This window comes from Camelus ferus, chromosome 29 (genome assembly GCF_009834535.1).
Source record: "Camelus ferus isolate YT-003-E chromosome 29, BCGSAC_Cfer_1.0, whole genome shotgun sequence".
Classification (NCBI taxonomy): domain Eukaryota; kingdom Metazoa; phylum Chordata; class Mammalia; order Artiodactyla; family Camelidae; genus Camelus; species Camelus ferus.
The window spans coordinates 19,034,402-19,158,197 of record NC_045724.1 but is presented as its reverse complement, the minus strand read 5'-3'; the positions used below and the strand labels follow the sequence as shown (position 1 = coordinate 19,158,197).

The 123,796-nt window shown below is 42.6% G+C and overlaps 2 protein-coding genes across 14 annotated transcripts; one reads left to right on the top strand and one right to left on the bottom strand.

Moving 5' to 3' along the window:
* Nucleotides 1–5,520: 5,520 nt before the first annotated feature.
* On the top strand, nucleotides 5,521–43,826 carry TRIM55 (tripartite motif containing 55). 9 transcript variants are annotated; one of them, XM_032469918.1, is made up of 11 exons: nucleotides 5,521–5,870; nucleotides 6,400–6,572; nucleotides 12,707–12,872; nucleotides 14,870–14,965; nucleotides 23,461–23,694; nucleotides 24,042–24,064; nucleotides 24,168–24,292; nucleotides 25,494–25,759; nucleotides 27,135–27,387; nucleotides 28,724–28,811; nucleotides 42,797–43,826. In XM_032469918.1, exons 1-11 carry the CDS (start codon nucleotides 5,703–5,705, stop codon nucleotides 42,900–42,902), a joined length of 1,698 nt encoding a protein of 565 aa, XP_032325809.1. In that variant the 5' UTR covers nucleotides 5,521–5,702; the 3' UTR covers nucleotides 42,903–43,826. The 9 variants fall into 9 exon arrangements, with proteins under 9 accessions (XP_032325809.1, XP_014422372.2, XP_032325810.1 ...); XM_014566887.2 differs by having other exon boundaries at nucleotides 5,703–5,870; nucleotides 27,135–27,422; XM_014566885.2 differs by lacking the exon at nucleotides 42,797–43,826 and adding an exon at nucleotides 38,760–38,919 and having other exon boundaries at nucleotides 5,703–5,870; nucleotides 27,135–27,422.
* An 875-nt stretch (nucleotides 43,827–44,701) lies between these two features.
* CRH (corticotropin releasing hormone) lies at nucleotides 44,702–117,464 on the bottom strand. Of its 5 annotated transcripts, XM_032469858.1 has the most exons (8): nucleotides 117,331–117,464; nucleotides 115,644–115,734; nucleotides 105,122–105,267; nucleotides 104,342–104,406; nucleotides 103,218–103,433; nucleotides 46,509–46,810; nucleotides 46,142–46,309; nucleotides 44,702–45,776 (listed from the first exon to the last, which is right to left on the bottom strand). In XM_032469858.1, the coding sequence occupies exons 7-8, from the start codon at nucleotides 46,186–46,188 to the stop codon at nucleotides 45,185–45,187; spliced, it is 639 nt and encodes a 212-aa protein (XP_032325749.1). In that variant the 5' UTR covers nucleotides 46,189–46,309; nucleotides 46,509–46,810; nucleotides 103,218–103,433; nucleotides 104,342–104,406; nucleotides 105,122–105,267; nucleotides 115,644–115,734; nucleotides 117,331–117,464; the 3' UTR covers nucleotides 44,702–45,184. The 5 variants fall into 5 exon arrangements, with proteins under 5 accessions (XP_032325749.1, XP_032325751.1, XP_032325752.1 ...); XM_032469860.1 differs by lacking the exons at nucleotides 103,218–103,433; nucleotides 104,342–104,406; nucleotides 105,122–105,267; nucleotides 115,644–115,734; nucleotides 117,331–117,464 and adding exons at nucleotides 56,155–56,189; nucleotides 57,183–60,260 and having other exon boundaries at nucleotides 46,509–49,384; XM_032469857.1 differs by lacking the exons at nucleotides 44,702–45,776; nucleotides 46,142–46,309; nucleotides 46,509–46,810 and having other exon boundaries at nucleotides 102,549–103,433.
* Between the last annotated feature and the right edge of the window lie 6,332 nt (nucleotides 117,465–123,796).

Sequence of the window (123,796 nt, the reverse complement as noted above, 5' to 3'; positions counted from 1 at the left end):
CAGATGGGTATGATAAAGGTAGGGGTACCTGAGGAGAGGTGAGGAAGTGGGAAAGGCCCAGAGGCTTATTGCTGGACGAGAATCCTAATGTCATTTTCCTCCTGGATAGTAACTGTGGAGAGTTAACTAGAGACCACAATTGGAGAAAAGTTCTACCTAGCGCTGTCCTTGAGGGTAGTCTGTTTTGTTAAACAAAGACATGACAAAAACAAACACAAATATACTCACTGAAAGATTTTGGAAATTCAGCAGAATATACACAAAGGCTTTTCTGGTAATAAATCCTCTCTATTCTAATCTACTAGAATACAGAAAAACCACACTGCAGTTCTCAACACAAGGTATAAATCTTCCAAAGGCAGAGATAATACTTTTTTGGGGGATTACAATTAACAAATGAAAATACTTTAATCCTATGTCCATTTTAGAAACTTACATGTTTTTGTGACCCATGTATACCACCTGCTTTTTTTAAATTGGTGTTTCTTTCATTTTCTAGGGCAGCCTCCATTTTAAATTCTTTTCAATAAAATCTTTGAATTGAATGTATAATGATTCACTTAAAATATATCATTATTTTTGTGAAAACAAATTTACAAAGTAAAAAAAAAAGAATCCTTTTATCAGATGAAATGTCCCAATTTCTGGTTGGGATGATGGGTGTTTTAGCTGGCTGACTGGAGGAGCTGGCAGTGAAACCATGTATAACTACAAGAGCAAGAAATGGATAGTAAGTAAAGAAATAGGAAGGAATGCACCCCAAATCCAGGTGGAGAACACATGTTTGGAGCAGGTGAGCTGGGCAAGAGCTCAAACAATGTCAGAATCAACAACTCAGGTGGAATGGAATTCATATTAAAAAATCTAAAGGCATAAGCTGAGAGGCACTACTGCACAGTGGTTAGCCATGTGGGCTCTGAAGCCTGATAGACTTTCTCGTCTTCCCTATTGCTTAGCTGGGTGACTTTGGGTAAGTTGCTTAACATCTTGGTGCTTCAGTTTCCTCATTTGTAAAAATAGGGATGATAATAATGGTACCTACTTTTAATTAAGGTATAACACACAAAGGCCTCATTACAGTGCCTGGCACATAGTAAACACAATGAACGTTAGCTGCTATCTATCTATGTTATCAGCACACCATAGAAGGAAGGTCTGGAGGGAATATTCTGAGGGTTTGTATGTGCATTTATATAAATATATACAGAAGTACGTGAAAGAGGTATTTGAGTCTCCTGTGCAGGAAAGTAGAACAAGTCTAAAAGTAAAAATGATGGTTAAATAAATTATGGCATGACTATATAATGGTATAGCCGTTGAAATTTTATTTATTAAGAACTTCTATTGACATGGAAAATGTTAATAATTGAATGTTAACTGAATAGAGTAGGTATAAAGCAATATAAACAACAGCAATATAAACAACCGTAAATTATCTGTAGGAAACAGTGAACAATGCATTAAAATGTTAAATAGTAGTGATCTTTGGACAGTACGAGTACTATGATTTTTTTCTTCCTTAAAATTTAAAAATATTTTCCAAGTTCTGCAATAAACATTTATTATCTTTAATTGAAAATATAGATGAATTTTAAAAAATTAACACCTAACATTTCTTTAACACCTCCTGCAAGATAAGCACAATTCTAGTTACTTTACCTGCATTAATTCATTTATTTCTCTCATCAAGAAAACACCAGGCCCAAATGCCTTCAGTGCCAAACATTTAAGGAAGAAATAACACCAATTGTGCACAGACTTCCAGAAAATTGAAGAAGAGAGAGCATTGTCTAACTCATTCTATGAAACCAGCATTACCCTGATCCCCAAACCAAAGACATTACAAGAAAACTACAGACCCATGTCCTTCATGAACATACATGCAAAAAAATTTAAATAAAATTTTAGACAATTAAATCCAACAATATATCAAAAGGAAAATGCATCATGACCAAGTGGTTTTTTTCCAAGAATACAAGACTAATTCAACATTCAAAAATCGATGTAATTCACCATAGTACTAAAGAAGAATAACTACATGATTATTTCAGTAGATGCAGAAAAAGCATTTGACAAAATTCAACATTCAGCCCTGATTTTTAAAACTGTCAGCAAACTTGCAAGGGAAGGGAAGGGAACTTCTCCAGCCTGATAAAGGACATCAACGAAAAACACAAAGCTAACATTATACTTAATAGCACGAATGCTTTCCTCTTAACATCAGGAAAAAAGCAAGCTAGTCCATTCTGGGATCTCTAGCCAGTGAAATAAGGCAAGAAAAAGGAAGTAAAGGACCTCCAGGTTGGAAAGACAGAAGTAAAGCTATTTCTATTCACAGATATTTCATTATTCAAAATATTGATTATTTGTTGAAATGATAATAATTTTATGTTTGGGGGTTAAATAAACTATTAATAATTTTATGTTTGGGGGTTAAATAAACTATTAATAAAATTAATTTCATTGGTTTGTCTCTTTTAATGTGGCTACTAGAAATTTAAAATCTTATATATTGTTCATATTTGACATTCACATCTTATTTCTATTGGACAGTTAAGTCAGGGAGGTAGGTAGAGGCCAAATCATGTCAGGACTTAGGGATCACAGTGAGGATTAATGTCTTTATCCTAGAGGTAATATGACCATTAATGGGATTTAAATAGAGAGTGACACATGAGAAACAGATTGCACAAGGCAAGAGTGAATTCAGAGAAATCATTTAGCAGTCTAGGGTGGAAGGGAGGTAAGGCTAGATTGCGTGTGCTGAGGGTGGAGCCAATCCTCCTTGACCTTGGAGCCAAGGTAAGTAGCTCAGTCATGGCCATTGCGGATGAGGAGGGGAAGGTGGGTCTTATCCATCAACTTGGCTCTTCTTCCTGTGGATTCTTGCTAGTTTCCTGAGTAGCTTCTGGGGGCAGTTCTGAGACAAAAGGAAAGGCAGAGAGCAAGAAGGAGCAGAGAGAATAAAAGAGAGGGGAGAGGATAGGGCTCAACTCTACACCAAATAACTCAATTTGGGATTCTCAGTGTCACAATGTATGCTGTTTCAAAATGGTTTTTCTACAAATACTGCTAAGTTAGGTAATGAACCCCACTCACAGATAAAAGAACTGAAATCCAGCTGGGCAAGGTCACTTGCCTAAGATTAGCAAGCGAGGTGGACACAGGTGCTGGACAGGCCTGTGTCCTGACTCACTGTGCTTCACTGTGGTTGCTCAGGCTCAGGTCATCTGAGTCACCTCTGTGGACTCTATTTTCGTAGCCACCCGGAGTACATTTCCTCCTCTCCTTCCCCACTGCCATCACCCAGTGCCAGGGTGTCGTGGCCTTTCACCTAGGCTCTTGGCAGCAATCTCCCATCTGGTCTCTAGCCAGGTCACCTTCACTCCAATCTGTCCCAGCCACCTGTGGGAGATGAATCTAACCAATGCGCAGCTCTCAGGGAAATGTCCCTGTGAGAAACCTTCAACGACTTCCTGTTGCCTAATTTATTAAGTGTTAAAAACTCTTCAGCTGGTATTCATGGCCTGCCAATGTGCCAGCAGCGTGCTCCACGCTCCAGCCCACAGCACCGCGCGCTCTGCGCATTCCCTGCACTCCTGCACCTCACTGTCTGCTTCTGTGCCTTGTCTCAGAGGGCCTCACCTGCGCCCCACCTAACTACACACCCAAGCTCCTCAGCAGGCCACTTCAAGTGCCACCGCACCCAAGAGCCCCCCTGCGTCCTCCAACTCTGAACTCCGCAGTTCTCTACCGAGTTTTTTTCCTACTGTGCTGCTGCATATGCAAGTCTTAGCTCTACTATTGATCAGACTGAGCTCCTTAAGGACAATGACCTATGTCTTGTCTTGTTCATTTTTCAATCCCCAGAGCCGAGCACAGTGGAGATATATGATAAACACTCAACAAATATTTTTCGAAAGAATGAATCCCTCTAAAAAGGACAGGCCAGGCTACAATGTATATTATTAAAGTGCTTTTTCTTAGGTTGCAAGGTCTTTTACAGTAGGGACTTACACATTTTTCTTACAAAATAGCTCTCATATTGTGCTCAGACCTCCATAGCCCACGTAATAATAAACACAATTAACTGCCTAGCGTAGGTGAACTGAGTTAACAGTAAAAAAAATGTTGCCAATTCCCTTCCTCACTGTAGTTGCTAAATAGATATTGAAAGGAGTAACAAAATCCTCCAAAGATGTCTGAAATGTTTGTGAATACATGTAACTTATTATTAGTTAATAGAGCTTATTAGATTCTCGATAAGCTCTCAGCGCACACAGCCCTAAGGGCACCCACAACCAGTCACAAGGACCTACTCTTCACTGGTAATTAAGATATGTTAACAAAATGTGTTCATTGTATGGGGTTTTTAAAAACAAGGAGAACTAAAGCTGGCAAATTCATCACATAAAAAATAGACATGTATTTCTTTTTCATTTTTGATCTGATTTTAAATATTTGAATAAGACATACAGACGAAACATTTGTATCACAAAATCCTGGCGAATACTAGAATTGAAATTTTTGATTCAAGAGCAGACCAAGAATATCAGAAATGACCAGGGAAACTATCATTTAAAAAACCAACTTGGTAAGTGAGGCAAAGGCAAAGGGGTGTAGGTATTCTAGACCAGAAAAAAATCCAGGCATGGAAGCAGGATTCCATTTTCCCTTCCCTTGGCAACGGCACTGATATCTATCCCCCACTACACAGCAAAATGAAATTACGAGTCTGCTACCCCACGGGCCAGTTTCTACCTCATTACTGATTGTTGGTGCAAACTAAATTTAAATTTTTAAAGATGGTCAAATTTTCTTCATGTTTTAGGTGTGGGGTGGACCTGGTGGTGGGATACAAGATGGAAGAGGATTAAGAAAAAGGAAGAGAAATGTGGAAAAGAACCCACTAGCGTTTGATTATACAACTTTTTTTTTCTAATTGGATCATCAACTAGTGTTTGGATGTTTTTTTTAATTTTGTGGACATTTTTATGGTGAAAAGATTTGAAATCAGTTTTTAAGTGGGAACTTCCCCCATTTCACAACCCTCACAAAGGTGAAATATTTATCACTAAGCAAGTCTTTTTGATGATGACCCTTGTGAAACCTGCATAAAGATATTCAAGACATGTTTTGTTTGTTTTCACCTAAGACAGTGTGATCAGTGCTACTTTTGGTGACTCGCTTCCTAAGTTTTCAAGACAGAAATGGCATTCGTTATACAGTGAGGCTCTTGGACTACATTCTCCCGGGTGCTGGAGAAGCCAGGTCCTTACTGAGTGGCTTGCAGAGGGCACAGCTCAGTGACTCGGCACGAACATTTCCATTTGTTGTTGACAACTGTCAGCTTCACCTCCCTCTCTTCACAACGCCATCTAAATGGGGTTTGTAATCCTCATTCCCACCCACTCTCTTCGCTCCCGGGGGGCAGGAATGTTGGCCCCTGTTCTCTGTCACCTGTCAGAGTCCATCCTCTTGTCACTGGCTTATATGGACAAGTCGGCCTGCTGTCACGTGGCCCGCAGCTGCTAAAAACAGCTCCAGCACCACTCTGAACCTGGGCCTGAAACAATGTCCTCCACCGAAAGAAACGTAAAGGACACTTGATCACACAATCCTTGGAATTATTTCCAGGAATCACTTGCAGAAACCCCTCGGAGCACCCTTTCCCTGGCAGTGCACACGGGGACGGCCAGGAGATGAGTGCATCTTTGAATTACAAGTCTTTTTCCAAAGAGCAGCAGACCATGGATAACTTGGAGAAGCAACTCATCTGTCCCATCTGCTTAGAGATGTTCACGAAACCCGTGGTCATTCTCCCCTGCCAGCATAACCTCTGTAGGAAATGCGCCAGTGACATTTTCCAGGTAGGTCTGTTTGGAGTATAGGGTGGGAAAAGATCCCCTCCTCTCTGAATCAAGTGCTTAACTTTGAGGTGAATTCCTCTAGAAAGCTTTATAAGGTTGCCTTTGTTTAAACAAAAATTTTTTAAGTGATTTACTTTGTGGTTTGCTGTCAGCCTCCTCCTTACCCTCAAATCGAATTTTATTTCAAGACTAAGAATTATATTTGTTTTTTGAAAAATTGAATCTGTTTCAAAATTGTAAGTGAATTACTGTTGAAGACATTAATGGTGGGAGCTTCTGGCTGGAACTTTTGGTAAGGAAAACATTGGGTGGAAAAGCACCGATACTGAACATGGCACGTTGCAACTGACCGTGGGTAAGTGCTGGCGCCGTGTTTGAGGACCAGTTGCTGATAAGGCCCTAAGGGATTGTCTCACGACAAGCTGAAAGCAGGAGTTCGTGTCGTTTGTAGTAACAGAGAATGAAGGGAAGTCTCAGAAAGGCTAGCTGTGCATGACTCAACTCCTCTTTCCTTGCTTGGCAAGAACAGGCCTCTAACCCGTACTTGCCCACGAGAGGAGGCACCACTGTGGCCTCAGGGGGCCGATTCCGCTGCCCGTCCTGTAGACATGAAGTGGTTTTGGACAGACACGGGATATACGGCCTTCAGAGGAACCTGCTGGTGGAAAACATCATTGACATCTACAAGCAGGAGTCCAGCAGGTATGGTCCTGCCGTGTGTCACACACATTTGAAGCTTGTTTTCACTTGTTTGTTTGTTCTAGTGGGTCACTATACTGAATGCTGGTTTACTAATCACGGGCTAATTGTTTTATAGGAGAATGTTTTTCCAAGTCAGTCCTTCCCAATGGGAGTGAGAGTTGCTCTTGGGAGGAGAGAAAGAAGCTGGTGTCCATGCTTTTGTATCAATTTAAGAATGAAGTAACTCATTAACACTAATCCAGTCCAGATGGCGATACTGAAAGAGGGGTAATGCTTCCCCCCACCCAGCCTTGTGTTACATCCGTTGTAGACGTTTCTGCACTTCACAGGTCCTTTGTAGATCCAGACTGCAAGCAGCAGGAAAGCTACAGTGCAGAACTTTACAGAAAATTAACAGAAATGGCATCTCCCGAAATAGCCCAATTCTTAGTGCAGATAGTCTCACTCTAAATTTTCTAGATGATAATAATGAAAACAAAATCCTCTAACATAGTCAAGGTATTGACCCTGGGAAGTAGCATAGCCCAGGCCATTAGCCACTTAAAGTTTAGACACATGGGAGGAAAAAAGAAAAAGATGGCGCTGAGGTTATGTTTCCCTGTTCTCTAGCTTGTGTTTACTGTGTACTCCTGGTATTCACCTGCTGGTTGACATGCAGTATACACAGCAGTCATTAAAAAAAGAAGAAAAAGGCTTCTTACTCATTGAATCCCATTGGTATAGAATTCCTTTCCTAGAGACAGCACCGCAGGAGTCCATTCCTAGAAGGCGTGGTATGGAGGGCCCTTTTCCAACTGTACCCAAGTCAGTCCAGTCCACAATGCTTGACACCAGCGTTGAGCCCATCTAGAAGTGACCTCGCCGTGCTTCCTATTAGGAGCACACGGACTTATGGAGCATCTGCAGGGCTCAGAGAGCCTTGTGCTCTTAGAAGGAAAGCTGTTCTAAAAATCTAACATACAATTATTATAATCGCTATGGCTATTCATTTCTGCTTAAGATTCAAAACCAGATTAGATAATGCCAGAATATAGACGGCACTGGGGAAGTGGAACTGCTGAGGACGTATTACAGAGATGTGGAATCGGCTCTTTGCCTTGTTTCCAACGTCTCTTGAGAGGAAGGAAAGTACCATTGTTGTGATTTAGGTCTGATCTCGTGTTTCATTACTTTAAGATGCAAACAGATATACTGTCTCTTAACAAAATTAGCCAGTCAAGTAATAACCAAACCATTATTAAAGCTGTTTACACAACAGCTGACTCAGCGCCTAGCGCAATGCCTTGCACAGAGCAGTTGCTCCCTCAGTGCCAGGTGATTAAGCGACACCATAAATCTTCTCACACCTTCTATTTATTGCAATAATTTTCTATTTTGCTACTTGCCACCATGAGAGCTTGACTGGTGTGAAATAATAACGATAATTGTTGTACAATCCAGAGAAGAGGAGATGTTAAAATCTGCAGCATTGGTAAAGCAATGAGACATCCTGGCTTGAACTCTGAAGTCTGTGCAGTGCATCTGCCAAAAATAGTGCCCCCGTGAGCAAATGGTAGCAACAAACGAAATGTCCAACAATGAAGCCCACAGCTGAGCAGACTATCGGTGTGTCTGTGACTATCAAAGGCTTCCTAGGCTGCTGTTTCTTGAACTTGAGACTTGCCTTTGGGACATTTTTACTTGGGAGCAAAACCACAGATTGCACAAAGGGCTCAGGCACACGTTTGGACATAAAGCCAGCTGTTCCCTGGGGGCCGGTAGCTTTACCAGCCCAGAACCTAAGCCCCAGGGTACATTAGGTGACTCTGGAATAACCTTGGAGATAGAGCATGAGATGAACCCGCCTCTGGCCCACAGTCACGGGGGTGGGGTGGGGGGTGGGGGGAGGGGGGTGGACGGGGAAGAGCTGGTCAACTCTGGCCTCCCGCAGAATGGCTAGGGATTGTAGTCTCAACAAAAGCCACCGTGCTGACCTGGCCAGAGTTTGCGGGTGGCGGTGGGGCGACAAGAGACGGAACTAACGTCCCTAACATTAATCACGAACGTAATTATAATTAACCCTAAAATACAGTAAGTAAAACCAAGACATGTTGAATATGCATCAGCCACTATTCAGAGTGTAATTCTTTAATTCTTAAACAGTCCCGCCAGGTTGTGATGATGATTATTAATCACCTTACTAAAATTTTTAAATATTTTACTCCAAGTAACTCATATACGTATGCTCAATTTTAAACATTCCAGCAGCACCCCAAGGCCTCTAATGAGAGCTGCATTCCCGCCCAAGTCTCTCCTCGCCCCCAAGTCTTGCTCCTCAGAGTCAGCCGCATTTAATTCTATCCGCTGTTCTGCTGCTGTTTCTCACTCAGTGGCATGTGTGTGCTGCTAGGACATTCCCCTTCCCAGACGTCTCAGTCTCAGACATCACCTGACTTCACCACGGCTGATTGGGACTGAGCCTTCACATGGCTTGGCTTCACCGTCTACTTCACGTTTACTCTGCCCTGGGTTAAATCCCGCATTTCCTGAATCCTACGGCGCCCTCTTTGTTGGTTCACACTACTGTTTCTGTGGAGTATATCCTCAAATGACCCCGTAAAATATGCAAAAAGCCTTCCTCTTCTCAGCCTCCACACCTACCGCTCTCCGGGTGCCTGGCCTCTGCAGCCCCAGAGCCTTTGCAGGGGAACCTGTAACACCCAAGCGGCTCACTTCCTGGCCGCGTCTCCCCTGCGGGCTCTTAGTAGAACTAAGGTGCAGCTCAAGCAGGTCACTCCCTTCATCCCGATGTTCCCAATCTCCAGCTTTTGGTTGGCATCTCTCCTCTGCTGTCATCTCACTTATTTTTTTGTCCTTACTGATTTATACCTTTTTATTCCCTTACTCTGCTTTTAGTAGGATTTCTGTAGGAGACACAATTAAATAAATGCGTGTGTGCATTCTGTCATATTTAATTAAAGACCCCCCCAGTCCAATTTTCAGATATGAGTAAAAGCTGAGCCTGAAAGTTAATGAAACTTGCGTAAGGCCACAAAGCCACCACATAGAGAAGCTGAGCTGGAACTAAGCTTTGTGATCAGTTTGACTATAAAGGTCCTGCCTGAAATGCTTCATCAACACCAGATGCCCACCCTCTCGGACACTCAAGGATGGCCCCAGCAACCTCAGAGAGCTACAGACTCCCTGAGTCTAGCCTGCACCAAACAGCTGGGGGCCATCGCCACATTTGGCACTGAGCCCTGAACCACAATGAGAGCTTGGCCACCCTCCCCTCATCAAGTCACCTTTACACCTGTATTCTACACGCCATGTTTGTCCCAAGTCTGTCATATGTTTTGTGGTGTCTGAAGGTTTTCATTATAAACCCATCTGTAAGTGGGGGATGCCTCTGGGCATGTGTGGCCACCTGAACAAGAAACAACTAAGATGGGGCATTGGAGGTCGTCCTCAGTCTGTACTGCATTATGCAAAACTAATCACAATCACAGACTAAATGAAGAGCCTAAGGCTGTTTCCACATTTTCAGTGTTGCATACACTGCATACACCAGAGCGCTACGACACCACCTCTGGTCAGAGCTGCCCACCTCAGAGCAGCATGTGGGATGCAGGCCACCGTCAGGAAAAGCCTGGGGGAGGGGAGCCGCAGTAGCATCAGCTATGCCATTCCCCAGGCACTGTGCTCCAGACATGAGCGTGACTTTTGTTACAAGGCAGAGGCACACGGGAGGGAAGGTTTTAGAGGTAGAGAAGCCTTTGACCAAAGGAAAACTGAGTTGCCACTCCTAGTCTCTAGAGAACCCCCCGGGGGCTCTGTCATTTATAAATGGAGTCTTCAGGAAGTTATCTGGTCTCCTCCTTTGCCACTCAGGAGAGCCAGGTCACCAAGCTTTCCCCAGAGTTCACAGGCCGTCTCCAGATGAGCAATTTTATGTTAGAGTGCAGTAAATACTGTCCACTAATCTGGCAAATTCCTTCTCATGTCTCACGCATTTATTCAACAAATATTTACCGAGCACCCGCTCTATGGAAGGCATTGTTCTGGGCACTGGGGATCCAGCACAATAAAGACAGACCACAGCCTGGCCCCTAACCTCATGGAGTTCACATTATGGAGGTGGAAACAGGCAGACCCGGGACAGGGGATAACTTTCTCAGGGGAGTTTACTTTCCTCGTTGGCTTCCAAGCAAATGGCAGAAGTCAGTCAGGAGGTCACAGGCTTCACGGAAAACATACCGCTACAAGACCAGGTGAAAAAAACCCTTCTACCAAAATCAGATTCTGAAATCTTGAAGCTTGAAGTCCATATAATTTCCTTACCAGACCCAGGGCTTCTCCCAACGGTTAGCCCAGCCTCAAGCACCTGACGTCTACCTGGTGACTGACACACGTAACTCAGCACATTCTCTGTCCTTCTCTGAGTTCTGGGGCTGCGACTACATAATACTACACATCTCATCAATATTAATGCTTTTCAAGCATTTTTATTCATGGAGCAGGAAGTATGTTCTACATTGTGATCCAGTGGCCATTACATGCGTGGATGACGATAGCTCTATAGACAAAATGAACTATATACGTTCATTTCAGGTGTACATAGATATTTGTAAACACACATACGCACATACATACATATATGTACACCTGAAACAAAAGTTTCACATATCAGTACTTATCCTTACCACACAGAGTTCACAGTATTTGCTATTCTATCTTCAACAATGCTGATCATGACCCCCTAAATTGATCTCATGGCCCATAATAATTGTTCTATGCCCCAGAAAAAACCTGCAGTTTCTAAGAAGTGGATCTTGATAACGACTAAAAAAATTCGGTTCCTAATCTGAGATGCTTCCAAATAACCATGTGTTTGGGAACATGAGGAAAGCTTTTGGATTTGTTTTTAAACTTTTCAAACTCTTCTGAAAACTATTAACAGCCTCAGTCTGTAGATAGGACGTATCAAAATTCCAGATTTCGTCCAAGTAGGCTACGCCCACACCTCTGACCGTGGTCTCCAGAGGGAGCCCAAAGCACCACAAGGCGGCATAATTTTAATCTTGATCATATCCCCTGAGCTGTGTTGATGATGAGGGGAATATACTCAGCCCCACCACGTGATGTGAACCCAGGCTGCTCCAGGTGACCTCACAGTTAACAGGTTATCCTTAAGCAGCAGGGACTTGGCACTGCCTCTCTCGTGCTTTCACGTCTTCATTGCTTGGTCGTGGTCTCACTAGGACATACAAACCCAATGCTCCATTATTACCTGGGCATCTCTAAAAAGTTTTGGTTGGTGCTGACCCACTGGCAAAACTGAAACTTGGGGATTATTGAGATTTGAACTTCCAAGGTACCACCGTGTCCCAGAAAGCATTTTACATTTTTCTTACTGCCGAAGTATTCAGTATAATTGTTCCCCTTCACTGAGCACACACAGCCCACTCTTAGCCACTGCTGAGTCCTCAGGAAGTTATTTGTATGTTTTCTGTGCTAACGGCAGGCAGAGACCCAAACAAATTAATAAAGCACTTGCTGACATTTTGCCTGTTACACACAACTACTTGCAATGAGCGCGGAGATTCATAATCCAAGATATGGTCTCCCCAGCCCACCTCCACTCTCACTCCTTTTGCTGGGGCCAGAGGTTGCAGGGGTGGGGTACGGGGCCTCCCCAAAGCTGGCGCAAACTTATCAGCAACCTCCTCTTCTTTACCCATGATTGTAAAGTATCTGTTGAGAGACCTGTGAGCATGTGGAGATGGTGCTGAAGCAAGCTCCTGACAAAGGAATCCAGTGTTCAACTTTCAGGAGACACACTAGCCATTTTTTAAGCCTTGAAATTGGCCATGTTGGCAATACTCACACCACAAAGACTGGCAAATGCCTCAGGTCAGCATCTCCGTGTCCCTATCCCCAGGCTGGCTGTTAATTTGTCAGGACACTGCTGCTGAGCCCATAGAGAATTTGGAGGGCTCTGAGCACGTGAAAGGGACCCTGGAAGTCTCACGGCATAGGGTTGCTGGAGGAGCACAGTGGTGGTGGGGGTCTGCAATGCTGACCACCCGCTCAGCCACCCGACTCAGCTCTGCCACAGCGGGAGGTGACACACTTACCTGCCTACCTCCTCCTAGACCAGAAAAGAAGTCAGACCAGCCCATGTGTGAGGAGCACGAGGACGAGCGCATCAACATCTACTGTCTGAACTGCGAAGTGCCCACCTGCTCCCTGTGCAAGGTCTTCGGGGCACACAAGGATTGCCAGGTGGCTCCCCTCACTCACGTATTCCAGAGGCAGAAGGTAACAGAGGCCCTGATCCAAACCCCTTCCAAGTGCCTGTGTGACTGCCTCGCTGCCCTGAAGGAGGGACGCCCACTGCGAAGGCCCTCGGGCCCTGCGGCTGGGTGGGGCACAGAGGTGGAGCAGCAAAGGATGCTGGGTGCCCGGCAGCCTAGCCTGCAGGGCTCTCTAGGGACTGGTGGGGCAGGCCAGGGAGGGGAGGGGCGCGGAGGGTCAGGAAGGGGTGTGGAGGGGAGGGGTCGCTGTTTGGGGGCCCTTTGGAAGCTAGTGAAGATGAGCATTGTTAGGGGACCAGGTCCGAGCTCAGGCTGCTCAGACATTATTTGAGGTTCAGACAATAGGTAATAAAAAAATAACTTTTTACTCCAGTCTCAGAATAGTTTTCTTCATTCACCAACCAAAGATTTCTTTTGCCTGCCTCGAGGCCTTTTCTCCTCCACTCCTAAGTGGCAAGAGTTAACAATGAATGGCATTTCATTAAAGAACAAGTTTAAAACATTGCCTTGGGCTGGCCCTCACACCTGGGTTAAACTGGCCTCCTGGCCTTTCAACCCAGGCCAGGGCTGAAAGTCCTCCTGTGAGGCTGGCACGTGCCCCCACCACCCACCCTCAGACCCAGCCCCCTCATTCTGTTCAAATACAGGGTGTCCCAGCTCATCACTAAACTGCCAACCTGGTCTCACCCAGGGGTGAGGAGGAACTTACCCATTTGATGCAAATAAACGTGAGATTGTGTGTTCACATAGATGCCACCGGTCCTGTGCTCCACATCTCAGCTTCTTTCTGTTAGAGTCATAGGTTCTCTGCATTTGGTTTTACTGATCAAATTCAGAGCTGGCATCAAATTTAGAAGCCATATTTTTGTGCAACACCAGTTACAACCAATGAGCACTAAAGAAGTAGGATTTAGCAAGACATCAATAACATTTATTTTCCAATCCTCGTGTGATTTATTCCCTCTTTCCTTTCACCTGCCCTGCAAGTCATATCCTGTTAGAACTGAATAGTATCTGTCTTACACTGTTCTCCTCAGAGCCCTGAGACTCACGTGGGGCAGACAGAGGACAGACTGGCAGGTGGACGTCCACCTCGCTCCTATTTGGCCAAAGCAGCTCCAGTTTCACCTACTGGAATTATATATCAGCTCCCATTTGAAGAAAGGGTTCTGCAGGTTTAAAATGTTTTCTAACCACTGTTCTGATCCAGTCTTCTCACTTTATATATGAGAAAATTAGGGTCCAAATTGATTACATGCTTTGCCCAACATCATAGAGAAGTTGAAGGCAGAGCTCAAGCATGTAGGTCTCCTGAGTTCCATTCGCTCGGCGTCCCCGGAGCTCCACAGGCCAGCCTTGGGAGGGCGGTCGGTACAAACAATGGAATCTCTCCAGGTCAAAGGAGTCTGAGAAGAATTTCAAGTTGAAATCTTTTTCCCAGATTGAGTTGAATGTTATAGTTTCAAGTTTGCAATGACTTAGTCTAGTACGTGAGTATTTGTTTGGACCTACCACGTAGAAGGGTACATAATAGGTATTTGTTGAATGAAGTACATAAATGAGTATTTACTATGTGTGTTTCCCTGGTAAAACTGATCCTGAGCTGCACGAGGCAAATTCATTTTGGGTCCTTGATGTCACATACGGACTCCATTCAATTTATAAACAATACTGAGAATTCTTGACCTTGAATGTGCTATTCTCTGTCTATGGCCTATACTTCAGTGTTATTAATGTTTTTAGCAGGGTAGCAGTCTCTGTTAAGAATTTGATGAAAACTATGGAACCTCTTTCCAGACAAGTGCATTTATATACACATCCATCCAGAATTTTATTTACAAGGTCAGGAGGTTCTCGGGCCTCCCAAGCCTCGCTGTTCCTCCTTAAGGGGTTCCGTGGAGCTTAGATAAAGAGCCTGTGAGGACAGTACTGAGATTAACCCACAGTCAGTGCTGACCCGGAAACCCCTAAGATCTGGCGGCCCTCTTTTCTCTCCATCAGTCTGAGCTCAGTGATGGCATTGCCGTCCTCGTGGGAAGCAATGATCGGGTCCAGGGGGTGATCAGCCAGCTGGAGGACACCTGTAAAATCATTGAGGTAAGTCAAGTGGCTTCCAGGGAGTGTAAACCAAGCCTGAACTCCCAGGGGTGTGTGGCTCCCTCAACACCACCCTAGAAATCCCCATTCCGACTTCTCAGTCTTCCCTTATATGATGACCTCCTTCTTGCTATGTTTCTGAAATATTCACCTCCTGGCCCAGGATGAAAAGTTATCACCTGAGGCAACAAGATAGATTTTCCCACATTTATCAGGGTGGTTGTTCCATGTGTTGTTCTTTCTTGGGCAACCCATGCTGAAAGTTTAGCAGCAAGAAAAATCCATCCCCAGGGAACACAACGAGGACTGTTCACCATCGTAGCGCAATTTCTTTGTGGAAATCCAAATGGTCTCAAGAAATGCTGTTTGGTGCTTTAGAAAGTCAAGTGCAGGTTTGAGCAGCATATCTGAGCTCTAACAGCCGGACTGCAAGGGGCTGGCAGGAGGAGAAGGCCGGGCCCGCTGTGGTGGGAGAGGGCTTCAGCTGCTGGGAGCTCTCTGACACCAGAGTCCTGGCTCATGCATTTCCGTTGGCCCCCTGCTTGGCCTGGTGCCTGGCACATAATAAACACTCAATAAAAACAATGACCAAATGCATGTGAGAAATATTGGGAATCCTCTTTTGCTCAAAATCAAAGATAAACTATATAAATGCTGAAGCCTGAAGAGGTTTTGCTACGTGGCACATCTCTTTCCAAGAACTGAAGATCCACAGGCCAGTTAAGCCCTGCTGCCTGGGGGCAGGTGCGAGACCCCTGGTTTTGAGTCCAGGTCCCTGGCTCTGTGACCTGGAGCAGTTTATGACTACTCCCTGCTCTCAGCTTTGGGGGTACCTTTTTCAGGTGGCCCTCAGGTGTGGAAGACTGTGCTGCTCAGTTAACGGCATGCTTTCCTTTTTTGCCGTGGGCACTGCCCCTGTTGTTACCTGTTTATTTCCGTTTATCCCCATTTCCCACTCCTGTTCTCTTCTCTGTAAATAACCACTCTAACATGGTCGATGTTCCATTGACCTGTATTCTTACAAAATTTGTACTGTTTTATATATGTACATCTTTTAATTTTATAAATTATGTTGTTCTTTTCATTCTGCTTACTTTTTAAAAACTAAGTGTTATGTTTTAAGATCCATTCACAAGTACATTCATTTCCTCAGTTTTCTCCTGTAAAAGTGGGGCTAAGTACCCACTTTATAGAGTTAACGATGCAGAATTAAATAAGCATAAGCATCGTGCTTAGCACAGTGCCTGGCATATGGTGAGCACCTAGTAAATGCCCTAATCTTTTTATTTCATCATTTGAAAGGTGAATTCTATCAAAAGACAAAGACAAACTCCTAGATGATGACTTCAAGACATTGGCCATAATCATATCAATTTAGATTTACACACCATTAAAATCACTCTCGTCTCTTCTCCAACCTCTTATTCCTGAAATGATGCATGATGGATCTGGGATCCATTTGTCAAAGGAAATCTTCTCTTGATGAAGTGTTCAAAGAGACTTTGAAATGGACACTATGAACTTTTTTTTTCTTCTTACTTACTCACAGTAAAGGCCAAGTACAACTCAATCATCAGGCCATGAATCAGCACTCCAGGGTGGTACCACACTGAGTCTTGGGTGTATAAATAGGAGTGTGTTACCTGTGGGCAAGTGAGGTCATCTCTATCCTGGTCTCTGCTCAGGCCTTCATTGGAGACCTCTGTCGGGGGAACAGGCTTTGCGTCCGGCCATTGAGGCTGCAGAACACAAACAGGAGGAAAGTCCTGTGGGTCACGTTGGGCCCTGAGCAAATGCAGAGGACTTGGCTCCACTCAGGCAGTGTCAGAGGACACTGAGAGGCCGAGGAGACTTGACAACTGGTTTTTTTCCTGGAGGCCAGTCAGCGGCACAGTAGGAAGCAGCTGTTTTTTCTTTCATTTGAGAACAAGGCAAGAAGGAACAGGTTTGAAGTTAAGTCCGCAGAAGGGATTATGTGTAGACATCAGGAAAAGCTTCCTGACAGTGACGTTCGAGATTATTATCCCTGTTATTACCGATAAAAACTTTCATCGAGCATGACACGCTTTTACAAGTGTCTTCACAGTTACCCGGAGGAAGGTGTGTGACCGACCCCCTCAGGGCTGTGAGATGAGTCTGCAAACTGGCAGGAGGCTTCAAAGTGTCCATCCCTTTTACCTGTGTCATTCACTTCTGGGATTTTAACTCAAGGAAATAGGATGAAAAAGTGGCATACAAACAGGATAGAAAGTATGTATTCATTAACAACCCCATGTACGTTCACAAAGGGGGAATCTCCAGAACCTGAAAGGTTAAGGACAGTGAATAGCGGGACTGCCGGGGATTTTTATCGCCTTCTTTATATATTCCTGTATTTCACATTTTTCTAAAGTGAGCCTGACGTCTGTGAATAACCGATACAATAAAGAAAGAAAGAATAAATGAATGACTCTGGCTTAGATAAGCACAGTTCTTTCGGATCAGTTTAAATGGCTCATCTGGAAATGTAAGGATTGGCTCAGAGCCCCACAAAGTTCTCTGACTTTATGATTCCTGCTTGATGCAAATATCCTCCAGTTGAAGAGGCCCTGGGGACAGAGACACTGCTACAAATGGCCACACCTTGCACCTGGAATCACCAAGATGACCTCCTGTAGAGCCAGGGCCATGCCAGCAGGCCAGACAGCAGAGGCACACTTGGTGCCAGGCTGCAGGGCAGCAGGCCGTGAAGCACACTGCGCCCACCTTGCCAAGCAGGTGAATTCTGTATCGGGGTCAGGGTCACAGAGCTCCTGTGTCTCCTGTCCTGCCTGGGGTGGTTTTTTCCTTACTGGTTCTGCTCACCACCTGCCTGAAACATTTTCTGAGAAGCCATTGGTGGCTCCCAGCCAGGGGGTGGGAAGCTGTTGTTAAAGAATTCTCTTTTCTGACTGGTGAAGAGCCCTGCAGTGATGGGAAATTGAGTATCCCCAAGGGTGGGCACTCACCTTCCCTAATTATATCACCCCCCCCCGGGGGGCCCTGACACCTGCCCTTTGATAGTAGTGCCTGTAGCTTGCACATGTCTGATTTTGTCCCTAACCATGTAATCTCCTGCAGGGTTGGCCTGGGCAGGCACCTGGCCCAGACCAGCCCTGGAGAGCTGCCGAGCTTCGGGTGAATCACACTGGGGACTCCTTGTTATCCTTTAAAAATAATTTATGCAGTTGATGTGAGTTTGCAGTGGTGACGGGAATGATTTCGACAAGGACCTCGGTCACGAAAGGGCAGTCTGAACTGTGTCATGGGGGAGGGGCATTTCCCCTCTTTGCTGGGGGCTGATGGTGGGGGGAGGGCCTGCAATCTTTTTAGCCGTCCTGGCTGAGATGGCTTAGCCTGAGACGTTCTCAGAGCTCGAGATTGCAGGATGTTAGAGGATTTTCTGGGCTGTTCTAGATAAGCCCAGCATGATCCACAGCTACGCTTGCCTCTCCAGGCCTGGAGATGTCCTGGGACGGGCTGGGACCGAGTAGGGAGGCTGCTGGTAGGGGTGGAGAATCACACCGCCTCAGGAGCTCTCTGCGTCCAGAAAACTGGGCTTGACTTTTGTTCCTCATCCCCAGAAAACGTAACCTCCCTCTCGTAGTCTTAAAAGTGTCACTTACCCTATGTTATTGGAAACCCAACCAGCCCTCCCGAGGCAGGCAGGCAGGCAGGCCCAGGAATAATCTTGTTCTGCGTGCATGCCCGTCTAGGGGAAACAGCTACAAGCTGAATAATACATGTTTGATCTTGAGCATATCCAGTATCTGAAAAATGACACCTTTAATAAAATCCTCCAATGGCTTTGCAATGAGAACAAATCCATTATGTTTCCAAAAGAGTAATTTTACCCAGCTTTGAGACATCGTCCATGTGGTTACAAATATGAAGTATGAATATAATAAGAATCATTTAAATAAGCATGCCAGAATGTTTAAAGCTATGTAACATCTGCTTAAAGAACAGATTTTAGAGTTTGAATTTTAGCTCTGCCACTTAAAGCTATGACCTTGGGCAAATTACTTCAGCTCCCTGTCCCTCAGCTTCCTCAGTGGAAGTTAACAAGCCTTCCTCAACAGCGTTGCTGTGATGACTAAGTTGGGGTTAGAGGCACAGACTGGGAGATCTGTAAGTGTGCTGTCCTCACACTCAGCTTGGAAACAGCACACGTCATCTAATGATGCTAATAATCATTTGAACCACTAGAGAGTCCGGAACATCTTTTAAATGGTTTTGGAATAAGACTAGCCAGGTCATGATCAATTATGATGGCAGGGTGAAGCCACTCCCTGCAGTGGGAAAGATGGAAAATGAATGGAAGTAGATATTAGCTCTATTCTTTGAGGCTTTGTGGTAATTCGAAATATTGGCAGCAAAGGGAGGCTGAGCCCCTTCCAGGAAACGTGCTGACTGTCCACCGCAGACAGGAGTGAATTAAACAGATACTCAGCTTGCCGTGGTCTCATGCTTTCGCTTAACCGTGGGGGTCAAGTCAGGGCAGGCTCACCTGACCCTCGGCCTTCAGAGTGTTTCTCAAGGATCTCCTAAATGATCTGGACTAGCCCAGAAAACCCCTAATGCCAAGGACCCTAGGAATAAGCATTAGGGATCCCATAAATTATAACATAATTCTTCTTCTAACATGAAGTGGGTAGCAGCACAATGTGGTGGAAAGGAGCCTGGGTCTGGGAGTCCCGAGACCCCTGGCCATTGAACAGATTCATTCCACCAAGCACTGCACAGAGGGGCTGAGCCAGAGGGAGAGAGGCTGAACTCCAGCCTGTATGCCTAGGGAGGGGGCGATGTTTTTCTAACTTGTCTGCCCTCTTTCTAAGGCAGCCTGTCAGAGACCTGGGCTCTCATACCAGGCTGCACTCGTGGGACTTCTCTCGTGTGCTTGTGACTGGGGCTTTACCACTGAAGGGTTGGACTTAATTTCCTCCGGAGAATCTTCCTACCTTAATATAGTTCTTTCTTTAGCATTATTAATCTACTGTCTGATTTCTTTTCCTTTTTTCTTTTTTTTTTTTTTTTTTGGTGGTGGGGTTATGGGGAGAGGAAAGGAAACCCTGTCTGGCTTAACGAAGGGGATCTTGAAGTACTGTTATCAAAGGAAGCGGAGTGTGTCCTTCCAGACCCAGAGCTGCAGCTTTGAACAAGTGTGTCTCAAAAGATGGAGGGATGTGGGGTGGGGGGAGGGGTGCGAACGGGCCAGGTGGAGTCACAGTTGCTCAGTGACAAGTGCTGGGGCTCAGAGCTTATCTTCAGCTCTATTTTGGTCACAGAGCCACACTCCTTATATGGTAAGAGCAGTGGCCACAATTGTCTTAGGTTTTTCTGTCATGGCCTTGGGACACCCCCAAGCTGGGACTGATGTTGCCTGGGCTGGAACATGTCATTCATGTCTCAGTGCTATATATGGCCACTCTGAAACTTGCCATGAATGGAAGGAGGCACTTTATATATAAAGAGGCGTGTTACAGTCTGAAGACCCCAAATATCCCCAGATTTACGTGAAGTTGTAGAGCACTGGAACTGTAGAGTCATAAGGGATCTTAACAATCATCCAACTTCACCCCCCCTTATTGTACAGATTAAAGAACTGTTGTGAGGTTAAATGTCTTCCCTAAGGTTGCCTGGCTATTTTCTGCTGTTTTCTTTCGAGTGTTGAATGAAGAGGTTTGGAGTACCCCCTTAATTACCCGTGTCTTTGGAACAGGACAAAGTAGAAACTTGTGAAACTTGTGAGTGAGGGCTGAATATTCCTAAATACAAGTCATATTTCATTTATTCATTCAATCATTCAAACCGTATTTCTCATGTGCACATTATATGCCATAATCTGCACACATAATGCTCTGAAATAGTGATGAACCAAACAGAAAAGTCCCTGCTCTCAAGGAGGTTTTATTCTAGTAGAGGAGTTAGACAATAACAAACGAGTAACAAGATTGTTTCCGAGAGTAATAAGTGCCCAATGAAAGGGTGAGCCACTGAAAAATGTAATAAAATCTAATGACAGTACTTTGCTTGGCAGGATCTACTCTTCATATAAGATCATCTATTGTTGATTTTTTTCATGAAAAGCTTCTCTTTGCAATCACTTTTTCTTATTGCCACTAAAATATAAGGATGGCTAAAAATTAGAGTATGTCAATTTTAACATTTCTATAAAGGCAACAGCTAAACAATGTGTTTTAGATAAATATTGAAGGTTACCTACTCACTACTAAGGAAACAAATCAAGCTACTTGATTTTTTTTCTATTCATCCAGATATCATGACACTAGTTAGAAACAAATATTCATAATTTTACCATCTCAATATGGGCAGAATAGTTTCCCATTATAAAATCATCTCTTTTAGTATGTTACATCTACACTGGGTTCTCCCTAGAGGTGGGGTGGATTTTATTTTCATTAGATTATTACAGACAACTTTGATTTGTTCTTCTATATAAATAAATATAAATATAACCTGCCCTGGCAGACCCAGGAGGAAGGTCATGTTGCAGTTGGAGGTTTTGCATCAGAATCTGCTTGGAGACCAACACCAGGGCATTTAGGATGGAAGTTACTTCAATTGCTAAACACACTCACGCAGGCACATGTGTGTGTGTGCACACATCCCCCCCACACACATACCACATACCACATATACAGGGGACATAGGAACCATCCGTATCAAAAGGAATAAAATGGACAACGTTTGAAAATGTAACCTTGAAAGTTCAAAAAGTATCTCTTGATTCAATTAGTATCCAGAGAAGTGGGGGGAGGTAAACAACCTGGAATTGGGCTTAAAGATACATGACTTTTTACTCAAATAAATGAAAAAGCATATGATAAAAGCGAGGAGAAATCTTTGAGGTGAGGATGTTTCTGTGGAGAAGAGATGAACTGGGCTGCTATCATACTTTTGCAGGTACTGATAATCATCCTTTAAAGTGTGCTTTAAAGGATGCAGATAATGCAGAAGTCCACATCTCTCCATTCTGTTTTTAGGGTGCTGGAAAGACTGTTGAAAGCATTTCAGGTCCACATTTACAAAGGTACAGCAGGTACTGACATTCAGCATAATCACTCTCCGTAGATCACTCTCCGTAGAGAGGTGGCCTCTGAGAGTGTTACTTTTTTCTTTTTCTTTTTTTTTAAGCATATACACCTGTTCCCTAATTAGCTCAGAGGGCAAGCTGATAAACTGAAGTGTTTGTTGTTCGCTGACTCACAGCACTTTGAATATCTTGTAGCCAATGAGACTGAAGGGTGCCCACCCTTCCACCTCATGTGTTGCTTTACCACAGAGAGTATATGAAAAACATGGATTGGCCTATATGCACACCAAGCTTCCTAGAACTTGGAAAACCAAAAGGCCAATGAGCAGGCCAACCAGAAAGTTAACTATGCTTTAAACATGGACTCAGAGTAAAGGGAGCCGGATGGTACTGGAGATGCTTCAGCCACACAGTACAAATGCACGAGCTTGGCTTCCCATGCAATCTTTCTCTCCAGGAAGCAAAGGCCAGATCCAGTGTTTCCCTCTCCTGGGCAGTATGGGATAAATGGAGGACCTGGTGGTTACAGGTATATGCCATAAAGAGTAACCATTACAGGATCTCAGAGGACTAAAAGATGCCATTCAGTCATAGAGATTCTTTATGGAAGAAGTGGCATTTCAGCAGTGACTTTTAAGATTACTTAAAGTTTGCAACTGCGAATTTGGGAAAAACATTTTAAATAAAGGAGAGCGCATGAGCAAAGAAAGTAAGCGGTTCATTTTTGCTGGACACAGGGTACGTGACGGAGAATAGTAGAAAACTATGAAGAAAAGCTGGAACCAGGTCATGGACAGGCTGGAAAGCTACTTATAAAGTTGAAATGTTATTCTTTGGGCAATGGGAGTCATAACAGAGGAAAAACACAGTACTCCAGGAAGACGAATTTGGCTGCAGTGTGTGAGTTGACTTGAAGGGAGGGATCCCAGATGCAGAAGCCATTGGAAACCTTCAGAATCTATATGGGAGGACTGAAACTGGGACAAGAGCAACACAGATGGAGCAGAGAGAGGCTGAAGGGGACCAACCAGGAAGCACCATGGTTTTTTCCGTATATACACATACACTCATTCTAAAGCAAAATATAAAACTAAAAGCTATGTAACCAAGATAAAATTTAAAACCAAATCTGTCCTAATTTCTATGAAATTTTCCATATATATAAAGAGCAGAAGATTGAAGAATCATCCATCCATTTAGCTAATTTGATTAATTGGGGATGGTCTAAGTATCAAAAATGATAGAAACAGGATTTTCAAAGTGTCAACCCAGTGGGTACCTATACCTAAAGGACAGCTTAAGGGAAAATAAAAAAATATCCTACGTAAGTAAATTTTCTTTTCTTCCGACATGTCCAGGTGCTTTCTCCAGACAGACACTCTTTCAGACACTTTCTAACATTAGCTAACCCAACTAACAGGAATGCTGCAGAAAACAGAAACAGGAGCTTTGTGAGAAGTTTGATTACCTGTATGGCATCTTGGAGGAGAGGAAGAATGAAATGACCCAAGTCATCACCCGAACCCAAGAGGAGAAGCTAGGACATGTCCGTGCTCTCATCAAAAAGTATTCTGATCATTTGGAGAACGTATCGAAGTTGGTTGAGTCGGGAATACAGTTTATGGATGAGCCGGAAATGGCAGTGTTTCTGCAGGTAAGTATCCGTTTGGCCCCAGAAGAAACAAACCAAGAAGGTGCGTGCTGGAGAAGTAGTGGTCATCACGTTTTCATTATTTTCTGTTCATCTCATTTTGATCTATCTTACTAACTAAAATGTATGTGCTTATATTCTCCATCTGTTTAAACTATTTCATAAGCATAGATTTAAGGGTCCACGGCATTGCTTACATATAAGAGGGTTCTTGTATAAAACAGCAGTTATTTACGGCGTTTGGCAATTAAGCTATGAGATTTCCAGAGTCAGCAAAGGAAAGAATTAAATCTCAACACCATCTTTGTGAAAAGAATTTAACTAGGCTTGTCTTTTGTTTGCTTTCACAGAATGCCAAAACCCTGTTACAAAAGTAAGTAATTTTCATGTTATGAAAAAAAGTATACTTTTCATTTTTACCCAAGGCTATCAAACTTTACACAGTGACAGAAAGTGGCAACTTGTCTTTGTTGCAGAATATCTGAAGCATCGAAGGCATTTCAGATGGAGAAAATAGAACATGGTTATGAGAACATGAACCACTTCACAGTCAACCTCAATAGAGAAGAAAAAGTAATACGTGAAATTGATTTTTACAGAGGTTTGTTATTCTTGTGACCATTTGGCCAAAACTGCACGTGTGTGAAAGCAGCAGAAGGGTTCAGTGGGAGGAAAGGGGGATTCAGGCTCACTTCCAGAATGAATGTAGACATCTTTACAAGGATCATAATCCAATGTGAAGCTCTGTTTCATGACAGAATCATATACTTTGTTGACATTGTTTATTTAGCTTTGCATATCACAGTGCTTATTATAATTCTATTATTGGGCATTTAACTCTGGGTAGTCAAATACTTAATAGTCCATGGTGGTGGTGATGATATCTCAACTTCAACCAGACACAAGGTGTTAGCCACAATGATACAAAGTGTCATCAGGTGCAAGGTTAAGGATGAGATAAAAATAAAACATAGACGACATTTGGATTAGATATTGTAGCACTCTCACTTAAACTTTAGAGGGCAAGAGTAGTAATGAATCATAGAATAAGTCACAACCTGGAAATAAAACTGAGGCTATGTGATCAGATACACTCCATGAGATATAAACACATCTCTATAAACACATTTGGCCCAGAAATCACACTCTTGGAAATGTATGCTGATGAAATAGTTGAAAAGAGAAGACCACTATAATGCCATGAACTTGTATCAATGTCCACAGATGGAACTTCAGAAGCAAATCTTCAAGATGGATCCTTTTTTAAAAATTACTTAATGTAGCCCAAGGAAATATTAAGAACAATGGGTTAGGGAAAAGGTCATGGCATTAAGTGTAGCAAAAGTCAGCATTCACTGGACAAAGGAGATGAGAATTTAGACATGACAAGGGTTTTGTGTGTTTTCTGGAAGAGAGCTGCATTTCCATTTAATCTGACAGAGATGAATGAGTGAAAATCCCATCCCTCTGGGAACTTGCAGATGTGACAGATTATGCTAAAACTAGGAACAGGCTCAGGGACAGGGTCAGGTGGATGGGGCTCCGTGGTAGTGAGGATGGCACTTTGTATGGGGGAGGGGGTGAGGAGGATGGTGATGGTTGGGACCATGTTCACAGTTGTCCTGTCCACATTCAACTAGAAGCGCAAGTCCCCACATGGCATACTTGGGCCACTGTCAATTGTCTGATGGAGAGGATTTCTCTAGCCCTGACCTGAATCTGAGCTATAAATACTGGCCATTAATGCTTTTCATGGCTGCAGCCGTAATTATAACAATATGAAAAATGCATTCCCCTGCCAGAAGATGAAGATGATGAAGACGAAGAAGGAGAAGAAGGAGAGGGAGAAGGAGAAGAGGTAACAGAAGTGGAAGAGGTGGAAAATGTTCGAACAGAGTCATCGGGAGAAGACGAAAGTCCGGAGAAAGGCTCGGAGCCCTCTCCACGGGCTTCCGAGCTCCAGGCTGCCCCAGAGGCACCTCCGGCTTCCTCTCCAGAGTCACCTCCAGCCCCCTCTCCAGTGTCACCTCCAGCCCAGCCACCAGCTGCGGATGCTCCGGTGACACAGGTAACCGGTCCTGAGTTTCTTCTTATAGGACACACAGGCGTGCCTCCTTGCTGAAAAGCCTGAGCAATTTATTCTGTCTCAGAGAAAGGAAAACTCTGTGCCAGGTATTTGTTTGTGGAAGACAGACGGTTTCAGGGCAATCACAATGTCAGGGAGAAAAGTCCTCCAGGTAATCCAGCAGGTTATTTGCTGTTACAACTGGTTGATATGACTTAGTTTAACACAATTTTCCCACCAGTGACACCCTCACAGTCTGAGGCAACCTTTGGAAATTATGTATGTGTGTATGTGTGTGTTTAATATGTTAGTTCATAGACAGCTGGTATCATGAGGATTGGCTATGCTCTGAATACAGACAGAGGCCACAGGTTGAGAAATAAAAATAATTATACTTTCAGAACTTAGAATTTTCTGTAGATAATAAAGAAACTAAATAGAGAAACCATGCTAGGTTATGTCCCTGTTGCTTACCCTGAAATACAACTGTCTTTTTTCTAGTGGGCAAACAAATGAAACCTGGTTTTCTATGTGTCTGTCGTTTGATGAGATGATGTGTTGACAGAATTCTTTTTAAAAAATTTCTTAGGAAATTTACTTATCCTAGATACTGTGCCTGATTGGCTGATTTTACATTTCTAAGATGTCACTGTCCAGTTTTCAAGCCTCTGTACTGACTGCATGACACCTTCAGGAGATAGGTCCCACCCAACCTGTTGAGTTTGTAGGCAATGAAGACTTATTACAAAAAAAGGACCCCTGGTTTCAAAGTGGATTGGAATTATTTATACAAACAAAACCTCAGAGGGGGATCTTAGAGATAGAATTATATCTTATGCTCTGTCTCCATAGGAAACCAGGCTAAAATACTATTTATAGTTCCTAGAATCTTGCAGTTCTGAGTATCCCAATTGCACTGAAATTGAAAGAGGTCTGGTAACTAAATGAGAGTTGGGTTTGATCAATCAGATCAATTTGGAGTTTTAGAAAAGAGGTTTTGTGGGCCCATATGTAATGTCCAAAAATTAATGCTGGTCAATAGTTTGCCCTTTCTCCCACATCTGATATTTTATAAGCAACCTTGATTTTCAGCTTCTGCTGCCTGCCTACCCAGGCTACCATTTACTGCAAGACAAGCCCAGCAAAGAGGAGGGGGCATGTGCAGATGCCAAGACAGTGGGGCGCTGTCTGCGTTCCTGCCCTTAGTGCTTGTGGAGGGTGGGGTGAACTGAGACACACACTAAATCAGGCACTGCACAGGGAGCTATCAGTTTTCAAACCCAAAGGGAACTAAAATCGACTGCTTTTTTTTTTTTCCTTCTTCTTCTTCTTCTTTTTTTTTTTTTTTTTAACTTTTGGATTTATCTGTCCTGTTAAGGGGGAGGTTGTGCCCACTGGCTCTCAGCAGACCACAGAGTCTGAAACTCCAGTCCCTGCAGCAACGGACACTGCGGATCCCTTGCTTTACCCTAGCTGGTATAAAGGCCAAACCCGGAAAGCCACCAGCAACCCATCTTCCACCCCAGGGAGCGAAGGTCTGGGGCACGTAGGGCCTGCAGGTTCTGAGGACTCGAATGTGCAGAAGGCAGAAGTGGCAGAAGCCGCAGCCAGTGAGAGGGCAGCAGTGAGTGGTAAGGAAACTAGTTCACCTGCAGCTACTTCTCAGGTTAGTGTTGATGCTCTGGTGTCTGAATGCTTCCCTGTGCTGCCCAGGGTCCCGCTGGAATGACCCCGAGAAGGAAGGGCTTCCCAAGGGGCAGACAGAACCTGGGGCCTTGGGATAAATAGAAATAACTCATCTCCCAATGTTGGCTTGTTTTTTAAGCCGTGCATAAAACAAAAGAAACACAAATTTGACTTCACTCTGCCCTGTGTGGCGTGGCGACCTCACACCTGGCTTCCCAGGGCAGGGCTGCAAGCTGGCCCTTCGCATGCAGTTGAAGCTTTGTCTGCAGTGACTGGCTGGTGGCCCTGGTTCCCCTCTGCAAAGGCCACTTGCCCTTGCTTGGTCTTTTCTGTGTCCCCCTTGGGCTTCCAAAGACTAATCACCTGCTTTTGCCAACATCCCCTAAGGAACACATTTGAATGGAGTTCTATGTCCGCTCAGGACAATAACCTCTGATTTATGGATTCTGGGAGTGTGCCTGCGACGGCTGGACAAAGTCTTGATGTAATTAAACCAGTGCTTCCTAAGCATGTGCTCCTGGGAGCAGAAAAGCGCAGGTTTTCCTCCACTGCATTTTTTTTAAAGGGTCATTTAATACCTGTGCTTTTCTTTTTTCTTTTTATAATGCAAGTTTGGAGTCCGCGTCTTCTTCCTAACACTGGGTTAGATGTTTGCATGGCTCAAAGACTCCATAGAAGAAATCTTCTATAATTTCTTCACAAGGAAGAATGTTCATGGCTGTCCATACCCATGAGTATTCTTAAATGACGTATGGGTGTTTGTGTTGCCCAGACGTGGGGCTGTCAAAGAAATAGTCTTGAGTTCTGTGCTCCTGGGTCATCAGGTGATTATGAGCCACGAACAGCATTATTTCAAAAATCATAAAATCACTTACTATCTTGACTGTATCTGCTCAAGTGAACCTCAATTTCCATGAGGTAATACATGGAAATGATTTTTGGAAAATTTAAAGATGAACATGTTTTGGGCCATATATTTATTTTCACAGATGAAAAAGGACAAAAAAAGTGTTTGGTGTGAGGAAAACTTTAGAGGTTGTTTTTAGGTTAAAAAAACAGAGTAGAAAGTTTTCTAGGAAATTGAGAGGCATTATTTCTAGAAAGTTCATGGGATTCCTTATATATTTAGTGGAAGGTGAGTCAGGGGAGCTGTTTTCTGAAAACAGTAGTGCAGTACCTCATAAGACAAGCTTCAAACGAAAATGAAAAATCCACCCAAATGATGTTGAAAAATATGATTTGTGATAATATCAGTGAAGCTTTCTTCTTGTTTTCTCGCAGGAGTTAGCAATCTGCCTAGCACTCGTGGCTTTTCTTATCCTTCACTACATCTGGCGTCAGATTCAGTGCTTGGTTTTTGCTCTAATGGGTAGGACATATTTTCTTTACCCTTGACTAACATCTCATGCAGCTCTTCCATCATGTTCCTCTTCTGCAGGCCCAGAGGTGAATTTCTCCCCAACTCTGAGGCTCAGCCATCTTAAAAGCACCAAGTTCCTAGACAATACTTATGGCCTCCAGGCACCTTCCCAAGGAGAAATGCTCCATCATCTGATCCTGCATGGAGGGGAACCCTGACTCAGAGCAGAGACTCAGTGGGCAATTATTCAGTAATCCAGTGGGAGTGGACCCTCCCTTCTAGCCACTAAGGGAGGCCAGTTTCAAAAGGTGTCCCTAATGCGGTGAGGAGTCACTGCTCTTAAAGCGGAGGCAGGACCAGCAAAGGACTCTTTCAGCAATAGGCAGGGTTCCCATCGATTCAGTAGCAGCACTGCACCTGCTTCAGCAGGGAGGGGCCCAGGAGGGAGCCAGGTGACCCCTGTGGAGGACACGTAGGCAGTTCCTGCACTGGCGGGCAGCTGGGCTGGTGACTTCTAGTTTCCTTTGAATCCTCAGACCCTACAGCATCTCTCCTGGGAGAGGGGAGCCCGGAGAGAAAGGTGCCCTGTGTGCGGCAACCTCAGGGGCGCTTCAGCCAGGTGAGACCTGAATGAGGAGAGAGCCGGAAAACCAACGCTCATCTCCTGGCCATAAAGACTCAGACCCAAAGTCAAGCCACAAAGCCAGCAAGCCTTTTCTTGATGACTGTTAGGAGATTTGCTTAGGGACTGACATCTTACTCCTTTAATAGCCTTTTGAGTATTATCAGTTTAATGAATCATACTTAAAGATTCAAACCCCATGGACTTTGGAATAAGTGTCCCTGCTGGACCTGAGACCCAGCTCCCTGTGCCTGGAGCTCGGAATCACCCAGGGTGACGGGCGCTGAAAGGGTTCGGCTATTTCTGGATCACTGACTTTTCCCTGGGTTGACATTGACTCTTCTGGAAGCTCCCATCAGAACTCCTTTCTGCCTCATTAGCTGTCAGCTTAGCAATGGCAGGAGGCTCTCCATGGGCTGCTGTCATGTCTGTAACTGTGTGTGAGTAGGACCTGCCCCAGTGTCTAATAGGCAGCCAGGAAACCTGTGTACCCTAGAATGTTCTGAGTGTCCTTAGAGTCCACTCAGGTCCATGACCCCTCCTCTTGTCATTATCTGTGGTGAAAAGCAGTGGAGGAATTACTGGCCATGGACTCAGTGGGGCAAATGGGGAGAGAGAAAACTCCATGCTTTATCAGAATATCCTGAATAACTGTGGATCTGAATAATTGTCTGAAGAGTTCAGTTTATCTTCTGAGAGTTCGGGTTTGGGGCTTTGTTGCCATATATCCTTGTAATGCTCCTCTGAGGCTGCAGCGGGGAGAGTCGTGCTTCTTGTCTGCCGTCCACCGAGCCCACGTTTTGGATGTGAATGCTCACATGCCCGTCTGGGGAGGGGGAAGCAAGTGGGGTGGGGTGGCGAGGGCGAACTGACATTCAGTATTGCAAAGAACCTTGCTCGTGTAGTTCTTGGGGTTTGAGAAAAGGCCTTTCATATAGAGAAGGAAACCTGGTCTCAAGATGGAGACCACTCTGATGCCTGCCTGGAAGGGCAGATGGACAGATCCATGGAGACCTCACCCAGTATCAGATTCCCTGCCTCCAGGAGAGTTTTGTGGGCCTGACTCACCTTTACTACCTGAGAAGCCAACTCACTAGATTAATATTTGTCCAAAGCACAGTTAGCTTGTTAGAACTTCACACTTCATGATTAGTCTTGCCCCGAACCATTTAGGGTGTGATACAAAAGTTCTCCCTGATTCACTGGTGGTCTCACCTCTCTCTACCGTATGGTCCCATGTCAGGACATGAGGTTCCCTTAGAATTTCAGAAGCATCTAGGGCTCACGTGGGAATCCATAAACTCAACGTCAGCCCTGTCAGCGGAACTGCAAGCCTTTCAAGAGGGCAAATATTTCGGGGAGCTTTCCTCATGGCCATTCACACAGTGAAACCTGCCTGTGAATTCTGATGCCATATAATCTCTCCTATATCACGTACCTTCTCTCTTCACCTAATTACACAGGCAGAGTTAGAAACTGGCCGTGGCAAAAAACCAGATGTCAGCTCTCTGCACTAGTGGGGAACTGGGATTCTGCTTTTTGTTAGATCAGAGGCACATTGTTGCCTTCCCCACCTTCGTTCTCAAAGGGAAACTAATTTCTCAACAAGGTTTAAATTTTGCCCTACATTGCCCTGTGCAAACCCCCTGCACCTGAACTGGTCTTTAGCTGCAAAACCCCCCTAAGTTCCCCCTCCTCTAGACTATGCCTGCTGTACGCTCAAAAAAGGAGAGTTTGGTGGAAATAACATTTGATTTATTTCATGTGTTAATTTTAAAATTTATTTTTTTTAAAAATTACACCACTCTCTAGTCAACCTCAGAAAACAGGGTGATAATGAGATGGGGAGGACATTCTGAGACAGGTTGGCTGCCCTTGGAAAGCCATCTCTGTGAGCCTCCTCTCCTGGGTGATCTCCTGGTCCAATCTGCTTCTGTCTGCTGCCTTCTCTGCCTACACTGCTTACCTGCAAATTACACTCGAGTGTTAACACAGGGAATACCCCCACCCGCCATCCCCATGGACAACTGGGTATTTTATTGGGAGTACGTGTGGCAATTAGATTTTTTTTCCAGAAGTGAGATTGGCAACAATGAAAGCCCCTCCCTCTTCCTCTTCCTTCCTTTCTAGTCAAGCTTAGTGGACTTGGGTGGAAGAATTTATCCAAACCATTTGATGAGAGCTGTTCAAGGAACAGAGATTTCCAGAGAAATGTCTCTCTATTGGGTAGATTAACTTGGCAGCTGGCCAACACCTAAGCTAGACCATGGCAGCTGCTTCAAGGTCAGAGGACCCCAGCCCTACCTGTACCTGCCCCCAATACACACATGCACACGCACACGCACATACACACACACACCCTGCAGAGAGCCAATTGCTTTGGAGACAAGGTTGTCAACATTAAAATCTCTGCCATTTCTGCCTCCATAGAGAACCACAGTTCATATGTTTCACCAGAGCACTAAGTAGTAGTTGTAAGAGACCCTCAAAGCTCTTACCATTATCATAGCTCTTTGTAGCTGCAAGAATAGAATATTCACTTTTCACATTCCATTCTTCAAGCCTAAAAATGGACAAACAAGTTGGGGAGAAACTCTGTAAGGCCTGGGGCACAGAAAAGAACACTGACATTAGGAGAAAGGACTCAGGTTCCTGTCCTCCTGCTGCTTCTGCATCTGACCCTGGGCATTTAATTCTTTGAGCCTCAGGTCATCTATCCAGGTTCATCTATTTATACAATATTAGAGAGTGAAAAATCGAGCACGAAGATTTTTATCAGTTGTTCCAGGATGTTTTCATTGGGAGGGTTATGGACACAAATCTGGGCAACAATAATAACAATAGATTCTCGGTGAAATAGATAATCCATTGATTTCTCAAAATGTGTTTCTTCCTTGAAGCTCCTACATGAATTCTTATTTCCCAAACTACTTCCAAGTCTCCTCCTACAGACCCATTCAGCTAAATATTTACACAGCTGTTATTACCCCTTTAGATGTCATAAACCACGGAAAATCCCTGTCTGAAGTCCACCTAACAGTACTTAGAGACTTTATTGCCCAGCAGAGCAGAGATTTAGCATGAACACAGTACAGGTAGTCACAGAATATTAGATGAATGAAGAGATGAAAGGTATGCTGAGTTTCAAATTTCACCTATTTTAATTGTAAGGTTCAAAAAGTTTTGACAAATATGTAGCACTGTATAGCCACTACCCCAGTTAAACATGAGTATTTCCATCACTCACAGAGCTTCCTCATGTGCCTTTGCAGGGAACCTCCTTCCCGCATCCCAGCTGCTGTTTCTTGTCATTATCGTCTTGCCAGTTCTAGAAAGTCTTAAAATGAAAACACGCAACATGGACTTTTCTGTGACTGGCTTTTTTCTCTTCGCGTAACGCTCTTAGGACAAAATACATCTATTTGGTCGCATGTATCAGGAGCGCAATTCTTTTTATTCCCCACGTAGTATTTCATTGTGTGGAGATTTTTCAGATCTCTTTCTGTTTGACTCCTGGCTTGATTCTGTTGTGGAGAGAGAATATTCTTTACATGATTCCAATCCTTTTCCATGTATTAACATTTGTTAATACGGCCCCAAATACGAGCTACCTTGGTGAACTGTTCCATGTGCAACTGGAAAGCTTGTATTTTCTGTTGATGGGTGGCGTGCTCTAGGATGCCCACCAGGTCAGAGGGTGCGGTTCAAGCACACTCCATCCTCACTGATTTCCTGTTTCCTTGTTCTACCAGTTGCTGAGAGAGGAGTTTTGAGATCTCCGATGGTAATTGTGGATTTGTCTGTGTGTCCTTGTAGTTCTATCAGTTTTGTCTCATGTATTTTGAAACTCTTAGGTGCACTCATATTTAGCACTGTTGCACTTTCTTGAAGAATTTATCCCAAGATAAGCATTAAAGATAACTTTTTTGTGTGTATCCCCCTGCTTAAATGGATATAGGAAGGGTCCTCATTCACATACACTATTTTTTAAGGTAGGATAGATAAGTTAGAGGGCAGACAGGAAGAGCCTGGAGGAGGAAGATGCTGACAGTCCTTACGGCCTTCCAGGTGGCTGGCCACCACTGAGAAGACCTCACGGCCTAAATCCAGCAAACCTGTCTCCCCTTCCTCCCACAAGCCACAGCTCAGGGCCAAGCACAGCAGGGGCCGGGATGGCTGCCCTGCCTGATGCTTTTAAGTAGCGGCTGAACTTTACAGTCTGATGGTTAGTTTTCACCCATCTGTGGGGCCGTATTTTTAGTTTAGATGTAAATTGCTTTATGAGCTGATATCTCTGTACATTTTAATGACATGCCTAGGTCCTGTTCACTCCTTGTCCTGTCTACACCAGTTTCCACAGAACTGCAGAGGCCACCCAGTCATGGGCCAGGGACTTCCAGCACCAGGGTTTGTCCTCTTGGCTGAGAAGGTCCAAGGTTTCCAACTCAAGTATTGACAAGAAGGTGCAGATGGTCCCTCCTCCTGTCCTGAGTGTTCCCAGATCCTCCCTACTGAATATACCATAAGCTCAGAGACACAAGGTCAGGTACAAGGTGGGTTACCCACACCTTTGAGCTCTTTACTCTAAAATAGCAGAAGGGGTGAGTGGAAGTCAAGTCCAGCGTGAAAAGTGTCTCTAAGCAAAATCAGCCTGTGGCCATCTTAGTCCCCAACCCAGGCTCTATAAATGTTGTCCTGTGAGGTTATAAAGGTGCTCCCAGGGGAAAATAAACATTTCTTAGAAGAAAGAAGGAAGGAAAGAAGATAAAGAAGGTATCTAGGAAGGAAAGGAGGAGGGAAGAGAAAGAAGGTCGGAAGGAAGGGAGGGAGGAAAGAAAGGTACATGGCGCTGGCCAAGACTCTTTTCTTTTCATGAAGCCCAGGGTTTATTTCCTAGACTCTCAGAAACTAATATATGTGTCCCCAGACCCGAGACCTTATCAAATTTCTCAGCCCTGGGTCCCCACAAAGTGTCACACTCAAAAAGATAAAATAATTTTCATGCAAATGACCTTTGAGACCAAATCATTCACTCTGATTTCCAGGGCAAATAGCAACTCCAGCTGCCACCAGGGACCAAGAGGTGAGAGGTGCCTGAGACTATAGGCCTGGAAAACTTCTTTTCTGAGCGAGATTAATTTCACAAGGTATCACAGAACGTTTAAAAAAAAAAAAAAAAAAGCAAGAAACCAAGAATATGATTTCCCATGAGTGTGACTATAGGTCCTGTGTTCTTTGAAATGATCTATTTAATTTTCCAAAACAAACTGAAATGAATGAAAATTTAACTATGTTCTCTAAATTTAATTGAGGGATTCTGGGTGTCAAATTATTTTCAAACAGAAATCCCTACTGAGAGCAACTGCTTGTGTTTTACAAATTAGGAGATTCAAGCTTATGAATCGAATCGCTGATAAGCCAGGCTCCCTGACTGTGACGGAATTTCACTTGGTAAAAATAGAAAACTGATCAGCACTCAGGACTGGCTTGCATTTACTGCATAACGTTGTCCAGGACTTAATAGTCCTAGAAGTTACAAGAGGTTCTGATAATGAAATGCAGGCATTTTTACATGGAAAAAAATTTGGAAGAGAGTAAAGTTTTTTAAAAAGAAGTAAGTTTTTGATAAGACTATCATATTGTTAATGCTTTTTCAATTGTATCCAACAAATGCAATTTTCTCTTGCTGGGCTTTTTTTCCTGCTAGGAAAGTGACAACCTAATAGTTGTCAATTTGGGGGCTTTTCTAGAAAGGCCAGAAAAAAAAAAAATCTATACTAAAACTGTAGGCTGTATTTCTCAGGATCAAATGGCTTCCTTAGTCACTTTAATAGGAAGCGACAATGGATGTATCCATTTTAAACAAGGAGATGTAGTGTGAATTGTGTGTGAGCAGTGTAATGACCCCATTTCTCCTGGCAACCTGTGCCTACAGCTCTACGATTCCATGAAAACAGTAACACAGGCCCGGGGAGATCTCTCTGGGGGAGCTGTTATGACACAGCTAGTTGAGTTTTGCTTCCTGTATTTTTAAGTTGTTTATTATTCTGATTTAACCTAAGATGCTTATTAGTGTTGTACATCCTGTGGTTTTATTTCCTGCCTTTATTTATGTATCTCAGTGATTTCCACAAAATGCCTTTTCCCCTCTACAACCAACAAAGCAAAGAATTAATTCACCATTGTGTTCATATATCTGGACACCCAGTGCCACGTGGCCATGGCTGTGACTAATGTGTGTAATCGCTTTATCCTGTACAGAGTCTTTCATAAAGATTCTCATTTAAGCCTCACAACAGCCCTGGGCAGTAGGCCTTGTCAAACTTCCCCATTTTTTTAGTGGCAGATCATAGAGGATGAGTGACTTGCTCAAGATCTCAGAGCAGCTGGGAGAGTGGTGCCCAGTGACCCCTTGTCCTCCACCAAGGAGCATGTGCCTGCAGGATAGTGGAGGCCACGCCTGCATCTAGGAAAAGTGAGTGAATCCCCACTCTCCTTGGGTTGATGTGACTGAAGCAAAAACAGTGTGACCAAGGGCTCCCCTGCTTGGACTCGCCACTCATGAAGCATTGGCACAGAGAGGTTGTTTCTAGGCCTCCACTGCTTGCAGTGATGTGACTGTCCATTGCAAATGAGAGCACTCCTAGCCTTCAGCTGCACCCCATGCTGCTGACCAACCGGCCTCCCTCTCTCTGACTCCCGGTGGTGGAGTTGGCCCATCCCCTGAGTCTCATATGCTCAGCAGCACTGGCTGCCTTTTTCTCTTTGGGTTTGTGGTCACTATTAACAACCCTCAGTACTTTATCCTCAGAGTTACTTTGAGACAGTTCCTCAACTGTCCCAGGTTTTCTCATCCATAAACTGGGTGTTACTATTACTATGCCATCGGCATCCCGTGGCTCTTGAGAAAAACCTGTTGGCCTGTTCACCTAACACAAAGTAAAGAAGTCCTGTCTGTGAGTAATTAATGATCTAATTAGCAGTATTTTGTAATTTAATTCTCCTCAGAAAGGCTGAGAACACACACACTCTGTACTGGACACACAGTGTTGGGTCCACACCTGAGAAGAAGGTTAGCTCTAAGTTTTTGCCAAAACTATGATACATTTTCATTTCTCCTTCCTGCTCCCCACCTGACCCCATCAAGTCCCAGACCAAACTGTTGTTTGAAACAGACCAAAGAGAATACACCATACATGTTCCTCCAAGTTAAGAAAAAGCAAGTGAGTTTAATTTCTTGTTTCATAAGCCTGGTTTCTGATCTTCCCTTAGCAAGAGGGAAGCAGATAATAGCAACGAAGCCTCTGAATCAACTCCCTTCATCCGTCCCTCCATCCCTCTGTGTGTGCAGCTGTATGCTCCCCCAAGGGGGAAAAATGCTCTTTAGTGAAAGTTCACCCTCCAGTGTTCATTGGGAGGGGGGACCTCTTCTATTCCCCCTCAAGCATTCGCAGAAAGCCTACTGGGTTTTCACAGCTCTGCTGCAGCCCTAACGGACCGGGGTGCTCTGCTCTGAGCAGAAATGACTGCATTCCTGTGAAAGAAATGCCTGTGATAAGCCTGCCCAGCCGACTTCCAGGGCTTAGACCCTTGGCTGTGAGTCCCAGACCACAGCCCAGTTACTTCTCAGGCATTGATGACTGGCCTAGGTTCTTGGCTGCACACTTTCTTTCAGTCTGGAGTCCACAATGCTTACGCTCTCCAAGGGCCTGGACTTCCGGAATGCTATGTCGGGGGCAGGCCAATGCTTGGGTTTAGTCTTTCCGAATAAACATTCTGAACATGGCCTCAGCATTCCAGCTCACACCTGTTTCCAGCATCTGGCTTTGACTCTCTGATGCAGCCTAGCAGGTGCAGGATAGATGCTGGCGGTTATCCACTCAGCAACCTCATGTCCAGCCTCACCCCTCCTGTCCACATTCCTTTAAGGCAAATGGATTTCACTGTAGATGGGCAGGGGTTCTTTGGCATTGACCTAGAAAGACTGGCATTTAACATGCAAGGGTAACCAGATCCTTCTGTCAGGTTGAATTTGGGATTGGCGTTTGTGGCAGCAGAGGAATGAGGGGCCCAAGTGTTGGGGCCTGGACCCAAATTTCCACACTGCCCCCAGCAGCCCCTTCCGTGCCTGGCATAGTAGCTGACGTGTCCACAGTAGTCATCCCTCAGGGTGAGGCATGGCCACGTCTAGGTCAAGTGCTACCTGGCAGGGGTGTGCATTAAGCCATCATCATCCATTCAGGTCTTAGTGACAACTCAGCTTCTCAGATCAATGTCTGTCACTTGGAGAAGCCTGAGGGACGGGAACGCAGGACAGGTACATTTTAATGATGGGCATCATGGGTGTTGTAGAGAATCATCACTTGGGGAAGGGCTGAGGCTGGCACCTTAAGGAGGCCCTGGGAGGAGGCAGCCCAAGGGCACTGGTTACTGGCAGAGCTCACGCTTTTATTTTAGGCCAGCAAAAAATAATTCCCCTCATAAACGTGGCTACCCCGACATATGCAGGGTTGAGTATCAGGGAAGCGTCTGCTGAGTTTTGTTCAGTCAGTGAATTAAGTGGGCCGAGCTGCATTGAGGTAAAGAGGCTACTGGTATCACCCCCAACACCAAAACAAGAGAATTTCCTCCCAAACTGCACCCAGGTAGAGCCCCGATGCTAAGCGCCCAGGGGCGCATCTGGCCTCAGTTAAACACTGAAGGCAGTTTCACGCTTTGTCAAGAATCTCACCACAAGAAGCACATTGGCTTTTTTTTTTTTTAATTCATCACATTAAGCACAAAAATCAAGCCAGACTCTGTTGAGAATTTTACTCTCTTTTCTTTGACACTTTCCTACTAAAAATGAACCTTTTATTAAGAGCAACAAGCTTGTGTGCCTTTATAGACCAAGAAGGTGACATTAAGGAAAAAGCAGGCCAGGTGAGGGCAAATGTTGATGGAAACATAAATACATGATATTCTTTGTTTTCCTCTTTCCTCTGAGCATAGCAACTGTCCAAGCACAGTGATAAATGGTCATGGAAACCAGCCTTGAAGTGGGGGAGGCCAAGGGGAGGGGTGGGCACTGTGGAAAGCAGCGGAGGGTGGGGGGCACATCCCAGCCCAGAGGGACAGCGCTGCTTGGCAGGTTCTGGGTTACTCAGTTTCTGCTTTGGCAAGAGGACGTGCAAATCCAGATTTTAATGTGAAATCTCCCAATTTAAAAAAATTTTTTAATTGTGGTAAAAAATACCTAACATAAAAATGACCATCTTAACTACTTGTAAATTCAGAAGCATTAAGTAAATTCCCACTGTTATGCCATCCATCTCTGGAACTTTTTCATCTTGCAGAACGGAAACTATACCCATCACCCACCAAACAACATCTTCCCATTGCCCCTCCCCCCAGCCCTTGGCAACGACCATTCTACTTTCTGTTTCTATGAATTTGACAGCTCTAGACACCTCATGTAAGTGGAATCATACTGTATTTGTCTTTTTGTGACTGGCTTATTTCGCTCAGCCTAGTGTCCTTAAGGTTCATCCATATTGTAGCCTGTGTCAAAATTTCCTTCCTGTTTAAGAGTGAGTAATATTCCATTACATGTGTACACTGCATTATAGTCATCCACTGATGGGCACATGCATTGCTTTCACCTCCTAGGCTTGTCAACAGTGCTGTTGTAAACATGGGTGTGCAAATATCCGTGTGAGTTCCTGCCTGCAATTTTTGTGGGTATACACTCCTAAAATAGAATTGCTGATCATATGGTAATTCTATGTTTAATTTTTTTAGGAACCACGATACTATTTTATAACATTTTACATTCCCACCAACAGTGCACAAGAGTTTCTGTTTCTCCACATCCTTGCTCCTGATTTTTTAATGTTTGCAACTAATTCAAGTCTTTTTCAAAATACCATGCAGCCACACAGTTCAGGCCAAGCAAACACTGGCTGTAACCTGGAGCTGTCCTGCACACAGAGACAGATGTCCACAAGCCATGGGCAGAATACATGCTCCTTAACCCCCAGCACCAAGAAATGGTTCTAGATGATGCAGCTTGCCAAAGATGATGCCTGCACATCACTCAGCTCTGGGTAGAAGCACCTCTCATCACCCTGCTCTTCTGTGCAGGGAAAAGATACCCTAGGGCCAAAATCTGACATTAAGTTTTCCCTTTCAAAGGACATTTGATAGTAACAGGAAAGAAATCAAAGGAAAATAAAAGATTGTGTGTTTCTGAGTGAGTTTGGCTCATGAATACCCAGCATTCCTGGTCAAGTTCATCTTTTCTTTAAGTAAAGGTCTATTTCTCCCTTCTGCTGGTCTTCTGTGGATCTTAACTGAACTGGATCTCACCACTGATATGGAAAATTCTGCCTCCATGTTCCATTTCCTGTTTCTATTTTATGTCTAAAACTCATATTTCTCAAATTATCTGAAGCCCCATGCCGCTAGAGCAGTATTAAATGATGGTTGTAAGTTAGTTCATTTGTTTTGTCACCTGAGGAAAATCTGTAAAATTTAGAAATAATCTGGGACTAACAGTCCTCTCTTCACCTTTTCCTACACCTCAGACTAAACTGGAATGCAGGACAAGCTCATAAGCAGGTAGAGGAGATCAGTACTTCTCATTCTCTGCCCTGTATTCAGCTTCGTCGGACATTATTATTCCCAAGGAACAGGACTTCGTGTGATGAAGGCGAGCCAACATTTGGAAAACTATTCAAAGGAAAACATATATACAGTTCCACTTGAGGGAGGCTGTAGGGAAAACGTCCGCTTATGATTTAATGGGCTGTGCATATAGAAAGGTTTCTAAAGCTTTACCTCATTCTTCCTTTATGAGACAGCCATATATAAAGTTGGGTTACTTGGAGACACCCTGGAATGGGTGATGGATAACCATGGTTATAACATGCCAGAGGAACTAAGACATACAAATGGTGTCCGGTTCTGGAAAGATAAGCATCACAAATACAATCGTCTTTCTTTACTGGGGGTTGTGGCTCTTGTATACAGTTCCTCATTGTAGAAATAGGCCCCAGTGATTCTGCCTGGCAGAAGCACCTCTTCACTGATATGAGATGGAAGGAAGGAAGGAAGGAAGGAAGGAAGGAAGGAAGGAAAGAAATGGACATTTATGAAGCACTTAATATAAGCGAGACATGTGCAAAGTGCTTTCGGTGTATTACTTTATTCACTCAGTCCTTACAACGACCTTGTGAGATAGGGTTTCATCTCTGTTTCACAAAAGAGAAAACTACGGCTCAGAGAAGTTAAGTGACTTTTCCGAGGCATACAGCTAATAAATTGTTGGTCTGGGATCCAAAACCAGGCTAAGCCTCTTTGCACAAAACTTCCTTTTTGAGATGATTGAGGGGTCTCGTTTACATACACAAGACCAACGAGACAGTGTTATCACCTACAGACACTCAGGATATTCTCTGCTCTTGGTCCCACTCTGGCACCAGCCTTTCTTCCCTGAAAGGTAGCATTGGTTCATATTGTTTAGTGGAAAATCTAATAACTGACAGAAAACATGGGGGTATAAAAGTGGCGAATCCAAACTATTTCATACCAAGTTTTGAAGGCTTACGGGTATTAACAGCTGAAACATTTTAAATGGAAGATAGACTTCAATCTCGAGTACAGAAAAACAAAGAAATATATACAGATTCCAAAAGCAGTCCCAATGATTTGTAAGCCACCAGCAGTGTCACAAAGACCCTATTCCTCCGTAGAAAATACCTTACCCAACTAGTTTAACCCTTTAGATATTTGGAACAACTGTCAGGGAAATGTCCTCCAGATTAGAAATTGCCTTCAAGGAAAAGAAGCTTCAAAATGAACCCTGACGGTCCACAGGCAGAATTCACTATCCACCCATACAGAACAGTTAGAAAAAAGGTACTTGAGATGTTAATGATATGCCCAGATCACTTGCTTTTTATTTATTTATTTATTTATTTTTAGGATTCTTGAGATTAAGGTGACTATGATGGAGGAAAGGAGAGTTCGATGTGCATAAATAGGCACAGGGCTCTGTCAGGATGTTTATGCCACCTCAACTTCAAGGACAAAGAGGTAGCTCACCTAATACCAACAGAATCTAATAACAGCCTTTAAAAAAAAATCCCAGTCACACTTACGTCTTAACCACTCCTTAATAGAAAGTGACGTGCTTTTTTACTCTACTGTGGCTAATATGAGTCCATGACCCTTCTTAATTTGCCATCAGGGAGAAACATGGCAGAAGGAAGGATAATCCCAAAGCCATAAGAACTTGGGATAATTTTACTAAACTTGAAGCATTACCCCAAAATACCAATTAGGGTAAAATCTGGTAAAGTGCAGGACAAGCCCTCATTTTTCACTTGAAACTGTTTTGAGTGGCAACAGAACGACGTACTCACCAAAGTTCTTCTTTGCCTGTGGCAGGTGTTGTCCATTAGAATAGCGGCTTCATAAAACCAGCCTGGGCTTTCTGGGTTGAATGCACGTGCATACCTCATTGCTTTGACATCAGTGGCATCCTAATCCGGTGGGGGGAGCTTTGCCAGTGAAGTCAGCAGAATATGTTAGTCTGTGTTTGGCAGTTCTCCTAGGAAGAACTGTGTTTGTCTGGTACCTTTAATGTAAGGAGTTTGAGTTTATACAGCAAATTGAATTTCAGCAAGACTTGTCTATGACTGTCTCTCATTCCACGAAGTTATTGTTATTTAGACTCAAAGCATAAATACATTTCACTTATGAGCTTAGATTTTGATCAGTTACTTCAAAAATCATAACTTGTATCTGTCTGGTATCTATAAAAGATATCCCTTTAGAGATGTTGATGTTATTAGATTTTATTGCCTAGAGGGAAAAAAAAGTCCTTTTATTCATGATTTGCTCAAACTATGCCTGCATTTGTGCAAAAATTACATATATATATATGTATGTATTTTTCACATCCTAATAGAAATTCTGATTTTAGCAGTGGAGTGATTATAATACATCATGTGGTGTAGCAAAGTCATTTAAATTAGGATTTTATTTTGTAGACTTTTCTAAACCCAGATTTGATTAGCTTTAATGTGACTTTCACCTCAGTAAATCATATCCAGGTGGACTTTAAAAGAACAGTAGAATAGCCTGGACTCTTTCCCAAGAACGTTCCTCTACTGCATGCGTTACTGTTGCCCCTTTTGGGGTCATGAGTGTGAATTCCTTTCATGGCTCTTGGCCATGGCCAAGATAACCCGAGCTTGCTTTCCATCCCTAATAATAATTATGTCCTATATAATTATTATTATCCTTTCTCCTCAGTAGAAAAGTGGCTGGGCCAATTCAAAAAGGACTAGCCTCTTCTTCCTCTGACACAGATTTTCTTCTGTTGCAGACTGGTTTTGAGGACCCTCCTCTCCAGGGACAGCCTGTGGCTTCAGGGAGTGGGAGTGGAGCTGATTCTGAGCCAGCTCGCCATGTCTTCTCCTTTTCCTGGTTGAACTCCCTGAATGAATGATGTTCATTCCAGCTGCTGCCCCTCTGTCTGCCTGGCTGAGATGTATGCAGGCAGTAGGGAACCTACATGAAACTAAAATCACGCAGATGATGAAAGGGACCTCTGAACAGGATTTCTACAAAAAATACCCTTAAATTCCAGATGACTTATCTAACACATTGAGGGAAAACAATGCTTTGAGAAAATAGTTGCAGAAAGGATTGGAAAAAAAAGAAACCTGATCTTACGCAAATCATTGATTGTGTGGGAAACATTTTGAAGGGTGTGTAGGTGTGGTACGTGTGTGCATGCGTCACTAACAAGTGGCAAGTGTTGAAAAAAGTGGGCACTACACTCTCGTCTCTAACAGGCACCAGCTTTTGTTATGACATCGTAGTAGTTCGTATTCTCTTTCCTCTTTAACAATGCAGGTGGGCAGTGAAATTCAGTGTTAATTCAGAAGTGACCGATTTATCAATATATGGACAAGAGATAAATCATTGACCAAAGGTATGAAATGTTTCACAGAGGTTTCCTCTTTTCCATAATAGATGTCGCTGGATGGATGTCCAGAAATGTTCTTTGACTCTGGTGACACTTGGACAAAGTCCAGAAGGCTAAAGGCCTAGGACATTTTTTGACATTTTTCTAATCTTGGTTTTAGATACACAGATATCAGGCACTTTAATGGAAAAAGACTTTTCAATAGAAACTGTCTGCTTTCTCATGTATCCACCCTGGCACCAATCTGCTGAACTGTGGAACTGCATGTATTTAAATATATATATATATATATTCACACACAGTACACATTATACATGTACATATATATTTAAACCATGTTTTATTTGTCCCACCATAATGCTCTTCAAAACATAAGTATAACTTTACTCTGTATGAACTCTTAAATAAATACTGTTTTTAACAACTTAGTCTTACAATGATTTATTGTGTTTCCTATCATCTTATTAATCTGTTAGTCAAGCGAATTCAAAGGGTCCCAATGGAAGAAGCATCTTCATACATCCAGATTAACTTTGAAGTATTAAACATTTGATTGAATTTTTAAGTTATAACTAAACTAATTGGTACAACTAAATATGTGTGCTGTTAGATTTTAGAAGTGCATAGCGATAGTATATATTTCTAAGAATTAAAGTAATTAGGGCTGGCATAGACATAAAGGAGGTGTTTGTGAAGTTATTAAAGTCAAAATAAGCTGTATAAGAAAAATATTCCTGAGGGCCATTTTATAGCAACTACTTTTAGTTCTTTTAAGTGGAGAGGCTATCAAGTTTCCCCTATTAGAAGTCAGCAGTGGAAAATAGCTTAGAAAAAAATTAATGGTACCAAAGTAATAGTTTGATAAAGCCTTTCTTATAGGAAAACAAAACAAAACACCAATGCAGCATTCTGGCCCTATAATTGGAGGAAAGCTTTGCCTCAACCCTTCTCTTTTCCTTACCTCCTTTCCCACCCTCCCCAATTATTTCATGTCTTATAGTTAATCAGGGTTAAATGTTACTTCCATTATGAATGAATCTTCCATTTATAGAATTACTGAGCCTTAGAGCTAGACACAACTTTTCAAATTTTTAAACTCATCCTCAGAGGAGCAATCTGAGTACAGAGGTGAGTTCAAGGTGGTTGTAAGATCTGTGTGAGGCACTGACATATGTTTGTGTTTTTAGTAGAAAATAAAATGCAAGTTTTGTTTTTTTCTTGTGCTGAAGTCAATTTGGAGGAAGTGAGGAGCTCAGACTATTCCCCTGTGAGCAATGAAGAGGAAAAATAAAGTCATGATTACCTTTGCAGCTTTTATTAGAAATATAAATATTCAACATTCTCTTACACACCCACATTGACCAAGAGGAAAGATGTTTTATTACGGAAACATTTACAAGGAAAAGTTGATTCAAAGAGCTGACAGCTCTTTTTCTCACCCACCCAAGAGAATGACAATCTCGTTGGCTCAGACCACAACCAGATCAACGGGGTGACTTGTCTCCTTCTTCAAAATGTTTCCCCCTGGGTCTATACTCTCTTTAAAACACCGTTAAAGACACCTGGAAATAGAAACTAAAAGTAGACAATACAAATTACGCCATGTTGCTGTTACTGCAGGTGAATACACTTTGTGCATGCTACTTAAGGAGTGTGGGCGTCTCAAGCTATATAAAAATAAACAAATGGTATCAGAGCAACGCTATGGTACAGAATACCGTATTATTTTTTATTTTTATTTTTTGTGCTAAATGCAGAATCTTTTTGGCCAAACGCACCGTTTTACTTCCCAATAATCTCCATCAGTTTCCTGTTGCTGTGAGCTTGCTGTGCTAACTGTTCAGCCCTGGCCATTTCCAAGACTTCTCGGAGGAGGTGGAAGGTGAGATCCAGCGAGATGGGAGGTTCCTCGGATCGCCTCTCCCTCTCCGGTGCCTCCTGGCGGCCGCCGAGGGCATTCTCGGCACCGCGCTCCGCCGGCTGCTCAGGGCTGTCGAGCGGGCGCCGGGACAGCGGCAGCTGCTGCAGCAACGCGCGGAAAAAGTTGGCCGCCACCTCGTCCGGCGAAAGGCGGCTGCCGGCGAGAGGCGAGGAGGCGGGCGACAAGGGGGCAGCGGGGCTCTTATTTAGGTTACCCAGGCGGAGGAAGTATTCCTCCCCCAGGCGGAGCAGGACGGGCCGAGCCTGCGGCTGCTGGGGCTGTTGGGGCTGCGGCGGCGGCTGAAAGAAATCGAGGGGCTGGGGGTGCTGCGAAGCCTGCCGGGCCCCTAGGACGGGCCCCCGGCTGAGGAGGGCCCTGCATGGAGGGCAGGGCAGGAGAGCCACCAGCAGGACGCCCGCAGACAGGAGCAGCGGCAGCCGCATGTCAGAGGCGCTAGTTGCGGCACAGAGGTGGGCAGAGGGCATTGTGAGAAAGAAAGAGAAAGAAAGAGTTGGTCAGAGTTGAGCTCAACTGGGAGCTGCACTTGCTGGGGTCTTCCTACAGGACACCCCCAGACACAGCACTGGGGCTCGGGCGGGTGCTGTCCGCGGTGCTGAAGCGCCCGAACTGGGACTTCTACAGTTGGAGAGAGACCTGGAGCAGGGAAGGGGACACCTGCTCGGCTCGGCGCCAAAGCTCAGCCCCTCGCCGAGACTCTTACGAGACTCACGAGGGGGCGGTCCCTGAGTCCCCATTCTAACAATCCCCCAAAACAATTCCCCGAGTTCTACAAAAGACCTACAAATTTAAGATCTCACCTGCTCAAAACTTCCCCCAACCCCCACCCCTTTCCGGATGATTTCATCGTTGTCCTCTGGATTGAGAACTGCTGCCACCTTCTCCTCGTTCTCCACCCCTGCCCTTGTATCCTTCTCTCGGCGATCGGGGTGGATTGGGGGCTCGTCTACACAGCCTGCGAGGAATAACTGCAAGTTCGGGTACGATGAGCAGCCGTCTAAGTTTGCTTTTGCCACAGCCCAGTTACTATCGGAATCTTGAGGCACAGTCCGCACACATACACATACACACAAGCACACACACGCCTAGGGACAGCCGGCTGCGCGGCATCGTGGCAGCTCAAACAGTGCAAAGTTGGAGGCGCCTTTCCGTCTAGGCGCTCCCTACCTTCTGAGGCGCTTCTGCAGGTGAGCCAGGCGCTGCGATTCTCTGCAGAGGAACGTCTCCGGGGCTTTTTCAGAGGATTTTCTTCCCTTCTCTTTGTTCCCACTCTCTTTTTCTCTCCCTCTTCATCTTTCTGTTCAGTCTCTCAACGGACTTGGGCTCTGAGTTTCTCCACACCAGAGCCTGGAGTGGGATTTTATAGCGTCGACCCTCTTCAGAAACCACGCAGCATTTGCCTAATAAGCTGACGCTCTCTTGACAGCTCGATTGCGTGCTGCCTCTGCTCCTGCATAAATCATAGGGCCCTGCCAGGGAACGAGGGGCAGAATTTTTGCTATCTCAACACTGAATCTCACATCCAATTATATCAACAGATATTTATCGCCTCCTTGGTGACGTCAACGAGCCCTAAAATGGAAGGGCTTCTTATGACTTGTCCATTGACAAAAATTCTTGAATGAGATTTCCCAAGAGATTTGACCTCTTACTACGAAAGGCCAAACCAAAGGTCAGAAAAGAGACAGTGAATGGGAAGGGAGAGGATGGGGAAAGTGCGAGGGAAGGGAGGTCTATCAACACACAGTCCTGTGGGGAAAGCAGCAATCAGTTATAGGGGTGACTCTGGATCCTCCCCTTTCCTCTCCCTTCTCACTTCTCTGACCAGTTGTCTCAGGCAGCAACTCAGTATCTGAAAATATCCCTCTGCTAGAGGCAAAGTGTCCCGTCACCTTTCTGGCTGGATAAGAATAAAGAACAAGGAGATGGGAGTGCAGGGACATCCAGCTTTTAAGCCTCTATCTGCTTTTTCCTCTCAAGAACAAACAAAGGGATTATGAGACTGAAAAGGCAAGACCAATAAATCTTTTGAAACACTGCTCAAGTTTTTAAAATGATGCAAGAGCTATTTTCACGATGAAGGGGCACAAACCAGAGTCAGTCAGGGGTAGAGCAAAGATTTTAAGTTCTCCCAGAACCTCACTGTTCCTCCTTTGTCTCTGATCTCAGAATCTGAAATTAATTGTGGATTTTTCTGTTCCCAGATTAGAGAAAGAAAGGACCAGTGAGAGGTGCATGAGTTAAACAATCATCATCTGTCTACTCAGTGCAAACCCATGACAGAAGCATGCATTCTAACCTCCCAGTCTATATTGGTAAAGGTTTAAACTGCTTGATTATAGGACTGAATTCATCAGTTGCATGTTTTCACTGATGAATACTGAGCCCGTAAAAAGATAACCTCATTTATATTACTTCCAAATATTAACATCCATGATAGTGTCCATTTCAGGAGCACCCAGGTTGTTATTGTTGTTTTAATCATTTCCTTTTCCAAATTCAAATGTGCTGCAGGGGATCCTGATAAATAAATGCTCTCCAGCACTACTACAGAATGGAATGCCTACAAAACCGCACTCAAATTTTGAAATAAGTTGACACTATCATATAGGTGGGAGGCACTTACCTCTAATTCTGTAATTCAAAATGCAATTCCAAACTCTGGTGTCTATGATTCAATTTAGCTTCTAGATAACCAGCAGAGTTGTTTATCAGAAATTTCCTGTTCCTCATTTCTGGTTACCTCTGCTGTTTCCTTTGTAGCTAACATGACAAGTGATGCAAGGCATATTTCAACTTCTATTTTGGGTCTATACCAATCCACAACTGCTCTTAGAAACAAAGAAAGGTAGAAAGAGAAATTCTGGCAGTTTTTAGATTAATCAACCCCTAACTGGAACATTGCTCCATGGAATGTACTTTTGACATAAGAGAACAGAGAAAGAAATGTGTCTTCTGGGGAAGCTCAGAGTTGTTAATGGATCATTATTATGGTAACTGGTTGAGCTTTTAGAAGAAAATTGTTTTATGTTGGTAAGAGATGAACTCTCCTCTATCGCCACTGGCATATTTCAGCTTAGATGTCAACAAGGAGGTGACAGTAGATTTGGAAGGGGAAATTCAGGTAAATGGATACACAGGAAGAACTAGGAAAGGGATAAGACCATGGGTGTAGCTGGGGAGGACTGAGAGCTTTCTCCAGAGAAGATACAACATATTCTAGGCTTTGACTAACCCCAAATCTCTTCACATCTCTCTCTTCTTGGGACATATGGAGGATGTTGTTCCAGGCTGGCTCTCTCATCACTGTTTTATTCTTACTGTGAGATTTTTCTACAGTAGGTAGTTGGTTAGGCAAAGTGGCTCTGACTAGGGCTGAGGAACAAAATGCCTAGATCCCGGAGGGGGAGGGGGAGGAGGAGGAGCTGCTAACTCCCCACAATTTTGCCAGAAGTTAGATCTCATCAAATCACTGAGAAATGACTTGGAAGAGGACATTTGGTTTTAATGAGAACCAGAGAGGTTAAGTGACTTCCCTAGCTATTTTGGATAGGTGATTTGGTAATTGTATTTATCTTGGTTCCTCTGTTTTATGTTGGAGACTTCCCCTAAATCTTTTAAGATAACACTATGTATGAAGAGTTGTATTCTCATATTTTAGGCAATGCAAAACTGAAAGGAAACTCTTTGTGAAGGCCAAGGACCCTGTCACCAAGCAGCCCTCCTTTTTGTGTGATCAGATAGTGAAGCAGTCATTAGGAGATACCCATAAAATTTCACATTACAGAGAACTTTTCTCTGGAACTGTTCAGTTTCCATTAAGGAAAATACAGGTATTAATGTGTTAGGGCTACGAGACCAAAGTGCACAGACTCGGTGGTTTAAACAACAAAAATTTTCTTTCTCACACTACTGGAGGCTAGAAGTCCAACATCAAGGTTGATCTCTTCTGAGGCCTCTCTCCTTGGCTTGCAGAGGACCGTCCTCTCCCTGTGCCTTCACATGATCTTTCCTCTGTGCATGTCTGTGTCTTAATCTTCTTTCTTAAAAGGACACCAGTATTGGATTAATCACCTATACAAACTCATTTTACCTTAATTATCTCTTTAAGGCCCTGTCTCTAAATACAGTCATATTCTGAGGTACTGGGGATCAAAACTCTGACATACAAATGTTGGGCAAGACCCAATTCAGCTAATAACAATATATTTTGCAAGTATTTGCTTTTTGCCTACCAAGTAGACATTTGAATGTTCAACATCTCCCTGTGGGATGACAAAGTCGGTAGCGGGGTTGACTCTTCCTTATGCAGATTTTCAAGGATCCTCCCTGTTTTTGACCCCCTTTTCATTCCTGCCTTTTGTAATACTTGGAGTTTCCAAGTTCTGAGCCTCTCTTGGGTTCTGCAGGTGGCTCCTTCTGCAGCTGCCTACCCCTTTGTCTGCAATGGTTTCCATATCTTTCTCCTCAGTAATGACACCATGTCCTCTGCTCTCCTTCCTCAGCTGACCCTTTGCAGACCCTTTACAGCTGCTTCCCCAGACACTGCTTCATTTTTTCTGCTCTCCTTATTTCAGTTTATTAAATCCTGTCACCTGCTTATGGTCCTTACCCTGTACTCTTCATCACTTTGGGTTTATACTACCATTTCAATAGGGTCTCAGAGGAAGGGGGGGGTAAACATGAATGTACTTCGGAAGGACCTCTCTGAATGCAGTGGGGAGAGTAGATTGAAGGGGCAAGAAGATGAACAAATGAGTTATGGTTTTTTTGTGTCATTACCACCAGACCTCTACAGAATGAGCATCACACGCCAGTGATGGTGGGAGCTGAACAAGACAGCTCCAGGAGCCCAAGACACTAACTGGGCGGCCACACTACTGTTCAGGGGTTGGTAGGGGTAGGGATTCCCCTTCCCCATCAGTCACTAGTTCTCTCAGCATCCAGAAATCATCATTGGGTGACCTCTCTCCTTTCCTCAGAAAATGGCAAGGACTTTGTTACCTGTTCCTTTATTTTTCCAGAAGTTAGGAAGTTACTGACCCCAGGCAGATGACTCAGAGCATCAGAAAAGGGGCACGTTTCTGCTTCTCTAACAAGCCCTGGTCTTAACAGACATGACTGACCTTTCTATTTACATCATAATACATCAAATTTTCTGTTTTAGGCTCTAGATAATGGATGGAGGGCAGTGAGAGGATATGTGTGAACTTTCTTTCATGAAGGGCAATTTGCAGGAACTAATCACCTTACAATAGTTGGTCATAAGAAAGAAATCCATCAACCAAGCATCCTAATTAGGTATTTATATTCATGAACGTTTCCTGACTCTAAAGAAAGGTTTCCCAAAGAGCCCTCCTAGAAATGTTACCTATGCTACAAAGGGAGAAAAATGAGGGGATGTTTAAAGAAAAGTTAAAAACATTTTTTACTGCAGAATTTTCTAGTGTTCTGAAATTTTTATTCTGCAGTGTAAATCCTCAAGTCTTCAGCATTTCCCACACTTAACTTGACCACGGAGTGTGTTAGCTGTGGGACTAGTTGGGAGATACAATAAGCCAAAGCATTTAAGAGGAGTCAGCTACACTTTCTTTCTTTGCCATCCATATTTAGGTCCATGATTAAAGCTACTGAGTACTCTTTTACCACTCCTGGGAGAAAATTTTTAAATGACACATTTCACCCTTGAAGAGGGGGTTTCACGGAATGGGAAGATGTCTAATTCCAGTGCTTCTGAGGATCACCTGCCTGGGGAAGGGTCACCTTACAGCAAGGAGCTGCTGAAATGGTCTGTTTGCACACTTCCTGGTCAGAGGAAGGAGTTCCTCTCTGCAGTAATTGAGCCCAGGGAAATCTGTGGGCCCACCTTGCAAAGGAGGACCATTTTTGAGTGTGAAAAGGCAGAAGTTTCACAGACAAAGCTGATTGTAATTGGTGATGTTGGGTTTTTCAAAAGGGAAATTTGATTACTCAAGAGGGAGTAGGCAGTGAGAGCAGCAGGGGTGGACAGAGACAGAGACAGGCAGCCAATATTCAGGAGCTATGGATTTCAAAGATGTTGCTGGCTGTGGGTACAGACCTTTTGTGAACCTTGCTGCAAGCTCTTTTCATCTCCTGAGGCATCTGTCATCCGTTTGTGGAAGATGTGATGTTAGCTTCCATTGTGAGACCTACTGTTAATTTTTCATGTGTGTGTGTGCTTGTCTCCCAGCTTGTGTGCTGGCTTCCACTTCTTTGAAATCTGTAACTCTTAGGACACTTGCTTACACGTGGTGTTTGCTGGTTGTTGGAGACTGACTTAGGACAAAGGCGATACCAGTTCAAGGTGGTCCATAACTAAGTCAATGAACTCTTGAAAAGACGGTTATATGAAACCCATGTGTGGGAAAGAAAGGGTCTGTATGATTTGCCACATTCACTATTCTCTTTTGCATAAAATTTAGAAGTGATCTGAACAACAGTGTTGTCAGGATAATGGAAAAGATATAATGGCCTCAAGCTGCAGTGAAGTTTAATGTTCTTATTCATGCTAAGTTAAATATAGATACATATTTGAGCTTCACTTCATTTTCCAACTTCTTTTCTTTGTACTTTAATTCTTAATAGCTATAAAGTTCTGTCTTGTATTAATGTACTTTTATCTTCCCACCAACAACAATAATTGCAATGAAGGGATTTTTCTAACCTGCAAGGAGAAAGCAAATTATATAATCTGATAGATGTCTAGAGTTAAATAGTTATTCAGCTTTTTGAGACAGAATACCACATCTGATTCTTGTTTATAATGAAATTTGTTCTAATATCTTTACACGAAGAATTCACTAAGAATAAACCTACCAAAGCAGCCTTGCAGATAGAATAAAGCATGTTACCTGGGCCCCTCTTCCTGTGGGGACACGTGAAATTTCTGGGTATGACAGCTGTCAAATTACCTCAGTACAGTTTTGATTCTATTACTTCCTAGCTGGGTGACCTTGGACAAGTTATTTAAATTCCCCAAATTTATTTATTTGCCAAATCATTCTAAAATGCAAGTTTCTTTATTTGTTCCTTTTACAGTTGTGGGATAAAATGAGACAGTGAATGCAGGGCCTAGAATATAAACAGCATTCAATAAACATCAGTCATCATTGCTGTTGGGCTAATGGTGTGGCTGCTGTTTTAGGTGGACAGTGACGTTCTAGCCAATCTCAGCTCCTCAGAGCCTAGGATTGTGTCCCGTATTCATTAGGCTTAATACATGTTTATTAATGAAATAAATAAGTCTTTCTTCTCTAATACTGAAGGCTTTTTTCAGTCATCCAGCCGATTTAAAAATTTTTTTGATGAGTTTTGAGTATTTATTGTGAGCTTAACTGTTAATTTATATAACGTGATTTTTAATAATGGCTTCAACAATCAGCTTGCAGAAGTCCTGAAAATTCAACAACTTGCTCTCCCAGGCCTGTATGAGTTCACTCTGGCACACTACTAGATTCACTACATGAGTATCTATTTCTTTAAAAATTTTTTTTAATTAATAGACTTTATTTCCTAAGAGAAGTTTTAGGTTTATAGAAAAATTGAGCAGAAAGTACAAGGAATTCCTGTCTATTTCCTCGCCCCACTTCTCCTCCCCTTAGCTTTCCTCTGTTATTATCATTACTACTAACATCTCGTACTGGCGTGGTCCGCTTGTTACAACTGATGAACCAACATCGACCCCCTATTAGTAACTAAGAGCCACAGTTTACACTAGGGTTCACGCTGGGCCGTAAACCCTGCGAGTTCTGACAAATGCACAACGCCGTGTATCCACCGTGACTGTGCTGCACAGAAGCGTTTCACTGGCCTAAACGTCCCTGCACTCCAGCTACTCATCTTTTCCCTGCTCCCTCCTCCTAACCCTTGGCAACCACTGATCTTTTTACAGTCCCTATACTTTTGCCTTTTCCAGAATGATGTAAAGATGGAATCATACAATATGTCACTTTTTCGACTGGTTTCTTTCACTTTAGCAATATGCATTTCAGGGTCTTCCCTGTCTTTTCCAACAGAGATACATTTTTACTTAGGAACAGCATCATTTGACTCGAGAAACATCTGTTGGGCTGAGGTCTCTCTACTTAATAAATGTCTGCTCATTTAAGGATTATTCAAGGATATTAGAGCATTAAAATTACTATTCTCAACCTAATCATTTATTGATTTCGCTGAAAGTAGGTGCACTCAAATGGGAATTTTGCACCTTAAGGAGGAGTGAAAAACAATTAAACACTGCTAATTAAGTATGTATTCTTGTATCCTTATCTTATCTTTTCCATTCTGAGATCAGGAAGTCCCTCACTTCCTGGTGGGAGCCTTCATTACCCAACAGGTTGCTAGGGACTTGTTAGAGTCTCCAAATGGGACCTGGATAACAAACCACACCAGGCTGACTGAGGATTCATTTTTCTTTCCGCAAACTAATGGCTCCTGAGGGAACCTCACTACTGTTCTGTCCTTAGTCTCGGCTCTAAGGTCAGGCAACAGAAAATAATTAGTCATAATACATTTTTTAAATCCCCTTTTTTTCATCTTCTCTCTCTCCCTGGATCAGTCTCTGGAGGATTCTCCCCTTTTCCCATCCAGACGGAGGGGGTGGGGCCAGCATAGGTACAGCTGCCTTCACGCCTTCCCAGAGGCCAGCCCTAGACTAGCAGGCAGGCCTCCTCCGGACCTCATCTCCTTGATAAGTCCACGTTCATTCTGTTCCACCCGATATTCTGAGATACAGTTTCTTCTGAAGCCCTGCAGCTTCCTCTCATCTTTTCTTAATGTTTACACCTTTCAAGCACAAACAGTGTCTCTTCACTGGTCTAAATTTAGAAAATGGATAAATATATTTATTTGGCTCCTTCAGTGCTTTCTTAAAAGCCACCTCTCTGGGCACTTGAACTTCTCATAGGGCTTTTTTGTGGAGGAGATGCAGAAAGAGCAGGCTCTTCACCAAACCCCTGGAAGCCGGGTCATTTGTGTTTCTCTAGAAGAGCTGTTGCTTTCCTCCTGTCCCATTTCTGTGTCTCATCATGGGGGCGGCTCCTGATCATGCAGCACATGGTGCCAGTGGGAACATCATCCCGCACTCACGGGTGGACTCCTGGAGCAGCGCAAGGGTGGTGAGACTGCTCGGGATGGGGCTGGGAGCACTGAGAAGGGGACGGCTCAAAGCAGAGCCCTGTGTCTGGCCGTCTCAATCACAACCCAAAGTAACATTGGGGCCCCTGAAACCACATCAATTCTCTCCAACCCTGAGCATCTTCTTTGGGCCAATTACTGGACTAAGTAAGAATCAAGAATAAGATTAAGTGGCTAAAAATTGGGGCTTTGGGGTTTTGATGACATACAAAAATGCCAACTCATGTTTGTATCTGCTGGGATTTTATCACACATTGTCTGGGGAGCACCCGAAAGGAGCTGAGCAGGTTCTCAGGAACGAGCCACTGAGACTTTCCCTCTGGCAACTCTGGGACACTTCAGCTCTGCCCCTTTTGGTCAAGAAAAGTATAATACTGGCTTCCCTTGTTTATGCTTCTACCAGAAGCATTACCTTCTTTATCTCTAATCCTCATTGGAACCCTAATGGGAGGTAGATATTATTATCCACATTCCAGAGATGAGGGAGTGGAGGCTCAGAACGGGCAGGTAACTTGGCTGATGTCTCTCAGCTGATATGTGGAGGGGTCCTGGGTCCTTTCTCTCCCATTCCTCTTTCTCGCTCAGGCCTCCCAGAAGCTCTTGGGAGGGGCAGGGTGATGTCATGCGGTTCTGAAGGAACAGGCACCTTGCTCCTGGGCTGTCTCTTTCCTCGGCTTTAACCACAAGGTGTGATTGTGAGAAACACTATACCGTTAATGCCCATATCCCTCAAGAGAATATGAACTAAGATGCCTGGGCTTAGCCGGAACAACCCAGGAAACTTACCCAGACATTATCCACAGTCATCCTGCCGTTTGTTCTTGGTTTTTTCTCCTTAATTTTAATCCCCATACCTCTTCTGTATAAACCACACAGAACATCCCATACCATCCACCCTCCGCTGCTATTCCCAGAGCAATTCGGATAATCTACTAACAAATGTGCTTACCCAGATCCTCAAAATAGATTCCAGCCTCCCCAAGTTTCTAGGCTTTGAAAACATTGGTGCATTTTCTCATTCTATAAACGATATTATAAGTTGATGTTTATGCTTCACACACAGTTTCTAAATTAATATTTGCTATATGGAGTCCTGCTAATTAATATGTACCTTTCCTGAAATTTCAAATCAGCTATTTGAAATGGGAGGAAGGCAGAAAGCAACTTGCAAATTCTGTGCATAACGAAGTGAGGAACAAGCTCACATAATGAAGACAAACAATTATACAGCATTTGCATGATTCTTTTTTCCCTACAACATGAGACAAGACTCAGGGAGCTGATGAGCCTGCTGCCTTTGCTGTGAGTCTTGCTTCTTATTTCCCCACCACTTGGTAGGATTCTCAAAGCCAAGAGCAGGTCACGCTGTTTTGTCAAAGTTTTCTTATGTTATTTTAGGGACTGTCAGGCAGTCAAGACCACCCTGCCACATGAGAGATGCTCAGCGTCACTGGTTACGAGAGAAATGCAGGTCAAAACTACAAGGTATCGTCTCACTCTGGTCAGAAAGGCCATCACTAAAAAGTCCACAAATAATAAGTGTTGGAGAGGGGGTGGAGAAAAGGGAACCCTCCTACACTGTCAGTGGGAAAGGAATTTGGTGCAGCCACTCTGGAGAACAGTATGGAGATTCCTTAAAAATGAAAAATAGACTTACTATATGATCCAGCAATCCCACTCCTGGGCATGTATCTGGAAAAGATGAAAATTCTAATTCAAAAATATATATGTACCCCAATGTTCACAGCAGCACTATTTACAATAGCCAAGACAGGGAAGCAACCAAAGTGTCCATCAACAGATGACTGGATAAAGAAGATGTGGTATATATTATACACAATGGAATACTACTCAGCCATAAAAAAGAATGAAATAATGCCATTTGCAGCAACATGGATGGACCTAGAGATGATCATACTAAGTGATGTAAGTCAGACAGAGAAATACAAATATGATATCACTTATATGTGGAATCTGAAAAAATGCCCAGCCAGGAAGACATGTTAACAACAATGACGTGTATGGTGAGCGCTCTGTAGGTAGAGAAGGGAGTCTACTCTGACGGGGGAGGTAAGGGAGAGAGGGTTCTGGAAGAGCTCCCCAGGGTGGGCAATATCTGAGACAAGACTGGAAGGAAGAACAGGAATGGTCAACAAACAGAGGAAGTGTGGTCACTCCAGACAGGGCCACCTCGGATGAAAAGAAGCAAAGCTGAGAAGGTGCTCCTGGTACCCCAGGAATGATGTGCAGAGAGGAAAGTGCTCGAAGGCAAAAGTTAGAGAGGTCAGTAAAGGCCAGCTCCTGAAGGACTCTGAACCTGAAATGTGATCCTGGGCTGACAGTGAGTCAGTGAGGCTTTAAGCAGGGAGATGATAAGGGAAGATTTGTATTTCAGAAAACACACTCAGGCTAGTTGGACTAGATGGGTAACATGTGAAATGATGGTGATAATAAACACTTTGTGTGCCTACGGTGTGCCAGGCACAATGCTACAGAAGACACCAGTCAAAAACCTTTAAACCAGTTCCCACAAGCTGGGATCAGTCAAACAGCATGGTTAAGAGCCTGTCTTCTTGAATTCAAATCCCAGCTCTGTGACTTACTGGTTATGTCCCTGGGTAGGTCATATAACCTTTTGTGCCTCATTTTCTTCATCTGTGAAATGGGGATAATAGTAGGACTTACCTCATAGAGGTATTGTTGTCAGGATGAAGTAAGTTGCATGCAAAGTCCTTGTATGCTCAGGAACACAGTAAGTGCTCTGGGTGCTAGCTCTGATTCCTCACCCATGGCAGGGGCTGGAGATGGAAGCTGTAGCCTCAGGAAGTATTAAATGTGAGAAGAGGCAGGACATAGGACAGAGAGAGAAGTCCAAACGAATCTCATCATTTCATCCTGGGCAATGGGGCAGATGGTGACCGTGGCAGGAGAGTCTGGGGTGAGAAGACAACAAGATTGATTTGGGAAATTCTGAGATGGAAGAGCCTGGGAGAAATTCAGGGAGAAATACCTATGAGCCATTGTACACGGGAGCATGAGCTTCAGAGAGAAGACTGGGCAGGGCCGGAGGACTGGGGTCCTCAGTGAGAGGCTGAAGCCCTGACTGGGAAGCACCAGGCGGGGCAGGATGAGGAGAGCAGAGAGGGAGCTGAGGAAGCTGAGATTTAAGGGGCAGCTGGAGATCAAGAGGGAGACTGAGAAGGACTAGTTCAAGAGCAAGAAGGAAACTCATGAAAAATGGTATCATGAGGCCCAGGGGAAGGAGAGCTCTTAAAGGAGAGGTACTCAGAGAAGTAAAATGCTACCCGGAAGCACCATGATATAAAGATTGAGAGAAATCCAGTGGATTCGATAACCTGGAGGCTTTGGTGACTGTGTCAGTCGGGGTCTAGTTAGCAAAAGAGAAACCACACTAGTTATTTCATTAGGGAAAATTTAATATAAAGAATTGGGTAAACAGGGGTTAGAGAGCTGAGAGAGCAGAGATTCCAGCTGCAGGAAGCAACCACCTCCCCTCGAGCCAGGGAAACCAAGGGCAGAGGTGGGAGTCACTGGAATCCGGGCCCTTGGAGGAGAGGCCCCAGGGAGCTGGGTGCTGCCCGGCTGGTGCTGACACCTCTGGAGCTCAGAGAAGGGCTTCAGGGAGCCAGGACTTGGGGAGTGGGGAGGGGGTCCCGCTCAGCTGGAGCTGGTGCCTTAGAAGCTTGGAGGATGGACCCAGCAGAGCAGGAGCTGGGACCTCTGTGGGGAAGGTCATGCGGTGGCTCTGGGGGTGCTGGTGGAAGCAGGAAACCGGAACCAACTACCACATCTGGAGTGTGCAGCTGTTGCTCAGGAGTTGCTGACCAAGACAGCAAGCAGACGGGAAACAGCAAGCCCTTCTTGTCCCCTCCTGCCTGCCAGTCTCCCTCTAGTGTTCTCTCTCGGCAAGAAATACAAACATTAGTTAACTTCTAATAGTTCTTCTGTCACAAAACATTGGATAATGAATAGCCATCATAGAGAATGCAGTTAGATACAACAGATCAAACAGTGTAGGTATAAGATCCTTTGATGAAATCTCGGAATGGTTTAAGGTGGTGCTCAATAAAACTTAAGACAAAAGTATTTTTAAGAATCTGAAGAGCCTTATAAACATCATGAAGTTAGGCATTTCTCTTGTTTACCAAGTCTTGCAATTTTGGATTTCTAAACATTTTTCAGGACATTACATTCAAAATTTAAAATGGATATTGATAGGTTTAAATTAAAGTTGGCAATTTTGCTATTAAAAAAAAAAAAAAAAAGACCTAGTGGAAACCAGACGGCAAAGAAGTAGAGTTTGCAGACTCCTGGCCCCGGAATCCCAAAGCAGAATCTAGAAAGGTGGTTTGAGGCTGAGCCACCAGCTTTATAATCTGCACAGTAACCCTCCCAAGTATGATTTTAATGTCTTAGAGGAAAGCCGTCTAGCAATGGGTGGAGAAGCAGAAGTCGAGACAGTAAATCAGGACCATTTTCCCAAAAAGTTTTGTCATAAAAGAGAAAAGAGAATAAAGTGGTGGTAGGAGGAGCCAGACGCAACGTTCAGACAGAGCATTTAATTGTTTGTTAAGAAGAAAGACCCTAAAACAAGTTTCAACCTGAGCTTGCAGGAAGGTGAGAGCGCCCCACTGCTGAGTGAGAGCATCTTGCAGAGGTGGGACCATGGGTCCCGGGACTGGCTGAGACACAAGACAGTCTTGAAATCCCCCCTCCTACTTGAGAGCTCACATTCCAACCATCTTTGTTAATTATCGGAGTTACTGTTGTCCCTCTAGGGATTTCCATCTCTTTCGTTCACTGTTGTAACCCAGAATTAAAACAATGCTTGGCACACTTGATAAATGTGTTGAATACACAAATGAATGAAATAACTACTCAAGCACCACTGAAACAGAGAACAGAATACTCATACCAACCAACCAGTATTCAGCCACTATCTGCTGGGCCCTATGGGAGATGCTGAAAAAGACTAGAGAAAAGTCCTTTCCATCAGAGAATTTATAATGTTTGAAAAAATGAAGCAAATTAGCACACGTGGTAAAAGAAGAATGATTTAACTCTGCCCACTTTTTCCCCTGCAGGACTTTCCCCTGCAGACTGGTCTCCAATCATCTGCCCTATTCTCAGACCCTGGAGACTCACAGTCCACAGCATCCTTTCTGGTCCCCAGCCCAGCATTCAGTGCATTCAGCTGGTCAAGGTCGTGGTTCCAGAGGGCTGAGTTCTTGGCCCCTCCTGGGAGTGGGATGAGAGGGTCTGGGCCCATCGGTGCTGCTCTCGCGCACCTGACACACGTGTGTGTTTTGAAAGCCTCATCAGAACTGACTTTGATGGGCAGCGGGAGCCCTCCAGGCAGTGGGCTGCCAGGACTGCCAGCCCCAACAGGGATATGGGGGGTTGGGGTCAGATCACCATCTGTCAAGGTGTTAGAAGAGAACTTCGTGGATGCAAAGGATGAAAATCAGCAATACTGAATATACGTGTGCTGTTCTTGGATGAAGCATTGGCTGTACTCTGGACTAGTCCCCTAAACTTCTGTTTCTTCCTTTTTGAATAAACTCAAATTTAGCGCACCCAGTGCATGTATACACATGCCACCTGGAAATGCACAGACACCACACACACACCCACAACACAGACACAGAGAAGGCTCTTGAGTAGGTGTGCACACATACACACACCCTATTGCAAGGCTTGTCCTTAGCCAGAAAGTTCTGGGAAAAAAACTAAAAGAAAGAATAAATGAACGAATGATGACATTCATGTTTTATCTGTAATCATTTACTAGAGGACGGAGCATTGTAGCCATCTACTCTCAACCCTCCCACTTTTAAACAGCGTTATTTACTGATACTGGAATTTAATTTCTTTTTAAGAGAAATTCAAGTTTGGGATAAAGAGTTCCTCTTAAAAGCTTTTTCTGTTACTAGAACTTATCCAAAAAAATCCAATAATGTGTTGAGGTCTTTTTCCTTTAAAGACAGATCTCTCTGAAGAGAATGGCAGTGTGTTTACTAATAAACCATGCTGAAATAGCAGAATTGAGTTAGTGGAAATTGCACTGGACTGGGAGAGAATTGAACCGGATTCCAGGCCGGTCTTTTTACTATTATTAGATGCAGCTGTGTGCAAATTACTTCCTCTCTCAGAGTCTTAGTTTTCTCATTTATAATCTGGGAGGTAAGGTGTGGAGTCTATATTTAAATATAGCACACTGACCATCCATACTAATCTATATTCTGTCCTAAGAACTCCTAAAATTTTAAAGAAGAAAAAAGATTAAACTCTTAAACCATGAAAACCCATTGTGCATTCAAGACATCAACAAGCTTGCGGGAGATGGAAAATAGCAGCCACAGGCTACAGCTACAAAGAAGGAAATACAGTCATCCACCTGTTAAACTTCGGAGAGACTCGGGATTCTGCAACATCGGTCGTAATAAAGGACTGGAGAAACCCACAGACTGATTCTCAAGAAGGGAGGAGTTTTTCCCTACCCCCGTTTTGATTGTCATGACTGGTATCAGTGTAGATGCTGATAAACACAAAGAATCATGCAGCCCCAAATGTCAGAAGTGCCAAAGTTCAGAAACCCTGCTCTAGACCCAAGAGTTAATCTCACACTTTCAAATCGTCTCCTTGTTGGCAGACTGACAGATACCCATCGATGGATTGGACTGTGTCCTCCCCTAATTCATATGCTGAAGTCCTCATCGCCAGTACGTCAGAATGAGATTCTGTTTGGAGACAGGTCCCTAAAAGAGGTGATTAGCTTGAGATGAGATCATCAGGGTGGGCCCTAATCCAACTAGACTGTTGCCCTTATAAGAAAAGGGACACCAGGGATCACACGCACGAAGGGAAGGCCGTGAGAGGACCCTGTGAGAAGGTGCCCACCTGCAGGCCAAAGAGAGAAGTGCAGGGGAACCAAACGTGCCAACGCCTTGATCTTGGACTTCCAGCCTCCAGAGCTATAAGAAAATAAATTTCTGTTGTTTAAGCCACACAGTCTGTGGTATTTTGTTGCAGGAGCCCTAGCAAATAATACACCCAGCATGCAAGTAGGGAGAGGATTCTTTTCCAAAGAAATGAAATGCTTACAGAAAAAATACCTCCAATCTGAGAATTGTGGGTCCCCAGGATTATTGCCCACTTCTTTATATCACATTAAATAGAACTATTAGCCTGCAAGCACTGTCTGCTCCCCCTTCACCTGCAACACACACATACACACAGCTCAAGATCAGCTTACTGTATGGTTCTTATATACATGATGGAACAGCCCAAGAGCACTGGACTTCTGAGGAAAATACACAACACAAAAGACAGAGACCAAGATAAAAAAGTAGAATATGCAACTCTGAAAGGAGTGGACATAATTTAGAAACACAATTTAATCTTTCGAAATTCTCTAATTAATATTCCTAGAAAGGGTAAAAAGTTATTGCATCAACAAAATACAAATAGCTAACAAAGAGGAACTATCATAAAATTAAAATATGACTCTGAAATTTAAATAGATTCTACACAAAGTCTAATAAACTACCAGGGACTAGAACAAAGAGACGTAAAAAGAAATTAGAGAAAAGGAAAGCTATGTAGAGGATTAATCCAAGAGAGCCCCACATCTAATTAAAGAGTGACACAAGGAGAAAACAAAGAGGAGGAAATCAAAGAAATATCACAGAGGATTTTCCAAGAGCCAAAGGATATAGGTATAGAAATTAAGATGCCATTTAAGTGCCCAAGGCAAAGAGTTACCTAAGTCACATACAAGCACACACATGTGCACACATAAACATCTAGACCCAGCACTATAAAAGTTCAATACATCAGTAATAAAGAGAAGATACTAAGATGCTTCAGCAGGAAGGAGAGTAATTTAAAAGATACCTATGAAAAACAAGAACTCTGACCAGCATCAGAGCTCTCATCATTCACTGCAATGGATCTAAGAAGACAGTGAAGCAAAGGCCTTCAAAGTTCTGAGCTAAAATGATTGTCAACCTTGAATTCTATACTCAATCCAACAATTAAGGATGAGGATGATAAAAACCATTTCCAGAAATGCATAAACTGAAAAACATTGCATTTCACACTTGCAAGCAGCATCACCCTAAGACTCCTGGCCCTGGGGAGTGCCTTCCTTGAAGTTCTCAGTCCCTTCCTGGGCCTGAGCCTTACCAGTGCTGGGTAGGGCAAACCAAGCTCAGACCTGGCTCTGCATTGGATCTGGTCCCCAGAGCATCTCTTTTGAAATTTCCTATGGCCTCCTCCAGTGCCTTGGCCCAGCCAGGGCCAGCAGAATCTCCTGGAGGTTCCCGAGGTTAGACCAGGATCCCCGTTGGCCTCAATTCCTCTTGATCCCCTTCCCTGTGCTTTCACACTATCTATTCTGCACATGAGTTTGCCCAGATGCCCCCAAGGAGTTCTGGGATTCATGCCATGCGGTTTCTTGAAGTTCTGGGCTGACCCTGGTTTCCAGGAGGGCATCCTGGCAAGTGGATTGATCCTGAGCCTGGTGTCATATTTCTTTCACAGAACCACGTGAAACTGAGCTGCCAGAATGGCCCTGACATGATGATTCTGAATGACTCTCAAATATCAAACACAGGACAAGTTGAAGGTTTAATACCACGGACCCATGGCTTGAGCTGCATTTGCAGACCCATGTCTCAGCTCTTGCTGGCTTTGTTTTATGTTGCTGCCTCTGAATTTAGCACCTAAGGCCAACCTAGGGTGACATCAGTCATCCTTTATTCTGTGTGACCCCGACTGAGTTCCATTGATATGAGGACATCATGCTTTCCCAGGTCAACTGAAGCCATCCTAATGAGGGACAGACATTCCTTGTACCATGAGGCCACTCTTATCCCTCCTACAGTCCTCTCTGCTAGTGGTAGAGGATGGAAGGCAGGTGCAGTTAACACTAAAATAATCACTTTCTAGGAGTGGAGTGATTACTGCATAAAGAATTCAAGAGAAGACAGAGCAGAAAGACCCTATATTACTGTTCTATATTTATGTTATAAAATTCCAAGTGGTAAATTCAACATAACCAGAAAGCAAATTATTGTTCACATTTTCCTGCATACTCTGGATATGACTTGCACTTGCGGTCATCGTCAACAAAATACAGCAACAACCTTTGAGGGAGTCACTAGAAGCCAATATTCATGAGTGATGATGGATGATACAGCATCGTAACAACACAACCAGCATCAATAAATGGTAACACAGAATTGCATGAATACAGATCTATATTGTTTCAGGGAAAACAGGTCCCCAAGAGCTTGGCACTGTGAATAACGACAGTCCTGCTGCTGCTTTCTCATGATGGGAGACAGCCAGGAATGGTGCATTTCCTGCATGATAGGGGAGAATATGGAAGGGGAAAAAAAAGAATCTTCACATGCACTGATTGAATACTAAATATGTAAGTATCTCATCTCTATCCAATATTCTAAATTAGGTCCAAAACCCACTATACTCCACATGGTTTTTGTGATAGTTTTAAAATATAGTTATTTAGGTAGAAAGATGAATGGTCTGAGGCCTCACATACCTAGGAGCAGTCCAGGTTTTAGGAAATTATTTGCAAATTGGCTTTAACCAATCAAGTAAGTTAAAACAAACAGAAACAGAAGTCTTGAGATCCAGGAAACAGGAGAGTCAACCAGGAGAAGCAAAGACAAGTCTCAGGTCCAATAACAAATGTGAGCACAAATCTAGAAATCACCCTGTGTAGATCAGAGACAGAGAACGGAGGGTACCTGAGGGGGTGGGAAGAGGACTTCAAGACTGGCCAGTATAATTCTATGCAAATGACAGGAACAAAACTGTAATGCAGAAAAAAAAAGTTCAGTTAGAAACTCCTGGAGAAACAAAATGCCAGACAAGAGAGGTCATGTAATCATTATCCTCCATTTGGCTCTACCGTCCATCACAAGTACTGAACACTTAGGTGAACAGTTTATTGATTTTAAGCTTTTACAAACAACCTATAAACAAGTCATGAGATACTTAATTATGATCATAAAACAGAATGTAAATGTCATCTACTTTAGCAACGTAGTCATAAAAATTCTAATGACAGAAACTGGGAAGTGGGCAGAAGTGAAGAGGAGTAAAGGGAGGGGTGAGTGCCAATGGCTTCATCTTTCAAAGAGTAAAGGCAAGGATTACAGCCTCATGATAAACTGAGAAACAAAGGTGTATATTATTGGAAGTTACAAAGTTATCCCATAAACAAACTAAGAAATTAATGAGACTATATTGGGAGGATGCAGAGGGAGATGGTAGGTATAATGAACCAAATACTCATACATCAGGGCAGTAGATGAAAAATCATGGCTAGAATTGAACTCATCAAGATATTATCATCTAGAGAGAGGGAACTGAATTGCGTGGGGGTAGGAAACTTGTTTTTCATTATAAATATTTTATTTTAAAACTATCGGCAGGCATTACTTTGATAAAAAAATAAATTTTAAATACAAAATAAAGTATGATGACTGAAAAAGATGATTTCTAAGCTTCCTTTCATATCTAAATTTCAGGAGGCACCCTGGAATTTTTCCCTCAGAAAGGCTATCTGATCAGGAGCCAGTCCATGCCACTGGGAATCTCACAAACATTATTTTAATAAACGTAAAAATTTCACTCCTGACCTTATTCTACCTTCTCAACAGCTTGATGAAGCAATTATGATAATCATCTGCATTGCAGACTTGAGAGTCAATGAGACTAAATTAATTGTCCTGGATGACATGAGCTTTAAGTCAGTAGAATTCTACTGGACACATGCTCATCACTCCAAGCTCCCTTCTTTCCCACCACATCATGCCTCTTGTTTCCAGAAAGAAAAGAGTAAGAAGAATTCATTCAAAGGCTCAAATTCAGGATAAGGATGAGGAAAAGAGCAACTTACATTATGTCTTAAAGAACAGTTTTCCATATGAGACTCGTATATTCCAAATGAAACAGAACAACATGTTTTAAATAAACACATAGGCTCTTTCTTTCAGTGGCTAGGATATGTAAACTTAACCTAAATTTCTTGAATGGATATGCAATGAAATATTTATAACATTTTCTCTGTCCTACTTAACTTATGACTAATCCGAAACAATTAGAGAGTCAGATGGCTGAGTATTTAAAGAAGCCAGCATGCCAAATAAACAGAGGGTCATTTCTACTGAAACCCAGAGCCCCAAGCCTCTGTAGGTACCTGGTTATAGGACAACTCAGGAATAGTTGCAAATGCAAACTGCAAAAGGAATCCTACAGAACCCTGCAGTCTCAAAATAAGGAAAAATGAAGACGCCTTAAGATGTGGATGGCTTGGTCTTCTGCGGGGACACAGGAGGACTCCCCAGGCAAAATCAACTTTCAATTCTCTACGTATCTCATGCAGTTCTACCATGTGGACCCTCCTCTTAAAAATGTGGAAAATAAAAACTTGGCATCCACTGCTGGGTGGTGGTTGTTGTTGTTTTATGATGCCAGCATCACTAAAATCTCTCACCCTCTGCTCCAAGATAAATCTTCTATAAAGCAAGGCTGGGTCTGCCCCCAAAGCCTATCATTTCACTAACACTTAAAAATATTTTCTCAACTTTCTCAAGCAGTGCTCAAAATCGGCCTGATATATATAGAGCCTCGTTTGTGGAATAACAAGATTATTTTTACCATTTTCTGATTCCCTCAAATCTGACCTGTCGCCGGAGAACTTCTAAAAATATCAGGATGATAATGACATTCTTCTTCACTTCCCTCCTGGCTCATGGCTGCATTACGAGAGTTGGGTTTTTATTTATTTTCTGAGGGTCCTCTCTGATCACAGCACTCATCATTTCATTGCTTCAAGATGTGGGACAGAACAGCTATCTTGGGAAAGTGGCTGATTTTTTTCCCCCACCTTTAAAGATGAGGTGTTTTTGCAAAACATTCAGCTCAATTCACTTTCTGCCTACCTCTTAAATCACGTTTTTGAGTTGGAAGTATATTGGAAAGGATCCTAGAAAACAAGTGCTGACTGAGAAGCATTTTGTTCTCTTACCACAGTCAATTCAAGCCAGCAGCAGCGCTGCCTACTGTGTGCCAGGAATATAAAGGTAAATAAAATACTCTTTGCCCTCAAACAGCTCCCAGCTCACCAGGATAGGCAGTCCCACTAACAAATAACAATAGTAAGCTGTGACAGAGCTATAAATCTTACTGTTTGTATAAACATACAAAAATGAGAACACCAATAAGGGAGCCGCAAATACTGTGTAGGGAAATCAGAAAGGAAATGTACTGAGAAACCAAATGATATTTTAGAGATAGAGGCCAACAGTCTCTTGTTGCTTGGAAATGTGTCTCAACCTTGATATATCTGGAGTTGAAAACCAAAAAACTGGTTCTAGAGAGCTGTTAGCATCTGCTTTGTGGGTAGAATTTAGAATATATTCTTGTGGGGTAGGTCCTCTTCCATTTGTTCTTGGCAGTTCATTTTGGTGAGTTTTCAGTCATACTTAGAGATAAGTACCTACTCATTGGTCTTGCAGAAGCCCTGAACAGGAGTGTTCCAACCACAGATGCTTCACATGGAGAATGCTATTACTCTAACAATGACAAACTCTGTCTTCAGATTGGGCAAAGATGCATCAATTACATTGCCAACTACGATATTGTCTACTACATTGTCAAAAGGTTTTCCTTTACTTTGACTGTAGGTCTAGGGAGGACAAGATAAAGGAGATTGCCAAGCATGGAGAAGAGCAGGCCTTGTTCTAGGGGCAGGTGACCAGAGGAGAGACAGAACCAGTAGGGGACTGTCTACCATGTTCAAAAGGATGCTGACAACGGAATCTAGGAATAGTGATACACGGTATCTTTCTTTAGGGTTTTCTTTTCTCTGCAGTACTGTTTGTTGAGCAGCATTAGCTCATGTTGTGTTAGTAAGCACTGGAGAATGAACAGATGGTTCTGAATTCACACTTTGGGGTAAAGTGAACTTTAAAAGTCTGTGGCAACATCAGAAAAATTTTAGGAGATGGCAGAAGAGGTGATCATGGAAATGCTGGGAGAGAGGTCAGACTTGGGTAGCCTCCTGGCTGAGAGGCAAGGAGGAGACTGGGGTCCTAGTTCTCCTGCAAACTCTCAACCTTGCTCAACACCCCTGCCTTTGGCACTTACAGGTGTTTCCTGTTCTAAGCCTTTCTTTTATTTCTTCTTGTTGGCATCTCCCCTCTACAGACATGAAGCTTTCAACTGTCCCTAGTGCACTAAGCATGTTACTGTCCTTCCATTTGCTTTTCAGTTGCCAAATTTTATTTTCTCTCATCACTTCTCCCCTTCTCTTGTCCTTATAGTTTCGTGCATTTTAAATTCCTTTACTGTGAGGTTTTGCACAGGAGCAGAGATGGATGCAAGTGTTCAATCTGTGGTTTTCTTTCTCAGTTATATTTTACTCATCTATCCATTAATATTCCACCTAATTGAAAATAACATGACACCGGCTCTTGTTTAGCATTAACACTCAACCACTGAAAGGGCTTATAAAATCAAGACCCTCGGGGTTGCAGTGAACTATAAAGGTCAGCCTATCTAAGCACTAGTCAGATGTTTAATCCAGGAAACTCCTTAGCTTGCCTGATAGAAATTTAATTTATTGAGTGAAAACGCATAAAGCTATGTTATTTTGCTTACCATCAGACATCATATTTAATAACGATAGCTGCCACTTGCAGTACACTGTGTGTGTGCCCCACTCTGTGCTAAGGGGCACTGACCCCTCTCCACCATCCTAGAAGGCGGTATCATTATTCTCTGCTGCACCTGCCAATACACACCCCTTTGCAGAGAAGGAAACTGAGGTTTAGTTCAGGTCTCACTCATTTCCCAGTTGCCTGTAGCTTGTACATGGCAGGCAGAGCCAAATTTTGCACCAGCTTTCTCAGATCCCAAAGCTTATCCTTTTGGCTGTGATGGTCCCTAGATTTAGGGCTGTATGACTCTTAAGAAACAGAATTGGTCTTGCAGGGTGGCTGGTGTGTGCTTTCTGCTTTTTCCCACTGGCAGTTTTTGCCATTGATGTTGTTCTGCTTGTTGACTCTTGCCTACATTTGGGTCCTTAGGGTTATGACCCACAGTGGTCCCAGGCTGACTTCCAACTGCTAGATGATTTCTCTCTTAAACTGATAAGAGCCCAGGAAACAAAAGATAATTTTACAATTAGTCTGGACCAAACAATGAAGGTAAATCTGTTGTCAAAAAGATATGTGATGCATTTCTAGGTAGACTATCAATGGCACTGAGTTTTTCATCCATTATACAGAACCACTATTGTTTACATGTTGAATATAGTTAAATTAGAATGCTGACCAAGCCAAAGATTTTGACTTTGATGAGTCATTTTTTGGTAAAATAACCATGCATTGTTCCTGTCAACAATTTCAGTGGTTGAGGGCACACTATTAGAACAGGCAGATGGAGTAGAAACTACCCAGAACCCAAATCAGAAGACTGAGGGTTGAATCGCAGCCCTGTGTCTTTGTGTATTTTGAACAGTTCATCTAACTTCCCTGAACTACAATTTCAGGATCTGTGAGACAGGGAACCTAACACACAATAGTATTTCGAGTGCAATGAGATAATGCATGTATAAGTGCTTGGCACAGAGTAGAGGCTTAATAAAAGCTCATTTATCATCTTATTTCAAGAATCTCCAGCAAGTGTGGAAGAAATATTTGTTGACTAAATTAGGGACTGGGAGCTAGACACTGTTCAAGCAGATAGAGGAGCTTGGATGTCTGAAATCTCACATCTATCTAAAGCATCCATGGGACACCCAGGCATGGCCCCTCTGGTTCTGACAGCTGTACTAGTCATGGAGACAGGCTCAGAAACTTGGAACTGTCAGCTCATTTAACTGTGCCATGATCTGCAATGTTGAGCGTGGCACAGCGTTGCCCGTGACTTCCTTCTCCTTCACCACTATTACTGTACACCTGCAGAAACCGTGAGCATCTACAGTGCAGAAGATAGAATCTTCTCTGGGACTTACTACGAACGTCTTCTGTGGATAAACACTGCCATGGGAAAGGCGATTTATCTCTGTAAACACCACAGTCTCTTAATGTTCAAAGTATGCTAGACATAAATTTAAACCTTGCAGAAAGTCTCTGAAAAGTTCACCTCTGTCCTAGGTCTGCCAACATCAGAAAGACTTTAGGGAGACATTTTCAGTCTCTTGGGTATTTGGGAATCATGGTGAAGATTTGGGGTGGCACTGGGGGAGGGGGTGGTTCCCACAAAGAACAGAATTCCTGGGTTTAAATCAGAATAGCTCCTATCTACAGATCTCCCTAACACCCCCTAGGGACCCTTAAACCAAGACTGGCTCAGTGCCCAACCCCTGAGCCATTACTGATTGGAGTAGGTTCCTTAGAGGTCCTTGGTGTTCAGTCTTAGTCCCACAGTGGAGGCTGGACATGGCTTGACATTCACAGATTTGTGGAGAAAGGAAGGCATGGGGCAAAAGATATTTGATTCATCTTCTTTCTTTCCTAAGTATCTCCCAGATGGTTCTTATCCTAGAGACATGTACCTCTCAGGCAAGAAGCCATTCTGACTTTGAAAGATCTCTGCAGGACGTGGTTCTTCAGAATGGTACGGTGAATAGGGTCATGAGAGGGCTGGGAGCTGCGGGATTGAATTCCAGTCCCAGCTCTGTCACTGACACATACTCTAGACAAGTTGTTTAATTCCTCTGGGCCTAGGTTTATTTGTTGCTTTTTAATTAAATTTTTTTTTGTTTTAATTTTTTAAAATGAGAACTGGGTTCTCTCTCTGGACTGTTCTAATTCTAAATATCTCTGATATACCCATGAATCCAACAGGAATGAGCAACAGAATCATATGACTAATAAGGAACATTCCATAGCTAATATTACAGTCAAATACTTCTTGTTCCTCTGCTGAGTGTTTGATGGAACTATGAGTTACAGGCTGGGGTTTCTGCAGCTTGTCTGGTCTTCCCATACCAGAAAAAAAAAAAAAAAAAGAAGAAGAAGAAGAAGAGAGCTGTGGCCTTTAAGCTGTTGAAAAGACATATTTCTCATAATCTAAGTAACTTTGACACTATGCACCACAGCCTGACAATTAAATTTCTCTCTTTCTCTCTAAATTTCAACCAGTGGATATGCTACATTGAGAGTTAAATTGTTCTGATGTGAAGACATCTTTTTTCTCTCATCAGAGCCTAAAAAGCTGTCAGTGCCAGTTTCCTTATTAGCAACCAATCTGCTTGCTCAGACAGTGCCTCACAGTTCATACCAAGTGAAAATGCTGCTCTCCGAGCACAGAGGAGCAAACACAGCTGAGGAATGGAGCAGAGCTGAGGTGGTTTGCAGCAGTCTCCAGGAGCTGAAATTAAAATTGCTGCTCACCTCACTGAGACAGGGAAGCAGAGTACCTCTCAAATCAAAGGGAAATTTTACTGATTGGAGATACACACATGGTGCCCTGGAGAACATTTTCCAAGGCTGCATCATGGAATTGCCCAGCTCAAGCCTTGGGCCAAGACTGCTTTTCCCCTTCATCAGGCACTCTCTTTTCAATCAGCACAAGTGACAGAGTCTTCTCCAGGTGAGCAGCCGCCAACTTGACAAACCATCAGAAGAACCACAAGCATCCTAATCTATGACTAGTTTATTGCAGGGCAAGAGAGTCTGGAAGCCTGGTCTGCATCCTCAAAAGACTCTAAAGTCCTTTAGCAAATGAGCCTCAAGGAAACCTGCTGAGGGTGGCTTGCCACGAAAGACCAAGAACCTCAAGACAGGTGGCCATTAGTCCCAGTAGAGGAAGTAAAGCAAGAAGGATACCAGAGGAGAAAGTTTTCACAGAATTCCATGTGAATATCCTGGAGACAGAGGACGTGGGTACTGGAAATGAAGGATGGAAGGTGGAATGAAAACTGGAATCCTGGAAGATCGTGGTCAAAGAGAGCCCCAGATCTGAAGGGCAAGGAAGTGGATGGGGAAAGCCCATATTTCATCTGTGCATTTTTGACATGCTCCTTATCCCTCTCCTCCCCAGGTGATGGAGCCAATGGTTCTCCTGTTCTGCAGTCTTGGGTCCCTTCAAAGGGATGAGTAAGCAATTTTCTGCCGCCAAAGACCCCTATATTCCTTAATTTTACACAAGGACTGGAGTTAAATAAACTTTTTGGAGATTTAGGTGACAGTACCCATTTTATTGCAATAAAAATGAAAATATCTTGCTGAATTAAAATATATCACCAGAGAGGCCAAGAAATCAGCCATCTGGATGTGAGCACTGTTAAGTCTTGGTGTGAGTTCTTACGTGTTCTCTAGCAATACTCTAATAATACTCACTCTTCTCTAATAATACTCACATCATATGCAAATGTAAACTCAAAATGGACTGAAGACCTAAAAGACCTGGAACCATAAAACTTCTAGACGAGAACTTAGGCAGAATACTCTTTGACATTAATCGTAACAATATATTTTTTGGATCTATCTCCCAAGGAAACAGAAATAAAAGCAAAAATAAACAAATGGGATCTAATTAATCTTAAAAGCTTCTGCAGAGCAAAGGAAACCACTGATAAAATTAAACGACAACCTACAGAATAGAAGAAAAAATTTGCAAAAAAAGGTTAATATCCAAAATATTTAAACAGTTCATACAACTCATTATCAAAAAAACCAACCTAATCAAAAAATGGGCAAAAGACCTGAACAGACATTTTCCCAAAGATGACATACAGATAGTTAACAGGCACATGAAAAGATGCTCAACATCACTAATTATTAGAGAAATGTAAATCAAAATAACAGTGAAATATCACCTCACACTGTCAGAATGGCTGTCATCAAAAAGTCTACAAATAAAAAATGTTGGCAAGGATGTGGAGAAAAGGGAACCCTTTTATGCTGCTGGTTGGAATGTAAATTGGTGCAGCCACTATAGAAAACAGTATGGAGGTTCCTTAAAAAACTAAAAATAGAACTAAAATATGATCTAGCAGTTCCACCCCGGGTAGATATTGAGAAAAAACCAAAAACAGTAATTCGAAAAGATACATGTTACCTCTATGCATTATTTACACAGCCAAGATAGGGAAGCAACCCAAGTGTCCATCAATAGATAAATGGATAAAGAAGATGTAGTATGCATCTACAATGGAATATGACTCAGCCATAAAAAAGACTAAAATTCTGCCATTTGCAGCAACATGAACGGACCTAGAGAATAGTATGCTGAGTGAAATGAGAGAGAAAGACAAATACTGTATGATATCACTTACATGTGGAATCTAAAAAATAAAACAAATGAATGTATATAGCAAAACTGAAACAGACTCACAGATACAAAAAACAAACTAGTGGTTACCAGTGGGGAGAGAGAAAGGGATAGAGTAAAGGTAGGGATAGAGGATTAAGAGATACAAACTACCATGTATAAAATAGATAAGCAACAAGGAAATACTGTACAGTACAGGGAAATATAGCCATTATCTTGTAATAACTTTTAATGGAATATAATCTGTAAAAATACTGAATCACTCTGCCATACACCTGAAACTAACTTAGTATTGTAAATCAACTACACATCAATAAAAAGTATTATGTTGTACACTTAAAAATTTATTGAGGGCAGATTTCATGTTACGTGTTCTTACCATAATAAAAATTAAAAATTAAAAAATTACACTCTTCTGTCATAGCCTGTTGATTATTTAAATGTAAGCACTTTATTTTTAATTTTTTACTGCAGCAAAATATATACCCAGAAAAAGTGCAAAAAGTGCACGTATCAGAAGCATAGAGCTTCATAAACTGAACACATCATGCAACCAGCCCCCAGATCAAGAGACAGAAACCACTGCCAGAAGTCCTTCCCCTCATTCTTCTAATCATTTTCCCCTCAAGTGTAACTATTATCTGGCTTTACAACAGCATGGCCAGTTTTGCTGAGTTTGTATAAAACTGAAGTCATACAGTATGTTCCTTCTTTATGTCTGTATTATCTCCCTCACCATTGTTTGGGACATTCACCCAGGTTGGGTGTAACTGTAGATTATTGTCATCACTATATAGTGCAGAACCCACCGTCACTGCACCACACTGGATCCATTCTGCTGCTCATGGGCATTTGGGTGGCTTCCAGCTGGGGGCTATTTCAAATAGCGATTCTGTGAACACCTTGGCATGTGTCTATGGTAAACATTTGTAGCAAGTCATATTTTTTTTTCATAATATCTGATAGGTCGTCATATAATTTATGTATTTTTCCAGGCTCCATTCTAGAAAGCTCAATAAGAAAGTATGTGCCGAGTGTATTTAGGATTCTATTAGAAAAAATAGGAGGATTTGACATTCACATCATCTCTCCACAATATCTTGGCAGTTTGCTCTCTGAAATCAAGCAGCAAACTCAGCTCACGCCATGGCCTTGATTCTTACTGCTGTAGGATCTTGGCGTTCTCACCTGACAGTCTCTTCCTGCCTCCTGACAACAGCTCGTAATCACCTCAGTCATGTCGTCTATTTTTGGCTCTTATAAAATTTTTTTTCAAAAATTCTTTTTCCTGGTCTAATTTTTTTCTTCTTTAAAATTCTTTGGTGATTGTTAAATTAAAGTATATGGATACACCAATTCAGCCTAGTATCCAGTCTTCCAAACAACCCTGAAAATATTCTGTGAGAATGTGGGGGTGAACAGCCTTTCTATTCCTCAGAGGAGACCCTGTGTTCTGTATTTTAATGTGGAAATCAAAATGAGCAAATTCCGAAAAACTACTCCCAGGATCTGGGGAAGAGGGGCGGCAGCAAAACACGGCCCCAAAATTCTTGACGTTCCTCTCAAGAGGTGGAATCTGGGTGGGTTGTGACTGGTCTGACCACTGAGGATGACAGAAATGACACTGTGTGACTTCAGGGCTGGGTCATAAAGTCAGGTCCCACTGGCTCTCCTGGAATGCCCACTTTCCGGATGCTCCCTCTCAGAATCTAGGCACCATGCTGTGAGACACCCAAGCCAAGTGGAGAGGCCACATTGTAGGTGTTTTAGTCAATAGTGCCAGCTGAGCCCAGACTTTGAATCATCCCAGTTATTATGGGGTTGAATTATGTCTCCCAAAAAGATACATTGAAGTCTAACCCCTAGTACCTCAGAATGTGACCTTGTTCGGAAACAGAGGCATTGCAGATGTAATTATTTAAGATAAGGCCATATTGGAGTGGGCTGGGCCTTTAACACGTCCTTTATGAGAGGTGTGAACATCATGCGAGGACACAGACACACAGGGAAGACAGAGGCCGGGAATGAAATGCAGCCACAAGTCAGGTAACACCTGGGGGCTACCAGAAGCTGTAAGATATAAGGAAGGATCCTCCCCTAGAAGTTTTGGATGGAGGATGGCCCTGCTGACACCTTGATTTTAGTCTTCTAGATTCCAGAAATGTGAAAGAATACATTTCTATGGTTTTAGGTCATCCAATTTTAGTACTTTATTAGAGCAGCCCTAGGAAACTAACATATCAGCCGAATGTGATGTGTTAGTTTGTGAATGTGAATGACATGTGAATGACAAAGCCCTTGGGAATGCCAGCCCCCAGCTGATCAAGACTTCCCAGCTCAGGACCCAGGCTTGTAGACAAGCCATCTCACTGCACTCTGAATTCCTGCCCCCACAAATATGTGACCATAATTAAATGATTGCTATTTTATGCTTCTAAGTTTGGAGTATGTTGTCACACACAATAGTAAGTGCAGGAGGAGCCATCAGAGTTTCAGACACAGCAGCCCGAGGCCAGATGTCTACACTACACAAAGGACAGACCAGTCATTTCTGCTCTGAAAGTATGCTGAGCATCCGTGTCCGCCAACAGAAAACAGGAACTCAATCAGTGATCCTGTGGGAAGCACAGGCCTTGAGACAGACGTAACAGGTACTATGAGCCAGGCAATGCTGTGAAAATTTCTCATGGATTATCTCATTTAGTCCTGCCAACAGTCCAGTGAGGTAGGTCCTGTTATTAGGCCCCTTTTAATAAATGAGCACAGAGGCACTAATTGGTTGAGAAACCTGCCCTGAGTCACACAGCTAGTTCACGGTAAAGCACAGGCTTCCCACTCAGGGAGACGGCAGCAAGAATCTAGAGGTTCACTGCAGTCCTGGAAAGAATGGAGGTAACGCAGCTCATCTCCAGTGCAGGACTGTGGCCCCAGTGTTTGTTTGCTTACTCAGTGGACATTTCTTGAGTTCTGCAATGTGTCACTGTGTTGTTAAGGAAAGCAAGGTCTAATGGAAGATGCAGACATGTAAATAGATTTTTTTTTTAGTTCAGTCACAAGTTGAATTATTTAAAAAGAAACTGTTGTAATTAGGAAACTAACAGAAAGAAAGCAAACAAGGACAGGGAAACAATGGGCTTTTCCTGCTGATAGAAGCAGAGAGAACACTGAGGTCAAGGTAGTTGAAGCTTCTAACTAGAAAACAGAAGTTTGGGGTAATTCAAGCAGCGGAATGTGAAATTCAGCTGTGACCCAGTTCTATAAATCTAAGCAATGCACCATACACTCTCAGTGGCCCAGGGCATGTGATTAGATCAGATCCAGCACAGCTGGGACAGAAACACTCCTGCTCCCATCCAGACAAGTTCACTTTTGGACTGTATTTCCCCCTCAATCACCATGTACTCTTTGAGGTTCCAAAGGAAAGAGGAAAGAAGGAAAAGGCAGGGACAAAAAGTTCAGTGGGAAAAGGTCTTCTCCTCTCCCGCTGCTCAGGGTAGCCTGGCCACCAAGCCCCGTCGCAGTGGTCACCTGGGCAGATAGGCAGAGAAACAAACTCCAAAATCAGGGAGGATGCCCGTCATGATGGCCCTGACTGACATCCAACCACCCTAAGGGTGAGGATGTTGCACTGGTTTGCAAACCTGGCAGAAATAGGTCAATGAAGCCCCTGGAACCTGACCTCATCCTCCTGGATTTTTATCCCCTCAGCCCAGTCATGACTGCTTTAACCTTTTCTTCAAGTGGAATGTTCCTTCAACAACTTAAAATAGTTGCAAAAAATGTTTCTCAGAAGAGAAAAGGTCAAAGTAACACGGAGATGGCTCACCTACTTTGTGAGTTAAGATGAGAACTTTGGTTTTTATTTCTGATATATTTTATTACTGCTTTAAAGAGAGAGAGTAAAAGGCATTTGGGGAGTTTTGGTCATGGAAGGAGTAGCCTGGCACCAGCCCAGGATTTCCACAGACCCTCCATCACATCCCCCTATCCTCACATCCTCCCACTAGTCGTCTGTGAGGAATGGGGAGACTGGAACCCCTAAAAGCCAAAGCTTTTCTTGCTTTTACTCGACAGATGCAACTCGGTACCTACTGGTTGCAAAGTAAGGGAGTCATATTTCTAGTAGAAGGCTTAATGTCTGCTTCTGAGGACCTTTTATTACCTTGATTATCTTGATTGTGTCCAACGGAAATGAAGCCAGGATCACCACCACAGCATACCTGGAAATGGTTTTAAAATTTTCCCAGTTCCCGCTGAGATACACTCTAAAGCTCTTACTGAAAATTTCGCCCTGTCCATATGAATTAAATGAGATGGAGAAGGAAAGTCAAAAAAAGAGCCACTGGGAAGAAGACTTCTTTTGAGTCTCTTGCCACATGCAACACATGACAGATGAGGGCTATTTCCCTCATTGAGTTAACTTTGGTGTGAGGGGCAGTATAGTTAGAGTCTTCTGAGCCAGACCTTGTGAGTTTGAATCTGGGATCCGCAGTTTACCAGCTGTGCAATTTAGAACACTCACTTAATCTCTCTAGGCTCCTTTTCCTCATCTGTAAAATGGCAATGATTGCATCTACCTCCTAGGGTGGTTGTAACCAATAATGAGTTAGCATAGGAGAAGCCTTTTAATAACTGTGCCATGAAGGGTTTGCTATTACTGTATTGATGTAGAAAAGGGAGCAAAAGAGTGGAATAAAGTGGGGTAATTGAGACCATGAAAGACAGAAAGCTAGCCCCAGATTCTAGGTCCTCCTTCGGAAACAACCTTAACCATAAGCACCCGTAGTGGTTCTCCCATCCATGTGGAAAGTACATTCAGCAGCAAGAAAGAGTCCTTAATACTTATTTCCAAATCACTGTAAACCATGGGAAGTCACAGAAAACGAAGGGAAGAACTTTCATTCCTCTATGGGTACAGTGTATCTTGTTGGCAAGATGCACTATGAGGTATACTTTCTAGAGCCGATTACTCAAGGATAATTTGAAAACCTTTTAGGAATTTAAAAAATCAAAGGACTGGTAAGGTTGAGTGGGCTTGCCTACTTGTAAGCTTGCTTGATGCAGAAAAGTAGAGTGGGTGGGAAAAGGTGAACCTTAAGGATTATGTCTTTCCACTTCTGTCCCAGATGGGTCCTTCATCCACAATGAGTGTCCTTCCAGTCCTGATGTCCTAGACCTTCTCCTTCAGGAGTCTGTATCCCTCAAAGCCTACAACCCTTCTCCTAGCACAATGCCTGGCACACAGCACTCCTTGCTTTCAAAGAAGAATGACTGCATAGACATGTGGATGATATACTAGACAGATTAGATAGATAGATGTGAATTTCTTCAGCTACCTAATCTATTTGAAAGATAAGTATCTAGTTTTTCACAAATCCCCAAGATCTTAATTATGGAAATTTCTAGATTTCACCCAAATCAGTTTTCCTTACAGACATAGGCTTCTTGTGCATATCATTATACCACAAATTGTCTCTTCAATTTCCACTAAAATTTATCTCTCACTTGATGAGCAATTTTTGTACTAGCTGAGACACCAGCTGAAACTGTTTCACAAAGTACTTTTTCTTTCTTTTTGTGGAAAATATATGGTGAATTGCTTATATTCATAGAACCGGGTCACTGCTGAATTTCACATTCCACTGCTTGATTTACCCCAAACTTCTGTTTTATAGTTAAGAACTATAACTGTCTTCAACCTCAACTTTCTCTTTACTTCAATCAGCAATACTGGGTTATCTTAATTTTCAATTTAAAAAAAAACAGAAAAATCTAATTCTTTTATTTCATGAACCCACCATGAGATGTGGCAGTCTGGGCAGGGGGCTGGTGAACTCACTACCTAAGGGTCTTGAACTCACATCCCTTCTGAAATGGAAACGTTGGACATAGAATGTGCTCCCATCTTGAGTCCCCATGATGTTGTATCTCACCCACAGGCCACCTCCACTCATATTTGTATGACTTTTTTCATCATAAATAAGACACCTCAGTAACAACAGATTTCATATGTACAACCATCTGAAGAGAATGACAGCAATATTATCAATATTTCAAAGCACTTTCTATAGCGTAAGACAGTGAACAGATACAGGGTTCTTTGTTCTCCAACACTTATTCTATGGTTTGGGGGAAACCCCCACTTTTTTAAGGTAATATATAATAAAGTGTCTCTTGGAGATAACACCATTTATTTTAAGATTTAGAAATGAAGGAATATTTTTGGTAAGGAGTGATGTCAAGTACTGTATGCTATGAGGCAGGGTGTACAACTCACATACATCCTTGCTTTGCTGGCTGACCTTTCAGTTCCTATTCCAAGGAGGTGCAAAAACCAATCTCTTGGATTTCTGGACTTGATTTTTGAGGCTTGAGCAGGTAGAGGACTACTTGCTTTTCTAGAACTACTTTGCTTGGGTTATGCCCTGTAAAATATTCCAGGGGTTATGGTCTATTCGTTTTGAATCTATCTAAATATTAAGATATAATGGGTATCACTAAATATTCTTCTTGTGCTGCCTGGAAATAGATGGAGCTTAAATTTCAAGCCTGTTATTAAAACAGCAAATCCTTCCACTAGGAAGTCATCCTTCAAAATCGTCTTTACACAAAAGAAGATGCTCTTGGGCTGAACGTTCCTTTCTCTTCCCTGTTGGCCTTTGCTCTGCTTTCATCCTGGTCTCAGCCCCGCCCATGTCTCATTAAAACCATTTCATTGTGGACTGATGAATAAAAAAGAAACCAATGACATGTAAAAGGACCTCTTTTCTAACAACTCCAGCTTCATAAAAGCTAAAATCTCTTTACTGATAACAATGGCTGAGGCTGGAGCAGTGCTTTACCTTTTCAAAGCCCTTGGTTCCACAGCCATCTCTCCTTGGAGCTCTCAGAGGTTGACAATTATCACAGTGAAGTGCTTGTAATGATCTGCTCAGGCCCCCTGACCATTGTGAGACAACCCCTGGGACCTCCATTCAGGGCATTAGATGTAACTAGGCTTCTAATGATCACATTATGCAGCTTTGAAATAAACTGAAAATTTGGATTTTATTCTATTAAGAAAATACATCTGGAGCCCACTTAGAGACATAGGACCCACTAACATAGCTAACGGCTCTGACCCCATGGTAGCTAAATGCTATTTTTCCATGCACACCCACGTCTTCATGGTGGTCACTTTGCCCAAATCGGTTGGCAGCAATACGAGTCAATTATTAAGAGGCTAGTATAAGTCCTTTCTTTTTCTGAAAGAGATACCCTGACATAATAGTTGAGGGTTTATAGCATCCTTTGAGATTACAGCAACTTCCCCAACTGGTGTGAACATCAGAATGCCCTGAGGACATGTTAAAATTCGCTCCTTCAGATTTACCAAATTAGATTTTCCAAGGGATGCATATGCCCAGGGAAGTATGAGAAGCACCAGTTTCATAACAATCTTTATTTGAAAAACAATTGTAAAAACACAATTCAATTTTATTTCAAATATTTATGATGTGAATATTGTGTCCTTCCTGCTAGATTCTCTGATAGATACAGAGAGAAATAAATAATAAATATACAATAAAATCATTTCTTTCCTGTGTACCAGGTGCTTTGCACAATCATCTCTAAAATCTTCATGACAAATGAATGAGGTAAACTGTAGATTCTCATTTCACAGATAAGGAAAATGGAGCTTAGAAAAGCTAAGTCGGTTGCTCATACAGCTCGTAAAGAATGGAATCCCAGTCATCCTGGCTCCTCATTCCATGCCCCTTCCACCATCTCCACTACCTTACTTTTCTCCTCAAATGAGACAAGCCCAGATGGTACTCATAGGGGGTCCAAGCGTAAGTGGAGGCCCAGCCACATTGCAAATATCATAGAAAATTTTACTTCATGTTCCTAAGCAAATTTTGATGCATGTGGGGGCTTGTGAAAACCTTATTTGAAAGGGGCTAAATTGTTTATGATAATTAAGCATTCAGGACTCTTCAGAAAGTTCATGGCCATCAGTCATTCCATGAACTTGCTCGCATCAGAGCATGAATGTGTGGCCCCTTTATGTGAGGCTCTGAAAAGCCCAAAGAAAACCCATGTGCCCCCAGAGGTGGACAGGCATAGTGAGTGCTGCTCAGACAGGCAGGAACGCTTCTCTTCCTCATGGTTGCCTTTAATGCTCCTTTACATAGAATGGGGACTGACCTTAAAATAAAGTGATCAAGTTTGGTCTTAATTCTGTGCCCCCTTCCTCTCTTCCTTGTTTCACAGCATCTTCATGCTCCCAGGTACCCACAGCTGTCTGTGGAGCCTACCAGAGAGCCAGGCTCATCACGTGGAGTTGCTGGTGTTTCTTCCTCCCTCACTTCCTTGCAATCCCTTATCAAAACATTTACTTCCCCAAGTTTTGGGGGCTGGAAGTCCAAGATCAGGGTGCCAGTATGGCTGGGTTCTTGGTGAGGGTCTTCTTCCAGGTTACGTCCTCACACGGTCTTCCTCAGTGTGTGCACACAGAGAGAGAGATCTTGTGTCTCCTCTCCTTTTTATAAGGGCACTAATTGCATCATAGTGTTCCCACCTTCATGATCTCATCTACCCTTAATTACTTCCCCAAGGCCTCACCACCAAATACCATCATATTGTGGATTAGAGTTTCAGCACATGAATTTGGAGGGGTGGGGACACAAACACTCAGTCTGTGGCACCTGGGATCCTTGCTACAGTGTTAAACCTCGCATCCCAAGAAAATGTCTCCAATAAGATGAATTCTTGCTAATCTAGTCATACATTCCAGTATTCTTGATCAAGAACCCTCAAAATCTAGTTCTGGAGGTATTTCCCTGATGGCAGGTACATTCTACCTAATTCTTGAAGCTCCTTCAGTGTATGATCTCTGTCCTCCTTTATGAGGCCCAGTGTCCCAGCCAGGTTATGCTGGGATGTAACCCGTCATCCACCTGGCAAGCCGAGTGAGGAAGGGGGAGCAGCTCCTGCTGCCTCGTGGAGATGAGAACTCAGCACAGCATCTCCCAGCACAGGGGAAGTGCTGGCTCGTACTAGGGGCACTTCGAGTGCTCAGGGAAGTCTTCAGAGACATCCATCCAGATGTCTCCCTGCCATGTTGCAGGGTCCCAGGTTTTCTCAACCAGGGCCCTGACATGGCATGACAGACCTGCCTCCGCTGAGCACTGGAAATCTCTGAGCTCCAAGATGCTCTCTAAACATACTGCTCAGCTGGGTCTCTTTGTAAGCTCTCACAGAAAGCCTCTGGCTCTCACAGTTAGCCTTTCACTGCCTGTCAAAGGCCCTCTGTTTCTCACAGAAAGGTCCCCATCTCATTCTCAGCGGGGCACTGGTGCAGCTGAACAGTCACCGGCTGATACCGCTGCCTTTGTAGACAACTCCCTCTCACCCTGTAATTTTCAAAGACTGAATCACTGCTCTCGCCAGGGGGATGCCCTCACTGGGGGTTTTCCCAAGTCATCCCCAGTGAAGTTCAGCGCTTGGGCCTCCGCCCATGGCAGGCTTTACTCCTGCCGTAAACAGCGCTCAGGATGCTGCCCTCTTTGCCTTCCAGGCTGTGAGGAAGCCTGCTTCACAGCCCTATCTTACCACCGGCTTCCTCAGACCACTCCTGGCACCACTTGTGTCCATTTGGGTCCTCCAAGGGTTGGCTAATGTGAGAGATTTGCCTACGAAGGATAAATGCGAGGGAGCAGGAGAAGGCATGAAGGGCCTTCAGACCACAGTGCAGGTCTGCTAGCTGTGAATGGGAGGGGAATGGAGGGGACTGGGTAGGAAGAGCCTGGGACAGCGGCACAGTGCCTAGAAAAGTTCAACCTAATCAGGGCTGATGAGGGAGTCCTAGAGTCAAAGTCACCTGTTGGAGGAGATCTGCTATCTCTCAGGAACAGACCTGCATTACCACCCTTACTGTGGTCAGCCACTGGCTGGGAGTGGCCCAAGTTTCGTCCTGATGTCAACGTGGTGGAGGTCCCAGTGGGCTAGCAGCTGAGGCTGCCAGTCAACAAGGCTCCCTCCAGCAGAACCGAACAGTGCATTTTCATGACAGTGACACACTAATGACCCAACTAGGTCTGGCCAGGATGTTAATGATGGATAATGGCTTGAACATTAGTTACTCCAGATAACATTCCCACTTTGATAGCTCTATACAAAGGAATGACAATAATAGAGTAATTTTAAGATATGCAGCAGGATCAATGGAAAAATAATTTGGTGAAATTGAATCTTCCTTTGCCCTCCTCAAATCATACTACATAGGAAGCTTTTCTGTACGGCACACATGCCCTTGATGGCCTCATAAAAAGAAATCGTGCCATTTTAGAACTCAAAGGAAGATGACTCATTTTGGGAGTAGGGAATGAAATGTTCAAAATAAAGCCCATTTCTGCCTCCCTATCTTGAGTTGAGAGGTGAACAGTATTACAATTGAATGAAGCAATTTTTCCACCTGCATTTTTAATAACCAGGGAAAGAGAGTGGTGATGCCAGCCTGCACAGACTCTTAAAATTGGAAGGGACCTTATAAATCATGTTCATTGTACATCATCTTCCTGTCTGGCAGCAAACCTCTGTGCCAGGTTCTTATCCCAAATTCCCAAGCGGTTAATTGTCCTTGGTTTGCATGCCTCCAGTGACAGGGAACTCACTGCTTCCTGAGATAATTCATTTTGTGGCTAGACTGCTCTAGTTCTATGATGTTGTTTTTAAAAAGTGATTGAGTCTGCTATATGTGGCCATGTTTTTCCACATATTATCTCATTGATTCCTTATTATCACCAGGGAGGAAGATTCCCCCCCCCCATTTTAAAAATGGGGAGCCTGAGACAGAGTGGCTAAGTGATTTGTCTGATGTCACACAGCTGGAACTCAACTTCAAGCCCAGTTCCCTTCTTCAGTCTCCCCCTGATGCTTTAGATTGTGTTGGGATCTGTCTCTACTTTCAGTTTTGATTCTAGTTCACACAGCACCAACCTAATGCTATACATGATGCTCATGATGCTCCTTCAAATACTTGAATCGGGCCTTACATTATGCTGGGGGGCATTTTCACCTCCAGGGTAAACACCCGCTTTCTTCAATTATTCCTCAAATGCATCATCCTCAGATGTCCCCAGACACGCTCACCCAGAGGCGCTCAGGTTCCTAATATCTCTTTTAATGTGACGCCCACTAAACCGAGCACATCTTCTAGGCACGTTATGACTTGTACAATGTGGAAGGAAACCATCGCCTCCCTTTCCCCACACACTGTACTTCTGCTGATAGAAGCACATCATGCTATTGACTCAATAAACTTATAAGCAACTAAAGCCTATTAAACTCAGGCAGCTATTAAATTATATCTCCCCCTCATTCTGCATTGGTTCAAATTTTTTGGATTATATTCATTTTACTCAACTTTAAGCATATTAAAAAATCAGTCTATTGTTCTGGCCTGTTAAAATTCTTAACTCTCTCATTTGCAATCATGCCATCATCTGTAAATCAGGGCTGTGAAAGAACATCTGAGTCCTAAGAAACACTGTGGGGACCAGCCTGTCCCATTACCACCTATCACAGGACCTAGTAAGACCTTGTTCCCTCCTTCTACTTCCACTATCCTGTCATAATGCTCCCCTCTCCCTCCTACTCACAGCACAGCCCCTGGACCAGAAGCATCAGCTCACCTGGGAGCTTATTAGAAAATGTAGGCTCCCAAGCCCACCCCAGTCTTATAGGATCAGAACCCACATGTCAACAAGATTCCAAGTTAATTCATGTGCACATCAAATTTTAGCTGCTCCAGCCTAATGTACCTTGAGCAGGTGACTTAACTCAGTTTCCTCATCTATCAAATGAGAGAGAAGGATGAGCAGCTAAGAGCCTCACAGCTCCTCAGTCCTCTAATCCTCCGCTTTCTCTTACTTCCTCAGGTGCCTTGAACTGTCCCCAGAACTGTCCTGCGGTTCCACCGTGAAGACAAGGGGAAATTGATGGCTGATATAAAGATATATTTCATCCCTTGAAATATTAATAGCAATAAATGAGAATCTTTAGCTCAGGAGGGGTTAAGGCGCTGGTTCTGCAGCCTAGAGTCATTCCATGCCAGACGTTTAGCTGAGTTCCAGAAATATGGCACTAGCACAGAGACCCACGCCATGAAAGGGCTCTGAGAATGTCTTGTTCATCTGCAGGGAGGGTGGACTGAAAAGCGCACGTCTCCCTGGGAGAAAAAAGAACAGGCTCCTTTTGAATCAGTTATTCAGAGCTCAACTTCCAGCCAGTGTGCCCATGTGTAAATCAGGGGCAGTAAAAGCACCCATGTCCTGGGTGGCCTGAGGTTTACATGAGATTACTTCTGTGACATGCTTAGCTCAGAAGAACTCAGTAAATACTTAATATTGCCTTAATTGTTATTCTTCCATCTCTAAAACAGGGATATTTTTAATTATCCCACAGGTTTGGTGTAACTAAGAGAGTATATAAAAATAAAAAGACAATACACACATATATATACATATTTTATACATGTATAATATATACGTATACTAGCAAAATGCTCTAGGTCTTCAGACCCAACTAATTTTTTAAAAAAAATATTAAAAAGCTGCTGTCTCAAAGAATATGCAATGTAGGTAGAGGTGAAAAGACAAAATCATAAATTATCATAATGACAAAGTGGAGTGGTAAGACAGAGATGGGGTTATTAAACAATATGACACTATTGTGATTTATTTAAATCTAAAGAATTGGTATGATTTAGTAGAAATCTCTTCTAGGGAAAACAGAAAAGTTTGTGCACTTATTAAGAAATGCCTCATCAAACAGAGTATTTAATAGCATCTGGCTAACAGATCCTGTCACAACTTCTGCCAACTCTTTACTAAATATTTACACATATGCATATATGCTTAAGAAAGCAAAAAATATATACATAGCAGAATTATGATCATAAGGAGAATTCAACCTGTGTCTCTCAGAAGTTGACAAATTATGCAGACAAAAATAAGACTGGAACGCATTTGAGCAACATAATTAATAAGCTAAACCGAACAGATAAAAGATCACTTTATGGGTTAGAAAAGAAAGTCATAGTCTTTTAGGACTCATATAGGTGAATTAAAATAAATCACCTAAGCATCAAATTCACAAACTAGAAACAGAACAATAAAATAATTGTCAATAGAAGTAGAAGGGAAGAATAAAGAAGTATAATGTAGAAAAAATTAATAGAATACATAGAAGAATAGACATGATCAAGAAAATCATAGTTCTTTGCAAAGACAAATGAAATAAATACACCTCTGTGTCTGATGACAGAAAAGAAAGAATATAAATAAAAATACTAAAAATTAGAAAGAGAAAGTAATTCCAACTAGAGATAAACAGAAAGATACTATGTAAAATTTTGAAGAAATAAATTTGAAAACCTAAATGAAGTGGATAATTTTTAAGGAAAATAAAATCATCAAAATTGACTTAAGAAGCAGTAGAAACCTGCACAGAAGTAATTGTGAAGAAAAATGAAAAAGCAGTCACAGAGCTAACCCTAATAAAAAGGCACCAAAGTCACAAGATTTGGGGTGAGTTCTACAAAATGCTAGAGAAACATATCAGTTTTGTATAATTCACACTATTTAAGAGCAGAAATGAGAAACTTCTCAACTCATTCTGCTAGTCTATCCTAACCCTGACACCATAATTGGCTAAAAACAGCAAACACGCACACGCACACACACACACAACTCTAGGTCATTTTCTCTAGTGAGCATGAGATAAACAATTCTGTGCGAAAAACTAGAAAACGGAATCAGCAAGACAGTTGGTGAATATGCATCCTAATCCAGCAGGCTGTATCCCAGGATTGCTGGGATTTGTTACTAAGCCAGTTGATGTAATTCATAACAGAGTACATACAAAAAATTTTGATCATTTCAAATTACTGTAAAAAATGTCTGATAATGTTTAAAATTCTTATCTGACTTTGAAAAAAATATACTAGGAATGGGGTGGGGGTGAACTTCCTTAAGGTAAAATATATCTACTATAAACATAACAGCAAATATTATACTTAGAGTTGATGTTAAATAAACCTTACTAAAAGCAGAAGACAAGGATGCAGGCAGCTAGGCAATATTGTATTGGAGCGCTTACCCATTCCATTAAGATGACAAAAAGAAATGAGAGAAAACTGTCATTACTTGTATAAAATACAGATAATCCAACAGAATCAACTGAAAACTATTGTTAGAATTAATGAGACCAATAAAGTTGCAGGATATAAACAAACCAAAAAAATTTATATATTAGCTATAATCAATTTTAAAAGGTCATTAAAAAGGGGTTCTGTTCAAGCTAGTAACCAATAAACAAACTGACCATCCTAGCAAAAAATCTAGCAAGAAATACACAGGATCTATAAAAAAAAAAAATCAACTGAACATAACAGAAGATTGGAATAAACAAGGGCAAAAATCATTCTTTTAATGTTTTCAATTTTCCTCCGAAATTAGTCAATAAATGCAATGTAATCCCAATACAAATCCCAACAGAATACTTTTAGGAAATTTAACAAGTTGGTTTCAAAAAAACATTCACAAAGAGAAAAAAATATAAAAATGACCAACATGTCTTTGAAACAGAAGAACAACTTTCTGTTGTAAGGTTTCAAAATACACGATATGGCTATTAGTATTAATGTAATACAATACAGGCTCAGAAATAAACAAACTAATCACCGAAGGATATAAAGAATCCAGAAAAGTAGCCCCTGTCCCTCGCCCTGTCCCCCTTCCCGCCTCCCTCTCCCTTTCCACACATATATACACACATACAAGTGTCTATATGTGTGCACATACACCCTCAAATTCGGTTAATATTAGGTGTGAAATTTCATATCAGGGGCAGGGGAGTAAAGTAGAATATTCAATAAGTAGTTGGGGTGTTATTAGCTTTCCATCTCAGGTACAGGGGAGGGAAAGTCTGTTCCCCTATCCACCTTAGGTTCTCTGTCTGGGGGTCATATAAATTGGACTAACAGATTAACGAGAGACAAGCATACACATTTATTTAATACAAACTTTACATGACACAGGTGCTTTCATAAGGAAAGAAAGTCCTGAAGAACTGGTTAAGTGTGAGCATTTTTATATTAGGTTTGATGAAGAGTAGAAAGTTGTAGGAAAATGACAAAAGAGTATGAGCTATGGGTATTAAACGAAGGGAACAGTAAGGCCTGTTCACTCAGATTTTTCTCAGCATCCCTCCATCTTCAGATAAGGAGGGCACTTCTCATACAAGGGGAGAAAGGGGACCTCAAACAGCCCTTCCTGCACTTGCCATTTCTCAAATTCTTTCTGCTTGAAACAGTCATCAAGCCAAGATGCCATGTTTTAGGGTAGCATGCCCTGAACACCATCATATGTAGAGGGATATTTATTTCAACATTGGAAGAACTTGAAAAAGATAGTCCTAAAACTAAGTATCTATCAATAGAAGGATAGTTAAATAAATTATAGTAATATAGTTATTGAGAAGATTAAGGTGGACAAGTTGTACTGGAATAAAAGATCTCTAAGACATATCAAGTGGAAAAGAGTAGGTCACAGATGCTTCTCTGCAAAACAAGACAAAATGACCACTTTATTGATATACGTGTATATGTGCAATTAAAGGAGAGGCAAAATGACTAGAAAAGTACGTTATTATCTCTTAACAGGGGAGAGTGTATGTGTGTGCACGTGAGCAGGTGATGCCAGGACTTAACAGGGGGACTTCTATATTTTACTCTACACTCTTATTTATGGCTTGAATCTTCCACAAGAATGTAGTTCTGCACTGCTTGTATAATAATGTACAATTTCATAAACAACAATTGCAAACAACCATAATTTTATCTCCTTTTGCAGGTAACATAATAGCATAAAAAGCCCTAGAACATACCAGTTCTGCCTTTTAAATTCTCTGGATTATCATTTCCTTATTTATAAAATTCATTTGAACTAGATTATCTAATTCCTAATAAACTTTAAATTTCCCTGAGCCTATAAAATGTAGTTTAAATAATTTTTCACTTTATTATTTTTGTATTTTATTTTTAATCTGTATTTAACTATTAGTACCTCAATCTTACAGGCACATTACCAATGTAATCAATAATTAAATTTTGCCTTAGTAGCCAAATTTGTCTGCCATGAGTACGGTTACTTCCTTCTACACTTTAAATGATGTAGCGTTTAGTTTTGTTCTTTACCTTATCAGAATTGCTAAATGGTCAGTGAATGCTGTAAGGAAACACAGGACGCAAATCACACAATTGTTTCAGTAGGAAAAAAATACAGCTGATTTGACTTTCATAAGCTCTTTCTCTTAGCTCTATCTTTAAATCTGAGAAAAGAAATGACTTAATGTAAAATTTCCATGAGAAAATACCAGACCCTTCCCCCGAAGAAGTAAAGAGAGAGTTTAAGCTAGAAAAGGAAGTCACCACATCTGAAATCTGTAAGAAAATATGTTCTCGATTCCTCAAAGTATAGAGACAAAAGTAAAAAGACATCACCTTGAGAAGAAAAGGTATTCACGTGCAAAACTGCCTGAATAATTCCCCCAGAACTTTCCCTAGATCGTTACTGTCTTAGTGGATACTAGAGGAAAGAATAACAGAAAATGTAGGTTCATCAGTGAAGATTCCTACCTTTATAACTACCCAATCACTCAGAATCCAAATAGAATGTATCTCTGAATGCTGGAGTACATTCTTCAGTGCAGTTCATTTTAAAGTAAAAGTAAGTACCACATGACATCCCATAACAATGAAAAATGAAGCAAATTGAGTTTTGGACAAATGCCTCTTCTTTTATTTCAGTTTGACAGTATGTTTGGGTCCTTTACCTTGTCCCCACCTAAAGAAATCTACACTCTTTTCTACACAGAGAACCCTTACTGCCATGAAGTTCAGGAACTTGCAATGCAGGTACCAATGTAAACAGGGGAAGATAGAAAAGGAAATCTCCTGGGGGCAGAGGTGGGCACGCACACACGGTGTCATCAGAACGGGAAGGAATAAATTTCCAATGCAAATTGAAAGGTGAAAATATTTTCACCTATTAAACTTTGACTTCCATTTCTTCACATATTCATCAATGGGCATTGTGGGGGCACTGAGCACAGTTCTGGGAATGCAGAGACGCATAAGGCACAATCCCTCAAGAACACGGTCTAGTGGGAGAAACAGAGAGATAAATACTTACAATGCAGTATTTTTTACTGCTATAAAGCAGGGATATGTGAAGAACTATGAGGGAACATAGAGAAAGGGAGGCTATGTTTTGGGAAATCAGGGAAGGCTCCACAGACATCTGAGCTCAGTTTGTAACATTAGTAGAAGTTCCAGAATTATGCAGTAGAATTCGTATTGTCTGAAGTAGGAATATAGTCATCAAACCAACACCTGAAAATACCAAGCCATCAGTTGGAATAGAAAGAAAGAAAAGTCTTGGGTACACATAGTTGGGGAAATGGAGTTAACAAGCTCAGGAATAAAGTAAGAATATCCGTTCTCCTCACTACTATTCAACACTGCAGAGCAAAATGTCCAATAGGATGTCCTTCATTTAACGACAAAAGCACAGGTAACAAAAACTCAAATCAACAAGTGGGACTATATCAAACTAAAATGCTTCTAAACAGCAAAGGAAACCATCAACATGAAAAGGCAACCTACCAACTGAGAGAAAATATTTGCAAATCAGATTATCTGATAAGGGATTAACATCCAAAATACACAAAGAACTCATACAACTCAACAGCAGTAAAACAGCAATTTAAAAATGGGCAAAGGATCTGAATAGATATTTTTCCAAAGAAGTCATATAAACGGCCAACAGGTACATGAAAAGATGCTCAACATCATTAATCATCAGGGAAATGGACATCAAAACAATGAGCTACCATCTCACACTTGTCAGAATGACTAATCAAAAATACAACAAGTAACAAGTGTTGGTGAGGACGTGGAGAAAAAGGAAGCCTTATACACTGCTGGTAGGAATGTAAATTGGTTCCTCAAAAAAATGTCAAAAATAGAGCTCCCATATGATCCAGCAATCTCACTTTTGGGTGTATACCTGAAAGAAATGAAATAGCCATCTCAGATAGATAACTGCATCCCCCTGCCATGTTCGTTGCAGCATTATTTACAATAGTCAAGACAGGAAAAAGACCTAAGCGTCTATCAATATAAATGGATAGATCGAGAAAAAGTGATTTTCTCTCTCTTCTTCTCTCTCTCTTTCTCTTTCTTTCTCTCTCTCTCTGTACCAGACAAGGACTATGATCTCACTTCTATATGGAATATGAATAAAAAGCCAAATTCTAGAAACAGAGAGTAGAATGGTGGTGGCTAGGGTCTGGGGAGAGGAGGAATTGAGGAGATACTGGCCAGAGAATACAAACTTTCAGCTTTAAGACGACTATGTTTCAGGGACCTAATATTCAGCACAGTGACTACAGGTAACAATACTATATTATATTCTTGAAATTTGTTATGAGGAGATCTTAAGTGTTCTCACCTCACACAAAAATATTGCAATTATGTGAGGTGATGGATATGTTACTCCCTGCATCCGGCACAGAGAAAGAGCAATTAAAGGCAAATAACAGTACTCCAAGCCCTTGAGAGCCCTCCAGAGGAAGGCAGGTGCTTCGGGAAGGAAAATGGTAGGAAGGGACCAGAGCCAGATCCTGCACAATTCTGAAGGGATAGAATATTTACTGGTTTCCCAGGATATTAGTGTTATATGACCACACAAAAATGGAGATTCATGCTGATGTTGCTGCTCAGGGAATATTCTGGAAGACAGTCTGTCTTGTTTGTCCGAAAGGAGCACCAGTGTATTGGCTACAAACGTCAGTTGGTCAACCCAGTTCAAGCAGCTTCCCTTAACAATGCTTTTCTTTCTGTTTTTGTTTTTAACCTCCAATCTTCATAGAGATAGCCAAATACTAGTTGGAAAGAACAGAGCCAACACTGAATTATTCCAAGGATTCCTAAATAGTTAGACCTAAGTGTCAAATACAAAAGAAAGCACAAATATAAGACACCAAGGCCTCCTCTCAGAGAGACATATCCAGAAGAGCCAGCAGGAGTGGGGCTTGAATCCGTGTGCCTAGAGGCATGAAGTGAGAAGAAGGTAACTCGGGTACCATTTGATAGTTCACCCCTGCTATTAGTAACATCATTGAGTCTAGTTTGAGCCAAATCCCTGTCTAACTGGCCTGGCCTGTTATTGTGGGTTCAGTATCAAGCCGCTGAATGAGCTTAATGATTCCATAAAAAACAGGGATTCATCTGTTTCATGTCCAGTTGAACTGCTTATTTAAGGAAACATTTGGTATTTACTTAACATGAAGCTTGTCAAATTAGAATCAATGTAAATTAATTAACCTAATTTCCTCATCGGTATTAATGCTGGTTTCTAGTAGCAAATGCTTTGGAGTGAAAAACACTAATCTGCGTATTTTTCCTAAGTTTCCCCCCATTGTATTCAGCTTTAATTCGCGTGACAAGTTTCACCTCACAAAGTGCTTCCTCCTATTTGATTCTTTCCAAACACACATGGAGGTCTGTTTATATATTAATTTCTACTAGAATCACAGACGTCTCCTCCTGCATGTCTCCTCCCCAAAGGACCAAAAAGGCCTCTTGAGTGGCGATAAATGTCTCATTATAAACACTTAGTTAAAAACTGTGTCACAATTAGAGTCAATCTGGTCTGCACTCTCATGCCAAAAAGCAAAGTCTTTCAAGCTGTGCATTTTTACTATTAACTTTCCAGGGTAGCTTTAGAATCTCAATCAATTCTTTAAAAAATGCAAATGTCCTTTTCCCTTTGGTTTAGCAGTAGCCACTGGGAAATACATATGTATAATTCCTTCCTGGCTATGCATGTGCTGTAACAATTATCAAAGAAGAGACTCCAGAGCCTGCTTGACTCCCTCCAACCTGCTATCAGAGGCCATTTAACGTTCAGCCTTCCCTTTACCTTTGCAAATATGCCTGTTCGTAGGATTTATCTTACTTTGTCCGAACAACACTATTTCCACTTCTGCTGTGGGCTCCTTGGCTACAGCGGTGCCTCCCTCCAACCTCCTCTCCACTGTCTTGCTAGGATGCCCTGGGGCCCTCCCTGGCCTGCCCCAGACAGCTCTCTAGGTCCATCATGTGCACTCTCCTCAACACCCAACCCCAGTAACCTGCCTGCTCGCATCAGGGTGGCACTAGAAGCTCCCAAACACGTTGCAGGCCACGTGCCCTTGTGCCCTTGTGCACCTTCCTCCTGCCTGCACTGTCCTATACCCCGGTGATCTCGCATGCACCCGTCCAAAATCAGTTCAAAAACCACCTCCCCTGTGAAGTCATCTCTCCCTGCTCCCCCTACCCTGGCCAGAGTGGAGGGTTCTCTCCACTATTCCCAAGAGCCTTGTGGGCCCTTCTCTTCCTAGTATTTATACATAGTGCTTAATTATGAGTTTCCTGACTATCTCCCCACCAGGCTATGAGCTCTTTAGAAGTCGGGATTCTTTTCATTCTTGCATTCCCAACTGCTAGAACCATGCCCAGCATCTGGCAAGTAATCAAGAAGCCTTCGTGGAATGAACAGAAGGTGATATACACAAACGTGAGAAGTATGGGTTTTCCGGCTCCCCCACATCCCTGGGAGCATGTGAGCCCCACACTCCTGGAGACAGAGGACCTCTGCTCAGAGTGGGCTGAAATCTCTGACCATGAAAAGAACCTGGAAATGACACCACCATTTGTAGATGCCCTCTCATTAGTTTTCATTTCTGTGCCTAATGGGACGCGCACATAGATCATGGGAGCATGTATGCCATGAAAGGGTCCAGAATATGCCATTGTGGCGTAACAACTATTTTGAGCTGAAGACATCTGAGCTCCTAAAATCTTAATCTACCTAAAAGCAGTCCCTCCCAAATGAACTCAAAATCACTCAACAGTCATAAATCTCCTCCCCAGAAGCAACCCAGGAAGATTGACTCTTATCACCACATCCAAACAGATTTCATCAAAAAAAAATCATATCTCCTATCTGTTCTTCTAAGCGTCCATTTATCTTTCCAAAAAATCATTTGTTTTCCTTAAGTGCCCCTTGTTCCCCTGCTGTTTCCTATTAAGAAGTCATTTGTTTCCCTAGTTGCCCTTCTCCCTCTTACCTTCCCTGAATAAGATGGTAAATAAGCCCCAAATTCTAACCAGCCCTTTGAGTCACATTTTTCTGTGAATTCCTAAATATATACAGGAATAACTATCTTTCTTTCTTTTGTTAAACTGTCTTTTGTCAGTTTAATTCCCAGGCCTCCAGTGAGCCTAAGAGGACAGCGGAAAAGCTTTTCCTCTCTCTCTCACACACACACACACACACACAAACACACATCTGTATTTGTGTGTACATGTGTTTATATGACTGTATACACATAATCACATGGACAATTGCTTATGGCTACAGAGCAAGAGGAGGGAAAAAATTCTTTCTCCTATCAGCTTTGTGATTTACAAGTGACTAGACTTTGGGGCGAGGGGATTTACGACTAAAAACACCAAAAATAAACAGGGAAAAATAACAGAATAACAACAAATGATTGAATGGGGAAAAATGCCCTCGACTTTGCACCAGTCCCTGGTTCTCTGTGCTCCTGGCATTGGCAGAGCTCAGATAAACTGAATCAATGGAAAATCCCCATGTCTTATTTCCATTTCCGGCCTCCTCCCAAATAAGCCTTTTTCTAGCTGTTAACTAACAACATTGACCTTCCCTGTCAACCTTCATGTAAAGAGGCTAGTGAGCAATAATAATGCAAAAGAAGGTGAATCCAAAGGGAGAAAGAATGAACAGAACAAAATTTCCCCACAACTGAACCATTTCCCTGAATGAAAATGACTGGATGTCTGTTTTCTCCTCCTAAGCCTCAAATACAATGATTTAAACCGGTAGTTTCAATGTGAGTTCTCCTCAGTCTGGGTAAGTGCCCCCACGACCAGGGGCACTGGAGATGGGAGGGGATACCCAACCGCCACCTTCAGCCAGAACATTCCAGGTTTGTTCTATTTCAAAGCTGGGCTTGTATGGAAGATTCTGTTTGAAGGAAGAGTTCTAAAGCTAAAACAAACAAATAAAAACAAATAACAACTCCAGTCCAGAAAATGAGGCCATGTGGTTGACGAAATTCTATCTGGCTTTTACAAAAATAAGAATGGCCTAGGACAGACCTAGCAGGCTGGGAGGTAATCTGTAGCATCCCCTTGGTGTAGCCCAGAGAAGGAACCCAGAACTAGAGGCAAGAGACCAAGATCCAAGGAGCATCCTGCTGGATGTGACTGTCTAGTCTTCCCTGCAAAACTCCCAAGTTCCATGAGGGCAGCGACCCTGTCTGTCCTGTACACTGTGGAATCCTCAGGGCCTCACACGCAGTGCCTGGAGAAAGAGGGGAACGGAAGCCTCCCCCATCCAAATTCCTGCCACAGCCCCACTCATATAGTGTTTAGGGGGACACCATTCAACTCCTTAAGGCCACAAATTGATTGTCACCTCCTGGCTGAGCTGGGCTGGGTGCCCTTTCCCCTGAGCTTCTCTGGTGTCCTGCCTAGTCCTCGTCACACCGTATCATCAAGTCCACTTGTCTGTGTCCCCCACACGACCACAACTCTGAAAGAAGGAATCAAAACTTTCACCTCCATAGCCCCAGATCCTACTCAGCCCAGTGCTGGTGCATCGTGGGCATCAAACATCTGTTGATGAATGAACGCAGATGGTGATGGATTTTGCAAGCTGTGCAGCTGGCCCCATTACCTGCCTCCCCCACAGGAGTACAAGGGAACACCTGGTCAGCAGGCTTGAGTAACCTCTGTCCAGACTCTAGCCTCAAGGACAACTAGGTGAGCTGGCAAATTTAGCCCATTCGTCTCCTACCAGCCTGGTCCTGACAGCTAGAAACTTCAACAAAGACAGGGACCCATAGGGTGAAACTTCAGGGCACCAAACCTTTGCCCTGAATGTCATCTTTCAAGTCCTGCTCACGAATGGTTGCCAAAATAAAAAAGGATTTTTTCCCGGTTCTTTTCCTCCCTGACCATTCTCTGAGCCCTGTGAACCCACTCTCCTAGATGAAGACCCTCGAGGTGGAACAGCAACAGCAGACTGAGCCACAAGGTGCAGCTCACTTCTCCTCCAGCGTGTGGGGAAGTGGCGAGGCGTCCCTGCCACTGCTTCCTCGTATCCGCACCTCCTGCCTGTCAAAGGTCGCTTGGCACGGCCCCCTCCCCCTGCTGTGGCTGGAGCAGCCAGGAGCACGGCTTGGCGCCAGCCCTTTGCTTCTATCTGTAGCACTTGGCCTTCTCAGAGCAGGTTTGGAAATTAAAAGCAATACTTCCCACCTCAGCTATGGTAATAATGCTGGATTCATTTGGAAGTGTCAGCCACAACTGTCCTTCAGTAACTGGCACGCCTGAGATTGCACGTGTGGACCTTTTCATCCTCAACTTAAAGAACTGTGAAACGGGGCTGTCGTCTCCTTGAAGCTGCTCACCCAGGGGAACCCAGTCAGTGAATGTTGTGGGGGATTCACACTTTTGTTCCCAGTGTGCTCCGGTTGCCTTGTGGCAGCATAACTCCAGTTTGTCTTATACACATCCTTTCGATGAGCTAAGATCCTTTATGGTGAAAGCAAACTACACAATCAGGTTGAGAGGAACAATGCAGCACAGGTGGAAAGGTGCCCATTCAGGAAGAACTCCACCACTTCCATTCTGCACAGATTCTTTAATGTTACTGAGGACATGAGTTCCTCATCCTCACAGCCTTTGCTTTCCACCACTGGTCATTTCAGTAATAATGGCTAGCTTTTTATTATGTATCACTTCATTAAAAATAATTATGACCATTCATTGAGCACTTGCTAAGCACCATGAAGCCCTCAGAGCAGTCCTAGCTAGAGTAATTATGCAAAGAAAAGAAAGAAAAGGCATTCGCATAGGAAAAGAACTAAAATTATCTCTTTGAAGATGACACAATTTTATATACAAAAAATTTTAAATATAGAAAAGACTTCACCAAAAAAAGTTAGAACTAATAAACAATATTTTCAGTATTTCAGCAACACTGCAGGACACAAAATTAACACATAAAATCAGTTGCATCTCTATATATAAACACTGAAATATATGAAAGAGAAATAAAGAAACAATCTCATTTACAATAGCAAGAAAAAAAATAAATACTTACGAACAAATTTAACCAAGAAAATTAAAAATCTATACACTGAAAGCTGTAAGACATTGGTGAAAGAAACTGAAGAAGACATAAATAAATGGAAAGATGTCCTCTGTTTGTGGAGCAGAATTAATATTATTAAAATGTCCATACTACCCAAAGTCATCTAGAGATGCAATGTAATCCCTATGAAAATTCCAATTGCATCATTCACAGAAATAGAAAAAATAATCCTAAAATTCACATGGAAACACAAAAGACCCAGAATAGCCAAAGCAATCTTGAGAAAGAAGAACAAAGCTGGAGGCATGACACTTTCTGGTTTCAAACTATATTACAAAGCTATAGTAATCAAAACAGTATGTTATTGGCATAAAAACAGATACATAGACCAATTCAACAGAATTAAGAGTCTAGAAGTAAAACCACACATATATGGTCAACTAATATTTGGCAAGGGAACTAAGAATATTCAATGGGGAAAAGACAGTCTTTCCAATAAATGGTGCTGGGAAAATTAGACATTCACATCAAACAATGAAATCAGATACCTATCTTTCACAACTCACAAAAATTCACTTGAAATGGATTAAAGACTTAAATGTAAGACCTAAACCTGTAAAACTCCTAGAAGAAAGTATAGAGGAAAAGCTCCTTGACATTGGTCTTGGCAACAATTTTTTGGATATGATACCAAAAGCATAAGCAACAAAGGCCAAAATAAACAAATGGGACTACATCAAACTAAAAGGCTTCTGAACAGCACAGGAAACCATCAACATCATGAAAAAGGCAACCTCTCAAATGAGAGAAAATATCTGAAAACCATACATCACATAAAGGTTAATATTCAAAATATGTAAGGAACTCATACAACCCAATAGCAAAAACAAACAAACAAACAAACAAAAATTTTGATTAAGAAATGGGCAAAGGACCTGAATAGACATTTTTCCAAAGAAGACTTACAAATGGACAACAGGTACATGAAAAGATACTCAGCATCATTAATCATCAGGGAAACACAAATCAAAACCACAGTGAGATATCATCTCACATGTATTAGGCTGGCTATTACCAAAAAGATAAGAGATAGTAAGTGCTGGTGAGGATGCGGAGGAAAGGGAACCCTTGTGCACTGTTGGTGGGAATGTAAACTGGTGCAACCACTATGGAAAACAGTATGGAGGTTCCTCAAAAATCTGAAAATAGAGCTACTATATGACCCAGAAATCCCACTTCTGGATATACACCTCAAGGAAATAAAATCACTATCTTGAAGGGGTATCTGTTCCCCAACCCCCATGTTTATTGCAGCATTGTTGACAATAGTCAAGACATGGGAACAACTTGTGTTCATCAACAGATAAACATCCTGTGTCCATACAGTAGATAGGCAGATAGACACACAGACACATGCATACATATAAAAACATACACACATATACAATGGAATATTATTCAGCCATAAAAAGAAGCAAATCCTGCCATTTGTGAAAACATAGATGGACTTTGACGGCATCATGCTAAGTGAAATAAGTCAGACAGAGAAAGACAAATATTGTATGATATCACTTATATATGGGATCTGAAAAAAAAAAAAGCCAAACTTGTAGAAACAGATTAGAATGGTCATTGCTTGGGGCTAGGGGGATGGGGGAATTGAGTATTTGTTGGTCAAAGGGTATAAACTTCCAGTTATAAGATGAATAACCTCTAGGGATCTGATACATAGCATAGTTAATAACACTGTGTTACATACATGGAAGTTGCTAAGAGGAGCTCTTAAGTGTTCTTACCTCACACAAAAATATTGTAATTACGTGAGGTGACAGATATGCTAGTTAATCTTATGGTAATCATTTTACAATATGTATCTGTATCAAATCATCACATTACACATCTTAAATTTACACAATGATATACGTCAGTTACATCTCAATAAAGCCAGAAAAAAGAAGCCTTCATAGCAATCTTCTGAAGAGTCACCTTTGTCCACACTATTGGAGAAGAAACTGAGGGTTTATTTGCCAAATGCTCAAATGGTCAGTGCGTGGCGGACCCGCATTCCAGGCCAGGCTGGCTCAACTCTGGGGCCCATATTCTTGACTCAATCACCCACAGCACCTTCAGGTCTTCAGAAATAAAACTTCGAGTTGAACAGAACTTAACTTTGTCCTCTTGCACTTCCAGCACAGAGCACATACACTGATCTTACTGACATAACTGGCATCGTTCTCAATCATCTCCCCCACTCTTGCTGCCCCTCAGTTGATGAAAACAGTGAGATGAGGCAAGGAGGCCACCTGAGTAGAAGCCCGGAATGAAGCAGCACCCAGGAGATGAGAGTGACCTCCCTGTACCCAGGTAAACCTCCAGCAGACTGGGCCCTGTGGGGACGCTCGCACAGCCACACTACCAGCTGTGCCTTCGGTTCCTGTCCACGCACTCTCCTCAGGCTGTGCAGAGATGACACAGGCTCCCACATGCCTCACAGAGATGAAAATATGCCGTAGGCTCCTACAAAAGTCACTCACTGTGCCAAGGCGACGGGCTATGCTGGACAGGAGTCCAGGGCTTGAGTCACAAGGGTTTGCAGGAGCAGAGAGGAAACTGAGAAAGGACCTTGGCTGATCCCTGAGACAGGACCAAACACATGAATCTGCTTTGTTTTTGTTCACTGCTAATTCATCCACGTGGATAAAACGAGCACATTTACAAAAGTGAACTTGGCATATTTAATCAGAGCATCGTTGATCCTGCAGGAGCTGGAGGTGCTCAGGGAGAAGAGGACTTCATCCCCCTCTGCTACTTAACACTTTCCAGTGGCTCCCACTCCCTTAGGGAGGAAGGCTGGGCATGTTGGCCAGCACAGCACAGTTCCTGCTCCAGCCCCAGGCCACCCCCACTCCTGTGCTCCCAGCTTCCACAGATGCTCTCAGACACTTGCGCTCCCATCTTCAAAGTAGCTGTGCCCTGTACCTAGAACACCATTTCCCCGCCCACCTTACTGCTGACACCTACTCATCCCTCACATGTCTGCTTACTCACCACCTCCTCCTGGAGCTGTCTCAGCTCCCTAGAGGTCAGGTCAGTACATTTCGTAAGTTCTCTCCAAAAGCCCCTACTCCCCACTGAAGCACTCACGCTGATGGAAATGGCTTGTTATTAGTTGGAAAGCTCCTTGACAGTAGGGTTCAGAGCACTGGCTCATACTGTGCATCAAGTTGAAAACCTGAACTTAAAAAGGAATGGAGTAAATGAATACACGGTGTTAAGCCTGATTCATTCCCACTGCCCCTGAGAGGCCTCTTCCAACTTCTCTAGAAATAGACCCCTCCTGTCTTGTTCACAGGCCTGTCCAAGCGGGGAGTGTCAAGCCAAGTATGCAAGGGGTCTTTGAATTTTGACTGTATCCCATTAAAAATATAATCCATAACCTGGGCCCAAGCTCCATCCATCAGGCACCAAAGGCCACACCTGCCATCAACAGTAACAGCACTGACCTTGCATCAGCACCAGGAAACGAGGAAAGTGATGCAGGCCCAGCACCTCGGAGACTCCAGCATCTGCACCAGCCCTGCTGGACGGCCTCTGGAGGACCAAAGAGCGCTTCTAAGAAGCAAAGAGGACCCCTGTGCAGCAAGACAGGAAGCGTGCAGCTCTAAAGTTAAGCCGATTGAGAGAAATTAATAAAATGTTACTTCATCATTTTAGATGTATGTTCATTTTTCATCTGGATTAAAGATACACTGCATTGTCTATATGAATAAAAACATGCTGCCAATTAATGTCGACGTGCTGAGGAGAAGGAAACCCAATGTAGACTCCTTTTAATGCTAGAGCAGGCATAAAGCTGTGTCTTTATTACTGAGGTTAATCGGATTAGGCTGAGGATTTTCTGGCATTTTTCTGCCGTTGGAGTTGTCTGAAGGAGACTTCAGGGGAATAGCAGCAACATGCCAGTGAGCCTGACTGCACCATTTGCCCCCGTGCAAACTCCACCCGGCAGGACTCACACCCAACGTCTGCCCCACCCCTTAGACTCCTGAAAAGTGGCCTGGGGAAGACACCTTCCAGGCTGTTCGCCCAGTTCTCAACAGGCCTGCTTCTCTGGAAAATGGCCCCTGACAAGCTAGGCATTCTGGGCAGATCTGTACTCTGTGACTCACCCTCTGGCTATGGGTGACCTTAGTTGGGCCAGAGTTGGAAATTTGGAATCAGGCTAAGAGCGTTCAGTTTCAGTCTGGGCTGGCACCTTGAGCAGAGGCAACATAAGAAGCCAGGAGCTTTGAGGACAACCATTTTCTGCCAAGTGGATCAAGCAGTAGAGAAAGCTGGGGTAGAGAAAAGAAGCAGGAAACAGCTGCCGAAGAAACAGAGACAAGAGGGGCTTCCTGGATCCCCTCACCTAGACCCTCTCTGCTCCCTCCCTCAACACTCCCCCTCTGGCCCTAGACCCCTGTCCCTTGAACACGAATGACTGGACACCCTCAGACTCCATGGAGCTCTGCCTCCACCTGACGGTCTGACCCTCCCTGACTTGCTTGGAAGGGCACTGATCTCCGTACCACATCACATTTCTCTCCCCAGATCATGACTGCACAGACACCTTGCTTTCCCAGCACCCAGATGTGTATGACAGGTATGTGCTGAAGGAGCAGGTATCACCCTCTTTGAAGGTCTCTCCGCAGAGGCTGCTCATTCACTTGCTTCACACACACCATGAAAACACAGGGACATTTCCCTGCTTCCTACTGCTGCTACATCACTCCTCCTCCCTTGTAAACACAAAAAGCACAGACACAAAGCCAACAACAACTACTCCTCTCTGGGATATGTGACATCACAGTCATCCCTAACATGGACCTTCAACAGCCCGTGGTCGATTCCATCCATCAGAGGTTCTCCTCAGGGTTTCACAGAATCCATTTCAGGGTAAATATGGGAATGGCCTGGTGAGAACCGATACATCTAGTCCAGGTAACTACACGGTTGAGACTAGATGTGCTAAAGAAAGAGGAGAGTTGAGTCAGTTCTGGTCAGTCTGGCTCATGTAAACAGCTCAAGCACAAGTCAGCTTTGCGGAAAGGCTCTTCGCCCTTCGACCTGGCGGAGCGCCTGCGTTCCCCACTAAAGGTGAGCTGAGTGAACACGACAGCTTGGGGGCACTTGTCTGAGACAAGCACTTGCTTGACGCCATAAATAATACTCCAGATTCTTTATATTCCATCAGCACCAAGACAGAACATCACCTCCATTTATCCCATTGTACAGAGCCAGGATAGGAAGGTGGCTCAGGAATGGAAATGGGTGTTGGTGGGGGTGATCTGGTCTCCCCTTCCAAGGCTCTCATGACCTCTACATGGACTACTTATCTCTGAGCAATTAAATCCTTATGGGGAGAAGTACTGCAAAGAAAATTGTAATTATACACATGTGCAGCTGCCTACGCCTCTCTTCAAAACCCTTTTATTTCTTGGTCCCTGTGTAACATGACAGTTGCGCATATGGAAAGCGATTAGGACCGGGAGAGCTTCCTTCCACAGAATCAGAGAGCAGGTGAGCAGTGCAATCCCTGGCCTGCAGCAGAGGCTGCGGGGGAGAAGGCACGTGCCCAGCTGACAGGTAGGGTGTAACTTGTTCTAAGAATCTGCCAAGAGGGTCTACCACTGGGTGTGAGTCCTAGGGCAGAACACACCATCATACACATAGACACACATGCACACACTGTTCCTGCCCACCCCCCCCAACCCCCGCCCCGGAGCAGCTCTGGCATGGGCTCTGCGGCACAAAGAAGCCCTGGACACTCGCAGGTGGGTGGGATGGCAGTGATGTTTCCTCTTGTTCCTTGGTCTTGGTTGTTGTCTAAACTCTCAAGCTCAAAACTTATGCATCATAATCAAACGGCAAAATTATCTAAAGCAATCATGTGCATCTTACTTTCCATTTCAATATATCATATGAATTAGGTGCCATTACATAACTCAAAAGCAAGTAATTAGCTCATGAAATCCTTAACGTCCCAATAGTCCATCGTAGGAAATATCAACCAAAATAGAAATTATATGCTGCATGAGACTCCCTTTCCAGTTCACCTCCTCACCTAGACGCTCAAGCACACGAGCATGTGTAAATCCATCGTTTGTGGCCCTGCTGCAGGCTGACCTCAGATGAGCCATTACCAGGCCTTCCCTCACTGATCTTCTTCCAGACTCTGTGCCCCAGCTTCCAAGCCACATCTCCTGGAGCTCCCATGCCCACTCTCCTGCCGGTCGCCCCTCTCCACTCGTCTGCCAAGGAGAAGGCCCGGCCCCTTCTCCTGAAACAATGTACCAGTTATAAGCACATTACAATGTCCATGACGCCAACCAACTAGATCATTCAGACCTAAATTGTTTTTAGAAAGCTCGAGGTAAATTCATCAGACAGTTGCCAAGTCTGCGCTTTAATTAGCGGCAGCAACACACGGGCTGACTGAACCATTTCCAAACAGACGGTCTAGTCATTCAAATACCTGACTGATGAGGGCTCCGTGCTGGCCAGGCCTGGTGGGGGAATTGACATGGTTGATGGGAGAAAGGGGAAACCAGCAGGAGCAGCAAGACTCCCCTCCTCAGAGAGGCGTTTAGAGTTCTGTTTAAAGCCCTATGTCATATTCAAGAGGTTTTCATGGGTTAATTTTTATATAAACTGCTATCTTCCCAGTTTCAGAACAGAATAATCTGCACAGCAATATTCATCTTAGCATTGCTTATAATCATAAAAAACTGGAAGCCTATATAGGAGACATAGTTAAATGGAATAAGATGCCTCCACTCAGTGGAATATTATGACATAATTAAAACAAGGATTCTGAAGGAATGTTAAACAATGGAAAATGCTTAGGATATAATACTCAGTCAAAAGGCAAAGGGAACAAAGTGTGCATAATACATGTTATGATTTCACATTTTGAAATAACACTTATGCAAAGAAAAATAGAGCCTGGGAGACAGTTCACCAAAACATAAATCGGGGATATGTTTAGGTGATAGGATTATCGGCTTTTTTTCTTTTTCTTTCTACATACCTATGTTTTCCAAATTTAATGAACATGTACACTTTTTAATGAACCTTTCTATTATAAATGCTTATTGGAAAATATAAGTAAACTGTCTCAGAGGTCACATATAAAAAATCACAGGGAATCAGAAGACATAGGTAAGAGAATTACTATATGAGACTAACCTGTGCATCTGAAGGAAGATGAGGAAAAGCTGAAGAGACTTAGAGGCTCCTGGGGCAACTGCCCTCTGGAAAAAAAAAATCATAGGACTTATGCTGTGGATATGACCCCGCCTTTCTCTCCTCCCTTCTGCTTTACCGCAGAGAAACAAAGGCTCAAATGACACTTTTCTTCTGAGAACGAGAAGCAGTACACTGAAAGCCTGCCTTCACCTGGTGCATTTTTAATTTTGACACCTCCTGCTCTGAAACTCTCAGGAACTAAAGCCAGACCTCAGGCATCTTATACGTCCCGAAAGAACTGCAATTCCAGATGTTTTTAATCCATTAGAAGACTTTATTCCTGCAGACTATCACCTCTCTGTGGAAAGGAACCAACTTTGTCTTATTTATCACTGCAAATCCAATGCCTAGCACAGTACTTGGTCCCAAAGGATGCCTCAGAGCATGTCTGTTGAATGAATGTTTTCAAAATATTTTCTTAAAATCAAGGTTAGCCTAAGCAGAAGTTGAAATGAGTTCAAGATGACTGAAAATTGTATTTTATCATATTGAGGTATTTGGTTTTTAATTTGCTATGACTATATGTTATTTAGACACACAACTTTGCTATTTTAATTAGTTTAAGAATTGGCCAAATTAACACGTGGAGTTGTTATCTTTAACGCAACTGTTCAACCATAAGAGAAGGAAGATAAAGCCAAACAGCACCATCTACCCAGTGCAACTTACGTGGATAAGACAGAAGGCAAAGGGAAGAATAACCACTCCCAGAAAGCCTACCTGTGGGGCAGCCATTTGCTTCCAGGGCTGGAAGGAAAACAGGAGCAGCTGTGTTGAAACCTCCCAGCCGACGACTGGACCAGGAGACATGGCGCCCACGAGTTTCCCATGATGCTGTGCTCTGAGGCTCCGCTGACAAGCGCCACCTGGAAGCCCAATTCAATCAAAGTTGCTTCCGTGCGGCATTTCCTATCATTAGTGCACAACATTTCGCCAGTTCCTGGGCTACACAGTTAAGTTCAAAGACTTCACTGGCTCTTTCCTATCCTGTCTGCCATCTCCTCAGTGAAGGGCTCTGTGTATTCTTCATAATGAATATGAAATAACAGTAATAGCAAAATGCTTTAAACAGGCAAAGCACTGGCAGGTGTCAAGTGCTCTCCCATCAGTATCGGACTCTCTAACCTTCGGAGTCAGAATCGGGAAATAACACTTAGAAAAACTTTTAAGGAAATGGGATTACTGAGTTTAGCAAAAAGAGCCATGTGACAAGTGTGGGAACGGCTTTCATAGAGGGACGAGCTACTTCTCATTTCCTCTAAACGAAGAACAAGGAGAGCCCTCTCTCAGTCGAAACTTGAGGTGCCTAACTTAGATGTGTTACCTTTGGCTCTCTAACAGTCCTTCCCTGGATTTTTTTTTAAAGTAGGGTAGAGTCTCATCTTTCTGAGATGCTTTTAAACAATTTAATCTGAATGCATAAAATGGAGTCGATGGTCTTTTAAGATGCTGCACATTCAAGAGCTTCAAGTGGAATTTGTACCTTGTCGTTTGATGGCCAGTTCAATTCTAACAAACATTTCTAAAACACCAGACATGTATTCCCACACAGATGACGACCTAAGAGCTTTCTCATCCATTTAAACCTACTGGTTGATCTTCTCTCCTAGTTACTGGGTACTGTCCACCCTTCTTCCTCCAACTGTTCTGACCTGTTTCCTCTTTCATCCTCTCCAAGTACCTATGAACTCACACTATATCTTGCAATGAAGAGGGGGCTTTTCCCCTTAAATCTTATAGTCCTTTTTAAAGAGGATTATTAACCACTGTATCGTGGTCAAATTCCAATGTGGGAAATTACATTTTGCCTCCCTATAATTCCTGCTGTCATTTTAATTAGAAATACTATTTAATATCCCACTCGAAATAAAACTTGTTGCAGAGAGGGCTGCCTCAGAGGGGCCTGCCTTTTCTAGCACAGAGGAGACGATGTTTCAGAGATGTGTGACTAATACTCCTGGGGCAGGAGCTGAGTACATTGGGATCCTTTGGGAGTAGAGGCACCTCCAAAGGCTCAAATTGATTTTTATTTTATGCCTGAGGTAGACAATCCCATAAGACAGATTTTTCCCTCCAGCATTTTGCAGCATTTTCTGAGATTCAGATTCAAGGCAAGACCTGCTTGGTATTACTGTGTGGATGACGCATTACACGGAGCTGACTCTGTGACATCATGTCGTCTTGTTCCCAGTTAGAGCAACCCGATGTGCCCGCCCTGCACACCCCAGCTCTGTGAGTCACTGTGTGATAGATTGTCCAGGAAATGCAAAACGATGCTTTTCTAAAAACACAAGATTAAAATTGAGGCTTCCGGCCAGGGAAGGTACAGAGGAAAAAGTAAACTCTCAGGAGGGGCAGGTTCTCATTTCTGTTTTTCTTTTCCTAATTGTTTATAAAATCCTACAAGAGATTATAGTTTATAAATAAGCATTGCAAATGGTTATTGTCTTTGATATTTTATTGCCTCAAAAATGAAGCTTCTTTTTCACCAACTAGAACTTTCTGTTATAAACAGCTATGCCACTCCACATCTTTAAGATTTTATCATTAAAAAGGGCAGAATATCTATGTGTGCACTGTGAATGCTGAACACCAATTGGCTACATAGGCTCTGCTTGTGCCTGAAAAATTCTGTAATACAAAACAATCGTGATACATACGAACTTGTAGTGGGCTTGAATAATGATAGAGTAAAATAAAATATCAAGGATAACCTCCTAAAGAGAAAATTAAAATTTAGTCTTATCCAAATACTTGTAATCTGAAGGGTGAAAAAATCATGTGCTGGACCTCAAACAGTGGAAATTCATCATTTAAAATCCTTTCTTCTCTTGTCTCCACCTACCAAATTTCAGTCAATAAATTAATTACTGAACTAAAGATCCGGTGAACAAAAATTGCAGAGAAAGAAACAGTAGAGATTAATCAAGCCAAGACGTTAACAAGGATCGAATCTCTGTCTGGCAAGGATGACCTTTCCAACCCAAAATATAGTTCGTCTTACGCCTGGATCTTAAGGCACGAGGACAGCCAGACAAATTAGCAAGTGTCCAGCCCCCAGGGATGAAATGCAATCAGGCAGAGAGCACACACTAACTACCTTCCCTTTCCTCAAAACCACTCTCCTTCCCCTGCTGGAAATGCACTGTTAATGGGCAGGGCAGCATTGTTTTGGGCTTTGGAAGCTACAGGCTTGATTTGGACCAACATCTGGTTAAATCCCAAGGAAGTTTGCCCCATGAAGGTGACACTGTGAGTTCCGTAAAGGAGAGGTCACTCTGTAGTCACTTAAATAGGTAAAGAAACCCCTGGAACCACTGCTGGATTTGGAGGTCAGCCAACCAGGCAGAACCTGAAGGATGCTCTGGACCCAGACACTCTAGTGCACCCCCAGAGGAATTTTGTTCTCTCTGTGACACCGTCCACTTGTCTAAGCACATGGAGTAATGAAGGTCACTCAACTTCTCTTCCTTGGGCCTGGGACTGAGAACTCAGTGGGGTTTTTCCAGAAATACTTCATGTTATAGGAGTATTTGTGTCCCAAAAATGCATTCCCCTTGGCTTCACAGTTGAAGCATGGGATGCAGAGGTGGGAAACTGAGAATCAGCTTTGCCTTTTTCTCAATAATACTCAGGGAAAGTCATGGGAAACCTCAATAGTGGTCCCAAATGGGTTCAAAGTCAATGTCCCAGAGAAAATAGTAACAATTACAGCTATTTTTTAAAGTTGTCAAAATTTTGAAGTCATAGTGATGTTCATCCAAGAACTCAGAAATAACGGCAATAGCATGGTTTGAATTGCACAACAGTAAAATTACCCAAAGGTATCTGAGACAACATGGCTCTGAGGCTTGTGGATTTGATCATAGCTTCATTGAAAGTACCTGCCCTTTTTACAAAGACCAAGTCAGTCAGAAGAAGGATCAGTCAATTGTGGAAGCTCTTACAGGTACTAGCTATTGATGTTATAAAAAATAATTTAATAGTTGCATGAATAGAAAGTGCCAAACTGTTTCCCAGAGAGGCTGTGCCATTTTTACATTCTTACCAGAAATGTGTCAGTGATCCAGTTTCTTTGCATCTTCATCAGCATTTGGTATTATCAAATATATTTTTTCAACCATTCTGACAGGTGTGTAGTGATACCTCATCCTACTTTGAATGTGCATTTCCCTGATGGGTAATGATGTTGAACATCTTTTCATGTGTTCATGCTGTATGTATATGGTGAAATGTCTCTTCGTGCCTTTTGACTACTCAATAACTGAATTATTCCTTTACCACTGAGTTTTGAGAGTTCTTTGTATATTGTAGATACTAGTCCTTTGTCAGATATGTGATTTGCAAGTATGTTCTCCTAGTCTGTAGCTTTTCTTTTATCCTCTTAACAGGGTTTTCCACAAAGCAAAAGTTTTAAATTTTTATCAAGTCTGATCATTTCCTTATATGAATTGTGCTTTTGCTGTCCCCCTTAAGAACCCTTTGCCAAGCCCTAGACCCCAAATTGAGTTTTCTCCTATGTTTTTCCTAGAAGTTTTATAACTTTGCATTTTATACTTAAGTCCATGATCCATTTTGAGTTAAATTTTGTGTAAGGTATGAAGTTTAGGCAAGATTCATTTTGTTGCCTCTGGATGTGCAGTTGCTCCAGGACTATTTTTTATAAAGGCTATCTTTCCTGTATTGAACTGCTTTTGTACTTTGGTCAAAATCAGTTGCACATATTTGTTTAGATCTGTTACTGAGTTCTCTATTTTATTCCATCGATCTAGGTGTCTAACTCTTCATGAATACCAAACAATCTTGATTATAATTGCTTTATAATTAGTCTTGATATTGGATAGGATTCCTCTCACTTTATTCCTCTCTTTCAAAATAGTTCCTTCGCCTTTCCATATAAACTTTAGAATAATCTTATCTATAGCCATAAACATTTTGCTAGGATTTTAATAGGACTGACATTAAACATTTTATTTAGAGAGAACTGACATTTTTACTATGCTGAGTCTTGCAAACCATGAACATGATATATCTATTTACTCAGATCTTTGATTTTTCAATCAATGTTTAATAGCCTGTGGAATATGTCTTGTTTATGTTTTGTTAGATTTACACTCATTTCTTTTTTATTTGAGCAACTGTGAATTGTACTGTACTTTTAATTTGTGTCTACATGTTCATTACTTGTATATAGAAAAATAATACATTTTTTTGTGCTAGTTTCACTTAATTGTTCTAGGAGTTGAGATTTGTTCATTTGTTTGTCTTTTGGAGGAGTTCTTTTTAGTTGATTCCTTGGGATTTTCTAAAGAGACAATTATGTCATCTGCATATTGGGGCAGATACGTTTCTTCACTTACAATTTGTATGCCTTTTACTTCCTTTCATTTTATTGCATTCACTAGAATTTACAAAACTATACTAAATAAGAGTGGTGAGAGTTAACATCCTCACCCTGTTCCCACCTTTAGGGAGAAAGTATAGTCTTTCACCGTTAAGTCTGATGTTCGCATTAGGATTTTTGTAGATTCACTTTATCAAGTTGAGGAAATCCCTCACCTCTGAGAGTTCATTGTTTTTCTTTTTTTGAATCAAAAATGTTATTTTTTTTCAAAATAAATTTTGCATCTATTGATATGATTACATGTTTTTTTTTTCTTCTTTAGCCTATTAATATGGTGGATTACATTGTATGATTTTCAAATGTTGAACCAGCCTTGCATCTCTGGAAAAACCCATTTGGTCATGGTGTGTGATTCTTTTCACAGCAAATTCCATTTGCCAATATTTTGTAAAAACTGTATCTATAGATTCATGGTGGATATTGGTCTATAGTTTTTTCTTTTTAGCAATATATTTGCCTGGCTTTAGTATCAAGATAATATTGGCTTCATAAAATTAATTGGAAATGCTTCATTTTCTTCTGTTTTGAAGAGATTGTGTACAATTGGTGTTGGCTTCTCTTTGTTAGTATTCTCCAGTGAAAACTCCTGGGCCTGGAGATTTATTTTAGGATGGTTTAAATTATGAATTCAAATTCCTGAATGGTTATAGGAATATTCAATTGTCTATTTCATATTGGGCAAAGTTGTGGTAGTTTGTGTTTTTCAAGGTATTGGTCCATTTCATCTAAATTGTCAGATACATGTATGTAGAGTTGTTCATAGTGTTCCCTTAGTATCCTTTTGATACCTGCAATGTCGTTAGTGATAGTCCCTGGTTTCATTCCTGCTACTGGTAATTTGCATCTTCTGTTTTTCCCTTGTTAATCCTGCTGGACGTTTGTCAATTTTACCAGTCTTTTCAAAGAACCAACTTTTTGTTCCATTGATTTTCTCTACTTTTGTTTCTAATTTCATTGATCTGTGCTCTTATCTTTATTATTTCCTTCCTTATGCTTGCTTTGGACTCACTTTGCTCTTCTTTTCTTAAGTTCTTGAGGTGAGAACTTAGATTACTGACTTGAGACTCTTCCTCTTTTCTAATGAAAGCATTTTAATATAATAAAATTTCCTTTCAGTACTGCTTTAGCTGTGCCCCACAAATATTGTTATGTTGTATATTCCTTTTCATTCAATTCAATGTCTTTTTACTTAAATATAATCAAAACCTATGGATTACCTAGAAGTTGTATTCAAGTCTCAGACACCAACTGCACATGTGAAGGAGGCGGGTTTCCTAGCTTCTTATGCCCTTTCGTGCAGAGTGGGAGAGTTTCTCTAAAATATTTTGATCAATTCATATATCTTAAAGACCAATAATTTCAGCAAAAATATTTCTAAAAGCCATTGTACAAAATAGCAAACTATTAATTTCACCAAGAAGAATACATTTGTAACATTAATAAAGTGTCTAATCCCATTTTGATCCAAGATAAAGATGGCTGGAAGGGTTGACGGGCTGTCTGTAAAGTGTGTAATTTGGTTAAGTATCAACTAACCATCCCTAGAAACATGCAGGCCGCCTGTTAACTGACTGCTCAAATGTGAATGGACTCCAAGCAATTCATACACATTCACTTACAAGTCTATACAGAATTGTTTAAAACATAAAATTGTTGACCAGATAATGCACACATTGTTTTAAATAATTTACCCTCCCTATTCTCAACAACCCACTTAGAAGGCACAGCATATTCATACATCAGTGTAGGATGAACCTTCCAAATAAAAAATTGTGAAATACATTACTATTATATTTTTACTTGCAAAAACTAAGTAGCTATTTCTACCCCTTTTCTCATTTTTCATGAAAACATCTACCAGCATTACCCTGCACATCATGGGGAGTGCCAATTCAATCACTGAGAAGTAAAGGACAGGAGGAAGGACAGGAGGAAGGCAGAAGTAGTGAACAAAGCATCTTACAGCTTTTCTAGAAGTGGAGCAGCTGGTAACCATGCTGTATTGCAGAGTCACCTGTAGTAAGCTTCTGAAAGTCACTGCTTTTCTGAAAATTACATTAAAGTGGAATAAACACAGTATTCTTTAGAAAAGCTGTTTCTAGACTCTTTTTTTAAAAACTTCATTTCTGGTGGAACAGAGGGAAAGCTACAATTACCCAGCCCCCTCCCAGGAGAGTGGTTCTCAAAACGTAGACTCCATCCCAGACTGAGTCAGAATCTCCAGAATGAAGGTCCAGAATATTTAACAACCTCCCAGGTAACTTGGGAGATTGCCTTTGTGCCTTGTGGAACTTAGTTTGAAAAACACCATTACAATTAGTTTAACAGTCAACATAAAACAGAGAAGAAATTAGATCTCTATGGGGGAACACTGAGTGGAAACAGAAAGACCAAAAGCTCCAATCATGGTGAACAATTAAAGGGCAGCCAGCACAGGTGGTCTATGGGTCCAGAGCATGAGGGTCCCTGCACCCCGAAGACCAAGCCCAGGCCAGGCTGACTTCCACTTGCTTTTGCTTTGTTGAGCTATGATGTGAATGGTCATATAGGAAAACGCGGGGGCTTTTTCTTTTCAAATTCCTTTCTTTATATGAAATAAACTTTTAAAACTATAACTTATTGAAACACTTTGGTTCTTATTGAAATATCTTACTGTGGAAACTTGACATTTAAAGAGAAATCTATTAGCCAAAGAATGTCATTAATAAAAGGTGTTCTTTCTGAAGCTGACATCAATGATTTAATTGATCAGTCCCATCAGCTAACATCAATCACTAAAAAGACATGGGTAGCATTCCAATCAGAAGACAGAAAGGGTTTGGAGGAGTATGTGGCATAAAGTAAAATACATATAGAATAAGCAAATACCTATGCTTTCAAGTAACAAAACAAAACAAAATGAGCCTTCATAAACCAAACCACTGCAAGCAGGCAATGTTCATTTAAAACTGCTTTTACATGAACTGTTTATGTTTTCAACATTTTCCAACTTCTTGTATTGCTTTTCCTCTATGCAGGGATTTCACAATTTTGCATGTAAAAACAAAGCAATATCTGACTATATTTTAATATCCTTTAAAAAACCAAAATGTCCAAGAAAGCGATAAATAGATTTATAAATATATACTTCCAAAGAATATATAGTAGCATAGGGGAAAGTTCTTTATCAATTTAATTTTTTAAAAAAAAAAAGCAGAGATATGGAACCATATTTCAGTATAACGAGCTTGATCCCAATTTTGTAAACATGTGAGCACCTATGTTTATTTGAGATATATTGGAAAAAAAAAAAACTAGAGTGAAATATACCTAAAATGTCAATAGTTAACTTAATTTTGGGTTTTTAGGAGTATATTATTTTCTGCTTTACACATTTTTTTTTGTTTTAAAACTGTCTACAACAAATGTATATTCATTTTATAATTGTATTTCTTAGGTGAGCAAGTTTGCATTCTCTCAAAGTAATTCTAGGATCTTTTTCTACTTATGCATGCATGGTGGGGGGGTTCTACCCCCAACCCATTTGAAAATATCCTTCATACACAAAGACATTGACCTCAAATTTCAGCAAAGATCACTGAAGCTTTAAAATTCTATGATCCTAGACATCTCTCAATGCCATATGTTGGCATATTTACTTTATACATAAACAAGTTATAGGATAATAAGAAATCTTACCGGAACCTGATGTGTCTGCCATTTTGCAATTCACATTCTGTTATACTAACTTTAGGCTTTATGGAGGTTATTTCAAATAGTAACAACCGAGACTTCACCTGTTGTGGAGTTATAGCTCAAGGATATAAATCATACGTACATCCTGTTCCTAATTAAGGAAGAAGATTGTCATATATCATTGGAGACAACATGACAGCTGTTTCTACCATGCCAGCTCTTGCATCCGTCAAAATGTTGCCTAGAAATACTTGTGAGGATAAGACAAGGTTATATATACCACCACCCCTGAGGCTGAGGATGGTTGCCAAACACACATGGACAAGACAAAAAAAAAGTTTTGCTACGTAAAATCTTTACTCTCAAGTTATTCCAGCAGCATATATAGCAAAGAGAGGGTCTGGGATTCAAGAAGAAAATGGAAAGGGAATTCAAGTTCCAGAGTTGCTACATAGGAGAGATTTGGGGGTAAGAATCTCGCTGTTACAGAAGAAAGGCACCTATCTGGAAGCTGTAGTCAGTCAGGTACCAATGATCCCACTTATTACCTTTGTGACCACTGATGAATCACACAGCTTCTTTGATCCTCATTTGTTTCACTGGTGAAAGGAGAATTAAAATATCAAATGGATTGGATGATTATGAGAATGACATGAAGAAATATATGCAAATTATTTAGGTCAAAAGTCTTTTGGAATCCCCAGTAAATGCCCATTTATTTCTGGTCCATCTGTGAGGAAGAAATTAAGCCATTTGGTTGCTGTCAGGAATTGGGTTCCATTAGCTGAATTTTCACATGAAATATATTTATTACTGTGGATCAAGGTCAAAATTTTTTGAAAACGACCTCTTTAGAGACAAGAAGGCTCTTCAGGCTGTCACAATGATTCAGAGTTTGAAAGACGTGAGATAGGAACTAATTAGGAAGAGTGTGAGCGCGGGAACCCCAGGGGTTGCTGAAACAAGCCTGAAGTGTCCATACTTCCTGTACTCAATCAATAGTACATTGTGAGCCAGCCATGACACAGGCAGAGCAGACCCTAGATACTAGAGAGATGTGGTTCCCAGGATGCTGGGGGTTAGCAGCTTCCTTCATACTCCCCAAGGGAACTGCTGGTCCCCTCTGCTGGATTTTGTTCGCCTCCTGCTCTGTGGTACTCCTCACCTAGAGCCAGATTTCTCACCTCCCTTCTGCCGTGCACACCGCCTGGGGCTGAAACCTGTTGTCGTTCCTCCCCATGTCCCCTCACTCAGAGCTCTGTGGACTGATTGCATTCCATGGCCAGTCCCCACACGCTCTCCCCCTCACCTCCCATCCTCTGGCCCAAAATAGAACTGACTTCCCACAGTTCAACTGATAAATCAGAACAGATGAAGCCCGTCTCCAACATGAAAACCTTGAAAATTTGCCATCACCGTAAGTTTGAATAACTTACCTTGCATGTCTTCACGTGCCTGGGCTCCCAAGAGGGCTTCTCCTTGTGGGCTCCCCTTGCTAAGCGGCTTGTGGGGCTGCCTTGGCATTCCGGGCTTCTGGGTGTAAGCACCCTGTGCCACTTACACCATTCTACCCCTGCTCCTGCTATCTTGGGATACGCCTTTGCTGCTGCCAGGACAGTCACTTGCTACTGCCAGTGATTTACCAGCAATCAGCAGCAATTAGCAGCAGCCTGACTTAACACACATTAGAAACCACTCAGCAAACTCAGAGGGAAAAACCTCTGAGAATTTCAGAGGATGGCTGACCTCTTCCCATCCTCCAGCTGCAGAGAGAAGCCGTACACCTGTTTCCCCAGACCTCTAAAGAGGCTGCCAATGTACACTAAATCTTGTAAACCCAGAAGAGGCTATGCCTTATTGGGGTCTGCAACATATCTTTTCAGAGCTGCCTCCTTGAAACGTTTCAGCATGCTCAGGTGTAGCCAGATGGCAAGCAACTAGCTTCATGCTGTCCTCAGTGATGAAGGCTCAGAAGTCACTCACCTTGATGAAGCGCCTTCCATCAGCAAAGTAGCACCACAGGATGAAACTGAACACCCTCATTATTCCAGCCAAGCCACCAACTGGCTGTGCCCACCAGCCAATGCCCAGAAGCCAAAGTCTTAAAAGACATCAGTGTGGAATTGCTGGTCATTTCTTAGAGAAAACCAATCAGCAACCTACCTGCATGTTATTAAACACACACTTATTGGACCTCTCCAACATTCCAGGCACAGTGCAGGTACTGGTCTTCAGAGCCGAGGAGCTTAACAGCCTGGAGAAAGAGAGAGAGAGAGAGATCTAAGACGACAATTATAATAGTGTGATAAACACCGGGCACCGGGGAAGCCTATGAGGACACCGAGAAAGGCTTCCTGAGAAGGTGATGCTCAAACAAAGCCTTATTCAGCCATAAAAAAGAATAAAATAATGCCATTTGCAGCAACATGGATGAATCTACAGATTATCATACTAAAGTCAAGTCAGACAAAGAAGAATATCATATAATATCACTTATATGTGGAATCTAAAAAAAATGATACAAATGAACCCATTTACAAAACAGAAACAGACTCACAGACATAGAAAATAAACTTACGGTTACAAAAGGGGAAAAGGGGAGGGGGGATAAATTAGGAGTTTGGGATTAACAGATACACTGTACTATATACAAAATAAACAACAAGGATCTACTATATAGCACAGAGAACTATATTCAACGTCTTGTAATAACCTATAATGGAAAAGAATCTGAAAAAGAATAGATATATAAATATATGTGTAACTGAATCACTATGCTGTACACCTAAAACTAACACAACATTGTAAATCAACTATACTTCAAGAAAAAAATAAATAAAAGAACAAATAGGAGTTAGCAGGGCAAAGACAGCCGAGGGCACATCATGCATGTTTTCAGGGTGGTTCTAACTCATAACTCTGATGCTCTGAGATGAGAGAACGTGGGGCATTTGGGGAGATGCACTAGGGGGTTAGGGGATGGTCGAGGTGGCAAGAGATGAGACTGAAGGAGGAGAGTCAGTGGAGGCAAAATTTAAAGAGTTTCCTGATGAATTCTAAGGCTCTTTCAACCACTATCTGTATTTTTCTTAAAAACAGAACCATGAACGAATAGAATATTAAAGGCAGAAGAGAACTTGGACATCAACTAATGCCATCTATTTTATACACAAGTAAGCCAAGTCCCCGGGAGGTCAAATTAGGATTGGAGGCAGCCCACGGAGTTGATGGGATGATGGCAGCTCACGTGTGTAGAAGATTCTACAGTCCACCGAGCTCTCACTACCACAGATCAGTAATGGAGGGGAGTGCAAACAAGTGGGAAGACCTCATCTCTCAGCAGCCCACAACCACTGCCCGGCCGAGCGGTCTTCAGGAAGCCCTTCCAGGGCTCCGTGCCCTGCCTTCACGAGGCCGGATCACTGGTGCTCTTCCCGGTTCTGACACTCCATGTTGCTAGCATCTGACACCACAGAGCTTTGACTGCCAAGTTGGAAAGAAGGTAACTTCCTATGAGGACCTACAGTTAATAATTTTCTGAAGGTCTTCAGGGTAGCTCTAACCCATAACTCTAATCATAATCCATTTCCTGCTTAAATGAACTGGTCATAAATAATCTAACGTCACCCTTATTGAAACTGTCTGCAATTAAACCCCCAAACAAGATGCCTCCATAATCTCTAGAAAGCCCTCTGACCCCAGAGAAATCATTATCTCTCACTTCAGCTGAAACTGTTTTATGATATGAAACCAAAGACCCAAAAGGAGAGCCTGCTTTCTTTTTTCGGTTAATTTTGGGCACTGAAAACCTACAGGGACATTTCATAATAAAGAAATGAATAAATCGCACCTTCCGCCTTTCTCATCATTTATTATTAAAGACATTTGCGGGACAGCAGGCTCACATTACTTCGAACCCATCCAGGCCTGCTGGTAATCCTCATTATGAGCGAGGAGCACAAGCCGAGAGGCCCTTCATTTATCGCCAGTGGAACAGTGTGGCTGTCACCGCAAGGGCTGAAGACGCACGCGGGAACTCCTCGGCAGGAGCAAAAGGGTTCCTCAGCAGCGGTGACCATGGTTCATCCAGACAACCTGAGAAACAAGAGAAAAGAAAAGAAAATGTAAATTTGCTAAGTTTTTCAACAATGGCCTTTTTAAAAAAAAAACAAAGTTATGTGCTTCAAAGCACTGTGCTCCAGTGTAGGATCCAAACATGAAAAAACTCAGCTCCTCCCTCAAGGAGCTTACAATCAAACAGGGAAGATGGAAAATGAATTAGCCAGTGCAAGAGACAGGTATGTGGTACCAGCTGAGTTCAGAGAGGAGAGCAATCCCAGCAGACTGGGTGGTCAGTGAGGCCTCCCGCAAGCAGGGCAGGGGCAGGACTGGGGCAGGAATTGGGGGGGGGGGGGAGGGGGTGGGCAGCACCTGCCCCCCAGAACTGGGGGGCAGGGGGTCACCTCCCTCTCACCCCACACTCCCCTTCACTTAATTATTTCCCTCATAGCACTCACACCCCCTGGATTTCCAGCCTCCTTCCCTTTCTTCCACCCTTCGTTCTCTTGTTCACGTGTGTCTCCCCCACTAGAGGGCGAGCTCCACGTGAGCCTCGTTCTTTTCAGTGCCTAGAACGGTGCCTGGCTTGGAATTGGTGCTCATGAATGTGTAAAGGCAGGAAGGCAAGGCAGACATGCAGGAAATAAGGGAGGAAGGGAGGCAGGGAGGGAAGGGACCATCCATAGAAATGGATTTACATCTCTACTCACCTTCGCTGTACATCGAATTGAGATTTTAAAGATTGATGTGGATAACTTCCACCAAGACATCTGCCCTGATGCCTTCAGCTCACCTCATTCTTAACCTGGCCCTAAATTCTTCTACAGTTGTGTGTCTGGCCGCTCCCCACCACACACCCACCAAGCTGCACGATCCCTTGCATTTGCTGTGCCTTTGTTCCTGCTGTTCCCTGTGCCAGGAATGTCACCCCTTTGTTGGGCCTTTCTCTGCCAGATAAACTCCCACTCTTTCTTCAAAACACAAGGTAGCAATTTAGCAATATGTATCAAAATGCTAAATATGCACTCCTTTTGAGCCATCAATTCACTTCTGTGAGTATATCCTTGGGGTTCTCTCACATCGGGCAAATGTCACCTCTTCTGGGAAGCTCTCTGCACTCTGAAGCCGGCCCCTGGCTCCCCTGTGTTCCAGAAGCATGCAGAGCATCCTTTTCATACATCACGTACCCCACAGTGTGTAACTATCGTTTACAAGTTGTTCTCCTCATATTAAACCTTAGCTCCTCAAGAAACTTACAATCTTGAGGGTGGACAAAGATGTAAGTAGGAGAACAAATGAATACACAAACACATACTTTCAGATAAGAGCTGAAAACAAAAATGATAATGCAATCTCCAAAGAAAGAATGAGAATCTCCCTTTTCTAACTTACTGTGCACTTACTGTGTGTGTATTATGATTAACATGTTTTAAAATGTGAATTCTCTTCTAGGTGTCTGTACTGTGCGTGCTCTTTGATATTCATTCTATGGTACGTTGCAGGTATCTGGGTACTGTCTGCCCAAGTATGCCATAAGATTATAGCAGCAGAATCCATATCCTATACATCTTTTGCCTGCCCCATGTCACCTAGCACAGCAGGATTTCCGTAACTCCCTGGTTGTTCATAAAAATAATTTAAAGCACAGGTGCTACTAATGAGACTGAAACATCATCTTTGAATAAAATGATCAAACACACGGAGAGAGATCAATCCAAAAATGGAGAGTGTTCAGGATTAACTTTAACAGAGATCTGTGCCTCTCCCCTGACCAGTTCAGATTTTTTAATAAAAAGGAAAGCAAGCAAGCAAGCAAGCAAGCAAGCAAGCTCTGGGGCTATAGACAAATATAACCCAAAAGGTAATATGAATTTATTTAAAGTGAATTTGTGACCTATAAGAATCTTTACTTTGAAGGAGTGTAGAAACCCACAGGAAGTGAAACATGCACAGCCTCTAATTTCTATACCCTCTATTTTCTGTTTTATAGCAGCGTCCTAAGAGAATAATTGCTATCATTAGAAGAAGTGTATTTATAAAAGAAAACAATGATGCTTATTTAGAAATTCCTTCAGAATGCCAGAGAGTATTGTAGGAAACTGATATTACTAGGGTCCTGGCCTTCAGTGTTGGGTCTGGGTGAAGAACTAATGATTTTCAAATGCAATCTCTGTCCTCGCTGTCAGTGCAACTAGCAAGTACAGAAAAACTGGGTTTTTTTTAAAGGGCCTGTGTGGAGACTGGTGCTAAATCTTCTTTGCCGTTTTAATAAACTGTTAAAATTGAGGATCAAATGATCTTAAGAATGCTTCAGACTTGTAGAAATCACATCTCTTCAAATTTGAAATTTTTCATCACACTAAGCCCTTCTCCCTTCCAGACATTAACTAACCTCAAAGAGTTCTGACGGGGCTCTCAATTTTACTAAGAGGAAAAAAAGATATTCTAGATGAAACTTCCTCATCTTCCGCTGTAAGAATGCTGTTAGCTAACATCTGCAGAGTGCTTACAATGCCAGGCTCTGTTAAATGTTTTACGTGCTTTATCTCTCTTAAAATTCATAACAAGTCTAAGTGGTTAATCCTGTTGTGAGCTATGTTGCAGACGAGCACACTGAAGCGCAGAGTAAGTGATCTGCCCAGGATTCCAGAAGAAGGAAATGTCGACTCTGGGACTTGAACCCTGGCATCCAGACACTGTGGCCACACTGCAAATCTTTTCAGAACACCTCTGGACGTGGAGTCACATTCTTCCTTCCAGTACTGTATATGGTAAACACCATCTGGGTTGTCTTTCAGCATGCAGTAACCTTTTCTTTCTGAGAACTGCCTTCCCCACCAAACACAAGGGAAAAATCCTGCAGACAGTTCCTACTGTGTGACTCTGCCCTTTTGGTCATAACTGGATCATGAGTGGACACCCGATCCAAGCTTGGCCAATCAGAATCTATCAAGTATTTAAACTGAGAGCCACAGTGCGGAAGCATTGGTAGCTGTAATATTAACAGCCAGTTTTCAAGTGAAGGTAGACTGGTAAATATTCCCAGAACCGCCCTGCTTAGCCCCTTCCTGCCGACTGGTTATTCAGGTTTTCCTAGAATTCCACGAGATTTCTTCTCATCAATCTATGTTCCACATGTTGTAAGTAAGACATAGTCACTTATTAATTCAACAAATTTTTCAAGCATCTACTACATGCCAGCATGTAGTGGGTGGATCCAGATGTCAAAACCACTAACTAGACAAATAAATATATAGTCGCCAGCTGTGAGAAGGGCCACAGCAGGAGAGCATGGGTGCTCTTAGAGGGGGAATTACTTTTGTCACAAATGACATGATGTATGTAAAGTACTTAGCACGGGACTTGGCTCCTAACAGGCTCTCAGTGTATGTATATTCTTTGGCCAAATTCTCTCTAAATGGTAGTTTTGGCACAATGTCTTCCTGGATGAGGCCCATATCCTGCCAAACTGTTCTAACTGGCTGCTAATTTACTCCTAGCTTTTACTTTCTGCTGCTAAATTGTTAGTCCCAAAATAGCACTTTTATTATACTGCCTAATTGTATCCCATGCAAAGGAGTTTGGACTCTTTCCTGTAAGCCAGCTGTGAGATCTCAGATGGGAGAAATGTAGGTAAGCAGGATTCTTGGTCACCTGTCCCCCTTATTCTAAAGGAAAATAAAGGTGCTGTTACCACGGGGGAGAAAAGGAGGGACAGATGACAGGCAGGTCACTGCGACACTCAGTATTTCTGTTGAGTTAATTAAGTCATCCAGTTAGCCAAATAAGGTTTTTTTTTTTTTAATAGACTTTATTTAAATAAGTTTTGACCAATAAGGGAGGTGAGGAGGGAAGGAGAGAGTAGCTCTGAGGCACGTCCTTCCTTCTTCAGCACTGGAGAGAGCCCTTTGATTGCTCAGAGCAAACAGCTGTGGGGATGGTCAGTTCAATAGAAAAGTTCAGCCATCTACTCTGCCTTCACCCCCTCCCCCTTCTCCGAGGTCCAGCGGATATCTGGGGGTTGGAGACATTCTCTTTGGGGAGCCTGACCGGGTGCTACTCTGTCATCTCCTCTCCTCCTCCTTCTTTTCTTTCATCTCCTTCCCATTCTGAAGCACTTTGTGACATTTACTGTGGCTACACAAGATAACAATCAATTGTAGTAGGACCTAGCTTGTTTACAATAGGACTTATAACTATAGGAAATAGGGTTTATTCCTGGAAAGGATAATTAAGGCATAAGAACTCTATTTTATGAATCATACCATCATGTGTGGAAGCAAAGTGCACCTTATGAAAAAATCATTACTGTTCATAAAACCGAATCCAAGCCTGCCCCTAAAGGAGTAGTGAATTTGATGAAATGCACTCCTCTCTCCAGGGAAACGCTATGATATCCATTAAATGGCAACTCTGAAATGACCTAGGACTTAGGAAAATTCCTTATAAACTAGCACTTAAACATAAAATTCCTTGACTGTCAGCTTTTTTCTCCCTTCAATTTTAAAATATAAGTTAAAAGAGATCCTCAGAGAAAATTCAACAGATAGAAAATGTTGCTTTCATTCTGCTCTAACTCCATGGTAACCTGTCAACCCAATCAACTCAGTGTGAATTGGGCACCTCTCACCCTGAGCCCAGGAGTCTCTACTTTCCTCTTTATTACCAGTCTGAATTCTGGCAGAGACAGAGAGCATTTGTCCACGGGATTAAGTGGTTTGGATCTCAGCTACATGGCCTGCCTCCCTTCCATCACTGACCCTTACATTCTAACATCGCTTTCTTAGGAAGCCAAATGGAAAACAGCTGATTTAGAGATTCTCAGAGATGTTTTCTACTGATGATAGTTTCAAAAGCCATTGTGTAAAAGCTCTAGGGGCCTGACAGAATAAAATAGAATCACTTTATAAAGGATGAACATCATTCAGAACAGACTTTGGAATAAGCCCACATCCTAAAAACTGAGGGCAAGAACCATTCACTTAACAAACATTTACTGACTTGGAACTAAGTATTCAAACTAGTAGAAAGACAACCACTTTAATTACTTTCAGGAACAGTATAGGTTTATACAATACTGAAAACTACATTTGCTGTTTTGATGCCCAGTATCCATTCCCCCTTCTGATATCAGTACCCAATTTTGCCTCCCCCATTGGATTCAGTCTGTGTGGAATAGCTCAGTCTTGGTATTCTGTCCAAGACCCAAACTAAGTCAACTGGACACCAATCAGGGAGAATTATGTAAAGGTGCTATGGCGATACAGCATGGGATTCATAACTCTGCCAGGAAAGATTAGGGAAGACTTCCTGAAGTAAGTGATGGTAGCTTTGAGTCATGATAGCCAATTAAGAGTTAGAGAAACAGGGTCAAAAATAAAGACATTCTAGGAGCATCATGTGCAAAAGAAAAGAGACATAGCAAAGAAGGAGGAGGAGGGAACAACCATCACAACCACAACAACAGCAGCAGCATATTTGGAGACCAGACAGGGCCCAGGTATGACTGGAGTCAACGGTGAACATGCATATCAATTTTGTTCCAATAAAGAATTTGAAAACAATATTGATGTTCAGGCCTCACTCCACACCTACTGAATCAGAATCTTTGGGACTGAGGCCAAGCATCAGCCTTATGTAAAAGTCCCCCAGATAATTCTAATTATAGCCAGAAAACCAGCACTCCAGGCAATAAAAGGCAAACACCTTGCCTGCAAAGCAGACCCTTCACGGTCTGGTCTCAGACTTCACTTTCCATCTCTCATCCCTTTTACTTTTTTGTGCCAACAATACTAAACTTCTTGTAGATCTTCAAACATATCATGCCTCCTTGACCATTTTACAGGGGATCCTCCTTCCAGCCAGGTTACCCTCCTCCTGGCTGGACATCTGAAAAGTTGTCATTCTTCACAGCCCAGCTCAAAGTCTAGTTTCTCCAGAGAGTATCCTTTGACTCCACTACAGGTGAGGAGTTTCTTCCCCCACCTTTCCCCAGAACCTTATCCCTCTCTCCACTGGAATGACAGTTTTTATATCTCCTTCCATTCTAAACTCTGAGCAAGGACCCTGTCTTGTCTTATTTTTGTATCTCTAACCTAGTACACATGATTGCTACCCAACAAACATTTGAAAATACTGCAGGGAAAAAGGAATCCATCCACCTCCTTCTTCTGATGGACCCCATATGGTCATCATTTCTTCCACTCAGGTAAAAAGCCCTAAGGTCTTTAGAATTCCTTTTCAGAGTAGTCATATAG

Excerpts from the sequence above, each read along its gene's own strand:
- TRIM55 (XM_014566885.2), top strand. The coding sequence starts at position 5,703 with ATGAGTGCATCTTTGAATTACAAGTCTTTTTCCAAAGAGCAGCAGACC. Across the intron at positions 6,573-12,706 it reads TACAAGCAGGAGTCCAGCAG|ACCAGAAAAGAAGTCAGACC; the intron begins GTATGGTCCTGC and ends ACCTCCTCCTAG. Across the intron at positions 12,873-14,869 it reads ACGTATTCCAGAGGCAGAAG|TCTGAGCTCAGTGATGGCAT; the intron begins GTAACAGAGGCC and ends TCTCTCCATCAG.
- CRH (XM_032469857.1), bottom strand. The coding sequence starts at position 117,365 with ATGTCTTTAATAATAAATGATGAGAAAGGCGGAAG. Across the intron at positions 115,735-117,330 it reads AATGATGAGAAAGGCGGAAG|GCTGTTAAGCTCCTCGGCTC; the intron begins GTGCGATTTATT and ends CTCTTTCTCCAG. Across the intron at positions 105,268-115,643 it reads GTGTGTTTAATAACATGCAG|GTGGCGCTTGTCAGCGGAGC; the intron begins GTAGGTTGCTGA and ends TTGGGCTTCCAG.